Below are 127,025 nucleotides of genomic sequence, written 5' to 3' on the forward strand. Positions count from 1 at the left end.
ATATTTTGTCTTTATGTTTTTTTTTAAGTTGATTGCATGATGAACCCACTGATAAGGAAATGTTTAAGTGAAGACTTCCTTCCTGGAGGAAGTTGGCACTTTGGCTATACTCGCCATCCTACTCTTTCCATACAACACACACAGTTTGGGTTTTCTGTCTGTCTTTCTTTCTGTTTGCACTCTCTCCATCTCTCAGCAATGTTTCAATTTACTGGCACATTACAAAACATGTCTTCTTGTTTGCATCAGCCCCTGTAGTTTGAATTGATTTTTCCATATTTTGAAATGACTAAGATAACTTGCACAGAAATTAACATTTGACTCTTCCATCCAAATCACAAATCCTGGTTTTCCATCTTCAGTTCAAGTTCCCTCACAGGTAGTTACTGTTGCATTTAGAAAGTTTGTTGATGTCTTATTGTGCCCCATTTGTATTATTTATTACAGTATATTATATTAGTATGTTTACTATATGTTAGTTTATTATTTTCCCCATCTATCTCATTTACATACAATTGTGTCTAGATGTATAAAAATGGCACCACAAGACTGCACCTTTGGCAGTAATTCAGATATGCTCTCCTGTTTCATAGCAAACATAATGAGTTCACATAACTCCTCTTACCTTTCATAAAATTACAGCAAATTTGATACAACTTGCCAAAAGCTATGGTAGTTAAAAGGTGAATATAACATTCAATGCTATTCACTGCACATTCATATGATTTAAATGCCACTTTTGTTTGACTTAAACCATAGCACATTACTGTAGGTTTATATAAACATATATAGCCATAAATATAAACCTTTAGAATGCTACAAACAAATATTAAAAGTGTTCCAGGACCTCAGAAGGAAACATGAAGCTGCTTCCTACAGATGCTGAAGCATTGTGTTTGTTCACTGCCGTACCTTGAGTGCTCCAACACTGGGCTGTGTATGAAATGTGATTCGCATGGAGTGGCCAAGTCTGGTTTCCTGGCAGCAGAAGCGGGTCACGGCTGACACCTTAGAGAGACTGATTCACACAGAGCCTGTATGCTCCATCACCCTCTACACTGCAATGGTGGGGCTTTTACATGTACAACCTGCAGAGATGAGCACCATCTGCAACATTTAGGAGTAACAAGTTTTGGTCTAAACCCAGCAAGCTATTTACCTAAAAGCTTTACTGTATAAACCTGGCACACACCAACAACAGTACAACTGACACTGGCAAAGGCTTACTAGCATGCTAAATTTGCTTGCTTTTCCTGACATAGTTTGCGATGTTGTGCTATAAAAGCTTGTATTTTTTGCCTGTCCCAGCTTAGGTGGGTAGTAGGGTTGACAGGTGCATCTATCTGTCTTACACATCTTCATTTTTCATCAAGATAATTTGAGGATAACACCCACACTAGTTGTCTTTGAAATTGTGCATCAAAACAAGTGGCAAAATCCTGCATAGTGCTGTTTTGATCTGACCTTCAAAAGACTTAATTCGAAGTCTATTGACTGTAGCTGCTGTCAAGACACCTGCGGTACATAAAAACAAATGGAATATGTTGGCTGGTGAGGAGATGGATGGCTATTGACTGTATTTGGAATATCCAAGCACTATTACATTTTATTATGTGTGCACTGTACATATGCGCTTTGGAAGATGTATAGACCTAGACCTATAAATGCTCACCTACCCACGCAATTGTCCCACATAATGTCAAAATGTCTGCACACACACACACACACACACACACACACACACGCACACACACACACACACAGGCACACACATGCTGGCACAGTTTTATGAAATGTCTGAACAGGTTTATAACAGGAACATGTCACACAGATGTGTCACACAATACCTTTGTTCATCTGTTTCTTTTTACTGTGTTGTAGTTTAGGAGCCATCTTCTCCCAGTAAGTGCCTATCTTCTCACTTCCTTTCTGTGTCTCTCCTCTTAGCTGGATGCAGCATTCTATTCAATTCCCTGTTGATTCCACAAAGAACACATTCACATTGTTAAAGGAAGAACAATACAACCCTCTTTCATTTGGTAAAAAAGATCAAAAAGCCATCTTCTTTAGTATTATTCAGACACTGTGAAAAACGTTTGAATGACGTAGTGATGTTGTTATGTACTTTGGATGTAGATATGAGTGAATGAGTCACTGTAGCTCTCATGGTTCTACGCAAGCAGCCGTGAAACACTTGTGACACTTGAATCCAGTTAAAAAGAAATGTGTTATTTTACCGCACTTTTATCGGCGCTCCCCTCAATCACGTTATTTTGTTTACCCCACCTGTTTTTGGATGTGCAGTAAATGTATGACTCAATGTAAATCAACCATCAACACAGGCATCACATCCTGTCAACACCACATCACCACAACACTACATGGTGGCAGCAGGACAGGTGGTCACCTGATGCCTCCCGTCGCCCAGAGCGTGTTCAGCCATGTCAGGGGGCCAAGGGGGGCACAATGACACGGTCCGGCGGCCTCAAAGCCATTTGACCATGGGAAAAGGGCCTCAGCAGGAAGCTCATGTTTCACGGTTGCTTTTTCTCCCTGGTTGTAGAACCAGGGGTGCTACAGTGGCTCACTCACTCATATCTACATCATCTAAGTACATAACAACATCACTACATTATTCAAACATTTTTCACAGTGTCTGAATAATACTGAAGATGACTATATTTTTGATCAAATGAAGGAGGGTTGTATTGTTCTTGTTTAAACAATGTGATGTTCTTTGTGGAATCAACGGGGGTGATTTGAATCCATCAATATGGGGACTGCTCTATCCAGCGGATGACTGCTCCATCCAGCGGAGAGGGCCTCAAGGTGGTGGAGATGTGCCTGTAAGTTGATCCATCTCAAGCCCTCTGAAGGGGACTTCAGAGAGTGTCAGGTGGGGTTATGGAAGTCACAGTTTGTCTTCTCACAACTTTCCATCCCGGGGGGGGGGGGGGGGGGGGCCCCATGGTCAATTGTCAGGAAGAGCAAAGGTCACATGCAGCAGCTGAGGTCACACTACCATCAGGGACACCCAGCATCCGAGCTCTTCCACTCGAGCATGGAGAGAAAGCTTAGGTTGACGCCTGCAATGGAGATTGGGCAGAGAAGAAAACTTCTGGAAACAAATCCTCTCCTTGTTCTTCCACGTTTCCAGTGCACTTATACTCCCATTCAACATGTTTAAAGCTACTTAAAGGTGGATTGAGCTATTTGTCAGTTGTTACTTTCAATGGCCATTGGCCAATACCATTGTTTGGCTTCTATCATCTAAGTGTTTGCTAAATGAAAAACTGGAAATTGAGACTGTTGACATTTCACCCCATTACCTGGTCACTAACACCTCATTCATCCCTTCAGGTGGTGAGCAATTGTCCCTCACTGAGCCCAAAACATATCATGTCTTACTAGCCAGTAGCGAAGCATGAGGTTTAAAATGGGGAAATCCCACACATGAATTTGACAAGCATGAATGGGGGTTGGGGGGGGTTGTTATTGAGGTAGTAAGAGGGTTGGCCACAAATTTTCAGTGATGCCATAAATCTAACATTAGGCTACATGATGACAACTGTTCTAAACTAACACTAAGAGCCTGCCCATTGAAGCTTCTTTTTAGCTATGGTGTGCGACGCTAAATCATTGCTTGTTTCACAAATATGTCAAACACTACCAAATATTTAGAAAACCTGAAAAACAATATTCAGAAAAAAAACTGTAATCAGTGTTTAATTTATGTTCTGATATAGCACTGAATTGATACATTCATGTTTAAGATTTAAAATGTTGTAGAATACTTACAATGCAAAGCGAGAAAGAGGAAGATGGACGTGTGTCAGGGGCTTTACGTAGAACCTCAGTCGCTGCAGGACTGACATGTGCATCAGCCATTTCGGTTGGGCAGTAGAGAGTTTTGATTAGCTGACTTGCGATCAAGTCCCCCTGAGTAATTGGTCGCAGATCCTACAATATGTCGTGTGTGTGTGTGTGTGTGTGTGTGTGTGTGTGTGTGTGTGTGTGTGTGTGTGTGTCTGTGTGTGTGTGTGTCTGTGTGTGTGTTTGTGTATGTGTATATGGTGGCAACCGTAGTGTTATCTCAGTAAATGATAAAGCTAAAATAGTAGGTTTGTTTTAAATGAGGAAGAAGAAAGTAACAATGTGAACTTTGTAACCTTACAATAACATATTGTAGTTCTTTTACCTGAAAAGTAATGCCTCTCGACAGGCCATTGGTTGCCCCATTAGCATCCTATGTAATTAATTCAGGGCTATTGATATTTTGAGCTTGTGAAAAAGAATGTGCCATTTTGTGCCTATGTGTACATGTGTAAATACATTTTATAGCTGTAGAAATGTGCTATGTACACATTTCCTCCTTTTCTACTTTCCTGTGACTCTGAAGTTACAAGCTTGCGACACTAGGTGGATTTACATGGACAGTTTGTTTTGTCAGTACAATTAAACTGAACCGAATGAAAAATGTGTGCCATCTGTTTACGTATGTTCGATTCCAATCAGGTGCTCTCAAGCACTCTGGAATCTTTGTTCGGAATAGCATTTACTGCTTTGCTTTTGCTTGAGAAGCTACAGCGGGCATTCGAAATAAGAACGGAATACACCACCCCTTTCATTCCGATAAAAATTCTGATCGTATCGACACAGCTTTATTCCGATCAAGGTGTTTACTATATGTGATATTTTTTATTATGATTGAGCCGTTACGCTGATTCCAATCGGATTAAAGGTATCCATGTAAACCCACCCACTGAAGATAGGTATGGTTGCTTGACCCAACCAAATGATAATTGGTACATCTTGATTTTGTCAAATGTCATCATTGTTAGGTCAGTGGCCACTCATAGCATAGTCCATACAAAAAATACAAAACAATTTTAGAACCAACTTAAAATCATTAAAGCGATGTTACATGGTTAAACAATGTTACACGGTTTCTAAGCTAAACATTTTTTTTGTGACATCACATACTGGAAACATCAACTCACCATCCGCTAGCTGAGGGTGCCCTGAATACACTGTAAAAAAACACGGTCTCTATGGATAGCCCAGGCTCCAAAAAGGGCATCAAAAACAACTTTGTCCAGCCTGGACCATAAAAACATAACAAACTGTTCCAGCCAATCACCGACGAGATGCACGTTTAGGAGAGTTAGGGAAGGAAGGGGAGGGAGTTTTGTTTGAATGTCAACAGAAGTGATGTTTCTCAACATTGCTTAGAGCACCTTTAAAATATTTAAATTATTGTATTTTTCTGATATCTCATATCTTGTTGATGCTGGGGTGGCTGGGCTCTATGAAAGTGGATGATGCTGTAGAGGATCTTCAGCCTGCTGAACCAGCAAGTAAGAACACAAATAGAATAGATCTCAAAGTACTAACTAACCACGGTTTACCTTTTATGGGAATAGCACAGACCATAAACGGATGATTTATGCCTACACTTTACCTTTTTCAAACCTTTTCTAACAGGCTGGGTTGTAGTATATGACCAGATGTGGCAGGAAATGACCAAACATGACGGTCCGGTCAGCGGAATGCACATGATGTCCTGTAAGTACGTTTCTGGTTAGTCTTTGTCAGATTATAGTGACAATTTATAGTTTTTACAATTTATACAGGCAGTTTCACATATTTGGATTGAGCCTAATCCTAGATCCTGTTTGTTTGTTTTTCCCCCAAAGGAATCATTGAAGAGAGAGAACAGCTGCAAGACAACGTGGGATTTACACGTGCCCAGGCCCATGAGGGTGAACCGAGCTCAGGCTAGCTCCAGTTGAGACCATTCTGACACAGGACTCCTTTCAGGGCACCAGAATCACAATAAGCATTGGGTAGACCTGTCTGTTCTCACCAGGAGAAGAACCTCATTATCGGCTTAGAGGGGGTATCACATGGGGGGGGTGATTACCTCACTTAGCCCCTCACAAACCTGACAGAGATAGTCCAGCAACACCACCCCCCCCCCCCCCCATCCTGGTCCTTCACATCAGAAACCTGTGTTGAATTGTTTGTTATTGCATGACTCATACATTGTTCATAATTGTTGCTGATAGGGTGCTGCACTGTTTGATCCATCCCAATTTTCAGATACAAATACTGTATTATAAGTGACATGTAAATAAGAGATATTGTAGTACCAGTTGTACGCTGTTTTCACAAGTTTCCACACTTTCCCACATGCCATGGTCTGACACACTGTGAAGTTATTTCTACTTGGAAGTGGTTGAACCTATCGTGGGAAATTGTAGTGAGATGAGATTATGTTTGTCTATCTGGTCAGAAGTTAAGAAAATGTGTCAAAATCACAAATGTGGAGAAACCACTTCCTGCAGGGCTTCCCTTTCTTATGAACTTGCAGGAAATAAACGCTTGTGTAAAGGTTGGTTAAAGATTTATGAGGAAATAAACTTTCTTATTGCAGCAAATGTTATATGTTCCAGGCTACCTTGGAAACAACACTATGGTAACTACATTCACTAACATTACCACAACCTCGTTCCACTGTTTGTTTATTTTTTGCCATCAGCAAGCTTGTAGAATATGCTTAGAGTCAAGAAAGGTGTTTATGGGTTAGTACACCAAAATAAGCCACAAAATAAATAACCACTAGATGGCGGTAAAACCCCACCTTAAGCACAGGGTCACAGACTAAAACGTTGTTTCTTTCCATTCTAAGATGGATCATTCAAAACATCGGCATGACCTTTGACACCTTTGTAACTATTCAGATCACACACGCACAGCTGGTGTATTTCAATATAAAACATCAATATGACAAAATGCAAAAAGGAAAAACTGCTACAAATTCTATGCAATATGATTCAAATACTTGCAATAAGTGCTATATGCTGAAGAGTGTGGCCCCTGATGTTTTCCCCTGCACATCACATGAGTGTGAGGCTGCCATCTTGGGACATGTTGGAGCTAGACCTGCTGAAGAGTCGGGTCATCCCAGGCCTGTCCATCGCTGCCCTCTTCCTACTTCGCTTCTGGATCAGGCGCTGGAGGTTCCTGCGGAACTTGACCCCGACGAAGGCGTAGAGCACCGGGTTAACGCAGCAGTGCAGGAAGGCGAGCATCTGGGTGAAGATGACGGCCCGGTCGGCGGCCTGCCGCTGGACGCAGTCAAAATCCAGCAGCTTCGCCCGCATCAGCGTGTCCACGACGACCCCCAGGTGCTGCGGGCACCAGCAGAGCAAGAAGGCGGCCACGACGGCGGCGATGACACGCATGGCACGGAGCCGCTGCAGGCAGCGCGTGCGCCAGAGCCGCAGGGCGGTGGCGCCGTAGCACGCCAACATGGTCAGCAGCGGCAGCAGGAAGCCCAGCAGGTGGCGGAGTACGCGCGTGGCCAGGCGCCATTCGGTCGCGCTGCCCATCTCGAAGTGCTCGCCGCAGATCTCTTTCTCCGAGCCGTCGCCCGTCGGCCTGAAGACCTCGTTGTGGAGAGCCGTGGGCATCGAGAGCAGGACGCCGAGAGACCAGACGCCAGCACACGTGCCAAAATTCCACGGCCGGCTGTTGGGCCCCCGCCAGCCGCCGCCCTTCGCCTCACCCGCCCGCGCCACGGCTAAGTAGCGGTCAACGCTGATGCACACCAGAAACAGGATGCTGGTGTAGAAGTTGACCTCCATAAGCATGCTGGTCAGCTTGCAGGCGACAGTCCCGAAGAGCCATCCGCTGGGCATCGAGCCAGCCCAGAACGGGAGGCTCAGGGCCAGCAGGAGGTCAGCCACGGCCAGGTGGAACAGGTACAGGTCAGACGGGGAGAGGCGCTGCTTGCTGGAGCCCACCACCAAGCACACCACCAGGTTACCGGGCACGGCGATGGCGAACACCAGCAGGTAGAACACACAGATGAAAATGTCGGTGATTGCAGGGAGGGGTCTCGGGCGGCAGCTAAAGGTGTCCTCGTTCAGAAACTCGATGCTAAAGTTGCTGTGCTCGGACAAGTTTAGCTCCTCGTACAGCTCATCATCAAAGTCCAGTATGAAACTGCCTGAGCATCACATGAGTAGCCATTAATGTTCACGCAATAAATCATACAATGGCCAAAACCTCTAATTATTATTATTACATATTCATAACTGTAATTCATGTTACCGAATAATAATAATAATAATAATAATAATAATAGCAATATATATTTTACTATACATTTACATTTTTACAATTCATTAGAGTATAACTTAGATCACAGAAAGTGTTTATTTTCACTAAACCAAAAAAAAAACAAGAAAGTGAGAACAGGCGAAGCAAATCTAAGAACATGCATATCTATTTAAAAAAAAAAAAAAAAAAGATTTATTGTTGGATTTAAATAGCTTCTCACCTGCCATCTCTTCCAGCGGTAAACAAACCCAACACTGAGGAGACTGCTGCCCCTTTACTTCTCAATGTCAAAGAACATGACGCATTTCCCCTTATCCTATTTGCTCAATAGAGATTACATACACATCCACCTCTTGTGTTCTTTTGTGTTTTGTTGTGAAATGAGGATTGTCAATTCACTAAAGACTAAAAAATATATAAATCGTCATTGTATTTGATACTGATTTGATATATGATAGTTTATATGTGAGGCAAGGTGCTTTCTCTGCAGAAAAGCTTTGTATACCTTACCCTCGGTGTGAATGTATTTTAGGCTATAATACTAGTTAAGACAAATGTCGACAACAATTACATCTGTTTTATTGCACTGGTTACAAAAGTAGCTCATTTTCAAATGCTGTTTTGAAAATTTAAGCTATCTTTGGTAATACTTTTTGCTAATATTGTATGTCTGTGGTATTCATTTATCTACACATTCACTGTGGTTCTTAAGTCTAGAATGGTCAAGCACACTATATCATTAGTAACCGCAATTACTCTGTCTCTCACCAGCATAGGCCTGTGAAGAAATCGTTAATGGAAAAACAATGTGCAAGTGAGGAAGTCACTGCACAAATCAAACTGTGGTGGAAATCTAAGACTTGGTGATAAACCAGCTCTTCCTTTTCTCCGTTTGTAAATTCAAGGACTAATTCCAAAGTTTGTTTCTTATTATCTGATAATTCATCATGTAAAATCTATAATTTGTCAGTGTGTGACATACCGTATGGTAAAGGTACATGAATTGTCATGAATTCATGCATTAATTAATTCATGATTTATGTATTACTTAATTCCTTAATATCTCATGAATCATCAGAAATGTACATGAGTTCATATTCTGTCATTTGTGACCTCATACATGAACAACTCATCAACTAAAGAATTAAGTGGGCACATCATTATGATTTATGATTTATTAAGAATGATCACAATGACTTCTTTTTCTGCCAAAAATGTGGTCATCACTACTAAAATTCTGATTTGAGCACAACTTGTGCAGCTCTCTAAACACATGCCATTGTTAACACTTTAGTTGAGGGGCCACAAACATGATGTACTCATGAGCTATTAACCTTACATTATGTAATCATGATGATCATGCTTAATAAATCATAAATCATAATGATGTAGCCATTGTACCTAATGCTTTAGTTGATGTGCTGTTCATGCATGAGGTCATGAATGAGAGACTATGAACTCATGTCAATTCCTGATAATTCATGCATGAATTCATGATAATTCATCTACACTTACCGTAAAGTGTTACCCAGTATTTTGACCAAAAGATGGCACTATTTCATTTCTTCCAGCATCTCCACCTGCAATGTATTTTTGTGGGTGAACTGACACATTGACCTATTCATCCATTCAGTATTACCTCTATCCATTCATGAATTATGGGCCCTTGTGTAGCCTACATCAGTGTCATGTCAGAAAGACAAGGGAGTATTTAGAGTACTATTACACGTCACTATGTCTTGAGCAACAAGCTGAAATGTAAGGGAGAGTGGCGTGTGTGTGTGTGTGTGTGTGTGTATGCGTGTGTATGCGTGCGCGTGTACATCTGTGCGTGCGTGCGTGTGTGTGTGTGTGTGTGTTTAAAGTGTGGAGTTTCTCATTCCCTAGTGAGTGATTAACTGCTGTCCCTGCCCCCTGACCTCACCCCATCATACCAGTTGTCAGGTATCCTACATGGTCCAGATCCAGGTGTTCTTGTTTTGGGGGTGGGCCTGGGTGGGAGTTTTATGGGTGGTTCTGTCAGAGTCCTCTCACCACCCTGATGCACTGAATGTTTTAAAATGACCAGCCATGGGGGGGCGCTGTGGCACAACTGGCCCCTACCACATACACCCAAGTGAACACGGGGACCCGGGCTCGATTCCGTCCTACATGTAAGTCATTTCCTGAACGCACCCCATCTCTCTCCCCTAATCGCTTCCTGTCAGTGTCGTCACTGTCCTGTTGTAAGAGAGGCAAAAAGCCCAAAAATATATACTTAAAATGTCCAATCAAAAATTTGTAAATAGGGGGTTGGTTGCTTGAGTTTGCTGTATTGTTTCTGAAACACACACAAATGGCCTGTGGAGAAAACCTACACATTTAGAACTAGTTGAACCAATAGAGCAGTTGAACCAATGTCTGAGCATTGAACCTGAATTCCTATGGGGGATGCAATGAGGTCAAATACGTTTCCAGTCACTGAAGTTGAGAGATACATGGTTCATTGTTTTATTGATTTATGTTTTCTCAGCATTCAATCATGAACCAATAACAGATAATTAAACAAAATTCCCCATGCACAGCCAATAATCTGGTTGGCAATAGGACTATGTGGGTGTAGTGGAGCCGTGAAAACATAATGACTGACAATCGGTCGACCCGGGTTTAATTCCTGCCGTTGCAAGTCTGTATCGCTTTGGACGAAAAAGTCTGCTAAATATCAGCCAACTTTAACTTTAACTTTAACTTTAGAGTAAAACTGACCACTGCACATTGCATTTACTAAATTGTTTACAGGAAACAACACGTTTTGCCTGCATGCTTCTTTACGTCCTTCAGGTAAGTAAAAGCAGCGTGCAGTGTTCAGTTTTGACTTTCAATCAATAACTGATCATCGTAATCTGCTTTGTTGTTTTACAGAAAAACTGACAAAAAAGCTAACTCTCACTCCTGTGCATGCATTTGAAACATAACATGCCAAACATGTCCTGTCAAAAGACCTATCATTCAATTCAAATAAGTCAGCTTGTTGTCCAAACTTCTCTTATGCCATAATTGTGGTGCCTTAAGCACTTTTTACCTAACAGCTATGTAGCCGATGCAATTTTAGTTCTGTGTAGGCCATTGTGTGTGTGTGTGTGTGTGAGTGTGCATGAGCGTGAGCGTGTGACTGTGTGTGTGTGTTTATGTGTGTGTGTGTGTGTGTTTGCGTGTGTGTGCGTGTGTGTGCGTGTGTGTGCGTTCTTGAGGGCATGCATTTGTGCATGCGTGCGTGTGTGTGTGTGTGTGTTTGTGCATATGCATGTGTGTGTGTTCGTGGGTGCAAGCAGGTTGTTTACTGATGTGAAAAGGAGTGTTCCCTTCTGTCCGCTAAAGAGACCTGACAGGGTGTGAGTCATAGGCTGACACTGTGAAACTGGACAACATTCCTATAAGTGCAGAATGCACACAGGTGCATCGTTAATGCCTACAGCCAGAGGCAAACAGAGAGACAGATGACTTTCAAAGAATATCTCTGTGTTATTATCTGTCTTTTCTGTGCTGTGACATTGTCTCCACTTCTTCATGTTGTGCAATCGTTGTTAAAATCGTTCCCAACCTTCAGTTTACTTAGCTGGAGAGTAAAAATGAAACCGCAGGCAAGTCACCAAAACAACCCTGTAGCTACTGCTGGTGTCAATAAAACCTGGTCCACGCTTCATACTGATGTCATGACTCTTTATTTTCTTTGCTCGTCATGAGCACCGTGAAAACTGGCAGACAACAACAAAACACATACCATGCATTAATATTAAGCAAGAAGACATACAAAAATGTATAAAGAAAATAATAAATTACAATTACCGTGTACGCCTTGTACCAGCGGTAGAATCTCTGGAGCGCTGCAAACGCGGTGCACACAAACTCATTTCAAAAGTCCTTTCCCTGACCCTAACGCTTCCAGGTCACAAGTTCATTCAAGGTCACATGACATACACGGCTCATGAAATACAACCAAACAATAAATTAAACAAACAACCCAAGGACAAAATATAATCACATCCACCCACACAGCAAAATAAACATACAAAAAGGAAACAAAAAACCAGACAAACTTTCATCATAATTATTATTCAACGGAGGAATCACATGCTCCCATACAGGCCTATCAACGCCAGTTACAAACCCTGTCACACTTTTGCACCTAAGCTCATGTCTAGCTCCAATCTATCTACTAGACACTTACTGTAGCTTTGTTCTGAAGTCACGGTTTGTGAAAAGCCAAGGACTAAGGAAGTCAGTCAGTCAGTCAGTCAGTCAGTCAGAGAGACAGACAGACAGACAGACAAACAGGGACTGCATGCTTGCCCAAACATGCTCCTCAGAGGGTCTTGAATGATTCTTGAAAGAGGGATTGAGAGAGACGGAAGGTAAGTGAGACGATGTGGAGTGGAGCCACAAGACTAGCATCACTGACTGACAACCTGCCGCGCCCAGGTTTGATCTCCCGCTACAAATCGTTGTCATTTTAGATAAAAAGCATGTGCTGCAACCCCCACCATGTCCTACAAGAGCATGAACCAACCCACTCTTTTGTACTTCCTGCTTGTCTAATAAGTGAACTCCAATAGAGACAAACGCACTCCAATAGAGAAAAACTCATAAATTGCCCCCTCACCTCCAATCTATCAGACCTCAACAGTGAAGCCAGCGAACACAGAGCACACACCATCACACACTCCATTCACCCCCCTCAACTCATTTGCCATGCTGCTCCCATCAGGGAGCAAAATACAGGCCTCTGGCCTGGAAATGGGGGTGCTACGTAACGGCAAAGACTTTGAGCCCTCAGCTGTAGCATCTTTATACAACGCACCCTGGCTGAAAACTGTCAAGTGTACAGTATGTGTATAGGGATGTTGTGTAGATGATGCACAAAGGGATGTTAGAATATGCGTTTGTGGTGACTGTGTACAATAGGGTGATTGGCTGTCAATGTGGCGGTGCTCTCTACAGACCATGACAACAAATCTACTTTAAGGAGAGAGAGAGAGAGAGAGAGAGAGAGAGAGAGAGAGAGATACATACAACCATCATTCTTATACTTACGGAGCCCCTGAAGGACCATGGTGGGAATTATCTTTTTAGATGTGGGAATTTATTTTTAGAGTCCCTTTCCATTCCCTCCCAATATGTTTTGCATTCCCTCACAGTACTTTTGACTTTGACTGCGAACTGGGAACGCAAAAGTTATTGCGAGGGAAGGCAAAAGGGCTCTAAAAATAAATTCCCACCCTGGTCCTTCAGGGGCTCCATAGATACTTAATAACAACGTTACAACAGAAATGCCTTCATGAGCATTTGTCAGGTACAGTCAAGTGAATTGTGTATTCGTTTTCAGAAATGTTAAACAATGACACCACTTTCTATGAACAAAGTATCCATAAAGTATTATGTGTTTATAATGCTTTATGTATACTGTGTAAAAAAGCTTTATAGTACATTGTGATATGTCAAGCTGTAAGAGCTTATACAACATCATCATTACGCTTTATGAATGCAGTCATAATTATGTATAAGTAGCTATATAGACTTATGTTGATAATTATGAGGCTTTATGAATACTTTATAACCTTTATGAATGTGTTTATAATGCTTTATGGATACTGTATTCATAGAAAGTGTCACCCAATTATACTAAATATGTTAACTGGATAGATTATAAAACAGATAAAGAAATCAAAATGTAACATCTGAGTTTTTATTGGTAGAGCATAATGTCATGTTGGTCAGCCAAATATGGTGGTAAAAGGGGTTTGGAATGTTATGTTTTGGAAGGAAAATTTGCATGTAGTGTCGGACAAGGGGGATCAAAGAATGATACGTGATACATGTTTGGGCCTCCCACTGCTCAGCACTTAGGAAATTCCAAAGCGACAACCACCTTGTTAGCAGGGTCTTGACAGCCAGATAGAGGGTTTCGTGCATGACTATGCCACAAGTGCATATTTGTGTGTGTATGTACGTGTGTGTGTATGTTCGGGGGGGAAGGTATGTCACCACAGTCACTCTTGTTATTTCCACATCTGAGACAGCCGGTACATTCTTTTTGTCGCTGTTAATTAGAGCCCATCTACACTCAGAGATAAGGGTGCTAGTAAAAAAAACCTCAAAACCTGTAATCATTGAGGTTTTAAAAAGAGATCAAACAACAACAACATGGAAAAACCAGAAAGGTTACATAACATATGTCTGCATTAGCTACTGTATGTCTGCTGAATGTTACCAAGGTCCAAGGTCCACTGAGCTAACAGGCTAACAAGGAGCTGCTGTTCTATGGTCTCCAAGAAAACACAGAGGATGAGGACCAAGACAGGAGGGCTGCAGTCCATTAACCATGATGGCTACACTGGCTGTTGTATCTTGCCTGTGCCTGTTGAGGTATCCGCGACCATGGCAACCTTGACAGGGACAACAAGGAGGCGGACATCCCCAGCTTCACCCCCTCCCCCTATCCCCCTATAGTGTTCTATTTATTTTCAAATATACATACTATACTTATACATAGCCATATTCTACTGCTCTTCATACTATTCATCCTGCACATACACTTATTCTTACTACTCTTACAATGTTACTGTTTTTTATATATATATTTCTATTACAGTATTTTTATATTTCTTACTGACCTTTCTGTTTTTATTCTTTATATGTAAAGTGAGTGTTGTACTTTGAGAGCAAAGATTAACCGGAGTCAAATTCCTTGTTTGTTTACGCAAACCTGACCAATAAAGCTAATTCTGATTCTGTGTAGGTCTCCTCTGATGAGATAGGGTCAATCTGGAAGGTGACCTCAGTGTGGTCCCAGGTCTCACTCCTGTCCAAGAGGCATAAAGTAACATAACAGCAGCAGTAACCTCTTCTGGACCACAAACCAGAAGCAGAGTGCAGCAGCCTCCATTCTTCAGAGAACATCTCTTCCTTCTCCAAGCAGGTTTGAATTCAACATGATGGCGATGCCTTAAGTGAGGTGTTTCAGTCTATCAAGCCTATCAAGGACAGAACAGGGAGAGATGTACAACATGTTCTACATGTTTCTCATCTGTCCCTGGTATGTGAAGTTGAGATCCACCCACCCACCCACAGACAGCATCAGAACCAATTCTGTTAATCTGAACCTGTAGATAATATCCTTGCCAGGAATCAATATCCTCCAGGGAGTTTTCCTCATCACGGCCTGGTATCCTCCTGTTGTTCCCCTAGTCCAGGCCTCAGGTTGCTTATCTCATACATCTCTAGCTCTGTCAGTCTCCATATCAAAAGTCATGGCGTGCACACTCTCTCTCTCCCTCTCTTTTTTTCTCTCTCTCTCTCTCTCACACACACACACACACACACAGTCAGGAGCGCTAGTTACTCCAGTAATCCCTTGTTCCACTCCGAGGGGCCCTATATAACGAAGGTGTCCCGTCACGTCATTTGCAGAAACCGATCTCCCACGACACCCCTAATCCCTAACCCCCCTCCAGAGAAGGGAAAGGGGTCTGTTATTTACTCACCCTCTCGGGGAGGAGCCAGACAGCAGCCCAGACTCAAACGACTGACCTTCCCACATCCCCTTCTCGTCACCAAAATCTCCCTCTCCCCCTAACAGTTCCTCTCCCTGCGTATTTCAGGCATAAACCCATTTCCCCCACCTCCTGTTACTTCACAACGTTTTCATCTTAAGATGCTGAATGCTGGTGGCAAGGGCTAGGAGGAGGGGTCATCAAAACAACAACTGATAATCTGCATGTCAGAGAAGAGGCAGGCCATAGTTCTGGGAATCAGGGTCAAGTTGAAGGCTGGTTTTAGAGTGCGTGCGATGGAGGTAAATGTTTGAGCTCAGCGAAGAGCACAGGCCCTTCCTGGTGAGCTTCCTTGTTGTCACTCCAAGCGCATGTTTAGGTCAAATAGAACAAAAAGCCACAGAGTGAATGTCCTTAGTATGCACACCACAGGCTCTTTCGCTGTCATTCAGTCACAGAGGTCCTCTCTGCAACTCAGGCACAAGACAAGTACACAACATGGAAAGTCATCCAACAGTCCATGCTGAAACTGTACTAGAACCCTGCTTCATAAGACTGACATTCCCATGTCATAAACAGGATATGACAGCCAGGGATCTGAGGACCCCCAGAAACTAGTCCCTCAAAATGTAATACGATCATTGAGATGCAAGGATAGTTTTATTTCTAACATTATTCTATCAACACAGACATTTACACGAATAGTCTGGCGTTATGATTTATTTGCCTCGGGTGTACTGTGGAGTGTGTTTTAGTGGCAGGCTAACCATGTACTGTTGACTTGCGCTAGCCTAGCAACAGCAAACTGCAATTAGAAGGATTGGATGAAACGTGTTGAAAACGGTCTCCACTGATAAATATCACACTGGCAACTTGGAAATGAGGTCCTATGTCCAAAATTCTGAACTACCCCTTTAACTACTAGTTACTGCAAACTGAACTTAACTGAACAATTGTTAACTAGAATACATTCTTTACAAAACTATGGGGGTGATGGGATAGAAGGTGGCAAGGGGTGAGGACTGATTTATCAAGTTAAAAAGTGTCACGTTTGGGTTTGAATATTATTTACATGATCCATGGTAATAGCCACACAAAGGCATACTCAGAAAGCAAACCAAATATGTAAATGTTGCACATCCAAGTTTTTGAATATTTGCTAAATTTGGCCACAATGGACTTTTTTTCTATACCAATGCACACATTTGTGTTCATATGATTATAGTTAGGTTGTAATTTATTCAACCCTCAATGGCATTAGAATGACATGCAAAAATGGGAAGAACAGTACTATTAGACATCTTTGACCCAGATTTGTGGACTCCATGGTTACGGCCTTGTTGCAGAGTGATTTCATGGTCCCTTTAAAGAGTATTTTTAGTATTTTGAAAATACAAAATACAGTATTTTATTTTGATACATGGCGTACCTACTGCACAGTATTTTGTAGTTTATTTTTATTCTCTTAAAATGAGGGTATTAGATATGCTCTAAAATACATTTAAATTTTTGCCTATCCCTGCCAATGTAAATATCAAAGATTCCACTGCCAAACTCCACATCAACACAGGGTGAAATGCTACCCACCACAAACTCTAAAGTAATTCAGTTGTGCTATTTAATGCCAACAGGATGTTTGCAATTTTACACTACAGCAATGCTGCCTTTCCTGCATAATTCTTGCATTGTTGTAACTAATAGGCACCTAATGACAGGGTGGCTTCATGACATGTGCTGAGCAGGCTCCTTGTGACCGTATGCCCAGAGGGTGATCCGGCATATGTGGTTTCAGGCCTTCATAAAACTGTCACAGAAAAAAAGGATGGCTAGATGGAAATATGTGAAATGTCTGCAAAGATGTGGGATTGCAGGTAGAGCAGGAATAAGATTCGATTGCAGTGTTTTCTCTCCTTGAGGTTTTTGACTTCCTTCAAAATGCCAGAGGGGGTTACCTACAAGGGCCATTACGAAGGACCATTGTCCCCAGAGCAACATGTGGCAGGACACAACGGTGGAAATTGAACCGAGAACTTTTCAGGCTACTGCATGCTAGCCTGGCTCCTTAGCCACAACTCTACCACCACTCCATGACACAAGGCCGTAGCCATGATGTCAATATTGGGGGGGACCAAATCTGTGGTGCGGTGTGAATTTCAATTCACATTTCCTGCCATGCAAAAATATTATTAAAATCACAAACAAGTCATTAGTTAAATCATTAGTTTGATATAGGCTAGCCTACTAAATCAGGTCCCTCTTCTGTCTGACTCACCTCAAGTTACCCTATGCATTATAGGCTGGTTTCTGACAGAAATTACGTTTTGTGTTAACATGTAGAAACACAGCCTTTATTTGGTGAATGGAGGTGGAAAATCCTTTCTTTGGTTATTGTCCGCGATTCACATTAACCGCCATTGTAAAAGGTTTTTCAACTTTTGTGCCGTCGGCACATTTGAGTGCTACGTTTTACCTGCATGGATGCGCGATTGAGGATGCGCGATTGACATGTACTAAATGTATGTAACATGCAATATGCAACAACCATTTCTAAGAGGTTTATAAACCGGTTAATTTCTGACATTACTACTAGCATATGAATACATTATTTATGTTGTAAGACATGTGAAAGAAATGAATGACACGCACAAATTCAAATAAAAGGACACTTTAACTTTTTCACTTTCGCTATCATTGCGAGAAAATAGGCTACAATATGGAATTGCTTCAAAGTTCCCTTTGAGTCTGATCAGCTTCAAAAATGAATGGGGTTTCCTTAGACAGTGCTACACCATTTCCAACAAGTTTTGTGAGAATTGTACTGGTATCTTTTGTTGACAGCCCGCACCGCAGCAGGGTGCAGGAAGCTTTTGATAGCGCACGCCTCAAACGATAAACGCAAAACCTCCAGGACAAACCACTCGCAGTGTAGGCTACTCTCTCTGAAACCATCAACAGGTCACTAATTTGTGCGTTATTTACGTTTGATTGCATTTCAGATGGCAGGACTTGTAGGTTTCCTGTAATAGCCTATAGCGTGTTTTTCTTTATTTACTTTTCTATGTCCGAATATTGGGGGGGACATTTTGGTCACCTCTGACATTACCTCTCTCTCTCCTACACCTAGGAGCCTACACCCATCAGCACACACATACATATAAACAATTCTGGATCACCTCTAAATTCCTTCTCATTAGCTCGTCCTCACTGCTTTGTTGAGCATCCACCCCTGTACGCACATGAACCTAGAGACCCATTGTGCAATAAACCACTTTTTATTTGACAGACAGACAGCTCATTAGGGAACCGCTGGGACCACAGATGGCAACAAGCCAGCCAGAGTTAGACATAAAGCTGCCGGGAAAAGGTATTTGTTTTTGTTTGTTTTTGTGTGAGTGTGCGTGCGTACGTGTGTGCATGTGTGTGTGTGTGTGTTTGTGTGTGCATATTTGGAGGTACAGTAGAACACAGGGGAGGTCACATGTACACACAAACACAAAACATAAACACACACTCACAAACACACATGTCCACCCACTCTGAGCCACAACATTGTGCCAGTTCCAACAGTCTAGAAGTTCCTGGCAACATTACAATCTGCCTCGTCTTCTCCTCAGAGATGGGTACTGACCTGTGTGTCCATGTGTGTTTTTGCGTCTGCTCCACTGTGTGTGTGTGTGTGTGTGTGTGTGTGTGTGTGTGTGTGTGTGTTCATGCCACACTTGGTACTTGTAAAGGCCTTCCATCTCCTTCATTTTTAACCCCTTCCATCACCGGAACATTCGGTAACACTTAACGGTAAGGATACATGAATTATCATTAATTCATGCATTAAATAATTCATTGATTTATGTATTACTTCATTCCTTAATATCTCATGAATCATCAGGAATTCACATGAGTTCATAGTCTGTCATTAGTGACCTCATACATGAACAGCACATCACCTAAATCATTAGGTACAGTGGGCACAGCATTATGAATTATGATTTATTAAGCATGATCATGATTATTTCTTTTTCTGCAAAAAATGTGGTCATTACTGCTCAAATTCTGATTTGAACACAACTTTGGAGTTCTCTAAACACATCATTATTCACCACTATAGTTGAGGGGCCACAGACATGATGAACTCATGAGCTATTAACCTTAAATTCATATAATCATGATGATCATACTTAATAAATCATAAATTAAAATGATGTACCCACCGTTCTTAATGTCATTTTTGATGTGTTGTTCATGCGTGAGGTCATGAATGAGAGACTATGAACTCATGTTAATTCATGATGATTCATAAGATATAAAGGAATGAAGTCATGCATGAATTCATGGCAATTCATGTACCCTTACCGTAAAGTGTAACCGAACATTTAAAGGGACTCCATCAGCTACCCAAACCTGCGCTAGCACGTTTTGTGCGTGATTTTCATTAAACAATCAATCCCCCACTTATGATTTGCTGATCAACCGTCTGCTTTCACTTTTGAATAAAGTTCCATTGCAAGAATGTCGTTATACAGGAAAGAGTAAGATGTGAAGAAATGAGGAAGAAACGTGATCAACCTTTATCTTTCACTATAATTTCAGTTAGCCTATGCCTACTGCACTGTGAGCTTCCTGTTCAACAACAAGGAAATAAGATCAACGGTCAACGGTCAAGTCACATATGATCCCTTTCAAACATTAAATGATTTTTAAAGGAACCGTATGTAAGATTGTGGCCAAAACTGGTACTGCAATCACTTTCAAATTACTGTAGAGCGGTGTATCCCCTCCCCCTCCCCCCTGACTGGCAGAGCTGGCAACCCGGATGCCGAAACACTACTGACTTCGTGATTGGTTGATAGGTGGAGAGTGGCGCATCAGGCCAAAACACAACATGACAACATCAACATCAGTTGAGGGCTGCAACTTCACTTTTTAAATGACAATATCCTGGCCAGACTACTGTTGTCAGTGGTATAAGTATTTGAAATTAACATGATTTCTTAATGTCTAGTGACATATCAGTGACATTTTATGATTAATTGAAATACATTTCTTACATACGGTTCCTTTAATATAATACTACTACTATTACTACTACTAACAATAATAACAATAATTATAATAATAATTACATATTTTTGGTTTGCTTTACTTAGACCCAGTATCTATGTAAGGGATAATGTATAGAACGCCGGTCATTATTGGAAAATACGTCCTGTCAGGGTGAACAGGGACAGGTAAATGGCAACGGGACTTCATTCAAAAGTGATGTTGCGTTCATGAGCACTTGGGAAGTGGGAGAATTCTATAGTTTTGGGGGGGGTATGTCACACCTGAACTGGGAACTTTGGGCTTTGAAGTGGGAGCTTTGAGAGAGCCCCCTGGAGAATGTTTTGATGTCACTCAACATAGTGAAAGATTTTTAAAAAATGGACTTGTTACATGCCCAAATAAGTCACTTCATTGTTTGTTTATGTTATAAGCGCAGGACATTGTGATATTGAACAGTACTTCCCAGAGTACCTTTGAGTAACTACGTGATGTTAGCCTTAGCTAGCCTATGAACATTATCAACGTAGCCCGTTTGTTGCTGTCAAGTGAACGCTTTCAGGTCGCAAGTATGGAGTTCCAAAGTGGGGACCTTCCCACTTCCCAGCCACATGAACGCACTAATCTGCTATTTTCTAAAGAATGTTTGATTCAGGTTCGTCGTGTGTTGCGAACTATTTCTCAGCAAAAGCCACAATGAAACGGTAACAACTAAATGTAAAGAGGCATTTACATTTAGTTGTAAATTGTTTTTCATTTTGGCAAATAGGCGTATTATAAGCGGGATGTATAATGTCATTATCTGGAAAATAAGTGTCGTGCCACTCTTAACAATGCAGATTCGAACCTCTCTGAGACACAAACACCACACTGAATAAATGTACAGGATTTATTACAAGGGAGCACCAGCAAGCATACGTGCAGAGCAGGCAGAAGATGGTAAGTGTAGCCTACACAGTGTCAGGCCCGAGCCCACCCTCTGTTAAGATCCAGGATATCACCCACACAGTTCCCGCAATACCAGTTTAAGCCACTAGAAGCAACAAGAAAAGCATCACAGGACAATCTAGGATAGCCCACACACCCAATCACAGCAAAGGGAATGGCATTACCAACACACACAGGCTAGCACTAGTAGAAACACAAAATTATTCACAGCACTCCAGTATGTACCATTCAGAATTGCATAGCAAAAAGTTAACACCAATAAAGCCACATAGGAATAAGCACACAATAAATCACTTCAGTCCAGTTTGTTTCTTCATTGCCACACAGGTAGACAATTGTGCAATAGGCCCAAGCAGGTATAAGGAGGGAGGGCTCACCATGACACAGTCCACGCCCCCTCCACTGTCGCGTGTTGCTGGCCCCCGATCAGAGAAATAACATTGGTCGGCGGCACCCTCCTCGCCGACCAAGAAAAACAACAAATCCCACAATGCACTGGGTTGGGTAGCAGCGTTGTCTCCGTGGAGTCCGCCTCCCTGCAGCCACTGCTGTCCAAAACGCGCAGAAGACTTCCATATCAGCTGTCTCCTCTCTTCAGTCAGGCTACACAGCTCCAGGAAGTCGGCACCCCTCGGAAAAAAGACAGTTCTTAAAACTTGGACAGATGACCGTTGGCCCACTCACACAGCAAGACAACAGATAAGCAAAGGTTACTTTCCTACATGGATCGGTAGTTTGCGTCCGCTTAATCAACCCGTCAGCGGTCAGTCATCTAGCAGTCCACCTCGCATCAGCTGTTGCTTCGGGGTCGCGTCATCAGGCCAGCCTGGGTTCCCCCCGTTGTCTCTACAACCTCCCCTTTCCCTATAAAAAGGATTTACCTCCCAATTCTCCCAATCACAAACCCTCACACACTCACACACCCCAGTCCAATTACTCCATTCAATCACAGTGTTCCACATGAGAAAGCAGGAAAACGTCCATCACAAGGAATTGTTCATTGTGCACAAATAAGCATTTTCAACCAGCATCAGACATTTATACATGGAAAACCCCAAAACCCAACATTCATGACAATAAACCCCTCCTGGCTGTGACATAAGACATCAGGGCTGGCGCATCGGGGTCTGGTTCCTGTTCGCTCTGTCGGGACTTATTTTCCCGATAATGACCTTACATTATCCCTTACATATTTGACCGTAGAACATTGGGAAATCCCATTCAAGTCAATGGAGCGTTCTATTGTGAAGTTCATAATTACAAGTAACCTAAAATAATTTGTCATTTGAATATTTCATATTGATTTTTAAAAACACATTTTTAACACTAATCTTTAATGTCATGATTACATTGTATTGGTTTCACTTTAAGGAGTAGGCCTATGTCCGTGTTTGTGTCCGGAGTAGGCTTTTACTTGGAAATTAGGTGTGCATAAGGATATGAGGATGCAAGTCATGATGTTTAAATAATAAATACATATTGAACAACTCAACAACTCAACTAACAACTCAAAGAGAACCTTTCTTTGGAAGAAAGGCCATGCAATGCTCATATCTGATGATGGCAATGGCGAGCAAATATGACGAGATAACTTGCTTGCTAGGAACTAAGCTATTTTCAGAAGTATGTTTGCCAACAGTTCCGTAGCCTGTTACGTATTTTCCATTAAAACCCAACGATAAATTAACTTAATTAGGTTAGAGAGACAGACGTGAGAGATGTAAGAAGCAGATCCAACCTGTTGGCCTCAAACCTGAAGAGGAACACAACAAGTTTACCCAACTGCTGCTCTGAGTTTACCTTTCGAGTTTAGTTCAAATACATACCTGAGTAAATTACAAGGTAAGGTAAACATTACAAGAGGGTAAACATTGTCTCCATGTCATTATACAGCAAAGAGAACGATGTGAAGAAATGCAGAAGAAATGTGATCAACCTGCTGGACACACCAGCATTTCCCTTCCAATTTCATGAATTTCAGCCATGCCTACTGCACTGTGAGCTTCCTGTTCAACAACAGAGAAAGATGAAGGGACTAAGTCACATATGATCCCCTTCAGGCATGAAATGATTTTTAATATAATACTACTACTATCCTATACTACTACTACTACTACTACTAATACTAATACTACGACTACTACTACTACTAATAAAAGTAATTTTATTAATCATATTTTTGGTTTACTTTACTTAGACCTATCTATATCCTATTAACATCTAGAAATTAGAAATTCCTTCAGCATTATAGTTACTGACATGTGTATTTGACTACATTATTACATTATTATTATAAAGTCACATAAGGCTACAGAAAAAAAAAACATTTGGTAAATGAACAGCAATTGAAATAAGGTCATCGGTACCATACGAGGTAAAATAAGCTTTATTATGCAAATACTTTATTTAAGGATTTATACATTGTAATGCTTTTTGATTGTAGTCATCCCCACGTACAATAGACCTATGTCAATCAATATTAATATTTTACATTTTTAAGGATTTGAGTTGAAGGAAAAGGCTCCATCTTATGTTTAAAAACTTACTCCACTCACCTCTTGAATACAAATATTACACAATGGGACTGTTTAGTGTGAGATTGACCATAATTCTAAAGCAATGACTCAAAGTATGTGTTGACTGTAAAAAAACCCTCTCTTTTAAGCCAAAAAAATGTGAAAAGTGCTAGTAAAAAGTGCAACAATGTCCATAGCCCGAGGTAGTGAGGTGCCATGTGTCAATACCAGTCATGACTGAAGTCAATGAAAGCCAACCAGATATAGGCCCCAGGGACATTTACAGTCTCGCCCTGGCTTAAGTGCTCGTAAAAATGGCTACATTGTTGTGTCTCTGACTGGGTTCGCCCACTCTTTTCATCCTACTGAGGTGGATGTGCATGTGTCTGTCAGGCAGAAGATTAAACCAGCTTACACAGGATGGGAGGATAAATGTATTATCTCCTTCAATGCACTTGACTAGTACTTATACTCCTGCACTCTCAATCCTTTGGTAGTAGTATTTATTGTAGTACTTATTGTTACCTAAGGTCTCCTCTGCATCTAGGAATATTTATTGTTACCATACCTCTGCATTGTTATTTGAATGTTTCTACACATTTTGTAAGTCGCTTTGAATAAAAAACATGAAAAAATGTGAAGGAATAAATGTAAATGTAAATTTACCCTAAATCATATAATTGATCAAACTAACTGAAGTGATATTAAAGGGAACATAGGCGTGCATAAATAGACACTAGGTGGTGCTAAAGCACTAGGAAGTTTGCCCTTTATCAACGAAAATGCCCTTTTGAAACTTTTTTTTTTTTAATTATTAATATTATTAAGATTTTACTGATGTCGGTTTCGAAGTGATCTTTTGAAAACCTGAGCCATTAAAAACGACTGAAACAATGCCCCGAAATGAGCCACCTCCTTGCGCACACCCGACCAGCCTATCTTCCTTTGTCACGTGAACTCGCGCGGTCGCGCGCAGGGCACGCCAGATGCACAGCACCATAGCAGTTCAGTTCTTCAGATAGCAGGCATGGTCGCTGACAGGCTGCTTCTCCCGTGCCCCATCAGCCAGGTAGCCTAACATACAGATCAAGCAAAATCTTACAGTTTGCCCTCTAAGCCCAACATGTAATAATTTTGTTGTGCAGTAAAATGTCTCATTCAGCCAATACAAGCATTTTTGCCGACTGGTCACCTGATAAACTAGTTAGATGAAGCTAGATAAAGTTTTACGCTGTAGCCCAAATCAATGACAGATAACGTGACGACCACATACAAATAATTTCGGTAGATTTTGCAAATGTATGTGTTAAGAAGAACGTTATCTGTTGTATGTTTTGTTAGGCAACATGTATTAACACATTCATTTGTGACAGAAGAAACGGGAAGTTCCCCATTACCTGTGAAAAATGCCCATCTGCATTCATGTAATGACAACAGTCAGTAGCCCACTATAACTCCTTCTCGTACTGTTTGGTCTCTTTATTGTCTTACAGATCAAGTAAAATCGTACAGACGAACGTTTTCTGTTGTATAGGTTTTGTTAGGCAACATAAATTAACACATTTTGGTCTCTTTATTGTCTTAATTGTATATTGATTTACTAATTGCAGCACAAGTCAAATTTCATTCAACATGTGCGTGTAATTTTTTTTATAATTAAGTGTTCCACGTGCGCTAAAAAGTGCCCCCCCCTGAGCACCTGCCCCCCAAAATGTCTGTGCACGCCACTGCCTGCACATAAAGGTTACACATTTCCACAGCACCAGAATCTGACCTAATGCCTCCCTGAACCCCTTCCACAATCAGCCTTCCACTATTATTTGCGATGGCCAACTCCTCTGCTACTGTAAAACACTCCTTACAGTATAGTGTTCAAAGGCACCTTTTTCTTGTTCGGTCGGATTCTGGTGCTGTGGAAATGTGTAGCCTTTATGTGCAGGGTACAGTAATATGACATTCAATTCAACAAGTTCAGCATCACCGATTAGATGGAAAACATGAATGTCCACGTAAGGGCATTGCTATGACGGGTGACATTAGAGACTTCTGTCTAGATCATCAGACAAAGATAACGAATTCCCTCGGCTGACAATCTATATCTTCATAGAGCATATATATATATCGTCCGGGTATATATATATATATATATATATATATGTAGTCTATAGTAGCCTATTGTAATGATCTGAGCCTAGCTGTTCATGACTGTGCTCCCATGATGCTGTGCAGTGTGTAGGGTGACCAGATGAGATTGGCTGAAATTCGGGACGCTTTTTTTTCCGCGTGGGGGGGGGTGTTAGGCCTACAGCGAATTTTCAAACCTGTACCAAAACACATTTTTATTCAAACATGAAGTCTGCCTCAAAATACAACAGAGAAATCATGAACTCAAAATGTCATTGTGGGGAAAAAAAAAAAAAACAATGACTGCGTAACAGTGCAAATCAGACCTTTCAGAATAAGGATAATAACCTAACGCTAATAACAAGCCTTGCCAAAATTATAGGTCATTAAGTAAGAATACAAAATAATTTTTAGATTAAGTAGATTATGTTAAAACGACATGGACATTAGGCCGAACTTCCGACGTAGGCTATTTTTTTTTTTTCACACACGCTGGCTCTGCCTGCTGCGCTGCCTGCACATTCAATGTCCTCGGCTTGGCGAAATCAGTGCATATTCGCGCCTAATTATAGAACGTCAAAAAGAAACAAAGTAGCCAGGCTGCATCCAAACACTTAGCTGCCGTTGGGGGCTGCATGCAGTCGACTCAACCTCTCTACGGACAGTTTTTAATGTTTATCAGAAAATAACTACTCAGTACTCTGATTGAGTATAATTTTCGGGACAATTAGGGCAGGATTCGGGACAACTGCTTGGATATCGGGACTGTCCCGAATTTTTCGGGACGTCTGGTCACCCTAACAGTGTGTGTATGTGTGTAATGTTCATGTTCTAAACCAGGTGGGTTGACAACGTTGTATGTCCTGTCTGTTGTGTTTATGTTTGCAGCTGGTTACATTGTTCATAACTAGGGTTGATTGGTGTGTGTTTTAGATACAGCCTAAGATAGATGTTTAGTGCTGGAGCATAAGGGCCAGCTCTGGCCCGAAATTATGTGTTCGTGTGTTTTGGTGCGTTGCCAATAAAAACCATTCTGAGACAACCTTGCAGGGGGTTCTTTCTAGAAAGCGTCGTTTGCTAACTTGCGTCGCAACCTTGGTAGTACGCTCCATCGTTCTTGGATTTGGTGTTTCTAGAAAGGGTAGTTCGAACTCTCAACCGCAAACAAGGACGCAAAGTTTGGTCGTTTGAACTACTGCCCCTAGGCAGTCGCACTTGTGTCGTTCCCATAGACAGTAAAAGAAATGGACGAACAGACTCCGTCGTTTTCAATGGGAGGGCACTGAGTCAAATAGAACGATTTTTCAGTTGGTCCCCCCAGTACTGCGCAGACTCACACTTAACTTCGTGACGTTAGCCATAGAACTGAATCCTGTAACTCATATGATAGATACACAGAAATAGTCAGGACCAGATTTCAGGATTCTGTAACCCTGTAGGCATTTTTGAGGAAAAGTTGTTATACAGCATTTTTAGATAGTTCAAATTGTCCTTAATACAAATCCACCATATAACATTTTTTTTAGGTCCCCAGTTTCTCGGAATTTTCATTCAAAAATAGATGCCTTGCACTCAGGTGAGAAAAATACTGGTAGATAGGGTAAAATTTTAAACTTTTATGTATCACCACAAAACTTTCCCAGTTTGTCACTTACATTAAGACAAGTATTTTTTGTATTACAAGTTTTCTGAAAAGTAATGTTTAAATATGCAAATGAGGCTTAATCTACTGAAATATGCGCTAATATGCATACATTTCCAAATTTGACACGTACAAATTGGATGAAGCCAGGCTTGGAATTTCACCATTCTGGGGGCAAGGCCACTTGGCCTTCAGTTGGGCATATTTGGTGGGGGGCACAAAGGCCACATGTCAGGGCACCAAGGCCAAAGTTAACTATACAGTAGTAGGCTATAAAAATGATCAAAGTTGTATTTGGCCTATTCACTGCAATAGACCTGCATCACTGTATGAAACATTACAAAAACATGAAACATGACATATTACATAGAACTGTAAATCATCTGATCATCTAATATTTACAGATATCTAGGCTATATATAACATTTATTTTATATTTGGCCTGTTATGAAATCATGTATTGAACAATTTAAGCACAGCTCAGCTTTAAGAGACTCAAATAGCCTAGATGCATGCATTTTGTGATCAAATGCTTTCACAAACTCTTAGTCAGCTGTCCTATGATTTACCAATATCTAGGCGATATTTGTAACATTTATTTTGTATTTGGCCCGTTATGAAATCATGTGGAACAATTTAAACACATTGTAAAACGCAAAGCCCAAATTTGGAGACATCCATGCATGTCGAAATTTACTGCAAATTCAAAACTAGATTACTCTGGAACGGCTAACTGTACAGGGGACTGCTTTACACTTTTGTGTTCGGTAAGGTCTGCTGTTTATTCCGATATATGGTTTGTCATGTGTTAAAAGAAGGGTTCGTGAAGTATTCCACCGAGATGAATGGGTAGGGAGATCGATCATGGGACGCAAAACCTTCAGTAGAATGTATGGTTAAATTGAATTATATTTAGGCCTACTTTTCTCGCGAACCGTTCAACACAGCAATTATCGGCTAACATCGTTTAAAAGCTGAGAAAAAGCTCTTTCATGTGATACTTGTGATGTCTGTGTAATGTATAGGCTACTTCGCGAGTAGTTCAACTGAGAAGAATGGGTGAATTGGACGCACTTTCTTGCGCTGTCACTTTCTCCACTGCGTAAAAGACTAAATTAATTTGCGCTGTGAATGCTAAGATTATTTTGACAGGCCACAGGCTAACTAAAAATCGCTATTAGTAGGACGCAAAGCAGAATATTGAAAGAATGGGGCACCAAGGCCACAGTGGCCTGTAAACCTCTGATTTTCAAAGGGGCTTCACGGCCAATGCAAGGGGCTACGACGGCCATGGCCGTCGTGGCCGTCGTGAAATTCCTACCCTGGATGAAGCCATTTGAGGGTAAAAGTTGTTATACATGATATTTTGAAGGTTCAATGTCTCCTGAATATAAATCCACTATATAACATATTCATTAGGGTACCAGTTCTTAATATTTTGTACTGAAACAATATGCGTCTCAGACACTTTCAAAACACCACCGTATGAATGGGGCAAAACAAAAAAAAAACATAGATATCACCGTAAAACTCAGTTTTCTGAAATGTTATTTTTACTTATTATTGATTCATACAAGTATCACATGACATTCTGCATTTGCAAGCAGCAGTACATGGGTTAGGCTTACAACTGCATCTAGCTTTCTTGCATCCTTTGGTGCAACCACAGGAGATAAACTCCTCACAAGCATCCGGAACCGGAGGTAGTGACATGAGTTGAGGAACAAGTGAACTTTCCTCCATTTTCCATCCCATGGTCTCGGGGGGTGGCAGAATTGGCTGCTGCATGTGGGCCTGCCGCCAGACCAAAGCCTGGAAGTGAGAATGCTGAATGTGGAAGTAGAGAGAATCTCTGGTTGGTGGCAGTCTTTCTATTGTCATGCCCTTCACAAACATGCTTACTTGAACGTCGTTGATGTTGTCAACATTCATTGCTCCATACAGTTTGCAGAAAAAACGTTCTACATTCTGAATGGTGAGTTCACTAAGATCAGGACCTTCACCAAGCCCCTTTAACAGATGATGATGCTGTACAAATACATCCCAACATGACTTTTTTGTGCGTCCAGCACTGAACTTAGTCACTTCCAGTCAAGCGCATGAAAACCTGGAAGCAGATCGAGGACCTGTGGTTCCATCTGCAAATGTTCCACTATGGCATGAACTGGAATGTACTTTCTGTCCTTTGCTGTACCTGCCTTCATCCAGATCATGTGGAAATGGGCAATCAGCAGTACCAAGATGTCGGTGTCTCTCTGAGACAACAATATTTGATGCGTTGCTTCTAATGCAGTGAAGAAAAATTCTTGTGTCTGCTTCTTCATGCTTGGCTTCCAAGCAGTCAGTGTTAAAGGTTGAATTAGAGGCTTCAACTCTCTCTTCATCACTGAAGCCACCTGCAGCAACTATGATCTTATTTGCTGGAGCTCCAACAATCAGCTGTTGGGATAAAAAGTGTGCAAGATCAGCCTTGTTGTCTGCATGAGCAATAAAGTTCTCCCACTTTGCAGGAAGAGGCAAATCTCTGCTCTCAATTGGTCTTCTGATTGCCACCAAGCCTCTTCCACGGCGCTTTCGTGTTCCACTTTTGATAGAATGTGTGTGGTAGCGATCAAACAAAACATCAATTCGCTGGAATTGTGCTCCACTTCTGAGAACAGGTCCCCAAAACTCTTTGCTGCTTGTGGCTTTCCAATGGCAATGACCAGAGCTTGACCATCAATGATGAGCATTGGTTCATCCCGAAGGTCTCTGTTATCAAGGTGGTTGGGACATGGAATGCCAGCAGCTAGAATCTTAGTAAACACTGCCTTTGAACCTGAACGAAGCTGTCCATTTACATCTGCCAGAGACAAGGGCACAATAAATAGCTCATGCATCATAATGCTGTCAAGATTGACTGGGCGCCCTGCATCATATGCAGCAATGAGGCGTTGCAGAATGTTTCGGTCTGCCTTGACAGTTTTCACCTATCCAGTTTTTAGATCTGACTTCTTAACTTCAAACAAAGACGCAAACGTTAAATACTTGTTCTTTTTAAGTTTGTCCCTGAACGAGACTCTCCCCCCTCCCCCAGATGGCAACAGCCTCTCAACAACAAATGTATCTAATTGACTTTGACCTTTCTGTGGTGCTGTCAACAGCTCGGTTTCAATATCTTGCGTGGCCAAGTCTTTGCTTGCAATGTGTTGCAGGGTCTGGGACAGGTTGGCAAAGAAAAGGCCAAACCTCTGCAAGACTGCAAGCAAAGCATCTTCATCTGCATTGTCCCGTTTCATTCGGACTTTTGTCGTTTCACTATGGATGTAGTTATCATCTGGTCCCTGGCCAAAAGCAACTTTAGCGGAGGTTGAAAGACAGAGCCCACCTACTTAGTGCTGAGGATGTCTTTGTGTTTCCAACAATGCCTCCGCCTTTCTTTCCAATACACCATAGCCACTCCTGACTATGATCAGGGTCCACTTGGTTGAAGCGGTGACTACAAAGTTTCTGGCATCAAACTCCGTTTTTACTGGTTTAGGAAGTTGGTGCATTTCATTCAGGTAGATAGTGCCCCACCGTGCATAATTGATGTGGTTATACCGCATGAAAAAGGGCAACATTTTCTGGAATGCACAAAGGTGCAGATCCCAGATTCCATCCCTCTGTGCACGAATGAATAATGCTCGAGTTATGTAGGAAGCCTGATAATAGTACAAGCAAAGTGTCCAGTTGTGTCAAGCCGCCTTAGTATTTTAAAACTAGCCATTTTGATGCGATCATAGTAGTACCCTTAGCCTAAGTTTGGAAATGTGTGCATTAGCGCATATTTCAGTAGATTAAGCCTCATTTGCATATTTAAACATTACATTTCAGAAAACTTGTAATACAAAAAATACTTGTCTTAATGTAAGACACCAACGGTACTGGGAAAGTTTTGTGGTGATACATAGAAGTTAATTTTTTTCCCTATCTACCAGTATTTTCTCGCCTGAAAGCAAGGCATCCATTTTTAAATGAAAATTCCGAGAAACTGGGGACCAAAAAAAAATGTTATATAGTGGATTCGTATTAAGGACCCTTTGAACTGTCTAAAAATGCTGTATAACAATTTTTCCTCAAAAATGCAATTGATGCTTCATCCAATATGTGTACGTGTCAAGTTTGGAAATTTGTGCATATTAGCGCATATTTCAGTAGATTAAGCCTCATTTGCATATTTAAACATTACATTTCAGAAAACTTGTAATACAAAAAATACTTGTCCTAATGTAAGTGACAAACTGGGAAAGTTTTGTGGTGATCCATAAAGGTTTACATTTTTACCCTATCTACCAGTATTTTCTCGTCTGAGACCAAGGCATCCAGTTTTGAAGGAAAATTCTGAAAAACTTGGGACCTAAAAAAAATGTTATATGGTGGATTTGTATTTAGGACCCTTTGAACTATCTAAAAATGCTGTATAACAACTTTTCCTCAAAAATGCCTACTGCCTCTTTTCTGAGGCCTTTTTTCAATGTTTGGTCCAGACACTTCCTTCGCCTTCAAAGTCATCAAAGTTAAAAATGTATTTATGTATTATTATTAATATCATCCTCACCAAGTCGTGTTAATGTTGAAGCTACCATACTTCAAAAACAGTCATGCTAAAACAAAACAAAAAAGTTATAGCCTTGAAGCTAATCTTCTTCCCACTTTTCCGACCTACGGTCAATCCATCGAAAACCTCTGAAATGATTAGTGCCGTTTTTTTATGTTTACTTTTTTATTATTATTAGGTTGCCTCTGTGTAATGCTTTTCCTTAACATACGGTCGTGTATGCTAGGTTTTGCTTATGAGTTACCGTCATAGACAGTAAGGTGGACTGAGCAATACGGTTATCTCCCTACGGCGCGAAAGAGAGATTACGTCAAAGCTAGCTTCCCTCCAACCCAACAAGCTAACCATTCTTCTTACGGGTAACCAACGTTACGGACGAGGTAGTGGAGTCTGTTTTGCCTTTGTAGTGTTTATGTGGATTACACAGAAGCTACAATATCGGCACAGGATATATGTTATATGAAGTTATGGTATTTCAAAAAAATCCTAGAATGAATGGCCTTCTATGGGAGTTAGCAGAGAGGTGGTCCCTCCAGCCTACGTCGATTCTTCTACTTCCGGGAATTCGCCTGCCCCCTTGGTCGTTCCTTGGTAGTTCCTGTTGGTGTCCGGAGCGCCTAACCAAAAATCACAACCGCCTAACCAAAAATTGCGAAGTGGATGTTTATCTCGTGACTCAATGATTGATCTATCCTGTAGCTTAATTTTGATTAAGACACTGACTCCCCTACTTGGCTCATTCTTGCTATTTATGTTCATTCGAGTATTGCCTTGCTTTTAGTATTATAATCTTCCCAGACTCTTAAAACAGCAGTGATAAATGGTGTATTGGCTAGAGCAGAAGACTTGTTATCCCAACGTTGTAGGTTCGATTTTCTTATGATGTGAGATTGTCCTCTTGCTTCTCGCTACTAGGTGAACTGTGTGACACAGATTCAATTGTTTTTGACTGATGTATTGTACCTATGGTCTCTCGATGTAGAGTAACTATATACATAAATATGTATGGTCAAAACCTATTGTTGTGTCTCGTAGGCCTACTCTTACTCAGAGATGAAAAGAAGAGATAGGATGCGAACTCCGGCCGAGCGCGCAGTGCACCAACGCGCTGCCGTTAAGCCACGAGAAAGTTGATAACCTGTGGGATACCCAGATATTTGTCAAGGCTATATATTTTTTCCAACACAGATATTTAACACAACTAATGACTCATATTGGTCTGCTTAAGTTAGCTGTTTTATATGCTTGCAATAGGTTTAGGTTTTGGCTGATGGCAATGACAATACCAGCATTAATCACTCGGTTTAGATTAGAACCATGTCGACATAGGCCGTGACAGAACATTTCTAGTGGGTGGGGTATTGCACGTTGTCACTGTTTCCACCAATGATATGTATCGCTGCATCATCAACAACGTTGTTGGAACTATGTTGTTCGAACGTCGGAGGTAGCGAATTGCGACACAGGTACGATGCTTTCTGGAAACAGGTGTAACAGTGTCGTTGTTTGGTCGCAAGTTGCGTCGTGCCATGGTGGTTGAGCAACGTCGTTGCTAACTTTTCTAGAAACGACCCCCAGTTTGTTACATTGGTGTCAGAAGTGGGATGTCGACCCCTACGGGGGTGCGTTTCGCGTAGGCTACAACTACGGAGGTTAGCTTTTTACTAACGTGGTACGATGCATCGTTCAACTAACCAACATGTAAATTACGACTGTTTCCCAAAACCGTCGTACTTACATAATACTTTGTTAGTTTGAACCATGTTGGTTTCAACCAACATAGTTCAGACTACAATGGTTGCAGATGTGTTCGGAGAATGTCGGGCTCTGTCGGTTAGAGCCGAATGAAGTCACGTAAAAGTAATGAAATTTGACATTGCATGACGTTTCCTGGGCCCAGCAGTTATAATATCATTAATAATGATAATAATAATAATAATAATGATGATGATAATACTTATTACAACAATAGGCAGTCATTTTAATAGGCCCTAGGCTATGTATGCTTTTTAAGAATATATATATTAGGCTATTAATAATAATAATAGGCATAATAATGATAATTTTAATAATAACGTCACAGTCTATTGAACGTAGCCTACTAATTAGCCTAATCAGTGAAGCATAAATCGCCAACGGAGCAAATGTGAACAAATTAGTTACACATTTACTGAAACACACCGAATAGCCTACATAGGCTAAATACTGGCCAATATTTTCATTTGTTGTAGCGTGACAAGGTGGCGTGAAAGGATAGACCTCTGCATTTCGGATCTCGGGCCTGGATAATGATCAATTAACAATGGTATTGGAATCTTGGATAGGCTCAATCACTAAATATTCCTATGATCGTTTAGAACCTGTAGTCCTAGTGATTGGAGACCATATGCTTACTAGCCTAGGCTTAGGATACATGTATATTATGTTCTATGAAAATTGGCATGGTTAGATTAGATTCAACTTTATTGTCATTGTGCAGAGCACAAGTACAAATACAACCAAATACAGTTTGCATCTAAACAGAAGTGCCAAAAAGGCAGAAAAGTGCAATGTGATATATAAAGTATAGACAGGTGGTGCATAGACAGGACAAGACATACAGTTGGTTTGCAGAAGGTGGTTTAGAGTAATATAAATGAAATATAAATATGTGCAGTATCTTAGCAGTTACCTTACAGTAAGAGCAGAATAAATTTGGATATGTAATATGAACAATGTTGAACAACATGTTGTTCAACACACACACACACACACACACACGCACAGTGTTACTGTAGGTGCTGCTCATGTTGTTGCCTTCTGCTGCTGAGATAGTAGCAAAGTCTATACTGTTGTTTTCAAATGCATGTCTATATTCCCTGAGTGCACTGACATTTCAAGACCTACTTTATTCCATCAACCCCCTATGATAATACAAGGCAGAGGCGCGGTACAACAATGCCCATAGCCGGACCCGCGTTGTTGTGGAGAGGGCCCTGGGCATGTGGAAAGGTGTGTGAGCAAATCCGCTGGTGGCCTGAAGCTCCATCCTGCAAAGGCGTGCAGTGTAGTTTTGGTGGCGGCGCTTCTACAACATGGCCCTTCAGGATCACATCCCACTGCCAGCTGATGAGGAGCTGTTAGTGGAGGAGGTGGAAGAGGTCATTCCAGTGGCTGCTGCACACCTTCCTGCTGGCCTGGAAGGACACTGGTAATTAGTTGCACATATGTTTGGCCCCTAAACACCCAAACCCCACAATTCCCTGCCACATTACCTGGTATTTCCCCTTTTGTTTATGTTTTTTACATTTCTTTTAGTTTGGTGGGGGTGAGGGGGTAAATGTTCTTAACTTTCCCACCATCACTTTCTCCCCATGATCCCTCCCACACACACACACACACACACACACACACATACATGTTCAATTGCTCTTGGGTGCTCCTTGTTGGTGCCCCACCCCCCAATCCCAATCCTCCCCCACCTTTCTTATGCAGCCCTTGCCACTTAATCTACTAAACCCCTCTTCTACTGCAATCTACTAAACCCCCCCCATAAATGCACATAAATGCATAGGCTGACACCAGACATAATATACTAGCCTCCACAACACTCCACAACACTTCACTTTCCACTGTACCACATAACGTTGTCCAGTAATGTGCAATTGTAGCTTTCAGCAATGCTATGGTATGGTATCCCACAGCAATGTTATGGGATCGTTTAATGGCTACCTCTCATCCATCTGTCCTCTGCGTGTTCCGTCATTAGGGTTACGTCGTCTACTATGGTTCTTACTACTTACTACAGGTCGAGAGGTGTAGCTGTAACTACACAACTTTACGATAGTGGTTGCGAACGTTATTTGCTACTATGGTTTTGGGAAACACTGACGCAGTGTCACAATGCATCGTACTATGTAAGTTCCACCACCATAGTTCACACTATCGTTTTGGGGAACAGTTGTGTTGTACTTACATAGTTGCAACCATGTTAGTTGCTACCGTAGTTAGCAACGATGCTTTTGGGAAACGCACTCCTGGACGGGAGGAGAAAGCTGCAACCGATATCCCGGCGATGATGAGTTTCCTGCCAAGGCGCGCTCGCCCATGGCCACCTGCTGGGCCCAGCAGACGGAGCCAGCCTGCAGCGTGACCGTAACGAAGAAGCCCGCCCCAGGCCACAGGAGGAGACAAACCGGGCTGATGGCAGCATCCCGCTACCGGAACCCGCTCCACACGGGAGCGAGGGAAATCGGCCGGTCCCCGGTGCGACGGCGGCGGAAGGGCGCTCCAACGCCAAGTTGCCCCGCTACAATGGTGAGAGTCCGCTGGCGACGTACCTGGTGCAGGTCCGTCTGGCAGCCGAGCTGAATGGCTGGTCGGCGGGGAGAACGGGCGTACAGGTGGCGTTGGCCCAGGAGGGGGAAGCGCTACAAGTATTAGACCTGCCACCGGCAGAGCAAGCAAGCTGGACCGCAATCGAAGCCGCTCTGCAACAACAATTCGGCCAGAGAATCTTCACCAGCGATGCTCGAGAACAACTCGCTTCCAGACGGCGACACAAGGGCGAGAGACTGGGCAAGTTCGCCCAGTCGACGATGCACTGGACAGCATTGCCGGCTCCTGCTGGTTTAGCTCGCTGGACTTGCGCAGTGGCTACTGGCAGATTCAGCTAGCCCCGGAAGCTCGGCCAAAGACAGCGTTCACCATCGGGCAAGGGCTGTGGCAGTTCCGGGTACTTCTGTTCGGCCTATGCAACGGGCCAGCGAACTTTGAGCGGCTGATGGAGCGTGTCCTGGCGGGCATTCCACGAACATGCTGCGTGGTTTACCTGGACGACATCCTGTGTCATGCAACGGACTTCACCGGTGCCATAGGACATCTGGAGAAGGTGTTCGACGCCATACGAGGTGCTGGGCTCAAACTGCACCCGAAAAAGTGCCACCTGTTCTGGAGGCAAACCGGGTTCCTGGGCCATGGCGTGGGGGCTGCCGGAGTGGCCACCGACCCAGCTAAGGTGGAGACAGTGAGACGTTGGCCTGTTCCACGCGACGGTGCTGAGCTGCGGAGCTTCCTGGGCCTGGCGTCATATTACCGGCGCTTCATTCGGGACTTTGCTACAGTCGCCAGCCCGCTGCATCGATTGACGCACAAAGGCCAGCTCTTTGAGTGGACACGGGAGTGTGACGCGGCATTCCGGCGGCTGTGGAGGGCACTATGTGAGGCCCCAGTGCTCGCTTTCCCTGACCCTCGACTGCTGTTTATCCTGGACACCGACGCCAGCGACGTGGGCGTCGGCGCCGTCCTCTCACAAGCAGGCGAACAGGGCGAGCAAGTGGTCGCATACTTCAGCCGCTCACTGGACCGAGCGGAGAAGAATTACTGCGTGACCCGCAGAGAACTGTTGGCTGTGGTGGTGGCAGTGCGCCATTTCCGAACCTACCTCTACGGCAAACGGTTCCTGCTGAGAACGGACCACGCATCGCTCACCTGGCTGCTGAACTTCACAGAACCAGAGGGCCAGCTGTCTCGCTGGTTGGAGGCACTCCAGGACTACGACATGGAGATTCGACACCGGGCGGGTCGCCTTCATGGCAACGTCCAGGCGTCCATGTGCAGCAGACCAGTGCCAACACTGCCACCGGAGGGAGGAGAGGAGCCTGGCCGCGGCTACAGGCTGCATCACTGCTGGCAGAGAGAGAGAGAGTCGCTCTTTTCAACGCTCGCCAGTGTCTCGCCAACGAGAGGGTCAACGCTCGCCAACAGCACGCCAGTGAGGGAGCCAACGCTCGTCAGCAGCACGCCAGCGAGAGACTCAACGCTCGCCAGCGTCGCGCCATCAAGAGAGCCACCGCTCGCCAGCTTCACGCCAGCGAGAGGGTCAACGCTCGCCAGCAGCACCCCGAGGTCATCTCGCCGCCTTCCGCTATCAGCTACAGTGATCGAGAGACCGGAGACAACGCACCGCAGCCCCACGCCACAACGCAGCACTGCAGAGCGGCAGCTGGGGCCACGGACGCGCAGTTGCCGCTGGACGTGATGTCAAGAGAGGAGATCCGGAAGGCGCAATCGGAGGACGCCACGCTCGGCCAAGTGTGGTCATAGATCGAAGCCGGTCAGCGACCGCCATGGACTGACGTATCAGCACTCGATCCAGAGACCAAAGCGATTTATTCACAGTGGCCGGGATTAGTAGCACATCAAGGACTGTTGTAAAGACACTGGTGAGCTCCCGATAGACAATCTGACATTTTCCAGTTGCTGGTTCCTGCTGGATTACGAGCCTGTGTACTGGAACATGTGCATGGGGCAGTGGGTGCGGCTCATTTCGGCATTGCGAAGACTCTTCGTCGGCTGAGAAGCCACTTCTATTGGCCGGGATGCAGGCTGGACGTTAAACAGCACAGCGAAGAAGGGCCCCACGCGACGCTCGCACGCTCCGCTGCAGCAATCCGCAGTCGGGGCTCCCATGGAGCGGGTAGCCGTCGATGTCATGGGCCCACAGCCAGTCACAGAGCGGGGAAATCGCTACGTGCTCGTGGCCATGGACTATTTCACTAAGTGGCCGGAGGCGTATGCGGTGCCAGATCAGAGCGCCCACACGACAGCGGACAGACTGGTCACTGAGATGTTCTGCCGGTTCGGGGCACCGGAAGAGCTCCACAGCGACCAAGGGCGGAATTTCAAGGCGGAGGTGTTTGCTGAGGTTTGCCAGCGCATGGGCATCCGGAAAACGAGAACGACACCTCTGCATCCACAAAGCGACGGGCTGGTCGAACGGTTTAACCGGACGCTAGCAGTGCAGCTGGCCATATTGGCCGACCGCCGACAAAAGGACTGGGACTTACACTTGCCCCTGGTGCTCTGGGCATATCGCACAGAAAAGCTCTGATGTTCGGGCGAGAGCTACGCACGCCAGTGGACTTGGTGTTCGGTTCGCCTCCGGAAGCGGAGATTGGAGGTAAGCCAGGGCTGGAATACTACAAGCAGCTACGCGAGAGACTGAAAGGAGTACACAAGTTGGCCCGGCAGGCCATGAGTGAAGCTGGAATACATCAAAAGCGAGCTTACTGCCCGGAGAGAAAGAAAGGCATTTCCCCGAAACTCACTAGCCAGTGGGTCGGGCCGTGCGATGTCTTAGAGAAGCTGTCTGATGTGGTCTATCGTGTGAGACTGATTAAGCGTTGGAGAGTTGTGGCTCTCCACCGTGATCGACTGGCCCCGTATCGACCCCTGGCCTCAGCTGAGGGTCGTGGAGACTTTGACACTGACTCTGAGGAACTTGGTGACAATGGAGCTGTGGCTCTAACACCGGTCACCGTGCAGCCTTCACCGGAAGTCACCGCCGCGACAGCGGGGCGCCCACAACACCAGCATCGCATCCCAGCCAGGCTCATGGACTGACGTAGGGTAAGACTTGAGTCAAGGGGACATTGACTAAGTCTCGGGGGGCTGTGTAATGATCTGAGCCTAGCTGTTCATGACTGTGCTCCCATGATGCTGTGCAGTGTGTGTATGTGTGTAATGTTCATATTCTAAACCACAACGTTGTATGTCCTGTCTGTTGTGTTTATGTTTGCAGCTGGTTACATTGTTCATAACTAGGGTTGATTGGTGTGTGTTTTAGATACAGCCTAAGATAGATGTTTAGTGCTGGAGCATAAGGGCCAGGTCTGGCCCGGAATTATGTGTTTGTGTGTTTTGGTGCGTAATAAAAACCATTCTGAGACAACCTTGCAACCTTACTGCCAGACAATGTCCCCTGCCCTGTACTCCCCTGTAATCATACGTCTGACTAACCATAATGCCTCTGAACATGTATTGACATGGCTTGCGCCTTACAAGACAAGACACATTGCCCCAAAAATGTGGTTTCTTCAGCCTGAAATTGACTTCTGTCCTTTCTAGGGGCAAGACTTTCTCTAGCCAGGGAGCTATAGTGAGCTATAGGAGACTGCAAGGGGCAATCACTCCCAGACTGCATTTGTTGAAAGTAGCCACTTCACAAGGACGGCTACATAAAAAAGTCTTTCTTGACAATATCATACTGTAGATAGTGACATAGATGGTTATGGTTATGGAATTTAGCAGAAGCTTTTGTCCAAAGATACTTACAAAATAAAACAATACAATAGTAAATTAAACAATACAATAGTAAAATTAACAGTAAACAGTTCTAAAAAAGTAGGTACGACTACATTAGAGAAAATAGCAATAATAACAATAATGTCAATGCAATATCAACGATCAGTAATGAAAATAAACAATACCATACATATAAATGTAAATACAGTGATATGTTAAATGCATTGAATGCATGGATAAATACTTCAGAAAATGGTTATTTTCATTTAAAATATTGCAGTCTGTAATTTTGTCAGTGACAGCCTTCATTCCCATTCCTCACGGCCTCTTTGAAGACACGTGCATTCTAACCTAAGCCCTCTGTATTTGACCCCCACGTCCTCCTTGGCTTGTGGATGGTGAGCAGGGTCGGTTCAAAATATACATAAACACAAAACACATACACAAAAAAACAGTACCGAACAACCTAGCATGAGTTGCTGCAGCCAACCGCCAGGGATGGATAGTATTTCAAATACAAAATAGTATTTTGTCATTTGTATTTTATTCTGTTGAAGATACTGGCTTCGTATTTTGTATCAAAATACTTAATAGGTGTATTTTTGTAGTTTAAAAATACTGCCAAATATTTTGGGTAAAACAAATAGCCTACATTTGGTGATGTGGTAACATCATAAAAGTGCAAAACAATGAATGTAGCCTCTGACTGGTGCCGACTTTGTAATTTGCCAAGACTTGTGCTCATAATGTTGAGATTCAGAAAGATACACACAATACACCCCCCTCATACCAACCTCAAGTTTCTTGAGAACTTAAATGATTTTCTCAAGTCTCTTGAGAATTTTAATCATCTAATCGGAAGTGGTTATGTAGTTGCCTTGCCACATTGCTCAATCTGGGCATGCATGACATGGAAGTATGCAAAGTGATATCATGTTCTCTTTAAAAAAGTATTTTTAGTACTTTCAAAATAGAAACATACAGTATTTTATTTTGATACATGTGGCTGATGTATTTTGTAGTTTATTTTGACACACTTAAAGTTAGGGTATTGCATATTTCATTTTAAAATCATTTTGATGTATTTTTGCCCTGCCAACAGCTAGGGAAGCCAGGCAGCTACAGTGCTACACTCTGGGGGCATGAACATGGGGCAGCTACAGTGCTACACTCTGGGGGCCAGGCTTGTGCAAAATTCTAGAATTAAATTGGCTCTTTAATTCCAATTAAATTCTTGAATTTCACTTGCATTTCAATTGAGGTAGCAAACAGGAAGCAGAATTGCAATTCGAATTTTGCACAACCCTGCTGGGGGCATGAACATGGGACAGCTACAGTGCTACACTCTGGGGGCATGAACATGGGGCAGCTACAGTGCTACACTCTGGGGGCATCTTTTGCTGTGACTGCAGCAACTCGAGCTCGGTACCACCCACTGTTCTCGTTTTTTTCTCATAGTAGGCTACTCAGTGACTTCGAAAAACAGAGATCTATGTGAAAAATGGCCAAACTTGACTTTGTTTGGGTGGGCAAGACACCAAGGCCGTAGCCATGATGTCAACATTGGGGGGGGGGGGACCAAATCTGTTGTGCGGTGTGAATTTCAATAACAGAATTTCAATACATTTCCTGCCATGCAAAAATATTATTAAAATCACAAACAAGTCATTAGTTAAGTCAGTCAATTAGGATATACCAAACTTTTCACGGACATAGGCACGGATGGATTATGAACCCCTGGGCATAGATGCAAAAAAACCCTCCCCTGTTAAGATAGGGGGGCCCGGGGGCATACTTCCCCTGAAGAGTTAAAAAAAAAAAAAAATAACCCTTTATATTATGACGACTTGTGAGTTTTGTGGAAATAGAAGAGAAGGGCGGAGAAGCAACTTCACACAGTCTTAGGCTTCAGGGCCCCCTGAGCTCTTGGGCCCAGTAGGCCCATTCAATAATCCATCCCTGGATATAGACCTGTGATATGACTCCATTTGTCTCCAAAATGTATATTTTAAAAGAAAATACAAACTAGAGTATCTTTGATAACCTCTATATTACACTGAATGCTTACTCATAGGTTTGGACCTAGCCCAATCATATTTTGTATTTTGATTTTATTATTCTGGCGGCTAAATTTTAAGGTTGTTTGAAAGGGATGGGATTCAATATAGGCTACTAAGACAGGTCCCTCTTCTGTCTGACTCACCTCAAGTTACCCTATGCATTATAGGCTGGTTTCTGACAGAAATTACGTTTTGTGTTAAAATGTAGAAACACAGCCTTTATTTGGCGAATGGAGGTGGAAATTCTTTGGTTAATGTCCGCGATTCACATGAACTGTAAGCTATCACCGCCGTTTTTCAACTTTTGTGCCGTCGCCACATTTGAGTGCTACGTTTTGCCTGCATGGATGCGCGATTGAGTGCGCATCTAAATGTAGGCTAACATGCAAGATGCAACAGCCATTTCTAAGAGGCTTATAAACCGGTTCATTTCTGACATTACTACTAGCATATGAATGCATTATTTATGTGAAAGAAAGAAGACATGTGAAAGAAATGAATGACACAGGCACGCACAAATTCAAATGAAAGGACACTACGTTTCACTTTCGCTATCATTGCAAGAAAATAGGCTACAATATGGAAAATGCTTCAAAGTTAGGCTACCTTTGAGTCTGATCAGCTTCAAAAATGAATGGGGTTTCCTTAGACATTGCTACACCTTTCCAACAAGTTTTGTGAGAATTGTACCGGTATCTTTTGCGATATTGTTGACAGCCTGCACCGTAGAGTGCAGGAAGCTTTTGATAGCGCACGCCTCAAACGATAAACGCAAAACCTCCAGGACAAACCACTCACAGTGTACTCTCTGAAACCATGAATAGGTCACTAATTTGTGTGTTATTTACGTTTGATTGCATTTCAGATGGCGGGACTTGTTGGTTTCCTGTAGTAGCCTATAGCGTTTTTTTCTTTATTTTTTTTGTATGTCCGAATATTGGGGGGGACATTTTGGTCACATCTGAATATTGGGGGGGACGCGTCCCCCGCAAAGTCTATGGTGACTACGGCCCTGCAAGACACAATGCTTGGGTGGGTTTAACCCACGCTGGCCCCTGCCAGCCCTGGGGCCAGGCCCCGACTGTGTGATTATCTCTAAACAGTTGTGGCGGTTATATAATCCATACACTTGTGGGATGGATTTAACATGGACAAAATGCTGACATTCCAGTAAAATGTAAAGGCTTTTAAGACTCTTTACAGTGCCCATTCATGGAGGTTGTCATTGTGCGAGGTCATGTCTCTCCGTCCTGACAATGCAGATTAGGAATCCTTACATTTAACTTCTCTGGTTTTTCAAAGCTTCCAAAAAAACCCCACAAGGCCCAGAGAGATGAAAAAGTCAGGAAAGTGTGTGTGTTGTTTACAAAACAAATCACGTGGGGTTTGTACTCTATCCCTCTGTCTGTCTTCGGAGAAAACATTTCCCAGTTCAGTAGCTACTAGTCTCTAAACAATTATTGTCTCTCATGATGATGGTAGTGGTTAAAATTATTTTTAGTATGATTATTATTGTTGTTGTTATATTGATTTGATATTGTTGATTGATTTAGTTGTTTTTTTCATCATGCATTATTATGCGATTTATCCAAAGCATAAAGATGAAATCATTAACGGAAATAAAAGACCAACCACATTTGCGTTGCAGGTCAAATCATATGCCTTTATTTGTTGACAAATAAAACAAAACAAAAAAACACATTAGTGTTGTTGTTTATTTGTTGTTGTTGTTTGTTTTATTTTGCTGGACTCTGGGCAGGGCCATCAGGCTTATTAGCCTTGTCATCAGGCTGAGCTTTGTCTTCTGGTTTTTCCTTTGGGGCCACTTCTTTTCCCTTGCTCATCTTAGCAGGCTCCTTCTGTGGGGGTTCTATGGATTTAAAGGGAAAACAGATCGCAACCATTGTCATCCCAGACAGATAAATAAAAGATTCATAGCGACTTTTTGTAATATCAAATGGTGAATGGTAAATTAACTGAACTTGTACATCAGTAATTTCCCACTCAGAGCACTCAACGTGCTTTGCAGATAAATGCATCACATTCACACATTCTCCCAAATATGGAAAACATATGTTATTTTAGTTGTTGTAAGCCAACATCAATCCTTTGATTTGGACCATATTTTATGCATGCATTTATTTACATTAAGGAAGAGAAGTTAACTGATGGAAACAATGAATTACAAAAACATTCCCAGACAGGTACGGTTAGACCAGACAAAGTGATTAAATGGTCCAATGACTGTAAAATTAAACGATTAAGCAGTCATTGGTTACATCTGAACAGGTGTGGGAGGCATGCACATGCAGGACAAGGTGGACAAACAAAGATGCAGACTGGTATTAGGATACTCTACTCCACAGCATTGGTAGCTGAGGCCACTGGATTCTCAAACAATGATGTAGCACTTAGTCAGATATAACAGAAATAGTTGATGCAGAGCGGTCCATAATCAAGGATATTTGATCATAATATCCTTCATCTCTAGACTGCTACTGCTGGGATATAACAAGCCAAGCAAGTTATCTTCTGTGCCCTTCATGCTACCTGTACGTTTGCATATCTATGCCCTGGTTTGTTAAACTCAGCATGCAATACTGGAAACCCTGTCCCCCGCTCAGAGCCTACTGGCTTAGGACCAGGCCTTGACCAACTTACCGCTCTTTAAGGCATGTTCTAAGGTGAAATCGCCGCTGTGTGGAAAGAACATGACAAACAAACGCATGGACAAGGTTCTTTCAGTATCAAAAAATGAAGGGCTCAAAAGCACAAACATAAACATGGACATACTGTAGCCGGTCACAGATTTCAGAGAGTGTGCCAAGGACTCTCCTCTCCGATTTGGTAACTCTTTACTTCAACAGTCTGTTATAAGTCACAGATGCCATATCGTGTCACAAACTGTCATGTCAAAGTCTATAACTCTATTCTCTAACTCAAAGTCTATCAAAGTCCTGAAGTACTCAAAGTCTAACTCTAACTCAAAGTCTATCAAAGACCTGAATGTAATTGCAGCACATTTTTGAGAACCACAACATGACACCATTAAAAATGCCTTGAATGTTATTGCCCTGAATGTAATTGCAACAAATCATTGAAATCAGGACTCAAGTGTTATTAGTGGGGTGTGTGTGTGTGTGTGTGTGTGTGTGTGTGTGTGTGTCTGTGTGTGTGTGTTTGTGGGAGAAGGGGTTGCATCCTCACGTGCTATCGATGCCATGCAGCAGTTTACGGTAACTCTCGATCTCAGCCTCCAGCTTCATCTTGACGTTGAACAGGGCCTCGTAATCGTCGGCCTGCCGCTCCACCTGGGCCCGCACCTGGCTCAGTTCCGACTCTAGCTGCTGCAGCACGCGGTTGAGGCGGCCAAGCTCGTGGCCATAGCGGCCCTCCGTATCCCGCAGGTTCTCCTCCAGAGAGAGAATCTGCAGTGCAAGATAGAGAGATATGAGTGTGTGTGCGTGCGTGCGCGCGCGTGCATGGGTGCTGCTGGGGGGAGGGGGGGTTGGGGGGTGCAGCACAGCATAGCCTACCATTTGACTCATAGCCTGCACATCAATCTCTAGGGACTGTTTCTGACGACGTAGATCAGTTAGCTCATTTTTGCTGGACTGGATCGACTCTGTATTTTTAGCCACTTCAATCTTGATATTATCAAACTGAGAGAGAGAGAGAGAGGGGTAGATAGAATATGTATTAGAACATATTGTAAGTACTTAAAGTGTTTTAAGTTTAAGTCTTTATTAGGTTTTATTAAAAAATTTAAATTATTCGAAACAAAATGTGTGTTGTGACAATTGGTAGGCTTACCCTCTTACTATACCAGGTCTCAGTGTCCTCACGGTTCTTATCAGCGACCTTCTCATACTGAGCACGAATTTTGTTGAGGGTGCCGGCCAGGTTGGACTTAGGGGAGTCCACCTCCACAGTGACGTCAGAATCCTTTACCTTCAGACGCAGCGACATCACATCCTATGGTGGTGATTGAGAAGACATTTGCAGTTCAAAGCCAAAGATAAAAAATGTAGGTAGTAAGTCATAACGTAATATATGTCAGGGGCTAACTTACATCACGGTGATCCTTCTTGAGATAAGCCAGCTCCTCTCTTACGGCCTCGATCTGACTTTCCAATTGCATCTTGGACAGTTGAGTGTCATCGATGACCTTGCGCAGGTCGGCAACGTCCCTATCCACATTCTGACGCGCCACCACCTCGGTCTCCAATCTGTAAAGTGATATGGGTCAGCAATAGTATACTCGTCAAAATAATATACTTTTTTATGATATGCATGTTTCGATTCAATAGGCTAAAGGATACTGAAATTGCTTTTCCCATTTTTACGTGCATAATTTATTGCGCCATCTTGTGACCATGACATTATGGTTTTGAAACTTCAGGCTTATTGCATGTAATTTCACATTCGTTGAACAAGATTGTTCTAGGTGGACCATAAATCGAAGTATAATTTACTTGTTTTTGAAGTCTTCGTTGGCCAGTTTGCTGTTGTCAATCTGCAGAATAAGACGAGCATTCTCTATGGTCTTTTGACGAACCTGCAGGGAACATTATTGTTATTATTATTATTATTATTATTATTATTATTAGACTATTATTATTATTATTATGTAGCATCTTCCTATGTTGAGAGGATTACAAATGACTTGTATTGCTGTTTAAACGTGGAAAAATGTACCTGCTTCCTGAGCTCAACCAGGGGTTTCTCAATCTCCTCCCAGTCATGATCGGTCATCTTTCCTCTCCTCTTCAAAATCTCTTTGATTTTGTCCTCCAGCTCCGTGTTGGACTTCTCCAGTTGGCGAACCCGACCCAGGTAACCAGACAGGCGGTCGTTCAGGCCCTTCATGGTCCGCTTGTCATCAGGCTGGGCCGAGGCGATGCTGTCGCCATCTCTCTTCTGGGAGTCGGGGCGCAAAGCGCTCCGGAGACCCTGCAGAGTGGACACGGACGCACGGGAGTCCCTTCCCCCAGCCCCACCGAACATACTTGCGGAGCTTGTAGGCTTACGAGACATCGCGATGTGATTGATAGAGGATGGAGGTGACACTTCTATAGTAGTTACCTGCTCAGGTATGTAGTGAGGTGTCGATGCTAGAATCCTATTTATACCCACCCACCCATCCGGGGCGTCTAACAGCTAGACTGAATTATAGGTTTCTTCCAGCTGACCGGGAGAACCTGTAGTTTCACCAGAATTCACTTTTCTCGGTATTTTCCACGTTATGCATAATTCATTAGGGGAGGCGTGTGCTTCACCTTAATAAGCAGGCGAGGTTCTTCACCTCGCTACCTTGCATGCCAGTCTGCCCGGATCACTCTTATCAACAGTCAGAGATAGCAAAAATGACCAGCGTAAAAAAGAACGGAGGTTTCAGCAGTCAGTCACACAATCCCTCAAGAGGGTACCCCAGCATGACGCCGCCCAAGAGGGACCTGCTCAACCCCATCGACACAAAGGTGGACCCCGTTGACCAGAAGGCCAAGACAAATGAGAAAGATCAGATGGTTGGACTGAATGATAAGTTCGTTGCATTTATTGACAAAGTAAGTAGGCTGCGGTTTAATTATTATGGTGCAAAGTGATTTAGAGGCTGCATTTTGTATCGTTTATTTTAAATTAGAGAGGCTCCTCTTGATTTTCGAGTCACAAGTTTGTCTGCGAACTTTTAATCAAGACGAATATTTTCTAGATAGTAATCAGAATGTTTAACATATCAGTTAAGAATGAGCTACGGGGTTATCGCCAATGCTATTTTTGCATCTAATAAATACATACATATAACATAATATAGGATAGTCCTCAATTTGTTTCAACATCTGAATTATTGTTTACTTTTGTGGTTCGTTGTTTGATAATGCAATCTTCTAACAAATGTGTTTATAGTGAAGCACATGTTAAATTGTGCAGGTCCTGTAATTTCACATTGTCATTTTGCACGTCAATTCAAGGGCGTTAACTATGCTTAAGTCGATTTTGAACTCCTGGGCATCACATTCTTAGACTTTTTATATTGCAAATTGTTTTAACTGGTAATAGTTACGTATCGCCTTACCAACAATAATTTCTGAAAGACATATTTTAAGCATTTCTGTAGGCCTATGCCATTGGTCTATTAGCCTATTTGGATAGTAGCCTATTTGGCCTACTGAATTGTATTGCATCGCCTTTGAAGTAGCCACTTCAGTAGGTGCAGTTTTTCATTTTGTCCACATGAGGTCAGAAAAGATCAGGCCCCGAATTATCTTTTTGTCTTTAAGGGGGTCTCTCTATCTCATAAAAAGTTGGCACACCCCGCGCATAGCCTAACAAGGCGATACAATTAATATAGGCGCGAGTGGCGCTTTTGAGCAGTAGCCTATATGCGCACGATAGGCCTAGACACACGCACACAATAGACAGAGATTTTTCATAGAAATTGATTCCTTTTAATTCATTTCAACATATTATTGATTGTAATATTCCATATTTAATTTTAATTTCACAATACAAAGATAGACTAAAGGATTTACTCTGAGTGCCATTCTCAATTTCACAACGTAGGCTAACTCATTTGAAGCAGACCACCGTCTCAGATAGGCTATCCTCAGTGTCAAACACAATAATGCATGTAGTATAACCTATACTCAGGGAAAATGCACTAACTGGCAGAAAATAAAGCCATTGCAGCCAAACTATGTTCTAGTATTATAGGCTAATGTGCACATAGTAACAACACCTTGGCGTCCAGTCGTCTCGTGTGTTGAACCGTGGGAATAAATAGACGAACAATTTTGGAATTTGCACCGAGATGTTGTCGGGTAGCCATTGAATAGGCTATTCTGCCATCAGAGATTGCTAACAGGTGTTTCAAAATATCTGGGAACTTTCCGGAGCTCTGAATGACAGAGGATAGCTACAGATCAGTTCACAGAATCATTGAAGTAAGCTGCATTATGGGCCATAATTTATGGCTTTGTTAATCAACATAGAAGATGTAAGGCGAAAGTTCAACAGCAAACAGGACTTTTCCGCACGTAGCCTATCAACCCATGTAGGCTAGCCCATGTAAATACACAAAACATTCTCATCAAAGCAGGGTAACTTCTTCAGACTTCAGACGAGTGCTGTCAAATCGATCGTATGCGGTTTGCTCATATAGTCTAGTGGTGTGGTGGTGTCCAGTAGTAGCCTGTATTTTAATTTCACGTCTAGATCGCACAGGGATAGATAATGAGCGGTTGTTTAAGATTAAATTACAATGCCAGACACCTTCAGATATCAGAGACCCCCTCAGATTTTTGACTTTGTTGCTTTCATGGGAGCCAGTCCTCACTCTATGGGAGCTCGGCTCCCTCTGGCTTCCACGTAATTCGAGCACTGGAAAAGATGGCCCACTGATCTTCAAATTATTTTACCACAGGTGCGCAACCTTGAGCAGGAAAACCAAAGGCTCGAGGCCAAACTGAAGATTCTCCTGGAGCAAGAGCAATACAAGGGCAACATCGATGACATCGTAGCCGAGCTGAGCACCAACCTGCGCCGGCAGATCGACAGTTTGGACCGGGACCAGCAGAAGCTGGCGGCGGAGCTGGACCGCAGTCAGAATGAAGTGGATCAGACCCGTAATAAGTAAGCCTTGTTTTCATTGTTAGATTGATTGCTTTATTGATTTGATTGTATTTGTTCACTGGTGTTTTTAATCACTCTTTTAATTCAGTAGTTTAGGTCTACTAAGTATTTGTCAGAATAATTACTTACTGTCATCATCATCATCATCATCACCACAGACTTGTTTTTCCTGCTTCCCTATTCTGTCTCTTCTTGGTCCATCCCATCTTTCCCAGTTTCAATGGAACCTCCCCATTAGACCCATAGGCCGGGAGGTTACCCTTAAAATGTATGCTCTTCACAGTTCCACCAGAAGCCTGTTGCAACACTTAACCATTAGAGGCACACTCCTGTGGATCAAATTGATTAAAGTGGGACTATTGTCCACCAACTCCTTTTCTCTTTTAAGCACAAGGCCATCCTATATTTTCTCTCAGTCCCAAATCCATCTGTTTCATTAACATGAATTTAAAAGTGCTCCGCTTATTGTAGAAATAGTGGTAGGCCTACAGCCAGAGGAGTCTGTTCAATGATTGCATGTAGTTGAACGATTAATGCATGACACGTTTTCCTAGAGAGCGGCTCACTGAATTTTCCTCTAATGTCCATTACGTAAGGATACTTGCCCATGATCCCCATGTAAGGGACGAGCAAAGGTGCAGAAAAGACATGGAATGTACTACATAATCACTGTGTGTGTATACACATGCCCCCCCCCCCCCCCTTTCCAAGGCTCAGTCATTGCCTGGGGGCTGGTCCATAAACCATATACTCTCTCTGGCCATCCATCTACCACATTTTTCCAGAGTCCCCTCTGATGCTCTGTCTGGTTCTGCTCACAGCAAGATGTTTTTTTCCCTCCTCACCTCTGTGTCGCGGAGGCTCAGGATCTTTCCTGGTCATAAGTCAGAGTCGCATCTAGGTTATGGCGATGCACATGGTGCCGGAGTCCACTGGCCAATGTAACACATCGGCCCTGGATTTGTCTCCGCAGGTTTGAGGAAGAGCTGCAGAAGAAGATGGATGCAGAGAACGACTTTGTGATCAACAAGAAGGTGGGTGCTGCAATAGTGTGATCGGTCTCGGGAGCTGTGAGTTCTGCCAGTTCAGGGGATTCTTATACAATGTGACGGTGTTTTATGACTTTGTCAGTCTCATTTAGTAAAATAAGTAAAAACTAAAAAAAAGAAGAAAATAGTAATAGGTGGCATTTTCAAATGATCTAGTCAAATCAGTTAAAATTTACATTACATTTATTCATTTAACAGACTTTTATCGAAAGCGACTTAAATCAATAATATTACTGGGCCAATATCTCCCAAGCAACTAGGGGTTAAGTGCCTTGCTCAAGGGGCACAACGGTGGATTGTGCATTACATTGTCAGGTGATTATAAGATTTGTTTGTTTGTTTGATTTGTTTGATGATAGGACGTGGATGAGGGCTACCTACAAAGAGTGGAACTTGAACTGGACCTCGAGGAGCTGATGAATGAACTGGATTTCCTGAAACGGGCTTACAGTGAGGTTGGTCTCAGCTATTAGGCAAAACAGTTACAGATTCCTCAGCCAATAAAAGATGTTCTTGTCATCCCCCCACCCTTCCCTGACCACGATTCCTTGTCTCCCACACTACACAGGAGATCAGAGAGCTGGAATCCATGATCGTCAAAGAGAAGATCCGGATAAAGGCCAACAATGGCCCCGACCTAGACCTGGATGAGATTGTAGCCTCCGTGAAGAAACAGTACGAGGACATGGCGGCCCGTAGTCGGGAGGATGTGGAGCAGTGGAACCAGAAGAAGGTGGGCTCAGGCTATGTCTCAGACCGCCTACTTGCACACTTCAAAAAGTCTAAGTATATAGTGCAGATAATGGGACAATACTAACCATTAAAAAGTGGGCACAATGCAAGTATGCGCTCAGTGCACACTAGCAGTGTAAAAACGGAAGTATGTGGTTTGAGACGCAGCCTCAGTGTGGGGTCACATGGGGACAAAGCCCTCCTCTGCCACAGGCCAGCTGGCAAATACACTGAGATATATTGCAGATACACTAGTATTGGAGGGTAGTTTACTGTTTGTATGTGTTATTTCTAGCTGCTTGACTAGGCCTAGATGAAATTTGCTTTGATTTGATTACACCTTTGATAAAAATGTAAATGAGCCTGCGAGAATATCTAGTGAGACTGTTCTAAAGGATAAACAAAGTAGACATTTGATCCTTGTCATCGTACCACTCTAGATGCATAATTAATCTCTCTCTCTCTCTCTCTCTCTCTCTCTTTCTCTCTCTTTCTCAATAGATGGATACTTTGGTTCTAACGGCTGGGAAGTATGAGGATGACCTGCGCGATGTCAAGAAAGAGATTGCTGACCTACTGAGGCAGATCCAGCGGCTGAAGCATGAGCTCGAAGGACTGAAGAAAAAGGTAAGACTGCTCCACTGGACACATTCATCCAGAGGTGGAAAAGTTCAGCTTCAGAAAGTCCTTTCACAAATCTGTGCAGACCATTCACTCAAACCAGCTGATTCTAATTAGCACACCTCCTCAGCCAGGTAGAGCAGCTAATTGGTGAGATCACCTGTGTTTGGGGGGCAGCTGTGGTCTACTGGTTAGCGCTTCGGACTTGTTTCCGGAGGGTTGCCGGTTCGAACCCCGACCAGTAGGCACGGCTGAAGTGCCCTTGAGCAAAGCACCTAACCCCTCGCTGCTCCCCGAGCGCAGCTGTTGTAGCAGGCAGCTCACTGCGCCGGGATTAGTGTGTGCTTCACCTCACTGTGTGTTCAGTGTGTGTTTCACTAATTCACGGATTGGGATAAATGCAGAGACCAAATTTCCCTCACGGGATCAAAAGAGTATATATACTTAATACATACTTAAGTGCACAGGTAGAACCAGTACAGGTTTTACTTTCGGAAGCTGGACTTTTCCACCTCTTCTTTCATCTCTATGAAGCCTCCATGTCTCTTGCCTACAGCCTTTCTACATCCAACACCTTAAAAGTCTCATGTATGCAATATCCATTACCAAATATGCATGAGTATCAACACTCAACACTGGTCCTTTGGGAAAGCACAGTCCTTCTGTCACAATGTTACCACCAGTCCATGTCTCGATGCACATCCTAAAATGGTCAGGTATCAAAGAGTCTCTCCATACTACCCCCCCCCCCCTCCCACTTCTCTTTCTTTCTCTCTCTATGACAGAAAGATGCCCTGGAGTTAGAGATCACCCAGTGTGAGGACCGGAGCCAGGAGAGCATAAACAAGGGACGCGGCCACATCGGGGAGTTGGAGGGGGCCCTGCGCAAGGCCAAGCAGATGATGGCGCGCCAGGTGCGCGAGTACCAGGAGCTCATGAACGTCAAGCTGGCGCTGGACATCGAGATCGCCACCTACAGGAAGCTCTTGGAAGGAGAGGAGATGAGGTACGGACAGAGCGAAAGGAAGAAAAAAGATCTCATTGATGATCTCGATGATCTCAAATCAAATCTCACTCACCAATAAGATGGTGTAACTAAGTTTGTTTATTAACTGAATTTAACAAAACGATTAATGTATTAATTAATTGTCTAGGCACTTAATTTAACTTAAAAGTGAACATTAGACCAGTGTTTCCCAAAGACTGGGTCGCGACCCACAGGTGGGTCGCAGGAGATTTTATTTGGGTCGCCAGCACAATTTACGTTGTCTAATAAATTAAATATTGGTGGTTGCATGCAGGTTGCATGTTAGATCTGAAGTTAAAATGGGTCGTGATGGTCTGTCATTTTTAAAAAGTGGGTCCCCAGAAAAAAAGTTTGGGAAACACTGCATTAGACATTAGCCAGTTATCTCTGAGCATTTGGGTAAGGATTTGAAAGAGAAGGGTAAAGGCAAATCTGGCTTGCAATGGTGATTGCACTGTAGCAGGGCTTTCTTTTCACATTTACTTTCTTCTCCTTGTAGGATGAATGGATTTGGGCGTGAACAGTTGGGTGAGTTGTGCACTTAAACAATTTTTTGTATAGACATTTGAATGAGACATTAATACCAGTTTAATGTAACCCTTTGAATATTGCAGTCTATATCTACTAACATCTGATAATATACTGAAATTCAATCTGAAATTTGATCTAGGTCAATGTTGTACTACTGACAAATTTATAACAGCAAAATTTGTTCGCAACCAATCACGGTATTTCCCCTAAATCTAATTTCGTTTCTTGCTCAGATTTCTAAAAACAAACCCAAACATTCCCACCCGTCCTTGCTCACGCAGACGCCCTGACCCCTGAACGATTCCCTCTGGAAAACGGCTACACGCAACACTCTCAGCCCACCGACAAGCCTGAGCCCAAGAAAAGCCTGCTCGTCAAAATCGAGGTGAAGGACGGCCGGGTGATCTCGGAAAGCTTCACTGACTGATTGACGAGACCCCGGTCCCAGTCCCCGTCCACGTGTTGAGGGGGAAAAAAAGAATCATTGTCCATCTCAATTTTATCTGTGAACGAGCTGTTGCAAATGTGTGTTAGTGTATGCAGTTCACCCCTAAAAATCATGAAGATTTCTTTCATGAATGTCTCTGCCTCATCTGTTTTTGCTTACCATTACTATTACAGTTTTTGGAAACAGATCTGTTTGCGGTCTAAAACAATAAATTTACTTTTGTCTTGATGCCACTGTTGGTCTTTGTGTGTCTCGTTCATAAATATATATTCTTTAGATACAGTACATGTACATTCGAGCCTTATTTTCTTTGAATCCTGAAACCACCATCGCTGAAAGCAGGGGCGGAGTGGCAATCGAGTTTTCCCGGTGGGCCGGCTGATGAATCTGCGTGGTGCGGGCCGGCCCATAGAGCTATTGTAACAAACTGCAAGGTTGTCTCAGGATGTTTTTTATTGGTTACGCACCAAAACACACAAACGTCAATAAACAGGCAACACAAGGGAGGTCAATTAAACAAGCACGATACACAAACAGGGTAGTCACATACAATACACGGGGTAAACACATGAGGTACAACATAAAGAAAGACTATACCAGCTAACACATACATGACAAGGTAAATGCCATTAATCATATTAAAACCAACATCATCATTACACACACACACATACAATTCACAGCATTATGGGAGTTCAGTCATGAACCAGCTAGGCTCAATTCACTACACAGCCCCCCAAGACTTAGGGCCAATCTCAATTCTCTATTTTACCCCTTCCCCTTCCCCCTTCCCCTTAGTTTTGCGCGTGCACGTGAGACGAAGGGCTATCTCAATTCTCATTTCGATCGAGGGGTAGGGATAAGGGCAAGGGGTAGATACATACAACGCTCACACCGGAAAAATAAGCACACCGAGAGATTCATTGACATGAAATGTTGGCATTAATAAGGATTATAAAATTAAAATGGTAATTGTTTTATGTTGCATTCAATCTTGTGACCATATATTGAAGGTCCTGTTCTTCACGAGGACGTTTTCAAAAATCGCTGTTTTGTGAATAACAGCACATCATTATTTGCGCGAATGTCTCGCATTTTACATATTTCCATGTCTACCCCGCGAATTGGCAGCATACCATGTCAGAAAAGTCCAACAGCAGCTAAATTTGCTGAACTTTTTTACCGCTCGTCTGATATGAATGCTGCATAGGCCTACTGCTGCCGACTCCTCGGCTATTACAGGTAGCGATTGCTTCTGATGTCAAGTAACGACCATTTGGATATTATTGTAAAATATCGAAGGAGTTGTGGGATGTTTACATAGCAAACTGCATGTTTATTTTGTCCCCCATCCCTGTTTCATTCACCCGGACCAGAAGGTAGGCTGCGAACGAACATAGGCACGTTCTGCTGTTGTTGAAATAATTCCTGAACGGTTTTATTCCGAGCTGAAAATGCAATGATAGCCTATTTGACAGAAGACAGGTTGCTAGTGACAATATATTAGCTTTCAGTGTGGTACGATCTCTGTTACGTTAATTCAAGTGTTTCAATCATTTAGCTCTCCCGGCTAGTGGTATCTCATTTCCAAGGGGAATATTCTTCACCCCTATGTCTTGCCACTCGGTTTAGAGGGACAAGGGCTAGGGGTAAGATGAAGGGATAGGGGAAGGGGAAGGGGTAACACAGAGAATTGAGATTGGCCCTTGGTCTATGTCCCTTTGACTCAAGTCTTACCCTACGTCAGTCCATGAGCCTGGCTGGGACGCGACGCTGGCGTTGTGGGCGCCCCGCTGTCGCGGCGGTGACTTCCGGGGACGGCTGCACGGTGACCGGTGTTAGAGCCACAGCTCTATTGTCACCAAGGTCCACAGAATCAGTGTCCAAGTCTCCACGACCCTCAGCTGAGGCCAGGTGTCGATACGGGGCCAGTCGATCACGGTGGAGAGCCACAACTCTCCCGGCGCTTAATCAGTCTCACACGATAGACCACATCAGACAGCTTCTCTAAGACATCGCACGGCCCGACCCACTGGCTAGTGAGTTTCGGGGAAATGCCTTTCTTTCTCTCCGGGCAGTACACCCAAACTTTATCGCCGGTCTGGAACTCCTGGCCTGCTGCACTGCTAGAGTCCGGTTAAACCGTTCGACCAGCCCGTCGCTTTGTGGATGCAGAGGTGTCGTTCTCGTTTTCCGGATGCCCATGCGCTGGCAAACCTCAGCAAACACCTCCGCCTTGAAATTCCGCCCTTGGTCGCTGTGGAGCTCTTCCGGTGCCCCGAACCGGCAGAACATCTCAGTGACCAGTCTGTCCGCTGTCGTGTGGGCGCTCTGATCTGGCACTGCATACGCCTCCGGCCACTTAGTGAAATAGTCCATAGCTACGAGCACGTAGCGATTTCCCCGCTCTGTGACTGGCAGTGGGCCCATGATATCGACGGCTACCCTCTCCATGGGAGCCCCAACTGCGTATTGCTGCAGCGGAGCGTGCGAGCGTCGCGTGGGGCCCTTCTTCGCTGTGCAGGCGTCACAGCAGTGAACATGCAGTTCAACGTCCAGCCTGCATCCCGGCCAATAGAAGTGGCTTCTCAGCCGACGAAGAGTTTTTGCAATGCCGAAATGAGCCGCCCCCACTGCCACATGTACCTGTTCCAGTACACGGGCTCGTAATCCAGCAGGAACCAGCAACTGGAAAATGTCAGATTGTCTATCGGGAGCTCGCCAGTGTCTATACAACAGTCCTTGACGTGCTACTATTCCCGGCCACTGTGAATAAATCGCTTTGTTCTCTGGGTCGAGTGCTGATACGTCAGTCCATGGCGGTCGCTGACCGGCTTCGATCCATGACCACACTCGGCCGAGATCGCACCTTTCGGATCTCCTCCCTTGACATCAGGTCCACCGGCGACTGCACGTCCATGGCCCCAGCTGCCGCTCTGCAGTGCTGTGTTGTGGCGTTGGGCTGCGGTGCGTTGTCTCCGGTCTCTCGATCACTGTAGCTGGTAGTGGAAGGCGGCGAGACGACCTCAGGGTGCTGCTGGCGAGCGTTGACTCTCTCGCTGGCGTGAAGCTGGCGAGCAGTGGCTCTCTTCATGGCGCGGCGCTGGCGAGCGTTGAGTCTCTCGCTGGCGTGCTGCTGACGAGCGTTGGCTCCCTCACTGGCGTGCTGTTGGCGAGCGTTGACCTTCTCGTTGGCGCGACGCTGGTGAGCGTTGAAAACAGCGACTCTCTCTCTCTCTGCCAGCGGTGATGCAGCCTGTAGCCGACGAGCGGGCTCCGGTTTGGCCGCGGCCAGGCTCCTCTCCTCAGGTGGCAGTGCTGGCACTGGTCTGCTGCACACGGACGCCTGGACAGGGCGTCCGCATTGCCGTGAAGGCGACCTGCCCGGTGTCCAATCTCCATGTCGTAGTCCTGGAGCGCCTCCAACCAGCGAGCCAGCTGGCCCTCTGGTTCTTTGAAGTTCAGCAGCCAGGTGAGCGACGCGTGGTCCGTTCTCAGCAGGAACCGTTTGCCGTAGAGGTAGGTTCGGAAATGGCGCACTGCCACCACCACAGCCAACAGTTCTGTGCGGGTCACGCAGTAATTCTTTTCCGCTCGGTCCAGTGAGCGGCTGAAGTATGCGACCACTTGCTCGCCCTGCTCGCCTGCTTGTGAGAGGACGGCGCCGACGCCCATGTCGCTGCCGTCGGTGTCCAGGATAAACGGCAGTCGAGGGTCAGGGAAAGCGAGCACTGGGGCCTCACATAGCGCCCTCCGCAGTCGCCGGAATGCCGCCTCGCACTCCCGTGTCCACTCAAAGAGCTGGCCTTTGTGCGTCAATCGATGCAGCGGGCTGGCGACTGTAACAAAGTCCCGAATGAAGCCATGTATGACGCCAGGCCCAGGAAGCTCCGCAGCTCAGCACCGTCGCGTGGAACAGGCCAACGTCTCACTGTCTCCACCTTAGCTGGGTCGGTGGCCACTCCGGCAGCCCCCACGACATGGCCCAGGAACCTGGTTTGCCTCCGGAACAGGTGGCACTTTTTCGGGTGCAGTTTGATCCCAGCACCTCGTATGGCGTCGAACACCTTCTCCAGATGTCCTATGGCACCGGTGAAGTCCGTTGCATGACACAGGATGTCGTCCAGGTAAACCACGCAGCATGTTCGTGGAATGCCCGGCAGGACACGCTCCATCAGCTGCTCGAAGTTCGCTGGCCCATTGCATAGGCCGAACGGAAGTACCCGGAACTGCCACAGCCCTTGCCCAATGGTGAACGCTGTCTTCGGCCGAGCTTCCGGGGCTAGCTCAATCTGCCAGTAGCCACTGCGCAAGTCCAGCGAGCTAAACCAGCAGGAGCCGGCAATGCTGTCCAGCGTCATTGTCAATAGGAGTCTTTACGGGTTACCTGGTTGAGGCGCCTGTAGTCAACACAGAACCGCCACGAGCCGTCCTTCTTCCGGACGAGTACAGCTGGCGCAGCCCAGGGACTACTGCTTGGCTCTATTACTCCTGCCGCGGCCATCTCCTTTATCTTTTCTTCAGCTGCTTGTCGTTTGGCGAACGGTAAGCGATGAGGTTGAAGTCGGATGGGCCGGGCATTTCCAGTGTTGATATCGTGTTGGACCAGGCTCGTTCGGGTGCAGTCTCTTGCGGCGAAGATGTCGGAGTTCATTTACGGCTTGCTTTGTCTCTACAGAGGGCCGCGCTCTCTGAGCGGAGAGTGGTGTTTGCTCAACCCGCTCTCTTGGCTCCTCTCTAGTGGGCGTGAGCTGAGCAGTGGCGGACTCAGCAAGCGGACCAGGATGAGGCCTGTTGTTTTCGCGGGCTTGAGTTTCGCGGGCTTGTGTGGGGAGGGGCGGAGACTGAGCAAGCGGACCTGGATGAGACCTGTTGTTTTCGCGGGCTTGTGTGGGAAGGGGCGGAGTCTTGGATGGCGAGCACTCTTTGCGAGTTTGCTTTCTGCGGGCTTGTGTGGAGCGAGTTGGAGGGTTCTTCGTCGCGCCAGCTCTCCGCACTTCGTGCTCTGTCTTCCCCGCGGTGTGCAACACTACGCTGCTCGTCCCTAAGTGTAGTGTGAACCGGGAAATGTCCACCACAGCCCCCCATTTCTCTAGCACGTCCAGGCCGAGAATGCAATCATCCTGAATGCTAGCCAACCAAAGCCGGCGGCTCGCCGTCTCACCGTTGATGCACACGTACACCACTTTTTGTCCATACAGTTCCGCTCGCTCTCCGGTAACTGTTGTGATGCGCATTTTTGTCTTTTCCCAGCCTCTGGGTCTGGCTACCAGCGTGCCGGGTAAGAGATCAGGGCGCACAAGCGAGATGGTGGAGCCAGTATCGATCAAGGCGCGACACCGAGTCCCGTCTAGCGTGCAGTCCACATACAGTCCTCTGGTTTGGCCGAGCCGGCCCAGCCGTATGCAATCCATAGCCCCTCCCGCCGTGCCTCCTTCTTCTAGTAACTGGGGCGCGAGCGTGAGGGGTGCCGGGGCGGGGCAGTACCACGCGATGTGTCTCGGCTCGCCACATAAGTGCCATCTGTCTCCGCTGGCCGACCTCTTCCACTCGTGTGGGCGGCGTTGTGGTGGCTGTGCCGTGGTCTGCCGCGTCACCTCCAGTTCCTCCCCGTCTTCCTCCATCGATGTCTGGCGTAGGACAGCGAGCTGGGGGCGCTCAGGCGAAGGTGTTCTTTTAGCCGCTCTTGGTGGATGCCTCGCACGAACGCTTCCAGTGCCATCTCTTCATGTAGACCCTGGCTGTATGTTGGGTAGCCCCGCCGGGCATACAGCTGCAGGTCAGCCGCGAACTTGCCCAGTCTCTCGTCCTTGTGCCGCCGTCTGGAAGCGAGTTGTTCTCTGGCATCGCTGATGAAGACTCTCTGGCCGAATCGTCGTTGCAGAGCTGCTTCGATTGCAGCCCAGCTTACTTGCTCCGCCGGTGGCAGGTCTTCTAATACTTGTAGCGCTTCCCCCTCCAGAGCCAACGCTACCTGCACGCCCGTTCTCTCCGCCGACCAGCCATTCAGCTCGGCTGCCAGCCGGACCTGTACCAGGTATGTCGCCAGCGGCCTTTCGCCATTGTAGTGGGGCAACTTTACGCTGGGGCGCCCTTCTACCGCCGGCGTCGCACCGGGGACCGGCCGGTTTCCATCGCTCCCGTGTGGAGCGGGTTCAAGTGGCGGGATGCTGCCATGAGCCCGGTTCGTTTCCTCCTGTCGCCGGGGGCGAGTCTCTTCGTCATGGTCACGCTGCAGGGTGGCTCCGTCTGCTGGGCCCAACAGGTGGCCATGGGCAAGCGCGCTGTCAAAGAGCCGTCTTGACAGGAAACTCATCATCGCCAGGGCATCAGCTGCAGCTTTCTCCTCCCGTTCAGTAGGAGTTGTCATCCCACTTCTGACACCAATGTAACAAACTGCAACGTTGTCTCAGAATGTTTTTTATTGGTTACACACCAAAACACATGAACGTCATTAAACAGGCAACACAAGGGAGGTCAATTAAACAAGCACGATACACAAACAGGGTAGTCACATACAATACACGGGGTAAACACATGAGGTACAACATAAAGAAAGACTATACCAGCTAACACATACATGACAAGGTAAACGCCATTACTCATACTAAAACCAACATCAACATTACACACACACACATACACTGCACAGCATTATGGGAGTTCAGTCATGAACCAGCTAGGCTCAGTTCACTACACTATTATAGCGGCCGTGAGGACTGGGATTAAAAAACGGCCCTGGCATTTTCACCAACCAGCGGCCCACACGGGGACGCGCATGCACGCGCGTGCATGTGCCCGCAACACACAGATATAACTTCACATGCACGGACATAACACGTTTGTAGCCCCATTGGTGATGAACTCTAACTTTAATATGCATAAAGACTGAACCAAGAACATGGATATATCAATGCACAACTCCAAAAATATGAAATATGAAAATGAAAAAAGAATAGCCTAGAATAGGCTACATGGATTTCTATGCAAACATGCGTGCGCAAGAGGCAGAAAGCACCATAGAACAGCATAGAGCAGTGCTCTCCATGAAAAGAACAAAATTAGTTTTTGTGCTGAAAACTGCACCAATTCAAAATCACGTTGGCTAGAGAATGTTCAATATGTGCAATATCCCTAAAGCAGCGGTTCCCAAACGTTTTTCCCCGCGGACCACCTTCTACATCCTGACTCGACTCGCGTACCCCCACCATCCAACACATAAAAAAGTAACACATTCTATTGACGCATTCCAGGCATCGTGTTTAATTAGCCGCCCTACATGATAACAAAATCAAAATGTGCAACTGGTCTATGAGCTCTCACACTAAAAAAACAGTGTGGAGAACCACATTAGAATGGTTAGATAGCATCTCACTGCAGACCACGCACTGTGGCTTTGGGCAGTCTGTCTCCCAATCCACGTGAAGCCGAGGGCTATATGCCTCATCATACTTTCGTTTTCTTCGCACAGTCTTTTCTGTCTCGTTTTTCCTTTATCCCCTGTGCTCCATATCCACCTTCATTAGTCTGCCCCCCATCCCATTCCATCATTACCTGTGTCCTGCTCTGTTTCTCTCGCTTCTCCTCTTCGACCGCTTTAATTAGGCCTTTTGGACAGTGTCCCTGTTTTTAGCCAGTTTTCCATGTTTACGCAGCCTTCTACCTAGTGGCAGCTCGCGTACCACCGGGGGTACGCGTACCACAGTTTGGGAATCCCTGCCCTAAAGGAATGCATGTCTTCGCCAAAAATGACAAAATACGATGTTAATGCAAATGAACGGCAAACTCTGAAATATAGCCTGAAATGAGATGTTATCATCATTGAGACAACAGGCGACCAGGGGTATATAAAAAAATTCCGATTGTAGCTTACAGCAGCCGACTATTTAAGTCAAGTTTATAACAGTGTGGCACCAAGCGTCTTCTGCCCCACGGCTGCGCGCGAATGTAGGGCTAGTTTTGTTGGTAAACGGGAAACCCATCAGAGCAGCCGCTCCACAGATGTGTCTTAATTAACGTCATGCAGTTAACAAGGTGCGAAGGAGCTTGCTCATCAGCATCCAAGTTCATTATAGGACCTCTTTCTCTGTCGCCATCAGCATAAAGGCCTCCAAATTATCCTGTGACAATCGTGTCCTTAGGCGATTCTTGATGAATTTAAGAGTGGAAAAACTCCGTTTGCATGCCACTTGAGTACATGACAGTGTTAATAGGAATTCATTTGCCAACCATATATAGCCTAGTTGTAGGCACAGGTAAAGAGGTTTAACTGCTGGAGAAGGAAATAGCAACAGATTGCACAATTCTGGCAGGTAGCACATTTCTTGCTCACCAGGTTTATTTCTGTATCTTCCTATATCTCCGCGGCATCATCAAAGTCCGACGCTTTGACTGTATACTCGTTTAGAGGAGACTTTTTCAGGCTGTCCCAGTGCGTGGCGAGATGTGTCAATTCCGACTATTTTCAACCGTAGCACCTTCACTGAATTTAAGCAGACATTCTCTTATGTTTCGAAGGGCATTTGGGGGCAGTTTATTAGCTTTTATAAGGGGGAAATTCCGAGGATCAAGGCATGCTAGATCGGCAATTCCCCGTGCTGAAGGAAGTAGACGCATTCGGTTTTGAAATTCCCAGAAGTCATTAGGGGAGTTCGACTTGCGGCAGATCTGTGCAGATCTGACTTGATGTGATGCATGCTGGGTTGAACACAATGCATACTGGGATGGACGCAATGCATACTGGTTAGAAATTCTGTCCGACTTCTGTCAGCCGGGGAGGGACTTACCACCGTGACACCATGTCACATGGCCTTAAAATATCGCGGGAGTCTTAGCCTGCAGACAGATCTTGCAGTTGCCTTCCACGAGCTGCACGAGCTGAAACACGCCCTCATGACGTCAGTTCAAAGACGTGATAGGGCCATATGGGAGGAATGTCCTCATGACGATTATGACTAGAGGCTCATGCTGCTTCCTTATGTTGGAATATGCGAAAATAAACAGAAATCGAAGGGATACCTTCTTATACGTGATTTCTGCAACAATGGTAGGCTAGCCTACTGAAAACGTTTGGATATTCTGTTATTTTCTGCTGTTGGCTAAATAGATAGACACACATATAGGGAAAACACTTGATATTGAATTTATGTGCTACAATGCAGGCCTGTTAACTGTATGACAACAGTGGTTTATTTAAACTACATCATAAGAATTTATTTCGTCAGTCATCATGCTCATTTTAATGAGTAAGAATGAAAGTTCTGCTGTATTTATTGCAAACAACATTCCGCGATATCTCCCGCGATGTCTCCCGCGAGTCACGTCAGGCAGACTAGCCTTTCTGTCCGGGATGAGCTGCCCTCTGTTGTAGCTCCTCCCGGCTAGCCTCTGAAGATCACATTTACGTAGAAAGCCAGACGAAAGTCAGACTCAGACAAGACGAACAAGCCTATTGCTTCATGTAGCCTAACTTTTGTAAACCAATAATAAAATAAAAGATACAGGCAGCATATTTATTGTATTCCAATTTCAAACAATGCACATGTTAAATCATTTGATTGAATAAGGTTACAAAAGAATGTAGACTGATGTAAATATTGAGGGTCACCATGACACAGTCTACATTCTTTGTAACCTTATTCATCAAATGATTTAACATGTGCATTGTTTGAAATTGGAATACAATAAATATGCTGCCTGTATCTTTTATTTTATTATTGGTTTACAAAAGTTAGGCTACATGAAGCAATAGGCTTGTTCGTCTTGTCTGAGTCTGACTTTCGTCTGGCTTTCTACGTAAATGTGATCTTCAGAGGCTAGCCGGGAGGAGCTACAACAGAGGGCAGCTCATCCCGGACAGAAAGGCTACAGTCTGCCTGACGTGACTTGCGGGAGACATCGCGGGAGATATCGCAGAATGTTGTTTGCAATAAACACAGCAGAACTTTCATTCTTACTCATTAAAATGAGCATGATGACTGACAAAATAAATTCTTATGATGTAGTTTAAATAAACCACTGTTGTCATACAGTTAACAGGCCTGCATTGTAGCACATAAATTCAATATCAAGTGTTTTCCCTATATGTGTGTCTATTTATTTAGCCAACAGCAGAAAATAACAGAATATCCAAACGTTTTCAGTAGGCTAGCCTACCATTGTTGCAGAAATCACGTATAAGAAGGTATCCCTTCGATTTCTGTTTATTTTCGCATATTCCAACATAAGGAAGCAGCATGAGACTGCCGTCAAAATCGTCATGAGGTCATTCCTCCCAAATGGCCCTATCACGTCTTTGAACTGACGTCATGAGGGTGTGTTTTAGCTCGTGCAGCTCGTGGAAGGCAACTGCAAGATCTGTCTGCAGGCTAACCTAGCCGTAAAAACCTTTCTCCGAGTGAAAACATCATCATTCCGCGTCATTCACGTCACGTAATGTGTGAGTCAGAGGTCGGAAACTGGGGCTGGATTTTGCTAACAGAGTTGCCCAGTTAGGGGCTCGTCATCACTTTTGTCGTCACGTTGTAGTTTGTTTGTAGTCCATGTGGCCTTTCATGTCCAACAGTTTTAATGTGAACTTGTGAATTTGCCCTTTTTATCACTTGAAAAGCTGCATATCTTTCTTTCACGAGCATCTTACACTATATTTTAAGCAAATACAGTTGTTTGTTTAGGATTAGTGAGTGTATGTTTTACCCTTTGTTGTGGCATCCGTGTTTGTCACACATTCAATGGCAAAGCACTTGAACACTTGCTGTTGGAAAAACAAAGTAGCCATGGCGGCGGTCCTTGTCATTCCGAGGTGCTCTGAATGCACCATAAGACTCCCGCGATATTTTAAGGCCATGTGACATGGTGTCACGGTGGTAAGTCCCTCCCCGGCTGACAGAAGTGGGACAAAATTTCTAACCAGTATGCATTGCGTCCATCCCAGTATGCAGGGTTGCCAACTCTCACGCATCTGGCGTGACACTCACGATTTCAGCACCAATCTCACGCTCTCACGCACACTCAAGAAATGTCACGCCAAATCCATTCTTTTTTTTTGCAATCCGTTCATTTTTTGTTGATGACTAGACTAGACCACAGCATTGTTTCTAAATGACAGGATACGAGTTTAAGGCATATATGTCTAGACCAACAGCAGGTAGTTCTAATATCAGCCTACAACGTTCTCAGCGCAGTTTTCTCTGATTGTTGATTCGCTGACTGTTTAATCCGGTCCGCGACACCTTCACGGAACACGCTGCTATTTAGACATGAGGCAGACCGACATAAAGTGTGGCCGCCCATTCTTCTCTAGGAACTACTCGCGAAGTAGCCTCACAGACATCACATGAAATAACTTTTTCTCATCTTTTATAAGGTATAGCGGCTATTTGCTGCGATAAACGGTTCGCGAGAAAATTAACTTTCAAGAAATAATCATATTAGGGCGGCTACTATAGCTCTGCGCTCATTTCAATTCATATAGGAGGAATATTTCACAAACTTTTCGTTCCACACATGACAAACCGTAAACCAGAATAAACAGCAGACCTTACCGAACACAAAGGTGTAATGCAATCCCCTGTACAATAAGTCGTTCCAGAGTAATCCGGTTTTGAAATTGTAGCAAATTTCTATATGGTCTCCACAAAAGTGTCTTAAAACTGAGCTGTGCTTAAATACCTACATATGTGTAAATATTAAAATCAGAGGATATACAGCTCATGGCTAAGAGTCGATGTAGCCATAATGATTTGTTTTCACAAAATGCTAAGCATGCATGTATTTAAGTGTCTTAAAAAAGTGTGCTTATATTGGTCAATGCATAATTTCATAACAGGCCAAATAGAAAATAAATGTTAAATGTTAAATATAGCCTAGACATAATATTAAAATCAGATGATGTAGGATAGTATAGAGTTAGATAAAGTTGGATGGCTCCAGAACTCACACCAGTGGATTGGGTCTTAAAGGAGCCACACCACTTTTATGACACTAGTCTGTTGACCTTTAGATTTGTTATACTGGGCATGAAGGGCAGGCCAATTATGAGTTCTGTCCAACATTGATGGTAGGTTTAGAAAAAAAGTCAGCACATTTTAATCATATTGCAATAATACCAATAACCGTGATCATTTTGGTCATGATTTTTCATCAAATGTTCATACTGTATCTCTAGTGGCTGGTAGACTTTGGAATCCACCAGCCACAATGGTAGGTGGAAAAAAATATTTTAGGCTATTTCCATCCCTGATACATATGTACACTCATACACACATTCATAAGTCTCAATCTGTCTATTTCTTTCCACAAAACTTGCCAGAAGTCATCATTTTTCAATTTTTTCTACTAAGCTACTACCATTTTCAGCTGGGCAGGGGGACCCTTTTCATGTCTGTGCATGCCCAGGGGCCCAGTGGCTCATAATCCTTCCATGCCACGGGGTTAAAACACTGGTCTTGTTTTCAAGTGCAATCAATAATTTAATTGTACATTTTGAAGAAACTTTTCCATTCTATTAGGTTAAAAAAAAAAAAAAACACATAGTATTTAGCAAAAAAGTCAGGAGACAGACATTTTTAAAATTAGGTTTAGGGAAAAATTTAACGCACACGCACTATGACTTCACAAAATCTCACTCCAGCCAAACACCCAAAGTTGGCAACCCTGAGTATGCATTGTGTTCAACCCAGCATGCATCACATCAAGTCAGATCTGCACAGATCTGCCTCAAGACGAACTCGCCTACTGTAAAACCGTCTTTACGATAAATGGGCCACGCAAACCCGAAAAGCATGCCTCTCCGTCATTGGCCGGCCCAAAAAAATGACAATTTAATTTGTTTGTTTGTACTTAAATTAACGTGAGCCTACGATAGAATGGAGCAAAGCCTCCTGGGAATGGGGAATGTAATACCTCCATGGTTTCTGGTTTATCCCGGTTTATCCAATGAACCGATTGCAGGTCAAGTCTATTTACAGAAATGTAGGGGGATAAATGAGCGGCCCCTCGTCTAATGGCATGACCCTATAATCGATCAAGTTCGAGGAAAGCTACAGGAGTTTTGACAGTCGATGGATTTGCGTGGTTGCTTGCTGTTTTACATATGGATGGAAGGCAGAGAGAAAGGTTAGCGGAGCTAAAGCATTAACGTTATTGATATGTAGCCTAGCAGGGGCGTAGATTTGCGTCGGGACCGAAGGATGTGTCCCCACCAATGTCAAATTACGACTGAAATGTCCCCACCAATATTCAGGTTGAAATGGGGGGGAAAGCGCTCACATGCGCTACACAAAGAGTTAAATAATTTCTCACTTCAGTGCTGCGGATCATCTCGTACAGATCTTGTAATGTGCAGTAGCCTATAAGGGTAAATCGCGCTGATTTGAAGTTACCTATAATAACTACCAGTGAGCCGCAGTCTCCTGCGCAGCATGCAGCGCTTCATCTTTACTTCACTACAAGCATGAAGTGCGTCCAAATTCACCCATTCTTCTCTGTTGAACTCCTCGAGAAGTAGGCTACTCATCACACATGTGTCACATGAAAGAGCCTTTTCTCAGTTTTTAAACGGTGCTAGCTAGTCACTTTTTTCTGTAATAAACAGTTCGCGAGAAAAATAACTTCAAGAGATGTAATAATTATGACCGTCGCTAGCGAAGCGGTCATATAGGGATTGTCAAAGTTTTTTTTATTTTTTTATTTATTTATTTATTTTTTTTCCGTCATCTACTTCCTGAATTTTTGGTCAACGATACCCGGGACACCGAACCACCGGGGCACATGAAATTTGGTGGGTATGTAGCCACACTAGACTTTTACGGAAAAATGTCGTTTCGTCCCCGGGGGCCACTCCACCCCCGTGCTGGGCCCCCCGAACCGCAAAAAAAGCAGTTTTTCCTAAATAACTCCCTGAACCGTGGCACTGAGGATGAAGAATCTTTTATGGTATGTTGGTCTCAAGGGCCCACATCAACCTGGCCCATAATCACTCATTTGTGATTTGCACCCCCCCGGTAAAAAATGAAAATGCAATATTATTCTGCTTTAATCGCCCCTATCTTCAGTTAAGATGTTCAGAACTGCACCAAATTTTATGTGTATGATTGACCTGGCATTCTCTGGGGGTATGCCAAATTTCGTAGAATTTCATCCATGGGGGGGGTCTAAAAAAAATTAGGTTATGTGTACATTTAGTGACTGTACACTCATTGGCCTGTAGATGGCGGTGCACACATATACACATGCACACACACACAGGCACCCACATACTATCGGTATTAGAACGGCCGATACATAATTACAAATTCGGTAGGATTAAAAGAAAGCCATAATAAATATTCATCACCATCATCATGGCTGCATTTCCAGTATTGGCGATAAGTAGTCGTTTGTCCACTAGATGGCGCATCGTTGCAGTGAGACGTAATTTTGTTGGAAGTTAAAAGTGGGTTGAAAAAAACAATGGACGCTTCCTACAAGGACTGTAATTTACCGCAGAGAACATCTAATAAGGATAGGACGATGTTCACATGGAATGTAATTCCCACTTCTCCTTGAAGCCGACATAAATCTGAGGATGTTTATCGGACATGCTTGGTTTTTACTGCAGGTACGTTAATCTTATAATATCAATAAGGACCTTACCGTTAGCGTTGGTTGAGTGATGGAGGCCAATTTGATTGATTGCATTTGTAGAAAACTAGAACTGCGGATATACCAAGCAAATTGATAGCAGCACTGTAATTGTATCTTTCGACTGTCATTTGTTGCACGTGCTACAAAAATCATTCTGTGCAATGGAAGATTTACCAACGTTACTGATACAGTTTTGTCTATACATGCGTGAGACTAAGACGCCTGTTTATTTCGTTTTAAGTGCTTGTAGGGTGTGTGAGAGGGGAATCGATGTGCTTTGATTCCAGCTTGGTAGTTGTAGTCTGTGAAATTAAAAAGCACGTGTGTGTGAAGTATCCAAACAATGACACCTTCATTTCATTATGGTTGCTTTAGCAACACACCTGTGTAGTGGGTCCCATTTAGAAGTGGCTACTTCATTCGCGCTTTCCTTAACTCATGGAGCTGCATGAATTTTATTACAACTTTTCGCCACAATATGGCAGTTTAAGTCCGCTTGATACTTTAAGGCGTAAGCCATTGGTTTCCAAAGGAGATTTTATTTGTGTCGCCAGCATAGCCTATTGACAATTTATGTTGTAAATAGGCCTACCTTATAAGCCTACCTGTAGCTTAGGGAAGCTAACAGCTTTCTATTAGGATCTAGTTTGTTAGTTACAGTTTTGTCATAACTCCCTGATGCATTTTTGCATTTAGAATAGCCAGAGCGTGGATATCTAAATCGGAAAATTAAACAATATCGGGTGCCATGGACTAGGCTGGGTGAATGATATTATATATTTTTTGATTTCTTAAAAGATTGAGCTTGGTCTGGTGAAAGCCAGACTAGCCATGGACCTCAGTTACACAATGCAAGGGAACATGAATCAGCCTATATTTGCACGAACAATAACGGACAACAGTTCTTCAACTTTGGCCCGTTAAAATGTGTGAACAGTCTAGCGACGCATTTCATCAAGGCCCATTTGGACATGTCAGTTATTTGCACCACTAGTTACATGTAAAACAGCATTTCGTTTCAGACTACTGTTACTTAATTTGTGCATTAACAATAACGTTTCAGACTACTGTTACTTAATTTGTGCATTAACAATAACGTTTCAGACTACTGTTACTTAATTTGTGCATTGACAATGAAGTATTACATGAACTAAAGATGACTAAAATCTTATGTAGAAGAAGAAACATTCACAAAAAATCCATCCATCAAAAAATGACCTTTTGTTTTTGATAGCTGTTGAAAACGGCATGGAACTGACAGAGATGTTTTTGTTCATAAACAAACAAACAAACAAACAAATAAATACATAAATAACATTATGCTGATACCTTTTGCTTTTCCCAAATACAATGTAGCCTACAGGTGTAAATGACCTTTCATCAATCAGTTGCAATGGATGAACTGTGATGAACTGCCCTACTTGTGAATGTTTAGAGATTTTAAAGGTTTTATAACAATGCTACATCTTCTTTGGCTATTCTACAATCTATTCAACTTTTCAGCACCAGTAGGCTACTTTCTGTGCAGCCGCACACACACACTCAGGCATGCCAAACAAGCATACACAAAAGTTTCAAGAGTGGGGGATGGAGTAAAATATGGAGGCAAATTGAAGTGTGATTTATTTTCGCGGAACGGCTGTACAGGACTGAGCGGTGGTCATATTTTGTACCGCAATGCGGTACATCTAGTTATTCTCTGCGCCAGTCTCCACATCCATTCGTCTCGGTGGAATATCGTAATCCTACACACTCTTCACGCAACACATGACAAACCATATATCAGAATAAACAGCAGACCTTACCGAACACAAAGGTGTAATGCATTCCTGCGTATAGTTAGCTGTTCCAGAGTAATCCGGTTTTGAAATAAATTATAGCAAAATTCAACATGGTCTTTCGGCTGCATTTCCTAGAACTGTGCTTACATCACCAAGATATCTGTAAATATTAGAATCAGAGAATATACAGGCAGCTCATGTTTGTCAATGTAGCCTTAATGATTTCTTTTCACAAAATGCTAAGCATGCATGTATTTAAGTTTCTTAAAACTGAGCTGTGCTTAAATGGGCATGATTTCATAACAGACCAAATAGAAAATAAATGTTAAATATAGCCTACATATCTGTAGCCTACATATTAAAATCAGATTATGTAGGCTACACAGTGTAGTTAGATCAAGTTGGACAGTAGCACATTTTAATCATGGATAGTAGTTGGACAGTAGCACATTTTAATCATTTTATATATTGGGGGGGGGGCGGGGGCACTCAGGCTGATAAATGGTTTGTGGAACTCGTTGGAACTGTCTGAATGTAAGCATTCAAAGTGCCTGTTTTTTTTTTTCAATTATTTAATTACCTGTGTGGCTAGGCCTTTTTTAAATGTATGCAGGCAACTATTGGAGTGCTATGATACCCAGATATGTCCTTGCATGATGCTTGAAATATTTCCATCCACCCACAAAGCTGTTTTTATACTGCACTGTTGCATATCTAATTCCTTACACATTTATTGAAAGTGCCTGGTTTGTGGTTGATTGGCTTGTTGTATTGCATTGGCACTATATATTTTATTTGTGCTATACATGGATTTCTATGGAACGTCACGAAAACATGCGTGCGCAACCAAGAGGCAGAAAGCACCATAGAACAGCATAGAGCAATGCAAAAGAGCAAAAGAATAAAATGAGTTTTTGTGCTGAAAACTGCACCAATTCGAAATCACGATGGTTAGAGAATGTTAAATATGTTCAATATCCCTAACGGAATGCATGTCTTCGCCAAAAATGACAAAATACGATGTTATATTAATAATCCAAATGAACGTCAAACTTTGAAATATAGTCTGAAATGAGATGTTATTATCATTGAGACAACAGGGGTATACAAAAAAATCCGATTGTAGCTTACAGCAGCCGACTATTTAGGTTAAGTTTATAACGTTGTGGACGGCCACCAAGCGTCTTCTGCCTCACGGCTGTGCGCGCATCTAGTTTTGTTGGTAAACGGGAAACCCGTGTATTGATGTGTGTTCATGTTTGGGGGAGTTGGGAGGCGGGGCCGGTGCCGTCAGAATTTTCCCGGTGGATTTTAGTGCCCCATTCCGCCCCTGGATAAAAGTAACCCAAGGATCAGCATGTCTGAGAGGCACAATATTTTGGTTTGTTTGGTTTGTTTGTTTGTTGGTTTGTCCAAAGGGACTTACAAAATAAAACAAAACAATAGTAAAATAAACAATACAATAGTAAAATGAACAGTAAACAGTTCTAAAAAAGTAGGTAAGACTACATTAAAGAAAATAGCAATAATAACAATAATGTCAATGCAATATCAATGATCAGTAATGAAAATAAACAATACCATACATATAAATGTAAATACAGTGATATGTTAAATGCATTGAATGCATGGATAAATACTTCAGAAAATGGTTCTTTTCATTTAAAATATTGCAGTCTGTAATTTTGTCAGTGAAAGCCTTCATTCCCATTCCTCACGGCCTCTTTGAAGACACGTGCATTCTAACCTAACCCCTCTGTATTTGACCCCCACGTCCTCCTTGGCTTGTGGATGGTGAGCAGGGTCGGTTCAAAATATACATAAACACAAAACACATACACAAAAAAACAGTACCGTACAACCTAGCATGAGTTGCTGCAGCCAACCGCCAGGGATGGACAGTATTTCAAATACAAAATAGTATTTTGTCATTTGTATTTTATTCTGTTGAAGATACTGGTCTTCGTATTTTGTATCAAAATACTTAATAGGTGTATTTTTGTAGTTTAAAAATACTGCTAAATATTTTGGGTAAAACAAATAGCCTACATTTGGTGATGTGGTAACATCATAAAAGTGCAAAACAATGAATGTAGCCTCTGACTGGTGCCGACTTTGTAATTTGCCAAGACTTGTGCTCTTAATATTGAGATTCAGAAAGATATCAGATACAAGACAATACACCCCCCCTCATACCAACCTCAAGTTTCTTGAGAACTTAAATGATTTTCTCAAGTCTCTTGAGAATTTTAATCATCTAATCGGAAGTGGTTATGTAGTTGCCTTGCCACATTGCTCAATCTGGGCATGCATGACATGGAAGTATGCAAAGTGATATCATGTTTCCTTTAAAAAAGTATTTTTAGTACTTTCAAAATAGAAACATACAGTATTTTATTTTGATACATGTTGTGGCTGATGTATTTTGTAGTTTATTTTGACACACTTAATTAGGGTATTGCATATTTCATTTTAAAATCATTTAAATTTCAAAATCATTTAAAATCAACAGCTAGAGAAGCCAGGCAGCTACAGTGCTACACTCTGGGGGCATGAACATGGGGCAGCTACAGTGCTACACTCTGGGGGCATGAACATGGGGCAGCTACAGTGCTACACTCTGGGGGCATCTTTTGCTGTGACTGTAGCAACTCGAGCTCGGTAGCACCCACTGTTCTCGTTTTTTTCTCATAGTAGGCTACTCAGTGACTTAGAAAAACAGAGATCTATGTGAAAAATGGCCAAACTTGGGAGGGCAAGACACAATGCTTGGGTGGGTTTAACCCACGCTTGCCCCTGCCTAGAGCCAGCCCTGTGGGATATACTACGAAGCACGTTAGACATATCTAGGCTATGTAGACATATCGAGGCTTGATAAAGCCTTGACTCGGGGGTATACGTTAAGTGATACTATGATAGCAGTTATGTGATATATTTGTCAAACTAGGCTTTCAGCTCAGATCTGTGCGTGTTCTTGGTGTTGGGATGACGTTGGCCAATCGTGAAACATGCAGACGCACAAGACCGCCTCTATTTAAAAACAATTACTTCCGCATTCATGAGTGATGGCTTAATCTACACTGCGGTAATTTTTTGTGTCTAACCTATAACATCAAATAAATCTTGTCATCAGTTGTTGTATGGTATGCACGTCCATAGTGGGATATTTGCACGCACAGCACTATTAAAGCGCATTCGAGATCCAAAATGTTAGTAGAGGCGGAGTTCCACCTGTAAGATATATGACGGAGTCCTACACGTGAGATAACTTCGTTTTTAAGACAATTGATTGGTCAGTGTGCGGTAGATTACACGATTTGCGCTATAACTTAGCACATAACCTCCTCCCGACCAGGTTTGGTTGACAGCATAAGATACCATGGTGATATAGCGACACTAAAACAGATCGTGTCACAGCATACCCTGACTTTGAGCGCAACATACCTCGCTAACCCACTAATCGAGATTCGTAGTACACCCCACTGATGGTGAGATCACAATAACTATAAACAAATGAAAACAATTACATAGGTAAATAATGGCCAGGTGATGGTTGCATGCAGGGGCGCTGCTAGAAACTTTGGGCCCTATGACAGACAATACACCCTGGCCCCTGGTTGCCCGAGTCAATGTATTTGCCTTGGAATGTGTTTGTGCTTTTCCCACCTGATTCAAAGAGTGCAGCTGACGTGTTGTGACTGGCGTCTCTGTCTGGCACCATCCTGGGGCCTGTACTACGAAGGGAACTTAACCTACCCAGATGTAACCCAGGGTTACTTTGTTAAACCGGGGTTGACAAAACCTGGTTATCTTAAGTGGTGTTAATCGGTACTACGACGCTGATTATGAAGTTGATTTGTTGAGCCGGGGTTAACCTAATTGGAGTTTGTGCGCGTTCACATAAAAGGGGCGGGTTGCAGCGCAAGTCACCACTTTCAATGATGACGCGATCACCTTATTTTACGGATGAGGAATGCACAATTATTATGACAAGTTATGAGGAATTAAAACCCACTCTACGACAAAAATCAAATACGTCGGCAGTGAACAAAGCAAGGCAAGGCTGCTGGCAACGTATTGCAGATCGGGTAGCCTAAATGCCTAAAAGTAAAGTTTTATTTCCACATGTTCTTCAAATATGTGTTACGGAGGATTAATAGCTTGCGGAATGTCTGAAATGAGTTGAAATAATTAAATTGGATATTTTGAGTTCATAGAAATGCCTACAGATGCAACACAATTTAGAAGTGGGCATATAGATTACAGTAGTAGGATAATTGAATGTTTAAGTAGCCCCCATTGACTGATTTAATGTATGCCTAATCCTGTGAACATTTCAGATGCAACACCATTGCCAAACGCACATGGCAGCAGGTGAAAATGAAACACAAACACATTATTCAGAATAGTGGTTTATAGTCATAGCTTGCATTAATATTTCTTAGGCCTAGTATGCTTATAGCCTTCACTTGGCCTCTGTTTTACAGCTAACAAGAAAACGGTGTCTTTAAACACTACTGTAAGGCACCAGAGTGTTTTACAGTAGCAGATGAGTTGGCCATCGCAAATAATAGTGGAAGGCCGATTATGGAAGGGGTTGAGGGAGGCATTCGGTCGGATTCTGGTGCTGTGGAAATGTGTAGCCTTTATGTGCAGGGTAGGCTACAGTAATATGACATTCAATTCAACAAGTTTGTTAAAATGGTGATTTTAATTTGTTAGGCCTACTGTAGGCTATGTCCGATTTATTTTAGGCTATTCTTGCTCAGATGTTCAGCATACTGTAGCCTAGGCCTATGTCTGATTTATTTTCGGACATAGCCTACAGTATTCTTGCTCAGATGTTCAGCATCACAGATTAGATGGAATACATGAATGTCCACGTAAGGGCATTGCTATGACGGGTGACATTAGAGACTTCTGCCTAGATCATCTGACAAAGATAACGAATTCCTTCGACTGACAATCTATATCTTCATAGAGAATATCGTCCGGGTATATAATATATATATGGCAGTCTCTAAAACCCCTCGCCCTGCGAAGAGAGCCCCTCACGATTTGCGCTCCAATGTCGTATGGATCATCCAGGTACGCCGACATTGTCTCGAATTGTTAGTGGAGGGGTGGTACTTATAAAGGTTGTGGTTAACGGAAACCTCGGGTTAACCAAGAACATAACCTGCTCGGAGCAGGTTAGAGATGCAGCGTAAATTGCCATGGCAGCATACCTCGGTTAAAAAATAGGCCTATCCACCTTTCGTAGTAGGCCTACGGGTTAATCGGGAAGTTACGCCACACGTGATCAAGTTACTCTCGAAGTTACCCAGATAAGCCAGTAACCCCGCTTCGTAGTACAGGCCCCTGGTCTCTAAACAATTATTGTCTCTCATGATGATGGTAGCGGTTAAAATTATTTTTTAGTAGGATTATTATTGTTGTTGTTATATTGATTTGATATTGTTGATTGATTTAGTTGTTTTTTTAAACATGCATTATTATGCCATTTATCCAAAGCATAAAGATGAAATCATTAACGGAAATAAAAGACCAACCACATTTGCGTTGCAGGTCAAATCATATGCCTTTATTTGTTGACAAATAAAACAAAAAAAAAACACATTTGTGTTGTTGTTTATTTGTTGTTGTTGTTTGTTTTATTTTGCTGGACTCTGGGCAGGGCCATCAGGCTTATTAGCCTTGTCATCAGGCTGAGCTTTGTCTTCTGGTTTTTCCTTTGGGGCCACTTCTTTTCCCTTGCTCTTCTTAGCAGGCTCCTTCTGTGTGTGTGTGTGTGTCTGTGTATGTGTGTTTGTGAAGGGGTTGCATCCTCACGTGCTATCGATGCCATGCAGCAGTTTACGGTAACTCTCGATCTCAGCCTCCAGCTTCATCTTGACGTTGAACAGGGCCTCGTAATCGTCGGCCTGCCGCTCCACCTGGGCCCGCACCTGGCTCAGTTCCGACTCCAGCTGCTGCAGCACGCGGTTGAGGCGGCCCAGCTCGTGGCCATAGCGGCCCTCCGTATCCCGCAGGTTCTCCTCCAGAGAGAGAATCTGCAGTGCAAGATAGACAGATATGAGTGTGTGTGCGTGCGTGCGCGCGCGTGCATGGGTGCTGCTGGGGGGGGGGGTTGGGGGGTGCAGCACAGCATAGCCTACCATTTGACTCATAGCCTGCACATCAATCTCTAGGGACTGTTTCTGGCGACGTAGATCAGTTAGCTCATTTTTGCTGGACTGGATCGACTCTGTATTTTTAGCCACTTCAATCTTGATATTATCAAACTGAGAGAGAAAGAGAGAGAGAGGTAGAGAGAATATGTATTAGAACATATTGTAAGTACTTAAAGTGTTTTAAGTTTAAGTCTTTATTAGGTTTTATTTGAAAATTCAAATTATTCGAAACAAAATGTGTGTGGTGACAATTGGTAGGCTTACCCTCTTACTATACCAGGTCTCAGTGTCCTCACGGTTCTTATCAGCGACCTTCTCATACTGAGCGCGAATTTTGTTGAGGGTGCCGGCCAGGTTGGACTTAGGGGAGTCCACCTCCACAGTGACGTCAGAATCCTTTACCTTCAGACGCAGCGACATCACATCCTATGGTGGTGATTGAGAAGACATTTGCAGTTCAAAGCCAAAGATACAAAATGTAGGTAGTAAGTCATAACGTAATATATGTCAGGGGCTAACTTACATCACGGTGATCCTTCTTGAGATAAGCCAGCTCCTCTCTTACGGCCTCGATCTGACTTTCCAATTGCATCTTGGATAGTTGAGTGTCATCGATGACCTTGCGCAGGTCGGCAACGTCCCTATCCACATTCTGACGCGCCACCACCTCGGTTTCCAATCTGTAAAGTGATATGGGTCAGCAATAGTATACTCGTCAAAATAATATACTTTTTTATGATATGCATGTTTCGATTCAATAGGCTAAAGGATACTGAAATTGCTTTTCCCATTTTGACGTGTTGCATAATTTATTGCGCCATCTTGTGACCATGACATTATGGGTTTGAAACTTCAGGCTTATTGAATGTAATTTCACATTCGTTGAACAAGATTGTTCTAGGTGGACCATAAATCGAAGTATAATTTACTTGTTTTTGAAGTCTTCGTTGGCCAGTTTGCTGTTGTCAATCTGCAGAATAAGACGAGCATTGTCTATGGCCTTTTGACGAACCTGCAGGGAACATTATGTTATTATTATTATTATTATTATTATTATTATTATTATTATGCTATTATTATTAGTATTATGTAGCATCTTCCTATGTTGAGAGGATGACTTGTATTGCTGTTTAAACGTGGAAAAATTTACCTGCTTCCTGAGCTCAACCAGGGGTTTCTCAATCTCCTCCCAGTCATGATCGGTCATCTTTCCTCTCCTCTTCAAAATCTCTTTGATTTTGTCCTCCAGCTCCGTGTTGGACTTCTCCAGTTGGCGAACCCGACCCAGGTAACCAGACAGGCGGTCGTTCAGGCCCTTCATGGTCCGCTTGTCATCAGGCTGGGCCGAGGCGATGCTGTCGCCATCTCTCTTCTGGGAGTCGGGGCGCAAAGCGCTCCGGAGACCCTGCAGAGTGGACACGGACGCACGGGAGTCCCTTCCCCCAGCCCCACCGAACATACTTGCGGAGCTTGTAGGCTTACGAGACATCGCGATCTGATTGATAGAGGATGGAGGTGACACTTCTATAGTAGTTACCTGCTCAGGTATGTAGTGAGGTGTCGATGCTAGAATCCTACTTATACCCACCCACCCATCCGGGGCGTCTAACAGCTAGACTGAATTATAGGTTTCTTCCAGCTGACCGGGAGAACCTGTAGTTTCACCAGCATTCACTTTTCTCGGTATTTTCCACGTTATGCATAATTCATTAGGGGAGGCGTGTGCTTCACCTTAATAAGCAGGCGAGGTTCTTCACCTCGCTACCTTGCATGCCAGTCTGCCCGGATCACTCTTATCAACAGTCAGAGATAGCAAAAATGACCAGCGTAAAAAAGAACGGAGGTTTCAGCAGTCAGTCACACAATCCCTCAAGAGGGTACCCCAGCATGACGCCGCCCAAGAGGGACCTGCTCAACCCCATCGACACAAAGGTGGACCCCGTTGACCAGAAGGCCAAGACAAATGAGAAAGATCAGATGGTTGGACTGAATGATAAGTTCGTTGCATTTATTGACAAAGTAAGTAGACTGCGGTTTAATTATTATGGTGCAAAGTGATTTAGAGGCTGCATTTTGTATCGTTTATTTTAAATTAGAGAGGCTCCTCTTGATTTTCGAGTCACAAGTTTGTCTGCGAACTTTTAATCAAGACGAATATTTTCTAGATAGTAATCAGAATGTTTAACATATCAGTTAAGAATGAGCTACGGGGTTATCGCCAATGCTATTTTTGCATCTAATAAATAAATACATAATATAATATAGGATAGTCCTCAATTTGTTTCAACATCTGATTTATTGTTTACTTTTGTGGTTCGTTGTTTGATAATGCAATCTTCTAACAAATGTGTTTATAGTGAAGCACATGTTAAATTGTGCAGGTCCTGTAATTTCACATTGTCATTTTGCACGTCAATTCAATGCAAATTGTTTTAATTGGTAATAGTTACGTATCGCCTTACCAACAATAATTTCTGAAAGACATATTTTAAGCATTTCTGTAGGCCTATGTCATTGAATGTTGTGTATTGTAGCCTATTTGGCCTACTGAATTGTATTGCATCGCCTTTGAAGTAGCCTACTCTTTACCTCTAAGCAACGCCTCCAGAAACTGATTCCATTCCACCAGTTTACCACCACTTTGTAGGTGCAGTTTTTCATTTCGTCCACATGAGGTCAGAAAAGATGACCCACTGACCTTCAAATTCTTTTACCACAGGTTCGCAACCTTGAGCAGGAAAACCAAAGGCTCGAGGCCAAACTGAAGATTCTCCTGGAGCAAGAGCAATACAAGGGCAACATCGATGACATCGTAGCCGAGCTGAGCAGCAACCTGCGCCGGCAGATCGACAGTTTGGACCGGGACCAGCAGAAACTGGCGGTGGAGCTGGACCGCAGTCAGAATGAAGTGGATCAGACCCGTAATAAGTAAGCCTTGTTTTCATTGTTAGATTGATTACTTTATTTATTTGATTGTATTTGTTCACTGGTGTTTTTAATCACTCTTTTAATTCAGTAGTTTAGGCCTACACCACAGACTTGTTTTTCCTGCTTCCCTATTCTGTCTCTTCTGGGTCCACCCCATCTTTCCCAGTTACAATGGAACCTCCCAGAAAATACATGGAATGTACTACATAATCACTGTGTGTGTATGCCCCCCCCCCCCCTTTCCAAGGCTCAGTCATTGCTTGGGGGCTGGTCCATAAACCATATACTCTCTCTGGCCATCCATCTACCACATGTTTCCATTCTGCCTGAGTCCCCTCTGATGCTCTGTCTGGTTCTGCTCACAGCAAGACGTTTTTTTCCCTCCTCACCTCTGTGTCGCGGAGGCTCAGGATCTTTCCTGGTCATAAGTCAGAGTCGCATCTAGGTTATGGCGATGCACATGGTGCCGGAGTCCACTGGCCAATGTAACACATCGGCCCTGGATTTGTCTCTGCAGGTTTGAGGAAGAGCTGCAGAAGAAGATGGATGCAGAGAACGACTTTGTGATCAACAAGAAGGTGGGTGCTGCAATAGTGTGATCGGTCTCGGGAGCTGTGAGTTCTGCCAGTTCAGGGGATTCTTATACAATGTGACGGTGTTTTATGACTTTGTCAGTCTCATTTAGTAAAATAAGTAAAAACTAAAAAAAAGAAGAAAATAGTAATAGGTGGCATTTTCAAATGATCTAGTCAAATCAGTTAAAATTTACATTACATTTATTCATTTAACAGACTTTTATCGAAAGCGACTTAAATCAATAATATTACTGGGCCAATATCTCCCAAGCAACTAGGGGTTAAGTGCCTTGCTCAAGGGGCACAACGGTGGATTGTGCATTACATTGTCAGGTGATTACAAGATTTGTTTGTTTGTTTGATTTGTTTGATTGTTTGATTTGTTTGATGATAGGACGTGGATGAGGGCTACCTACAAAGAGTGGAACTTGAACTGGACCTCGAGGAGCTGATGAAGGAACTGGATTTCCTGAAACGGGCTTACAGTGAGGTTGGTCTCAGCCAATAGGCCAAACAGTTACAGATTCCTCAGCCAATAAAAGATGTTCTTGTCATCCCCCCACCCTTCCCTGACCACGATTCCTTGTCTCCCACACTACACAGGAGATCAGAGAGCTGGAATCCATGATCGTCAAAGAGAAGATCCGGCTGAAGGCCAACAATGGCCCCGACCTAGACCTGGATGAGATTGTAGCCTCCGTGAAGAAACAGTATGAGGACATGGCGGCCCGTAGTCGGGAGGATGTGGAGCAGTGGAACCAGAAGAAGGTGGGCTCAGGCTATGTCTCAGACCGCCTACTTGCACACTTCAAAAATGTTTATTTTTTTCAAAAAGTCTAAGTATATAGTGCAGATAATGGGACAATACTAACCATTGAAAAGTGGGCACAACGCAAGTATGCGCTCAGTGCACACTAGCAGTGGAAAAACGGAAGTATGTGGTTTGAGACGCAGCCTCAGTGTGGGGTCACATGGGGACAAAGCCCTCCTCTGCCACAGGCCAGCTGGCAAATACACTGAGATATATTGCAGATACACTAGTATTGGAGGGTAGTTTACTGTTTGTATGTGTTATTTCTAGCTGCTTGACTAGGCCTAGATGTTTCTGAAATTTGCTTTGATTTGAATACACCTTTGCTATTAATGTAAATGAGCCTGTGAGAATATCTTGTGAGACTGTTCTAAAGAATAAACAAAGTAGACATTTGATCCTTGTCATCGCACCACTCTAGAATCTCTCTCTCTCTCTCTCTCTCTCTCTCTCTCTCTTTCTCTCTCTTTCTCTTTCTCAATAGATGGATACTTTGGTTCTAACGGCTGGGAAGTATGAGGATGACCTGCGCGATGTCAAGAAAGAGATTGCTGACCTACTGAGGCAGATCCAGCGGCTGAAGCATGAGCTCGAAGGACTGAAGAAAAAGGTAAGACTGCTCCACTGGACACATTCATCCAGAGGTGGAAAAGTTCAGCTTCAGAAAGTCCTTTCACAAATCTGTGCCAACCATTCACTCAAACCAGCTGATTCTAATTAGCACACCTCCTCAGCCAGGTAGAGCAGCTAATTGGTGAGATCACCTGTGTTAAGTGCACAGGTAGAACCAGTACAGGTTTTACTTTCGGAAGCTGGACTTTTCCACCTCTGCTTTCATCTCTATGAAGCTTCCATGTCTCTTGCCTACAGCCTTTCTACATCCAACACCTTAAAAGTGTCATCTCATGTATGCAATATCCATTACCAAATATGCATGAGTATCAACACTTAACACTGGTCCTTTGGGAAAGCACAGTCCTTCTGTCACAATGTTACCACCTGTCCATGTCTCGATGCACATCCTAAAATGGTCAGGTATCAAAGAGTCTCTCCATACTACCCCCCCCCCCCTCCCACTTCTCTTTCTTTCTCTCTCTATGACAGAAAGATGCCCTGGAGTTAGAGATCACCCAGTGTGAGGACCGGAGCCAAGAGAGCATAGACAAGGGACGCGGCCACATCGGGGAGTTGGAGGGGGCCCTGCGCAAGGCCAAGCAGGTGATGGCGCGCCAGGTGCGCGAGTACCAGGAGCTCATGAACGTCAAGCTGGCGCTCGACATCGAGATCGCCACCTACAGGAAGCTCTTGGAAGGAGAGGAGATGAGGTACGGACAGAGCGAAAGGAAGAAAAAAGATCTCATTGATGATCTCGATGATCTCAAATCAAATCTCACTCACCAATAAGATGGTGTAACTAAGTTTGTTTCTTAACAAACTTTTCTTAAGTCACAAAACGAGTAATGTATTAATTAATTGTCTAGGCACTTAATTTAACTTAAAAGTGACATTAGACATTAGCCAGTTATCTCTGAGCATTTGGGTAAGGATTTGAAAGAGAAGGGTAAAGGCAAATCTGGCTAGCAATGGTGATTGCACTGTAGCAGGGCTTTCTTTTCACATTTACTTTCTTCTCCTTGTAGGATGAATGGATTTGGGCGTGAACAGTTGGGTGAGTTGTGCACTTAAACAATTTTTTGTATAGATATTTGAATGAGACATTAATACCAGTTTAATGTAACCCTTTGAATATTGCAGTCAAAAAAAATAAATATCTACTAACATCTGATAATATACTGAAATTCAATCTGAAATTTGATCTAGGTCAATGTTGTACTACTGACAAATTTATAACAGGAAAATTTGTTTGCAACCAATCACAGTATTTCCCCTAAATCTAATTTCGTTTCTTGCTCAGATTTCTAAAAACAAACCCAAACATTCCCACCCGTCCTTGCTCACGCAGACGCCCTGACCCCTGAACGATTCCCTCTGGAAAACGGCTACACGCAACACTCTCAGCCCACCGACAAGCCTGAGGCCAAGAAAAGCCTGCTCGTCAAAATCGAGGTGAAGGACGGCCGGGTGATCTCGGAAAGCTTCACTGACTGATTGACGAGACCCCGGTCCCAGTCCCCGTCCACGTGTTGAGGGGGAAAAAAAGAATCATTGTCCATCTCAATTTTATCTGTGAACGAGCTGTTGCAAATGTGTGTTAGTGTATGCAGTTTACCCCTAAAAATGTGAGCATTGATGGTTTGCGTCTGTTCCCCGTTCCCCCCAATTCTGACCCTGTCATGAAATCATGAAGATTTCTTTCATGAATGTCTCTGCCTCATCTGTTTTTGCTTACCATTACTATTACAGTTTTTGGAAACAGATCTGTTTGCAGTCTAAAACAATAAATTTACTTTTGTCTTAAACCAGAAGCAGTGATGCCACTGTTTGTCTTTGTGTGTCTCGTTCATAAATATATATTCTTTAGATACAGTACATGTACATTCGAGCCTTATTTTCTTTGAATCCTAAGACCACCATCGCTGAAAGTAACCCTTAAGGATCAGCATGTCTGAGAGGCACAATATTTTGGTTTGATGGTGTTTATCGAAGCCACCCACATTTTTCACTCGGGGGGGGGGGGGCTGAAAAACCTCAATAGAGGAGCTCATGGAAATCTCTATGTGTATGTGGGATGATACTGAAGTTTATAGCTCAGTCAAGCAAGGGCAACAACCGTGTGCCGGGTGCAGTTTTTCGCGAGCCCAAAGTAGGCTTCTGGTTAGACTCCAAACAATGATAATGATAAGTCAGAGGATGATGCTCCGCAGAGGAGCCGGGATACTGTCCAGTCCAACTACTCCTCCAACCGTCTCTCCAGGGTTTTTTTCTTTTCTTTTCCTCTTCTCCTTAACATTTGCATTGTTTCTCAGTTCCCTTTCTTCATCACCCTCTTCCTGTATCGGTCTTTCTTCCTCTCCTGTCTTCAGAGGAACATTTTCTTAGACTTACAGCATTCTTCTTGTGCGCAATAGACCTAGTATAGCCCGACACACACACGGCATACACACATTCTCTCCCAGCGTGTAATGTAAACAGCCATATCTCAGCATAGTTCTGGCCTCTGCAGAACCAATCCTCCTCTTTGAGCCTCTGAGATAAAAGTCGAATAACAACTGCAGTCTTTGATTCAGTTTTTTTTTTTTTTTTAACTGACTGGATAATGCCTGTTAGCTTACAACATGAACAGGAACATACAATAGTTAATTGTAACATCATCCAAGCCCTACTGAAATCTATTTTCATAAGTCTGTCTGTCACTAAAATATCTTAAACAAAACAAGGAATCATTTGAATTGACATTTGATTGTACAACACCATTAGATAATTGTCTTTTCAACAGTACATGCATTCTTTCTCTCTCTCTCACACACACACACACACACACACACGGCCCCGCACACACACACATGCAGAACTGGAGGTGTTTATTCCGAGTCTGTCTCACTGTTCCAAACATGTTAAGTTATTGTGTTTCTCTGTTAAGCTAACACAAGTGTTATTAATGGGTTATATGCCAACATGCAGGCTGCTCTCATCCATGTTTCCTGGCTTTCTGCTCCAGGATTCTCATCCAATGAGATGCCATTAACCCCTTTCACCCCATCGGTCACAATTGTACTATAAGCCTCTAAAACTGTAACTGGGGAATATCCCAATACTCTTTCAGTAAATATTGAAACAATAGTGTTTCAATGAAATGTGTGCAGTGTCAAATGTTTTGAGTAAATTGTCACATGACCAGAGCTGTTCACTTCCTGGTTAAACCTTGAGAAGAGGATGACGGCCTCACAGCTCCCAAATAAAAGGTTTTTAACGTATGTTAAAATAAACATAGGACCAATATTTTTTGTACACATGGTATTTAAGGTGTCTAGTTATGATATATACATTTAGTATATATCATATACAATAGTGACCGGTGGGATAGAATGTTGTATCTAGATGCACACATACTTCTACACCTACAAACACACACACATACACATACTCATACATACACACATACAGAGACATACACACACACATACACACAAACACATACATACTCACACACACATACATACTCACACACACATACACACAGATATACACACTCACACACACACACAGACATACACTCACACACATACACATATTCACACACACAGACACACACACACACACACACACACATATTCTCACACACACACACACACACACACACACACACACACACACACACACACACACACATATTCACACACACAGACATACACACACACTCACATACACACTCTCACACACACAAATATATACACTCACACACACAGATACACCCTCACACATACACACAGACATACACCCTCACACATACACACAGACATACACCCTCACACATACACACACACACACAAATACACACATACACACACAAATACACACATACACACATAGATATACACTCACATACACAGATATACAGACTCAGACATACACACTCACACACACACAGACACAAACACACACACAAACACACTCACACACACACAGATATACACACTCACACACACAGATACACACTCACACACACACACGCATACACACAGATATACACACTCACACACACACGGATACACACAGACATACACACTCACACACACACACAAAATACACACACACACACACACACACAGATATACACACACACACACACACAGAGACATACACACTCACACACACACAGACACAAACACACACACACACACACACACACAGACATACATACTCAAGGGGACTTCACATTGCACGCGGCATGCGCTTTGCCTGCTGCTCTCACACACCCACCTGCAGATACACACACACACACACACACACACAATATGCACACTAACTCTCACACCCCATGCAGATACACACACACAGACCATATACACTAACTCTCACAACTACATGAAGACACACACGCACGCACAGACATACACATTCAGGGTTCTATTTTAACGAGCCGAAGCTCCTGGTAAACAAACAATGTTAACATATTTTTCATATTTATTATTGCCATTGGCCTCAGTGTTCATATCAGTTTGAAAAGTCCTGTCAGAATACCTTTATTTTAACAAAAAAGCAATTTGAGCAACCTTTAATTGAGTATACGCATATTATCCCACCGGTATTAAAACTCACTTTTTCCATCTACTTTTCTACATTTAAAAAAATAAAATAATTATTGATTACTTCAAAGGGTTGCTAATAACACATGATTTGCATATTTGCATGTCTGGGAAAAATGTGGGCTTAAATGGGTTAACATAGCACACAGAGAGTATTATTTGAATGACTTTTTGAATAAGGGGGTAGACTCAAAGAGACATGGCATGCTTCATGCATTCTTAACAGAACTGTCTTGTTGTCAAATACTGAACCAGATTCCTAACAGTATAACAATACAGCAACAGTAGTATCAGGGTCTATGATCTCACAGAACTCCCATTATGGGTAATCATGTCACACTTCAGGGGTTAGTGATGGTCATCTCAGCAATAAGTTCTCTATGTTCAATAACACTTTCCAGAAATGAGTTCATGCAAACAGCTTATGGCATCAGTTCTCCACTACTAGTATTCTCTACATAAATATGTTCTCTTGCACAGAAAAAATATTTTGAACTAAATGGTTTATAGTTTGGGTTAAGGTTGGTTTTCTAATGTTGGTGTCAATAAAGAAACAACCGAATTTAGCCATCCAATTGGTCCTCATGAAAAGAGAGAAACAATTATGAAATCACTTCCTGTCACTCAGTAGCTTGGGTCTTGCCCAAAACTGTTTACATTTGAACCTTTGTTTGGAGGTCTTTTCTTTCCACTGAAATTGGCAAAAAATAAGCAGTCCTCATATCAGCTATCCAATATTTCCTCAATGTCCTATTCCTGTTGCAAAATCCTGGATAGGAATTCACACAATGCATTCTAGGAAAGGCATCACAGGGCAATACTCTCCGCATCCCACCTCCTCCTCTGCCGCCAGCGGTTGTGGAGTTTGTGTACGAACTTCCGTACGGGGTCAGTGTACTCCCGGTTGGCGAGCCCCAGCACAAGCGGCACCGCGGCCATGCCGCCGACGCCGGCGCACGACAGTACGATGTGCGCGGTGGGGTTGCCCTCGGCACCGGGCCGCAGCAGGAAGGCCATGCCCACGTGGGTGTAGATGATGTAGGGCACCCAGCAGGCCAGGAAGGTCAGCGAGACGGCCGCCACGCAGCGGGCATAGCGCAAGTCCACCCCCAGCTGCCTACCTCCTCGGCCTCGGCCCGTCACCGAGAGCTGCAGCCGGCGGATGTCCTTCAGCTGGCCGTGCGTGATCCACAGCACCCGGCCCGTCATCATGGCGATGGACAGGATGGCGGGCACCAGGATGCCGTACACCTCCAGGTAGATAAAGGCGTTGGGGAAGACGTGGCGATACGTGCAGCAGCGCTCGCCCGAACCACTGCCCGCAGCGGCCGATAGCGAGCAGTTGGGCTCGGTACTGGCGCCGGCCGTCGCACCGCCTTCCACATGCCCGGTGGCGCCACCGCCGAATTGGGCCGCGCCCGGGCGGCAGCACCCGCTCCTAGCCCGTCCCCCGCGCCGGTTGTTCCAGCCGAACGCCGGCAGCAGGGCGAAGAGCAACGGCGGCAGCCAGAGCGCCAGCAGCACCAGCGGGAAGCGCCGGTGCACCCAGAAGGAGCGGTGGCGCAGCGGGCTCACGATGCTCAGGTAGCGCTCGTAGTGCACCATCACCAGGTTAAACAGGAAGGCCAGGAACAGGAAGTTGGGCAGCACGTGCACCATCAGGCACGCGCCGAAGCTCAGCGGCCGGCTCAGGCCCATCCAGGGGATGAAGGGCAGCGCCACGCCCATGCCCAGGTCGGCCACCAGCAGGCTCAGGAAGAAGTAGTTGGGCGTGGTGTGCAGCCGGCGGTTGCAGCCGATGGCCAGGATGATGAGCAGGTTGGTCAGGATGATGGTGCTGGAGAGGGGCATGGTGATGGAGTAGATTAGCTGCACCTCCACACTGCCTGAGCCTCCTCCTCCTCCTCCTCCTCCGCCGCTGCTGCTGCTGGAGGCGTTACCGAGGTCCATCACCGTGGAGACTCACCTCAGGCCTCAGGACATCAGCATCACCCCATCAAAGTGACCACTCAATAAGGGATAGATGAAATCTGGTGTCATGCACTCAATGTTTAGGGCCCAGCTGTTAAATACAATGTTGACCAAATAAAGTGTGAACGAACTGCAGAATCTACTTACATCACCTTGACAAAAGTGCCGAGATTGTAAAAAAAAAACTATTTATAGAAGATGACTGATGCCAAATGTACAAGTTTAGAACATAAGGGGAGTCATTCATTCATTCGTTTCATTCATTTTAGGTATCTTTTCAGTTCCCCATTAGTGGTCCTTATCAAGAGCAATAACTGTCTGGTTAAAGCACAGCAAATAGGTTCCCCCACAGAAGATACCCAACACCAGGCTTCTCATCTTTGTATGAGCAACAAGGTTGGCAAACAATGAGTCAGCGTAGTGGCTCTTTCATTATTCAGGTGGCTATTTTCCAACGTCTCTCCCTCCCATTTACTGTGACCGTATTTTTCATCAGGCCACTGCTAATTGGGTGTGTGCGACACGCATGATTATGTTGCTCCAGTGTGGGCAGGTGTCACAGTAGGTTTCTCTCCAATGAGCATCTGGCTATACATTTACTACTGGGGGAACACCATGTCTCCACCCGTTTGGGCAAACACATAACAGTTTAACAGTTTGAGCCGAATGCTTTCCTGTACAGATACCGTGAATTTAATGGCTTAGATAGGCTTAGCTCACGATTGAGTTTGTGTAATGAAAAGAAACTATAAACACCATGGCCCAAGTTTCATCAAATTCATTATGGGCTATGGAAAGATATAAGGGCATTATGACTGATGTCTATTTTACTTTAACAGAAAACATCCACATATTTTGAATTTAAAATACATTTACTCTTGCTTTTCATAGAAGTTTCTTAAAAGCAAAATTGAACACAAAAAAACTATTTGACTACTGGTATGGAGTAGAATAATGTTAGTTATCTAGTTGCTTAAGTAATCAAAACTATGTAAATAAAAAAAAAGCCTCGCCTCAGCCTTAATAACACTACAATTCATAATACTGAAAGAATAAAAGGTAGCGGATGGGAAATAAATAACTCACCTTATTCAAATAAGAAATGGATCAGAAAATATGCTGTGGGACCCAACCAACCAACTTTTCTTTACCTCATAAACAATTGGACATGAGAAAAATAGTTATTCCTGTGGTCCCCAAAGTAGTGACTATCCTTTGTCTTATTCTATACTGTATTCAGCTGTGCGATGAAGTAATAGATCCTGTATGGATGGACAAACATCACCGCGTCTCCCTCCTCTGCATCTGCGAGACAGCACAGGGGGAGAAGCCTCGCTCCGTGCACCTTAAAGGGGAAGCATGTCGCTCTGGACCTGAGGTGAGGACGATAGTAAGAGTCCGCAGGACCAGACACCGTTGTCAACTGGAGCAGAACCACGCACTCACACACAGACATATGGTGTCTGTGCATACTGTATGTGTGTTTTGCGTGTGTGTGTGTGTGTGTGTGCCGTCGTGCAGAGATCCCACAGAGATGACCCACTTCCACTTCACCCTCATGAACCACAAACAGAATCTAAATCTGAAACAGTCCAAACACAAGTGAACGGCTCATACATAACCACATCCACAAATGTCCTAAATGTTTTCCGTTGGTCCAGTGTACATGTAAGGTCACTTCAGATTAGAGAATACAATAGAGGTGAGAGAGATGCTGAGGGTCCTGAAACTGAAATCTCACTTCTCACTTCTTGTTCTCACTTCCCTCCCATTTTAAATCCGTAATGGTGAAGCTGCACTGTGATTGTATTTGTAAATAAAGACATATATGGAATATTTCTTTGCTTTTTTTTTTTTTTTGCTTTTTCAGATTAGACCCACTAATGTTATCATGCCAGTCACATCATACCAACCCTCTAATACACTTTATGAAAATCATATCACAGTTGCACATGGAAACATGCACATGTCAAGCTTGGCCAATTTTGCCAGGTCCTTTTGAAACACATACTGTACATCACGAGGTTCTCATATTAGCTTTTGGTCTTTGGAGAAGCAGTCAACTTCAGAGGCTTGCTATAAACAGTTGGCCCTGTACGTGTTATGTCCTGTGTAGCAGACTTTTGCCTACAGGCAGAGGAGTATGGACTTGCTGGACACTTCTGGTCAAGCTAGTTTGACAAAGAGCCAACACATTCCCCTACAGGACCCTATATGACGCATCCCCATACAGACCCAACACATTCCCCTACAACAGGGGTTTCACAAACTTTTGTGGGCCGGGGACCCCTCATGGAGTGGAAAATTCTCCAAGTTAATCATGTAGCTGTATAGCCTTTTTTTTGTTATATGCTTATGTTATATGTATTTTAAAAACATAGAGTGCTAATACCAATAGCTAACTACCAAAGCAAACTTTGACAGTATGTAGGATTTTTTTAAAGGATTGTTGTTTCTTTGTCAAATGTAGGCCTATTGTGTTGAACATAGTGTTTACTTCACATAACTTTCATTTTGTTGCCGATTAATTAATAATTTCATATTTTGTAGCAAACTTTGTCAGGGACCCCCTGACAATGTGCTGCGGACCCCACTTTGAGAATCAATGCCCTACAGGACCCAATATGACGCATCCTCATACAAACCTGTGGCGCAGGCCAAATAAAGAGAAACAGACTCAATGCTTAATTAAATTTGTTGAACACGAAGAAAGCATTTAAAAGTCTCCTTCACCTCAGAAAGTCATGTTTTAACACCCATTTATACAGTATGCATATGTTTACAAAATGTGCAAGAATTCTTCATACTTGACTACTAACAGGGACAAACACTTGTGGAATGCAACCTCAGTGGCCAACTGATCTGGGTCCGATTTCTCCGAAAATGGTCAGATATTTATGGCTGCAAATCACTGCTCCAGCATTCAGAGAGAGTGGAAACACCTCTGGGAACAGCTGCAAGCACTCGAATCTCAGAACGGAGTGAGCCAGCGTGACAAAGGCCCTTAACCGGTTACGCAACAATTATCAATTCACTCTTCTCCCAACACCTCATGTAGTAGCTATTTAAACAGGTGCTTCAAGCCTATGTCGGAATTATACTTTTCCAACGCTGGAATTTTTTCAAATAGCTATTTGTGTGTGTGCGTGTGTAAATTAAGAGAGCACTTGGAGGTTACACACACAGAAACCTTTTCCAAGTTCATTCCTGACCCACAACTTTCACACTGAAATTAATAGATGTTTTTTTCCTTGTATGACTCACCACAGAATCTCATACTTTTTTTAATGACCCATGAGGATACAACTGACATAATTAAAAATGGGTTTCTGATTTCAAATGTTCACACAACTTTAAAGATTAACCAAGTTAAACATGCTGGGTGACATGATATTGAATTAAATATGAAAAAAAAAAAAAAAAAAAAATGTAAATGAGTGCAGTAATTAAAACAGGTACCATATTGTATTATTTTGTCAGCCATGAAATAATTGAAAACTTGAAAATATTTCCAAACATGTAAATTTAACAATCTGATCCATATCGATAACACAACCTACTATCTGAAACACGTCTTATTTTTACTTCACAAGATCTGGCAATGATCTAGCAATGATCTAGCTAGCACATGACAGGCCAATAACCTAGTAATGTCTCTTCAGGTGTGGACTTGTGTTCAGATATCTGTGTGTGTGTAGAGCAAACACCATCCTTCAGGCCACCAAGGGGCCGTGAAACTGTGGCGTGATGCAAGAGAAATGTCCTGGAGGGGAGGGAGGAGAGAGGGGGGGCGTCTGTCCGTGGGTGTCAAGTCCTACCGGTCCGGTCTTTGGAGGCAGAACACTTTGGCTTTGTGGTCCCCGGCTGCAGTCACTGCTATGGAGGCGTCTCTGTCAGAAGTAAAATAAAAAAAAAACAAAAAAAACAAGGGCAGCAGTGACTCACTGAACTCTGGCATTACATTAATTACACAGAAGGACTGCTTTTAAGAGGTGCGACAAGCCCTTTTCATTGTCAAAAAATCTCATCTCTCTTGATGCCTATCTGAGGGAAAACACAAATATTAAGTAAATGATCATCTGGGTTCAGTCCTCGCAGTTGTTGTTTATGTATTTTTTTGGCTTCAAACGATTCATACAGATGCTGATAAAAGCAATAAACAGGAACACTGTAAAACAGTGTTTTTTTATTTTAAATTTTAAATCCTGCTTTCAGAAATCATTTCTTGGGGAAAATCTACTCTATCTGCAACTGTAGGCCATGGAAAAGTATAGGGCTGTCAAAGTTAACACAGTTTTAAAAACAATTGTGCCATTTACGCATGTTCTACCCAGTAGCCAACTGGGCTATCATATCCGAAAAGAAAGCACTGCAGTCATCTCAAGTCGAGACTCAATCTTTATTGAAATGGTACTAGTATTAGTAGACACTAAAGTGAGTTAACACATTGACTTTGTGGTAAAATGTTGCTTAACAAGCTGTCAAATGTCTATTATTTAAAAAAGAAAATAATGTGAAATCACATGTGTTCTGTCTATGCACTATTCATGCATCATATTCGGTAATGTTTATTGACCATGATAGAGATGTCAGCCTTCATTGAAAAGATCTTTTAGCTGACATGACCATGAAGGCAAACATTTTTAGCTCAATTTTAATTTGAGTAGACTATTTCAACCTTAGGTTTGTCCAAAATCCCAAAACAATGAATTAGCAGTAGTGTTATAGAAGTTTGCTGAAGTGTAAAATAACCTTGTGGCACTTAACATTTTTCATTGGGGTTCTGTGATTTATCATGATTAACCATACAATTTCATTAACAGCCCTAGAAAAGCAGGATACTATGTTAAGGTACATGTTTTCAGAATCCAAAGCTTGTATACGATTTAAGGCCCCAATCAATTCATCACAGGTGACAGTGAAACCTTGATGGATGTCATTATATGAAGGGGTAGACCATGTCTGAACATTTAGCATGCCATTTGTCTTTGAAGCTAGACCATAACAGATGGTTATGGTTAAGACAGATGGTATTTAACAAGCAGTTGAGTGAGAGCCTGAAAGAGGGTCATTTCAACCCACCCATCCAGATATCCTGTCCAGGTCCAGCATTAGGGAACCTGTTTTTAAACACATACAAACGCACTGTTTTGCGCTCTTTCCCCCCATAGAAAAGTTTTGAGCTTTTCTGCCTTGACAATCATCACACCAGGCATGACAGGAATGACGTTGTGAAATTCAGGTAAGAGGTGTTCACAGTCATTCCAATAATTCTTTGGGGAATCATGAGACCTGTTGTCAGACGACAGAACCGGGTCCAGACACATAAATTTGACAACCTTGTTCAGCGCAATTCCTGCCCGACATCCACACTGAAATAGTTCTATCAGAGAGCCCACTCAGACTACCCAGGAAATCTAGAGTTCTCGCAAGAGCACAATGGAATTGTCTCTGCGAGACACTCTGGCAATGAGCAATGATGCACGTTACTTTTTCCCCTTGCATCCTGTGGAACCAATCAAATCGTATCTGATATAGGCAGGCCAGAGGCAAGCTAAACTGATGACGACATCGCTGCAGCATTGGAAACATTTATCGTAGTGTTATCTAATTGCGTCGAAGTCCGGAATCATTCAGAGTAAACATTGGTCTAGTATTATCCAATTGCGTGCAGTGAGATTTTCAAATGCATGCTTGGTGCCGCCCCTCGAGTTGGGCCATTACATTGTTCGTGGCCAGACCCTTAATCTTTCTAGATTATCAGGGTCTAGATTTTCCAGGCTACACTCAGACAGCATCACGGAATGAACTGCTTTCATATAGTGGATTTTACATACTGTTTTTTAGATAAATGGACTGCCATTATATTGTGCTTTTCTACTCTAAACATTCATTCACACATTCTTGCACTGACAAGAGGGGGCTGCCATGAAAGACATGCCAACCTGCACATTGGGAGCAGGTTTGGGGTACAGGGTATTGCGTCGACAGGGTCAGAAGGAACCAGATTTAAACGACTCCTCTGCATGGCAGTGGATGAGAATATGACATGGCAGATCAGTGTTTCCCACAGAATTGAATTCTATTTGTGGTGGTAGGTTTGCAGAATTAACTCGAATGCAACAGTTTTTAACAAATTAGTGCAGCGCGGTTATGATTCTAACCAGATTTAAAGGACAATTCCGGCGCAAAATGAACCTGGGGGTTAATAACACATTTGTACGAGTTCGACCGTTCGCTGGGATTTATTTTCATGCTAGTCGAATGTGACCAGTTTTATTGCAAACCGCTAATTAGTGTTTAACGCTAGCCTTCGGGGCACACGTACAGTAGAAAGAAATCGCTATTTCTATACCACTAACAAGGCTCAAAATAGCACCACACTTACACAGTAGCATAATGAGGGTCTCTACATGTAAACCGAAGCATTGAGAACTTTGTAAGTGTACAGGCAGTTTATTAAAAAGAAACACATTACCGTTCACGTCTGGTTCACATACAGGCAGGCGCCTTGGGAAAACGAAACTCTGGGATGTGAAGTGAATCTCATGTGAAACGTTGTTGCTGAAAGAAAGGACTGTGCAAAAGAGAAGCACTGAACGCAACAGGAGACATAAGAGATGGCAGGCTATTTGAACGAATTTGAAGACATCGAGGATGAACCCTTATTGGACGTCGGAATATAGCCTACCAACGAAGAGCTGCGGAGCTCCGTGAAAGGGCTATGAGAGAGAGAGAGCTACCTGTAGTCAATGCTGCACACAGCCTCGCACTTCTAGAAACTGTAGGCTACCTGCGGACATTGTGAAGCTATAGCCACCGAAGAGGAGTGCCTGTGTTGCATGGAGTGGGACCTGTTGCGTCTTGACCCCCAAGAGACGCAGTGTTTTGTAGAGTCTGAAGATTCCCCCTCATTGATAAACAGGGCTGTAGTTGAAACTTTTTTCCATGTCCCGAAAAGAAATTGGAGGCGGCGATCCATACCAGAGAGACCAGATGGACATCCACTAAGTAAGTACACTATACAAGTTATGTTACATCGGAGCTTATTTCTGATAGGCCTATATTGAGCAAATTACATGATTTTAGTTCACATCGCCTGCCTGTATATGTGAACAACCAGACATGAACGGTAATGTGTTTCTATTTAATAAACTGCCTGTACACTTACAAAGTTCTCAATGCTTCGGTTTACATGTAGAGACCCTCATTATGCTACTGTTTAAGTGTGGTGCTATTTTGAGCCTTTTTAGTGGTATAGAAATAGCGATTTCTTTCTACTGTACGTGTGCCCCGAAGGCTAGCGTTAAAAGCTAATTAGCGGTTTGCAATAAAACTGGTCACATTCGACTAGCATGAAAATAAATCCCAGCGAACGGTCGAACTCGTACAAATGTGTTATTAACCCCCAGGTTCATTTTGCGCCGGAATTGTCCTTTAAGCACAATTTAGTACAACTAGGAAAATCATTGTGTGGTGGTCAATGTTGACATTGTGGTGGGCTGCCACAAATAAGTCGATGTATGGGAAACACTGCAGATAAGAGACTTCTCAAACATGCTGACATTTTACATTGGCCCACTCTCAGGTGAGAACAACTGCCTGTCACACTAACGATTCTCAATGTCAACTTGAGAACTCTTATGGGACATCGAAACTGCAGTGACACAATGGATTCTTAAAGTCAGCTTGAGATCTTCTGGAACTGCAACGAAACTGCAGTCTTGCACACAATTATATTAGTCAGGCTTACCATTCCATCCTCACTGAAGAGGTATTTTCAAAAAGTCCTCCGGCACCGGATGGCCTTAACAACTCATATTTCAATGACTAAGCCTTCTAGTTGCCATGGAACTGAAGCAAACACCATTCAAACAAGAAACACTACAAGCAATGATGATGATGATGATGATGATGATAATGATAATGATGATGAAGAGCATGAATGCTGACCTCACATGTCACAGCAAACCACACAAACAAAAAAAGTCTCAAAACCTACAGGCGGATACAGTATGGACCACAATGTTACAAGTGCACGTGAGACTATGCTGAGTCGGATCTGTGTCGTTTCATGACCCACCTGTTTAGTGTGAAGTCCAGGATCTCGGCACCATGTCCACGGTACTCTGATACCATGGATCCGGATCGGGCGTCCCAAAGCCGGACGACACCGTCCAGGCTGCAGGTGGCCACCAATGATGAGGATTCTTCCCACTGCAGATGGACTATACCTGCCTGTGGATCATACACACACACACAATTACATAATCACAACTGACTTTACTCATAAAATACTTAACTACGCCGATGTTTTGAGCTGCTACCATCAGGCCAGAGTGCCTCTGGCCAAAAAGTCACTATACACAAAATCCTTCATACCCAAGGCAATAAACACACACACACAATATACATTTTACACAAACATCACACACACACATAATTAAGACAGAACAGACATTGCCTTCAATCAAAGAAAATGTTACAATATGGCAACATGTTGAACAATAAAGCTTTTTGAATCATGAATCTTGACAGCTGACTTTAATCAGTAGGAGTTGAAGCAGAAACGTTCTAAAGAATTTTTGGCAGCACGAAGGATACATTTGCGCTGCCTTTAGAATGCAGCCAAATGAAAGTATTTTAGAAGGCAGCATTTTATAGAAATATCTGAATCCGACATGCCTCGTTGCCACCGAATACTATCTTATTTTCTTTAGTTTTGGATACAGCCAAATGGCAGATTTAATCATGATGAGGGTAAGACTTTCATGACACGCTGCATTACATAACAGACACATAATGTGCTCTCCCCACAAAACGAAACTATGGCTCTATTTAGGGACGAAAAAGGCATGGGCCTCACAAACAAGTCTCTCCTCCATCTCTGGAAGCCCTCTTTCAGGATGAAGAACAACCCTGGGGTCTTTACTTTAGCAACATGAAGTATTGATTACTCCCAGAAAGTCTCCATGCAGCCACTGACCTCATGCTGACACCTATGTCTCAGTGCCTGGGTGGACAGGTCATAAATAGCTAAGGTACCGTCCAGGTATGCCACTGCAACCAACGGCAAACTGAAAGGGGAAAAAAAAAAAAAAAAACATGCAATTACTGCAGGAACATAACACACCATTACTGCAATGCAAAAAAAAATCTTCTGAACAGCACAGGATTCCTGGCATTGTGAACGCAGCAGTAGGTGGTTTCACTCACACTTTGCAGAAGCCCACTGACTCGACAGAGTTGGAGTCCTCTTCGTCCGTCATGGAGTCCTTCGCTTTGCCGCTCTCGATGGAGAAGGCACAAACAACCTAACAAATATTTCACACGACTTAGTCAGCAAAGCCTCTGTATTCATTGAGCAAAAGTCCCGTAGCATTGATGTTAAAGTCTACCTCCCCCAAGGGATACCTTCCCTCTTGATTGTAGTTAAGTCTGTGAGATCACTTAATGGCCCTTAACATAACAAAGTACAATTACTCATAATATTATGCTTCTGCTTCTTATCTCAGTTTCTATCTATTCATCCAAGGACTGAGCCTCTCTGTTTATCTCTCTATCTATCTCCTTGTATTCTGAGTTAGTCTATCAAGATGCACTATTGCATACCATACCATAGCACAGACTTGCGCACTCCTTTATCTAAGACCGGTGTCTCTCTATTCATCTCCATATCTATGTACTCATTTTCTCAGATAGTCATGCCACATGCCATAGCGTCGATGTATGACATTGTTCAGATTGAGTTCATATTTCCGGCACAGGTAACTCTGTGTGAGCAGCTGGTGACCTACCTTGCCTGTGTTCGTGTTGATGAGCTTGGCCAGGCCATCCACGGAGCCCGTCAGGACCAGCGAGCCGTCCTTGTTGGTGTCAAGGCACGTTAGCGCCCCCTGGTGGGCATCACTACCTGTAAAAAAAAGAAAAGAACGACGCACACAACATTTGTTGGGATGGTTTTAAAATAGTTGGTTAAGATGGTTTAATTAATTTAATGATATCTTAAAACACTTACATACAGTTTTTACTTTCAATTTACTTTACATTCCTATGCAATTTCACACTTAATGCTGGACTAAAATGGAATTGAATCAAGTTAGTTCCTAAACTAAACTCCACAGTTTAAATTTTAGCTACGGAGTTCTAACTCGTCAGTGACACAGAGGAAAGGAAAGACTTGCCTTTAATGACATGTACGGCATTGCCCTGTTTAAGGTCCCAGATCCTCACTGAGCCGTCTTCATAACCAACCACGGCTCTCTTTCCTGAGGAAAAACAAACAAAGAAGAAGGTCTGTGATGCTGGGCAGAAACCAGGAGCTCATACATTGGACTGTGTACTATGTTGTGAGAGACCCCATATTACCAGGTGTACAGATTTATCTCTTGAAATATGTTTCCCCTTCTCTGTCTGTATACACAACTTTTAACTTTAACCCTTTATGCAAAACAGCAATACACTTTAAGAAAGACACTGGACATCTACATGACCTACCAGACAGGCACATATCACAGCCTATAATGTCCATAGAGAGTCACTCCTGGTCCTAACAGCCATATCGGAAAGTCACCCATTTCCACCCGTGCCCTATTTCAGCCCATTTACGTGTATGTGTCACTTAATATAACTTTCTATACAAATTAAGACGGCAGATTCCTAAAGAAACGCAAGCACCCACCCCATAAGTGTATCTAAATTAGTTATGTACCAAAAATTACATTGTACAGTGACTGGAAGAGTTGTAAACAGTGTTGTAAGGCTGCATGTTCAAATCCGCTTGGAGCTCAAGAATACTTGATATACAGGCTAATTGCAAATATGGCAATGCATTATATTATTTTACATTAACAAAATGTAGAAAAATAGAACGGACTGGAAATAAAGTAGGCACTGATATTCTTTAAAATCTTGTTTCCTTTAAATGTTGTCAGTCATTCTTAATCTTCGCAATTGGTGCACTGGCATGTTTAACTGTCAGCTGCAGTGTAATGTTAGATTATATGTAAGTTAAGTACAGAACTGACTGCGCCCAAATTTTTGTCTGTGCTCCTAAATGTTTTAACTTGAGCGCACAAGTACTCCCAAAATTTTCGAACAAAATGGGCAGAAATTGGTGCTTTTACGATACAGTACACAGGCAGCTGATTTCCAAGGGTCTTGTTAATAATAATACCTCTTAAAATATTTACATAAAAACATTTACAATGACAACAAATAAAGGACGTTGGGACTAAACTTCCAACACACACCATCTCGCATGATCTTGCCAGTTGTTGCTTGACAGCTGGGGCCCTGAAAGGTCTTGCAGTCGCCTCCTGGGATCTTCCACATCCACACATTTCCATCCGCAGTGCCTGCCAACAGGACAGGGGCACATGGGTGCCACTCCAGCCACTGGGACAAAACCAGAGAGACATCAAGAAAACATTAGCTACTTCCAACCATAACTTCTCCCTCTAGTTGTCTGTTGTCAGTCTATCTGACGAGCTGTACAGTGCAAGATGAATTTCCTAAAGTATCGATTAAACATCTATGAATTTCCTAAAGTATCGATTAAACATCTATCTACACACACATACACACACTTTACAAAACCCAGTTAAAGATGCCAGCTGCAATTGATAAATGGCGGCGTCGCCTACCTCCAAGTCTCCAACTTCAAAGGACCAGATCTCTTCTTTAGTCTCCACTTTCCACACCTTGATGAGGCCACTCATGTCTCCTGATGCAACAAGCTTGGAGTCATAGCTGAAGGTGGCACATGTCACAGAGTCTTTGTGTCCTAATATCAACAAGAAAACAAAGAAAGAAAGCAAACTTAAAAGTTGTGAACAACACGATCAGTGTGTCAGAGTTTGAGTGAGCATTACGTGGCATCACCGCAGTGAACAGACAGTCCAGATATAAAATATGTAAGCTTAAGTATTTACATAGCAAATTTTCAAGCACAATGGCAAATCAAAAGCGATTCACACAGACATAGACAAAGACAACATAAACAATTAATATTAAGTCCATGGGCATTGGACAGTGATGATTCTCTTGGCCTCAAGAACACCACAACAACCACATGGTGCTTTTGAACAGGCTAGGCCATCAGTAGAGCTCGGGAAACACATGTCAGCTGTCCTGGGGCGTGTTTCCCAAAACAATAGTTGCTAACTAAGTTACCAACTAAGTTACCAACTTTGTTGGTTGCAATGCAATTTTCCATTGCCAACCAACAAAGTTGCTAACAGGTTAGCAACTAGAGAACAGGTTAGCTACTATGCTTTTGGGAAACGCAGCCCTGAGCGGTTTCTCAAGGCAGACCCAGGAAAGCCAGCCTGCAGATTATCAGGTTGATGAGCGAACCTCAGACAGCGACACAGTGCAACATCACCTGTTAATGTACATAACATACACACACAAATAACACACACATACCTGTGCACTCAAGGAGCACCTCTCCATCACTCACGGTCCACACATAGGCCTTGTCATCCTCTCCCCCTGAAACTGCTAAACTGTTTGTTTGAGGGTCCAGACTGACACAGAAGACGGAGCCTGCCAAAGAACACAGATTATGATACAGTTATGATGCAGCCTATACACTAAAAACCCTTACAATGAAGTTTGCTAAAGACATATATTATCGAGGTAAAGGAGATATCTATATTGACAAAAGTAGAGGTTACACTGAGAACATGACTAAAGTTTACAACGGGTTCTTAATCAAAGACGACTTAATCCATTACCAAAACAGCTTCAGAAAGCACAGCACCACAGCAATAGAGGACTACCATCATACGCACCAGTGTGACTGGAGAAGGTGAGTTCACTGTCATCTTGTTCTGCCTCCATCTCGTCCTCTGTCTCCCAGGCCTCATCGTCAGCTGCTGCCCCAGCATCTTCGAAGTCTACGTCTTCCAACTCTTCTGCCAGGTCATCTTCAGACATAACGATAAAAAAATACATAGTTAATCCCGAATATGCTGTTTCTTGAGGGTTGTCCATGCCTTGTTGATATCACCAGTTTAACAGCAACGTTACTCACCTGGAGATTGTTCTGCATCATTGAGATCAATAACCTCGACAATCTCTTCGTCGCCATGCAGTTGTACTATGTCCTCAGAAGAATTATCCATACTTTCTGTCTCTACCCACGATACTAACGTATCGTATTTGCAAAGCAGATTGCTGTGCTAGGCTATGCTATTAGCTAACTAGTTAGCTTTCCAAGTTGGCAGCGAGGTCAAGATGAAAGATCTTGGGGAGGAACTCCGAAATGTCTGTTGCTAGAATAAATCCAGATCTTTATGAAGTTCTTGGCAGAATTGTACGGTTTCTGAGCCCCAACTAATCCGAAATCATGTTGGTCATCGTGAATGTGCAGTATCACAATAATTTCACGTGTTGGTTCATGGTTCCTTCGAGCCTCACGCCGGAATCTGCTTGACTGACAGATTGGTAAACCAACGACTTCTATTCCAAGACAACGATTCCACGCCCAGTCAAGGCGGGACTTCCTTTAAAATCGGCCTCTCGTTCGTGTGTTCGTGAACTGTCGGCAGCTGTCGGTAACTGGGCTGCATATTTCTCGACCTGACGCGCTTATCTTACCAGCTGTCTATGGGATAAATAGGGAGTGAAAGTAATCTCATCGCCATCTAGTGGTTGCGTTCCTAGAGTTTAGCGGAGTGGATGGGATTTTTTTTTAGAAAAAATATATCTCGGTGCCTATTGGGATCTTAATTTAATGCCTTGTTAGGCACTGGGGTCACCTCTATTGCTTCAAGTGGCCATATGACTGCAGCCCCCACGTGTCCTAGCCTGCCAGGGAGCCTTAAAAATATATATATAATTCACTCAAATTTACATAACAGAATAAAACTTAAACTTAATTGGCCCAAAATGACTATTTAAAGTAGCAAGGCGCTGATGAAGTTCACGGTCAAATTAGTTTTTAAAAATAATGTCATTCATGCTACTGTTAGACACCTTTAGAAAATGTCAGGCCTACGTAAGAAGATAGTATGAGAGCGGGGCTCAAAAGCGAACGGCTCGTCTAAAGACCATAGGCTTGCAAAAAAAAAGGCTGCTGCCGTGTTTGAGTAGCCTAAACCACGTGAGAAAAACATAGAACTAGAACAGCTGTCAAGCAAGGGACAAGCCACATAATCGCAAAATATCGTCTTATTCTGAACAAAGTGAATAGTCGGAACATTAAAGCAACACCAAAGAGTTTTTTGTACCTTAAAATAATGTTTCCAAAATCGTTTCAGTGGTTCATCAACTCGTAACAGGGTGAACGGCACTTTCTGCATTCGCTTCGCGGCCCTCTATCGGCTATTACCGCACTATGTAAGTTTGCTGCATCGGGTAGCGGATCTGTAGTTCGATGGAATGAGACATGAGAAACTACAAATTTGACTTGCATCTGATGTCGCAATACATCGTACTTTCATAAAATCATGCAACTTATTCTACCTTGTCTGTGGACATTGTTATTTGCAAAGCCGGTGCTCGATAAACAAATAGTGCGTGCGACAGATGAAAAGTTCTTTGGTGTTGCTTTAATGTCTAAACATAGGCCTAGTGTCACGGTTGATGGAGATAACGTTACAACTCTGAGAACACTATAGCCATATTATGCCAACGACACCGGCAATGTTCCACATTCAGCTCGGAAGAGCACCGCGACTTTGCCACTCTAGCGGAGAGTGCTCTTGAGTCTTTTTCAAAACTGGGATTCGTTAAAAATAGAAATCAATGAGCCAGCGCAGATTAAAATAAATGTCTCTGATATCCATTGATATTCTGCACGAATTGGATTTGACAATGAAGAACAACTTCAAAAGTTAGGAATAGCCTGGCTAGCCTATTTCATAAGGCATTATTGTCAATGCTATGGTTTTTGTTTTGTGAAGGAAGTTGAATGCTGCCTGATGTGAGTAGGCCAGTTGTTGCAGTAAGGACGTCTTATCTATGAGTTGATGGTTCAATTGCTGCTCTGTAAGGATGCTGCTGGTGTGAGTAGGCTTGTTTGGTGTTGTTGCTGCACCAATGTTGCAGTGATGATGTATGAGTAGGCCTGGTTCAATTGTCGGCCTATGTTACCTTGGAGGGGGCTCCCACACAGAAAATGTAGGGGCCCATGACCACCTTAATCCGCCCCTGCAACCGGGCACTTTTTCTACCCCCTTGCTGTTTGCTGCCTCCATTAAAAAAAAGATGAATAAAAGAAAATAAATAAATAAAATGCATACATATTTTCTGAAAAACAAAAATATAGTAGACCTAGGCTAAGCGAGTAACTGGTTGGGAAAAAACACGAGTTGATTAGCAACACGAGTTGACTGGCAACAACTGGCTTTTGGCGCTATCGCTGCTGAGGGTTAACATGCGTGTGACTCCTTCCCGGCCTGGATGAGTCTATTTTGGTAGGTCGGGCCTGGTACTTGGATGGGAGACCACCTGGGAATGGCTCTTGGCCCCCCCAAGTCCCAATTGCTCAACCTGGGATCAGAGAGAAGGATGCCCCCTGGTGGCACATCGCAGCAGTACAGGTGCTGCCAACACTCAGGGATTAGGTGGTATGTATTAATATGATTTGTGCATTAACCCTTTGCTTTCCAACAGGTGAAATTAAGTGCTTAACATTTTACCTTTGCTTCTCACCACACCTTTTCCCAGCTACATGATTAAGGCTCTGGTATTGCACCTGAGGTCGATCTGGTGGTGGTAGGGATGTTGGCCTTTTTTTCTTCCCTTAAAATGAAATTTGATATGGATTTCTCATTTAGATTGGGCAGAGGAATGGAGAGACCACAGTGGATTAGATTAGATTCATTTATTGTCATTGTGCAGAGTACAAGTACAAAGACAATCAAATGCAGTTTGCATCTAACCAGAAGTGCAGAAAAGTGCAATGTGATAAAATATAGACAGGTGGTGCATAGACAGGATAAGAAATATAGTGCAGTGTAGAAAGTAGTATACAGTTGGTTTACAGAAGGTGGTTTAGAGTAATATAAATTAAGTATAAATATGTGCAGTGTATTAGCAGTTACCTTATAAGAGCAGAATAAATATGGCTATGTAATATGAACAATGTATGAACAACATGTATATGTGCAATGTAGTAGCAGTAACAGTAGATAGTAATAGTAGAAAGAATAATATAGATATATTCAGTGTATTAACAGAATATATATTATAAGAAAAACAGAATAAATATGGATATTCAGTATGAACCATGAAGACAGATATGTACAGTACGTACAGCTATGTGCAGGATATGATCGTCTCTGACTCTGTCAACAATCCTTTTATACTGCCCCTTTATTGCAGTTGTAATTTTACTGGGGGAGAAGAGGTGACTGGCTGGTGGCCGATTTTTTAAAATGTTAATGGCGAGATACAACAGACGGCTGGCCTCTATCACCTGTGCTGCCTGAGGGTGTTTTATCCAGCCAAACTTTGTCTTTGGGCTGCTCTGGTCTTGGATGCGTCAGCCCCAATACACCGGCCACATAGGGTGTAGCCCCACCTAGATTTGTACTTTTTCACAAAGTTCACAGTCTTGTCATGCTCGAGAACTGCCAGCAGTAGCAATCTTCTGCCTGGGGTCAGCTGGCACTAAGTGGCGGTCACTGTTGTCTGCCAGTTCTAGAAGTTGTGAGTTTTTACTTAGATATCGTAAAATACAAGTTGCAAATCACTCATCATATTGCGGTAATGAGACAAATGAGAGAAATTCTAATAATATGTTATATTTAACAATAACTTTAAAAACTGTTTTATGTAGACCTTGGTATTAATGTTAATGATCCATTTTAAAAAATGCATAAAGAATTATATTTCTATGTCATATTTCATGTAATGATCTATTGCGGTAATGAGAAGTTCTGATGGACTTAGTCTTGAAAACATGAATAAATATATATTAAAAAGCCTAATATTGTGAGAAAACTAATATTTACAACACCTTTACACTTTAATTCAAATGTCTCAAAAGGAATTGTATTCATACACATCTTTTGAAAAATTCTATGTCAGAAATCTTTCAGTTGACGGTTTCGTGAGAATCACCCACGTGCTGCTAAGCATGCACAGACACCCAAACACACACAGATACACAAGCACACCAGTCGACATACACCCATTAGAAAGTCTACATAGAGCTTCTGTGCATACATATAGACCATAGGCATATGGACCACATACATACATAAAGACTACATACACAGACTCTGTAGACATGTCAACACCCTCATCTGCCATCTCCTCTTCACCAGTGTTGGGCAAGTTACTGAAAATTAGTAATTAGTTACAGTTACTAGTTACTTCTTTCAAAAGTAATTCAATTACGTTACCAATTACTGTATATAAAAAATAATTAGTTACTAGAGAAAGTAACTTTTGAGTTACTTTTAAGTCTGCTTTTAAAATGTCAATATGAACAGTAGCTACTGAACAGTCACTCAAACAATAAACCTAATTTTTGGACCTATTGTAGTTTTAACGGGCCTTCAATAGCCTTGTGCATGAGTTCTCAAACTTTTTCCGACCACAAAACATTCTACAATGCATGAAGGCCTCCCTGACCTTGTTTTGTGCCACCCTCACCATCTAGGTGGTTTGATAGATATGTACAGTACACTGCCTACTGCTTGCCTTCTACTAGTATGCATGGTGGTGCACTGACACTGAATTCTGCAATATAGTGATAAGTTGTTATTATTATCATTATTATTGCAATCCTTATAGGCTACATGGAATTCGTTCAATGGGATGTAATGTGAAACAATGTTAAATGGCCTATTTTCAAAACAGTTATTGTCTGCTCACACACACATAACCTTACGTTATCCTCATCCTGCTTTGAACACAGTTGTATTATATAGCATTTTAAGCACCACCAGTTTGGGAAAAGCCTGCGCTGCACAATTAGTGACCTACCGAAATAAGTTCTAATGCATCCGAGAGTTTGGGATTGTCGCGCATGCAGAAGGTTACTCTTCAGCTGATAAGGTGTCGAGAGAGAAGTTGCATGTTCCGTCACAGACAAATGAATCCATAACACCATGGACGTCAATTCCGATGTAAACATAGCCTACTGTGCAAATAACTCAAGTCTCTGTTACGTACGGTAGGCTATTTGGAGGTTTCTTTATCTGGTAAGTGAAATCTGCATTTTCCGCTCGTTAAACGTGTGCTTGTTTGTGCCAAGGCTATATATAGGCCACCGTAGCATATTGGTGTTGTGGCGTGGCTATGTTGTAAGAATGAGAAATTGATATAACGAGGCTTTTGCGCAATAGGCGAAAAAGAGCGGAGATAAACAACACGCTTTTACTGTAGTGGAGCTTACGAGATGGAAACGAAAGGGAAAAGGCTTTTAAGATGCCCATTTAAATTGTAGCATAATGCACTCTTGTGTGTTTTAGCATAAATCCGAAATAAGGAGGAATGTGAGGATGTAAAGAATGCATCTGCAATCTAAACATGAAACACAATCGCTGGAAACACAGCTAAGGTCGGGAGACAAAGCAGCAAATGTGCATCTTGTCTGCAGTCGTTCATTCAAGATCAACAGAGTAACGCAAGTAACGAACTCTTTGAAATTTCAGTAATTGTAATTGCATTACTGGATTTACAAAAATACTTCGTTACATGCTCGTTACCACTAAAAGTAGTGGAATTACAGTAACGCGTTACTTTGTAACGCATTACTCCCAACACTGCTCTTCACTTTGTCCAGTCGACTCGTCTTCTTCACAGGACTACTCTTCTTCAACTGCAAATATGCAATTGTACAAATCACAGATGGACAGTTACAACTGGGATGGGCAGTGTTTGGGCAGTTACAACAACCACTTGTAGATTAATTCATACACAGATATGCCAATAACATGCACGGTTTCTTTGTTTCATCAAATTAAAAGTTAATGTTATACCATATTGGCTGTCATTGCTAGAATATGCATGAAAACTTGGCGTAGTAATCCCTTGCAGTGAAGCTGGTTGACTGGCACATGGCGTACTCAACACCAAGGAGCTCCTCCTCATCTGGGTCCTTGTATTCATCAGGGTAGGCATAGGAGCAGCGAAGTTGGGCTTCAGGAGATGATCTTTGCCGAAGAGCACCTCAGCCTGCTGATTGATGCGCTGGATCTGCCGTGCATCCATGACGTCTGCCGACCCTGACCACCCGCAACCCAGGGTGATCCTATGCAGTTGTGCACTGCACAGCAAATGCAACCAGGTATACCTGAAACACATGACCATTTGATGTATTATTGTGTGCTTTGCAGAGATGATGTACTAAAGCTATATAATACAATGAATTATTGATAGAAAGTGTCTAGATTGTCTAGAGTCTATATCAGTGTTTCTTAAACTTTTTTTAAGAATTTAACAAATAAAAAAAACACTCACGGACCACCTAGCAAAAAAAAAAAAAGTTGCTTTAATACTGCAAACAACTCATCTATATTATATTTTACCACTCTGCTCGCGGACCACCTTGGATGTAGTCTAGAGGAATACGCCTGGATTCAGTGGAAAAGAGGGCGGGGGGAATGTCTCTGATTTCGAACAAAGCTTTGTTCAATAGCCAATCGCGGAGAGGTGGCAGACCTTGTGAGTATGCACATGTACTGGGTGTTTCATGAAAATACCGCCAACAGCGGACTAACAACCAAAACGATGGCGTTTAGTTTGCCTTTGTAGCCATCTCTGGCTAGCCTTTGCTTAGGCAAATGAGACATAACTTCTGCAGAGGTTTAAAGCAAAAGTTGTTATGAACTTCAATTTCTTCAAAAATCGACTCTAAACATGCTTCAATTGTGTTTGTATCGGCAGCCATATCGCACTGGTTTCAGTAGGAACTTTTCCCCATGAACACAACGGAAGTGAGATCAGTGGGCATCTCTGAAAGTAGCTGTTGTGAAGATTTTGGCCCAGAAGTTTGTTCAGCATGACGCGAACTTCTGGGTACCCAGATTACTTGGGATGTGGTCCACTGGTCAAAACACTGGTCTATATTGAAGTGTTTTTTTATTACTCACTTGGAATGGTGTAATTCCACATCTTTGCAAAGGAATGGCATTGTACATGTGTGCGCGCAACCCCTCTAAGGAGACATTGCCTCGCCGGCACCTGCACTTGTTCAGCCGAACACCATTCAGCACCACCACCTTCACAGTAACATACAGTTGTATGCCGGGGGGGGGGGTCCTGTAAAACCCAATGAATTGCAAGCTCCTTATTTATTCTGGTGTACATTTAAATATTGCCATATTGTTTTAGATGGTTTTGCAATGACACGATTACTACAACCCACCTGCATACAACTAAGATGCTTGCATGCAGTTGCTCAGTGAGCATCAACTGCCTCTGCTGACTTGAACAGGTGGATTCCATCATTATCAAGGCCTGCTGGTCCCCTGAACTTGGCAATGATGGACTCGGATCACTGAAGCTGTCTCCTGTAACATATACAGCATATCTTTAACTTAATATGTTAAATCATATTCCAAGAATTGGAAAGTATGGTTACTCCTAGTGATCTTACATTTATTTTCTAAATTAGATGAGTGACACTTCAGTTCAGCACAGTGAAGTCTATTTTGACAAATATGCAAGTATATGCTGCTTATGCATGAAATTCATACATGGATTAATATTACACTTACCTCAACCCCATGGGTAATGCACATAAGACCTGATCTGGTGAGGCGTAAGGAAGGCCATCATCTCCTCGTCTGAATACTTGGCGTCAAACTCTTGGTTGCCACTCCAGACTGCCTGGACTAGGAGCTGGTTGGTTGGTTGGTTGGTTGATTGATTGGTTGATTGGTTGATTGATTGATTGATAGATAGATATACTTTATTGCCACACAACAATGTCGGTGGTAATTGTTTACAGAATGTAGGCGAGGTCAAGCCAAAAAGGGAGAAAAGGAAAGAAAAAATAAACTAAGAAAATATTGTTAAATAAATAATAAATAGTCCAGATGAGTTTTGTGATTCAGGAGTCTGAAGCGAGGTAAGAAGCTGGGAGGCCTAGCCTACATGCTGGTGGTTTGGGTCATGGTGTGGTAGTTCAGTAGCCCAGAGCTAGGAAGTGTGACCATCGCGTCTGGGATGATCCGTCTCGGCCACGCAAGCAGCAGGTCTTCTCACTATGCACAACTAGTAGCAAAAGTCTGCACGCTCTACTCCGGAGTAGCTTAGTCATAGGCTAACGTTACCGGAAATACTGTATAAGTATAAGTATATATAGTTTTTTGATCCCGTGAGGGAAATTTGGTCTCTGCATTTATCCCAAATCTGTGAATTAGTGAAACACACACAGCACACAGTGTACACACAGTGAGGTGAAGCACACACTAATCCTGGCGCAGTGAGCTGCCTGCATCAACAGCGGCGCTCAGGGAGCAGTGAGGGGTTAGGTGCCTTGCTCAAGGGCACTTCAGCCGTGCCTACTGGTCGGGGTTCGAACCGGCAACCCTCCGGTTACAGGTCCAAAGTGCTAACCAGTAGGCCACGGCTGCCTGCAAGACCATCCTCCGCATTTGGCAATTGTCGATGGCATCGTAACGTCGCGGTCTGGCGCATCCCACCATCCTGTCATTGTAGACACATAGCCTGTTGATTGAGTGTCCAGATGACTTGATGATCATAGGCCAGTGTTGTAGGCCAGCACTGCGCCTGCCAAGGCACTCATGAACGCCCCATACTTGGCATGGCTCTGTTTGATCACAACAGCATCCCAGTGATGTAGCCAGTGTCGGATGTCCAGTCTGACCACAGCACCCAACAGACTCCAGGAAGGATGAACCACTGTCATTGAAATGATATGAACATTTTGTACAGCATGAGTTCCTTGTAAGAATGTTATTTAATGTTAACGGTTTCATATATCAATTGAATCATTAATGTCTTTATAGGTTTAATGGAATTGTTATTTACTTACCGACAACAGTTGTTGTCTGCATATATGACTTTTGGTACAGGAGCTTTAGCACGTTGAAACCTGACAACCAGACCTCTCGCCATACGCATGTAGTAGCACCGCTCAGACTCAGCTGCCACCACCACTGTCGTCAAGAACTGGCCCCACTTGTTCAGCACACTGGTGACATACTGCATGATGCCCTGGCCATCACCATATAACTTCTTGAGCACCTAAAAGAACAAATCAGAATATTCATTCTATACTCATATTCAATCTGTCTATACTATATTCAATCTGTCTGTTCTAGACAGTTGAGTGAGAATCCTTAAAGGAGCAGACAGACACTAGACCAGGGGTGTCCAAACTACGGCCCGTGGACCAAATGCGGCCCGCCGAGCATTAATTCGTTTATCATAGATCCGGCCACACATTTTAATCCGGCCTGCCGAGCATTTAATTAGGTTATTATAGGCCGCTCACTATTTTTTCCAGCGATAGACGACATCACTATATCACTAAGTCATTCCACACCATTAAACATTAAAAACCAAACAAAGTATCATACCTTCACAACTATGGTTGCCAAACAGTCAGCATCCAACCCAGGAGTTTGGGAGGAAGGCAGGTTGGGGAGGGCAGGCCAGGGAAGCAGTCATTCACAAAGAGGCCCTCTGCAAGGTGGCATCAATCTATCCCTTTTGTAACCACTCAGGGCATGTTTATTGGGCTGAGCCAACAGGTACCGGTGCAGTGGGAACCAAAACACAGGGGAGCATCAAACCTGCAACATATTTATATAACTTAGGTCTGCTTGATTATGGCAAAATTATCGCTATGATTTTGTTCAATATTGACACACAACTACTTTGTGATTTTGGAATTATCATCCATTTTCAAAACTTACATTTTTTAAAAACATTTTTAAATTGAATTTTAAATATAATCCAACAGAAAAAAATACATGCAAAAAGATAACGCACATGACAACTCAAGACAAAGGAGAGCATTGTTATGAAACTGAATGTTGTTAAATAATTATATTTCGAATATGTTGTTTTCATAATCGTTGGAAGCCATAATCACGATTAATTGATTAATTTCATTAATTGCACAGCCCTAATATAACTTGTATTGTCTCTGAGCTGAGTGCAATGGAAGATGAATTTCCATTGTATGTAAATTCAATGGACAATAAAGTATCTATCTATCTATCTATCTATCTATCTATCTATCTATCTAGCAGACATGACAACACTGGTGCAACGCATGTTCCGGTCACATGTGTTCCTCCCATTCAGTTCTGTCTCGACACACAGGAGTCAGGACGCTGGACGAAGCTATTCCAAAGCTTGAGGTAAATGATTGTAAAATCGTCTATTTAAACCGACATACATAAGTGGTTAGCTGCAGATTCAATTTGTATTAACAATGTGTATAAATGTTTAGTTAATGTTTGCGTTGCGTTGTCTTCTTTGTAGTTTCGGCAAAAGAATGAGCCGTCTCTCAGAATTGCCGGTGCACGCTCGTAACATGTGCCATTGAACTATTTAAAATCGTCTATTTAAACCCCCACATGTAAGTGGTTAGTTCCAGATAAAAAAATGTATTAACAATGTGTATAAATGTTTAGTTAATGTTCTCGTAGCGTTGTCATTCCTGTAGTTTCCGACAAAAGAATATGGCGTGTCTCACATTTCCGGTGCAGCACGCCCGTAACACATGGCATTGAACTATTTTTCACCTAGATCTCTGTTTCTCGAGGTCACGAATCCTGTCAGTTAAAAAAATGAAAACATTAGTTTTTTTTACCTAACTCGAGTTGCTGTAGCCAACAGCTAAAGAAGCCAGGCAGATACAGCAGGGTTCGCTGGCCTGCCAGAGTAACCATAGATATTAGAAAGCTATTACCACGTTGTCCGTCGAGTTCTAGTAGGTGGCACCGTAAACGCGGCCGCCATATTGCTGGGTGCAAACACCTTACTGTCTATGGGCAACACTTGCCGACAATCAGAGACACCTGTCTGATTTCCAGTCAGAGTCACATGCTCCTTGGCCTCCAGTGATTGTTGCCCCCACCAAGATGGCGTCGCTATTTACGTATGTTCTGGAGCCCAATGACTTGACGACTGACGTGACGTGTCGTGACGTGTGACGTGACCCTGTAACTTTTCCACAAGGTGGCGAAAGATGTTTAGTTACGTGAGATGATTGGTTGAGAAACGCGGATAAGAATTGTGTTCAGCAAGGATGTGATCATATGAAGTGAACATGATTCTCATTTCCCAGGCTCTGTAAATTAGTAGATGCACAAAAGCAGCTGATCCCTGATATGATTTACGCCCCACGACTTAGATGTGTGTAAAAAAAATAATAATAACATGTTGACAAACATTTAAACTGGCATGTGTTTATTTTGGATATTTTATATGGTCCCAATAAGATTAACCAAAATGATAAAATACTGTAGCAGTAAGTAGTAAGTAAGTAGTTAATAATAGTGGATAGTATGCTATTTACATTTCCCACATGCTTCTTTTCACCATAGTAAATGCAGCTAAACTAAGCAGCTAAACAAAGGAATTGATATGCTACTTCAAACACAATAAAAAAAATGAATAAATAAACTTTTCCTCCCATATAGATTTACCTGAAAATGTGGTCAAGATTCCTCATCTTGCTTCTAAAGGAGCTGTCCACCGGGCCCCTGAGAAGGTTCCTGTGCTTGGACTGCAACCTCACAAAGTGGTTCTTCAGACATGTCACAGTCCTACTCCAAAGAAATGGGGAATGGATAGCCGTATTGGATTTAGAGATCGACCACAATGGGGGAAGTGAGTTGTTTCCACGATGTCCCAGGAGTCAAAAAGTTCCCTATAATAAATTGCTCCACAAATACATATATGTATGAGTAGTAATCTAACACACTTCTGTTTTCCTCAGGTCTCTGCTGAGCGAATGTCCTGGGGGTAACACTGACGCTGTGTCATCAGCCAGGTTGACGCCAACCAACCAAGGATCAGAATCTGAGGAACCGCATACTTCAATGATGGACGGGCGTTTCCATTTCCCTGAAATGACTACACTGATATGTGAAGTCTTTAATTGGCAGGGTAAAACGTCTTCCTGTTTCTGTCTTTCCTAATATATATAAAATTAAATTAAATAAAATTTCGAAAGAAGAACTGGTGTTCAGTATTCATGTCTCTCACTAATGCAAGATACATTTCTGTACATTCAGCTTGCTCTCTCCATGATTTGCTCTCTAATCATCGAAGATCATAAAACAGCCATTGTTAGAATAGTGAGGGAATTACCTGAGGCAGACAAATTACTATGTCATATGCATATATATATATTTAAAAAAAAAAAAAATATTATGACCGCCGCTAGCGTAGCTTGTATAGGGAGTGTCAAAGTTTTTTTTCTTTTTTTAATACAACAGATGATTGACAGAGTGACAGACCCATGCTCATGACAATGAGATGATGAGTAAATGACTAATGATGGCCCAAGGCCAACTATGTGTGTGTATGTCAGAAAGATTTCCATCCAAGTCGACACACCTCAGGAACAGAATTGCTGTGGTCGCAAAGGTTTCACCATGTCTTGAACATAGGACAATGCAACAGTGGTACATATTTTGAGAAAACTCCATAAAATTGAGAAAATTGACCTTCAATATTACCAAGTAGTTTATCAGCAGTGTTGGGAGTAACATGTTACAAAAGTAGGCCTAATGTAATTACTGTAATGTATTGCTTTTTGCTGTAACACGGCAGCATCGGCGTCAAGGGCGGGCCATAGGAGGCCAGGCCCGCCCAAACAGGCCAGTGTGCCCCCCCCCCCCCCCCCAACTGAGTTTTCACCCTCACATAAAAATTCGAAATATTATTATGCATGATTGAAATTAAATCCAGATTGAACACTGATGTTGAACACTTAGCCTACTCAAAATGAAACATGACATATGTCAACTATGCTACTGCTGATACGTGCGCAAACTGCGTGATGCAAACTGCGCGATGAAGAGGGATTCTGCACACTTGGACACCGTTGCAATGAGTGCCACCGATACATTTACCACGACTCCTGCAACGCCAAATGGGCATAAATCTCGACCAGTAGGGTTTTTAGACACTGCTGCATAAGAAATTCAGTAAAAGGTCTCAAGATAGATCTGGGAATATAATGGAAAATACAATGTTTTTCGCGTATGACCGCAGGATGACCCAAGCTGAATGCATGAGCTGTTAATCTAAATTGCAGAAACCGTAAATAAAGGGCCAAACTGACATGTCGCATTTCCTATATTTTCCGATATTGTCCAGTGCTAATGATAAACTCGAGCAACGGAGACGTATAGTGCTTTGGATCATGTAGGCTAGGCCTACTTTAAGAGGAGATGGAATCGCCCTTTAGTGAGCGCAACACAGCACAGGTCTTAAACTGCTTTATCCAGAGGGAGACATTATTGAAGCAGTGACAAAAAGCCTATCATGGCTGGGAAATGCGACAGTTGTGGAGTCGGCATTCGTAGGCTATAGCCTGTCGCTGCAAGTACTTCTCCAAACTCAAAAACAGTAGACTAAAAGTGGCAATAAAAGTGGACTGTCAGGGCAGCACTAAATACTAAAAGCCATGACGAGTGTCCTGTTCGCTCTTAAACTTTCCATCACAGTTGGTGCATCTACCTAGCCACTTTGTACATGTGTTAGAATTTGTTCTGTAGCCTACTTTAAAGAACATTTTGAGGGATCACATAGCCTACGTGCAATGTTGTGATATTATCGGTATGTGTAATTTGCTTTTGAGCAGGATCTTACAAGAACATTTCGAAATTAATGGAAAGACACAGTGAAGCTTAGTGTAGCCTAGGCTTGCTAGTGATGAGTCTGTTATAGTCTATTTACTTGTATTGTAACAACGCTATTCTATTAAAATTCTATTCTAAACCAGGACTGCCAACTTTTCAAAAAACCTTGGAGTGAGATTTGGTGGGGCCAACCAAAATTTTGCTGCGGAAATTTTTGTTTGGCTCGTTCAGCATTATACCGTAGGCCTACAGTAAAAAAAAGTATATCAGTGGTTCTCAGGTGTAGGGACCAGGGTCCCAGAGTTAAATTAACATTGGTATCAAAGGGATCTAGCCTAATGCTAGGACCATAGGCGTTGGAGGCATTCTGAAAGTGGGTGGGACATTTCAGTGGGGGGTATGGGGGTCCTGCCCCAGAAATAGTTTTTTGGACTAGATGCAATTTCCTGAATTCTCGTACATTTTAACAGGTTATTTACATACTTCTATATAATAAAATAAAGCCAGCCTACGAAATTAATAAAAAGTAAATCATGCATAATTTAAAAATAACTCAAGATATAGGCTACTTGGCTACGCAAAAAGGTTTCCATTACAGCACCGCGGACATTCAATGAATGCATGAAAGCGGATAAAGTAAATTAAATATCAAACTAAAGCGAAAATGTCATGCTTTTGAAGGCCTACCATTGTGCAGTCTAGCTGTGGTTAGTGACGTGATGCTGTTAATGGGGAGTTTTACATAAACCTATAGGTTATTATTTAAGGCTACCTATAAGGCTTTTTATCTTCATCAAAAGTGAGGGGGACGACTGATCTCTTCAACACTGCGGGGGATTTGGCGCTTGTCACTGTGTGTGTGACAGAAGCGGAATGGGAGAATGCGTGTAACAAAAAAACGCTATTGACCGATATGTTCTTGCACTATTTTCCCCCTTGATCATATTGATTCAGTTATCCAAAAGGCTCGAAGGATGCTCTTTAGTATATGGCAAAATAACGAATAAAAGTGAGGTGAAGTGCCCCACCTGTCAGTGCTCACCACTGATCTATAAAGAACTTCTTCTTTATAGATCAGTGGTGCTCACCCGTTGCTCTCTGGCGCCGACGCTGTAACGCGGAAATGTAAGGCATTACAAAAAAATTGAGTAACATTTTACTCGGTACAAACTTCAGTAACGCACTACAACGCAAGTAGAATGCATTTTAACCCTAAATTAAGTGGTGTTTTGTTTAGATACATATTTGCAAACAATACTGCGAGAACAACAGAAGACAAAAAATCTGCGCAAATAGTAGAACGTCTCCTGTTACTGGTTGAAGATGACTGTGGCTGGTTGCAGCAGACTCGATGGACATAACGGCTCCCACACACAGCTGCGTTCCGTCAGCGCATGCCAGTGGGTGTTCCCGACAGTAGCTATGCAAATGACTTGAAGTAAAACCGTAATGTGATTGGTTGGTGCCGTCCGTAGATTGGCTTGATTGGCCGGTGCCGTCTGTCGGTGCAGCAACAGCTGAACTCCTCAACGCGAGCGGCGGGAGAAACGCGACGCAACGGACCCACAATTCAGTTCGGCAACGGATCACGTGAGTCCATGTAAAGTGAATGGGATACGTCTCCAGCAACGCGATGCACGCAGCTGTGTGTGGGAGCCGTAAGCATACGTACGCTCATTATTTTCATTTTGCCAGAGACAAGGATATGAAGAACATAATAGTTAAGTGCACTTTGTGTGCGAAACCGAACGAGCTCTCTGTACGTCGCGAAATAGCACAATACATTTAATGAAACATCTAGAGCGGTGCCACGCTAATCTTTTTGATTCTTGATAAAGCATAAACTATGCTTTTATACAGCATGTCAGCTTCGTGCTGTGAACTTGAAGTGCCGCCGCTCCCACCACGCGCATCACAAACTGTGCGTAGCAGAGATGGGGACTCGAGTCTGAGGCTCGGACTTTTGGTTTCAAAAACAGTGACTTCAGACTTGACTTGCGACTCCACTCAAAAGACTTATTGCTGCATATACTTTGGGAAACGTATAACGAGCTGCATGTCCCCTTTGCCATAATGTGCAACGTAGCGCATGCGCACACTCACAGATATATAAAAAATGCATTAACCATGGCGACAAGAAGTCCTCCCGCAGTTCGCAGCAAACTTTGTGATACCAATACGAAACAGCTGTAGCCTATACATGTATATACCTATACCTAGTCATTTAGCTGATGCGTATCCAAGCTTTCAATTAACCACATTATAATCAATAGGCCAAAATCATAATTGTGTATCCGTGCCGAAGTTCCTAATTCAAGTTCAGTGCAGAACTGAATAAGAAAATCATAAGGCTATGTATCTTGAAGTTCCATTATGTGAGAAACTTGATCTCAAGCATAATAAGGAAATAGAATTGTTATTTATACAAGGTGAACTTCACCCCACTGTGGAATGCAGAAAAGGACGCTACAAGGAAAGGAATTCAAACTTACTCAACACCTTACCATCTATTGATGTCATTGTGGTTCATTGAGATATCTGTCATTTTGACATTGGAGATCAGAGGTAGCCTGGAAAATCCAGACCCTGGTAATCTAGAAAGATTAAGGGTCTGGCCACGAACAATGTAATGGCCCAACTCGAGGGGCGGCAACAAGCATGCATTTAAAAATCTCACTGCACGCAATTGGATAACACTAGACCATGTTTACTCTGAATGATTTCTGACTTCGACGCAATCGGATAACACTACGACCAATGTGTACTGTCCTCCAACGTTACAGCGCTATCTTCATCAGTTTAGCTGGTTCTCCGGAATGCAAGGGGAAAAAGTGCCTCATTGTTCATTGTCAGAATGTCTCGCAGAGACAATTCCATTGTGCTCTCGCGAGAACTCTGGATTTCCAGGGTTGATCAGAGGAGGGTCAGAGGAGATGCGTTGGGCTCTGGTCAGGCAGCGCTTTTGTCCAATGTCCTGGATGGAGGGGAGTGGGGACCCGATGATTTTCACCACTGTCTTCACCACTCTCTGCAGAGACTTCCAGTCAGAGGTCTTACTGGCCCCAAACCAGACAGAGATGCAGCAGGACAGCAGAGTATCAATGGTGCCTCTGTAGAAGGTGATCAAGATGGGAGGGGGGAGGGAGACTCTCCTCATCCGGCGCAGGAATGCAGGCTCTGCTGTGCCTTTTTTGCCAGGGAGGTTGTGTTAAGGCACCAGGTTTGCTTGTCAGTGATTTGCACCCCCAGGAACTTGGTGCTACTGACAACCTCCACCGCAGTGTCATTGATGAGGAGCGGTGAATGACTTGTCTTGTCAACATTGAGGATCAGGTTGTTGACTTTACACCAATCCACCAGGGGCCCATTGCACAAAACTAGGATAAGGGATTAAGCCAGGATATCTTGGTTATCCTGGCTCAATTTATCTGTGATCCGGTTGCACAAAAGCGGGATAGGGGGCAGCAGGATATGTTAGTTATGGTATAAATCACCATGGCGATTTATTCTGTGGAGCTAGCCAGACCAAGTTCCAGGATCTATTTAATCTCATCCCTTATCTCAGTCAGCAGTCACCACAAACGGAAACCAATAGTTATTTCACTGCCCACTACACATTGTTATCACATATAACTAGACCCACTGTCATTATTTAAACGTTTGTGATCATTAATTAACTTTTACATACTCACCATTCCCGACCTGTCATGCGACAATGTGACGTCACGGGAGCGCCGTAACCATTTTGGCGTGGTGGCCGCGACACTAGTTGCAATATTCTCCTGAACAGAGGTGTTGCTGTTTGTTGCAGTTGTGAACAGGCTATCGCTACCTACTTTACACCGTAGAAGAAGCAATGAACTGAATGAAGCCAGAGAATGTCTGGCTCTGATGAAACCGCTCTAGTTGCCATGGTGAATCAGTGAATCTGTGATCGGTGGCAGGGTCTATTTGAGGGAGCTGTGAGTGCGCACTTATCCTGCTCATCCTGGCTTGGTCTTTGTGCAACCAATTAAGCCTGTACGCTCTTGTTTTGGATTCATTGAGCGCAGCTCAGTAACTTATCCCGGATGTCTTAATTCTGCTTTTGTGCAACGGGCCCCAGGTGTTTCACCTCGTCCCTGTAGGCCAGTTTGTTGTTGTCCTGGGTGAGGCCCACAACATTTGTCCGAAAATGTCAAAAAGTGGTTAGTGCTGAATCTGGGAGAACTGTTGTGGATCATCAAGGTGAACAACAGGGGGCTGAGCCTGAGAACACAGCCCTGGGGGAAACCGGTGTTCAGAGAGATGACGCTGGAGCTGTTATTACTCACCCGTAGAGACTGGATTCTGTGAGGAGGTCCAATAGCCAGTTGCATAGGGGGGTGCCGAGGCCCAAGTGACCCGGTTTGCACACCAGATGCTGAGGTATGATCGTGTTGAACGCTGAGCTGAAGTCCAGAAACAGCATCTGCACGTGAGTGTTTTTATCCTCCAGGTGCTCCAGGCTTAGGCGGATGGCAGAGGAGATGGCATCCTCTGTGGAATGGAGTGGCACTTCATTATGATGGAGGTCAGTGCTACGTGAAGGAGATCATTCAGATTAGTGATATTGGATTTCTTTGGCACTGGTATGATGGTGGCAACCTTGAAGCATGACGGGACAACCGCCTGAGACAACGAGATGTTGAAGATGTGGGTGAGGACGGAGGCCAGCTGGTCAGCACATTCCCTGACGACCCGTCCTGGAATATTATCGGGGCCAGTAGTCTTCCTTGCGTTGACTTTTCTCAGGATCCTCCGCACATCTACTGCTTCCAGTCCGAATGCCTGCTTGTCGGGGTGAGGGATAGCTTTTCTTGCGGGGTGGTGTTTAATTCCTCACACCATCCCAAGAATTGGTTCAGTTCATTGAGGAAGCTGATGTTGTCCTGACAGGGGTTAGGGGCAGCCTTGTAGCCTGTGATGGACTGGATGCCCTGCCATAAATGTCTGGTGTTACCTGGAAAAAACACTGGGTCTGCCGACCTTGTGTGCACTTTGCTGCCTTAATGATGCGGTTCAGGTTGGCTCTTGCCTCTCTGAGAGCCCCAACGTCGCAACATCAGGCTCCCTCAGCGCTGCTGGTACTTCCTTGGTCATCCATGGTTTGTCATTGGCCCTAGTTATGACAGTCTTGGTAGCAGCGACATCCTCTGCGCACTTCCGGATGTACACAAACACAGTTGAAGCATACTCCTCCATGTCTATATGTCCCCAGTCAATTGCAGCCTCTTTAAACATGTCCCAGTCAGTACTCTCAAAGCAGTCCTGCATCGCCAACATAAGCCTTGTGTGTAGTATCTACTACTTCATGCAGTCAAAAATCCGCTTTGAACAGGGGAGAGTCCGGAGGAAGGGCAACCGTGGCCAACTGGTTAGGGCTTTGGGCTTGAAAAAGGTTTGAAAGGGTTGCCGATTTGATCTCTGACCAGTAGGAAAAAATGTGAGTGGGGGAAGTGGTTGGGCACTGCTCTCCCATGCCCACATCCACGGCTGAAGTGCCCTTGAGCAAGGCACCTAACCCCTCACTGCTCCCCGAGCGCCACTGTAGCAGGTGGCTCACTGCTCCAGGTTAGTGTGTGCTTCACCTCACTGTGTGTTCACTGTGTGTGCTCTGTGTTTCACTAATTCATGGATGGGATAAATGCAGAGACCAAATTTCCCTCACAGGATTAAAAGAGTATCTATCTACAGTATCTATCTAATTTAACATAGGCCTAATTTACATAGAGGTCATACAAGACTGAAGGCAAACATTCCACGTATCAGTTGCTATGGGGTACACAAACCATTTCATTGTTGTGTTATATGCATCCAGGGTTCTCAAGTTTTGAGCTCAGCTTGGAGTGAGATTTTTTTGGGGGGTGGGGGCACTCACTCACTAAAATGTTAAATCGTGTGCTCATTCAATGAGTGTAGAATTTAATAAAGTAAGTGCACTATTTACTAAGATGAGTGCACCATTTACTAAAATAAGTGCGTAAAACTTGCACATATAGCAAAAGGTGTGCACACGTGTATTGATTATCAGCCAGTGGGCCCCTAGGCACAGATGTGAAGGTTGGTAACTCAGCTCAGTTGCTCCCACCCTAACTAAGCTGAGTTACCAGCTCCCCCAGAAGACATTTTTTAAAAATAATAGTTTTTTGGAAAGAAGCATTAACCCTTTGAGACCTTTGACACCTTGAATTTGTCATTATATCTACAGTATACATCCATCCATATACATTTTTGTTTATTTTTCAGGACAGTCTGGGATTTGTACCCATCTTGCATAGCTATGTCTCTTATGTCAGCCTTTATATCAAAGGGAAACCATTTGTTTTTATGTCACCAGGAAGCATGTCAGTAGAATTACGTTTTCATATTTAGGTGGGATAGATTGGAATCTTGAAATATAATAATTTTGACGGTGGGATATTCTATGGCTCACCAATTTATGAGTTATATGTACTGAGTGAGACAAATACTTTATTTATTAGGCTAATTGCTTTATTCACTTGAGTAGCCTATTGCCACTGAACCATTGGACCAAGAATGTGCATGCCAATACCAACTTTTATTTTCTTTTTTTTATAAGGACAGTAAGTTCATTATTTTGGGTTGCTATTATAATATGACGGTTGGCAGCTCATTGTCTGCAGCAGTCCTGTATCTTTAAAAAAATTTATGTGTTGCATACTCGCTCAAATTGATAACACTCATTGATAATTGTTGACATGGTCCATGGAGGCTCAGATGAACACGCCGCTAAAAAACACAAACACAGTGCGAAAGTTGCAGCCGTGACGACAGGGAAAGTGCAGGCAGCCACGAGAGTGATTGGTCGTATAAAATGAACGTTGCTGATGTCTGGGTTACACAAAGCTACAACGACACAATCATTATGTTTTCGTAACATTTAGTTTAGTTTAGTTTATAAATAAAACACACTGTTGAAGTGCCATAAGTAGGCTGGTTTACTAAATGACAGACAGTTGAATTTCTGAATAAAAATAATTTTGGTGCAGTTTTGAAATATTAAGCGTGTAACCCCACAGAAGCGCACAAGCATAACGTGGTTGCAGGGAGGGGATGTCCTGTTTTGGAATTTTACCCCGATACAACGAACACTATTTTTTGATGGGATGTGCGCTGTTCTGAACCCTGCGAGAAATCCTCTAGTATCCTTGCGCCTCTAATAATTATGCAGATACCTTGACATCCCTTGTAATATTTCTGCGTGTGCGTGAGAAATGCGAGGTGTGAACTTGTTGAATTGCGTGCGTGAGACTTGAGAACCCTGTATGCATCTGCCAGTAATTGCTGAGAATGCGTTAATGATAGTCAGTGTAGGCCTACCCCATAGCCTCCTTTTGTTTATACATGGCCGCTGCGTGAATGAGGCAAATAAAAAGGTTGAAGATGTCTGCATGCAGCTGGCTAATCTGCGTTTGATGAACAGGGCTTAGAAATAGCTAAACGATGTATTTTTGATAGACTTATGGTCTTGGCTCTGTATCCAAATTAATCATCAATAGCTTCAGGCAGTCTAACTGGAATGTCAAATGAAACTGGGTCCTAGCCAAATAATTAAAAACAGCCCAAACAAGTGAATGCCGCACACTGGAAATCACAACAGAGAAATTAAACTGCTCCAACTGGTATCAGAGATGTGGGAATTGTATAGCACATGTTAATGTAGTGAGTGCGTAGCCTGGAAAATCCAGACCCTGGTAATCTAGAAAGATTAAGGGTCTGGCCACGAATAATGAAAATGGCCCAACTCAAGTGGTGGCACCAAGCATGCATTTGAAAATGTCACTGCACGCAATTGGATATCACTACGACCAATGTTTACTGACTTATTTGATGCAGCGCTGTCGTCATCTGTTTAGCTCGCCTCATGGCCCGCCTATTACACCGATGTGGTTGATTACTCGCGATGCAAGGGGTAAAAGAAATGACAAATGTAGGGCTCAGAGGTTTATCCAGATGGGTATATCATAAAAAGGTTTATGCCCATACACATGTCTCTCTCTCTCTCTCTCTCTCTCTCTCTCTCTGTGTGTGTTCAAGTAGCTGGTGTTCGATTTCATGCTCAGCAGATGCACTCTGGATCACTCGGTGACACTGAGACCAGCTTTTGGCTGTAGCTATGGTAATGCGTCACCTCCCCTTGGGGCTATCGATTGCCCTGATCACCTGTGTAGACTGTGAAGACGGGAGACAGAGCCATTCGGCTGTTACCTGTTCCAAAGGTGAGAGTGGTTCTGTAGGTCTGGTAAATGAGTGATGTATTGTTAAAGTGAATGCTTACTTTTGTGTTGTCTCTCTTCACCTGTTGTATTCATTTCTCTTTCTCTCCCCACCTCTCCCTTCTTGTCTATCTGCCTCTTTTTCCCTCTGTCTTTCTGTATCACTCTCACACAAACTCTCCTTATGTTTTTTCTCTCTCTCTATCTCTCTCTCTCACACACACACTCTCCTCTCTCCTTCTTCCTCCTCTCTCTCTCTCTTTTTTTCTGTCTCCCTCTCTCTCTCACACACACTCTCATTCTGATTTTTTTCTTAATCTCTTTCTCACACACACACACACACACACACACACACACACTCCTCTCTCTCTCTTCCCACCTCTCTCTCTCTCTCTCTCTCTTCCCACCCCTCTCTCTCTCTCTCTTTCTTCTCTCTCTCCAGTGGCCATGGCGGAGGGCAACAGTGTGCGCGTGCCCTCCGAGCCCCTGAAGGTGAGCGCCGTGTCGGACGAGCGGGTGGACTTCCTGAGGGAGCAGGCCTTCACCGCCCTGCGTCTGAAGACGGACAAGTGGAACCGCTTCATCGGTGCCGAGGAGAACCAGCACGTGCTGCTGGACTTTCTAGACCAGACCTGGAACGACAGACTTATCTTGTTCTCAGGGCCGGGGGGAACACTGCACGCCGGGGACGCTGAGGTGAGGGGCTGTCTTGGGCTGACATGCTTGGCTGCACATGAATACATACACACACACACACACACACAACACACAACACACAACACACACACACACACACACACACACATCTACTGTACATGCTCACAAAGCACATTCACATATTCACAAATGTTCACATTACACACAGACACACACATACACACACACACACACACACACAAAGACGATCAAGGAATATAGATTGACAAGGATGAAATGCACAATGCATGACATACAAACACACACACACACACACACACACACACACACACACACACACACACCTTCATTTGTTGGACTTGTTCTGTGTACAAACATCCACAATTGCCTGCATTTGTACCTTCATTTGTATATGTTCCATGACATTCCTCAATCAGTTCTGACGGTGTGTTTGTGTTGAAATAAGTTGCCACTTATTTCCAGTGCTTTCACATTTGAAAGCATTCCGAATGTCTTTGCCCCTCTGAAGACCTCTCCTTCCTGGAGGACCAAGATCCTATGCGTGCTCAAAAAGAGGAGGTCCAGAGTGTCCAAAACAGGCTTCCGTACAGAGCTACGACTGGGCGAGGTGTCAGGGTTCCCCATGGACCACGCTCCTGTCCTTATTGCTGAGGTGACCGCTGTGATAAAGCATGGCTAAAGGAAGAGGGATATGTGTGTGTGTGTGTGTGTGTGTGTGTGTGTGTGTGTGTGTGTGTGTGTGTGTGTGTGTGTGTGTGTGTGAGGGTGGCACAGGGTTGGTTGTGAGTGAAGTTTTTGTTGCGCCACCACAACTGTAAAACACTGTGTGAGTGTGTGGGTGCTGGTATCATTTCTGACCAACCCAAGGAACTATGGGGGGCTTTACATGCGTGTGCGTGTGTGCAGGTGCTGGTGTCAGTTCTGACCAACCCAGGGAACCATGGCGGCTGGCCGCGTCTGCTATCGGAGGACCTGCGAAGACACATGGAGAAGCTGAAGAGTCGAGTGGTGACCCTTAGAGGTCGAGCTCAAGGACGCACACTCCTGCCCCTTCCCCTGTGTGTGGAGCGCTCCAACCAGTACGACCTGAGGTGTGTGTGTTTGAGTGTGTGTGTGTGTGTGATGCATGGAGATGAATTGAGGCTGAGCTCAAGGATGTACACTCTGCCCCCTTTCCTTCTGTTTGTTCCAACCTCAGATGTGTGTGTGTGTGTGTGTGTGTGTGTGTGTGTCCTTCTGTGTATGTGGAGCACAGAGACCAGCACAACCTCAGGTGTGTGTGTGCATTTATGTAACAAAGGAAAAATGGTGAGACGAGGCGACGACACAGTGCTACGCTGCCAGCGGTTGTTGGCAGCCGGCTCTGAAAGAGGCGATGATACTTACCAGTCGGCTAGCACATATATTGCGTGTGTGTGTGTGTTTGCGTGTGTCCTAGTCCTGAGTTCTGTCCGATGGACCGGGCGCTGCTCTACTCCATTGAGACCATGGTGATCCAGTGGACACAGCAGATGGGCTCCGTGCTGCAGCGGGACTCTTCCCATGTCCTGCGCCAGGGAGGACACCCAGGGCCCAGCGCGGAGCTCCAGTTCTGGGCCGCACAGAAGGAGAACCTGCTCGGCATCCAGAAACAGGTGTGAGAGAGAGAGAGAGAGAGAGAGAGAGAGAGAGAGAGAGAGAGAGAGAGACCTGGGGCCAATGGCAAAGTTGGGTTTCTGGGCTGGACAGAGGGAGAACCTGGTCCAGAAAGCAGAAGGCTGATAGTGAAGTTCTGTGTGTAAAACCAGACACTTTCTAATGAGGAGACACAGCATTTAAAAACAATCCTCCATAGAAATGCATGGGCTTAGTTTGTAACGCCAATATGGCAGTTGTCTACACATGTCCCGCCCCTTCCACTGCCAAAAGTCGACATGTGAATACAACGTGCCAATCATGTGTTGCGATCTCGCCGCTGGAACAAAGTTGGTGTCGTGAAGCCTTGTGCATGCACAGTTCTGCCCGAAATAGATGCCAGATAAGTGCCCAAAATGCATTGCAATATGGCTGCCGAGTGGAGGGACCTAAAAGGACTTTGGTAAAACTGTGCCCCTCTCTCTCCACAGCTTCAGAACCCTAAAGTGGAGCAGGTAGTTGAAATCCTGCGTCGGATAAACAGCAGTTACTACGCCTCGTTTAGAGACATCATCCTTAAGGTCAACGAGGGTAAGTACTCACTCTCTAAAGGCATGGGACAGAAAGGGCCACTTTTACAGATAAACTAAGCCTAGTTCTAGACTAAAATCTTTCTTTCAATGGGTGTGTTTATTGTCTAGAACTGGCCTTAATCCCTGTGTGGAAACCTGCTCAAAGACTAATCTGAAGCCTTGCATGAACTATACCAAAGCACAATAGCTAAAGCTAGTTGACATTACTGTAAATGTTGACATATTTCACTACATTTGGTTATAATTATTTGTGTGTGAATATGCATAAGGCAGTTTTTATATATGGTTTCTTACAGTAAATAAATTTGTTCTGTTACATGAATGTGGCTGGTGGTGTGTCGGTGTATATGTGTGTGTTTGGTTGGTAGGTAATCCATCTGTGT

At 43.4% G+C, this 127,025-nt stretch overlaps 8 protein-coding genes and 1 long non-coding RNA gene across 9 annotated transcripts in view; 3 read left to right on the forward strand and 6 right to left on the reverse strand.

The window, feature by feature from the left end:
- Positions 1 to 6,507: 6,507 nt before the first annotated feature.
- LOC143141959 (C-X-C chemokine receptor type 1-like) lies at positions 6,508 to 8,388 on the reverse strand. The gene is made up of 2 exons (XM_076302637.1): positions 8,348 to 8,388; positions 6,508 to 8,014 (listed from the first exon to the last, which is right to left on the reverse strand). The coding sequence occupies exons 1-2, from the start codon at positions 8,352 to 8,354 to the stop codon at positions 6,900 to 6,902; spliced, it is 1,122 nt and encodes a 373-aa protein (XP_076158752.1). The 5' UTR covers positions 8,355 to 8,388; the 3' UTR covers positions 6,508 to 6,899.
- A 35,958-nt stretch (positions 8,389 to 44,346) lies between these two features.
- LOC143141960 (keratin, type I cytoskeletal 18-like) lies at positions 44,347 to 47,695 on the reverse strand. Its single transcript, XM_076302638.1, has 8 exons — positions 47,325 to 47,695; positions 47,102 to 47,184; positions 46,699 to 46,855; positions 46,440 to 46,601; positions 46,163 to 46,288; positions 45,834 to 46,054; positions 45,288 to 45,322; positions 44,347 to 44,496 (listed from the first exon to the last, which is right to left on the reverse strand). Exons 1-8 carry the CDS (start codon positions 47,661 to 47,663, stop codon positions 44,363 to 44,365), a joined length of 1,257 nt encoding a protein of 418 aa, XP_076158753.1. The 5' UTR covers positions 47,664 to 47,695; the 3' UTR covers positions 44,347 to 44,362.
- Positions 47,696 to 47,961: 266 nt separating this feature from the next.
- On the forward strand, positions 47,962 to 54,858 carry LOC143141961 (intermediate filament protein ON3-like). Its single transcript, XM_076302639.1, has 9 exons — positions 47,962 to 48,193; positions 50,050 to 50,258; positions 51,232 to 51,292; positions 51,667 to 51,762; positions 51,876 to 52,040; positions 52,541 to 52,666; positions 53,446 to 53,666; positions 54,187 to 54,215; positions 54,452 to 54,858. The coding sequence occupies exons 1-9, from the start codon at positions 47,993 to 47,995 to the stop codon at positions 54,457 to 54,459; spliced, it is 1,116 nt and encodes a 371-aa protein (XP_076158754.1). The 5' UTR covers positions 47,962 to 47,992; the 3' UTR covers positions 54,460 to 54,858.
- A 21,776-nt stretch (positions 54,859 to 76,634) lies between these two features.
- LOC143141962 (keratin, type I cytoskeletal 18-like) lies at positions 76,635 to 78,762 on the reverse strand. The gene is made up of 6 exons (XM_076302640.1): positions 78,396 to 78,762; positions 78,175 to 78,257; positions 77,769 to 77,925; positions 77,510 to 77,671; positions 77,231 to 77,356; positions 76,635 to 77,125 (listed from the first exon to the last, which is right to left on the reverse strand). The coding sequence occupies exons 1-6, from the start codon at positions 78,732 to 78,734 to the stop codon at positions 76,901 to 76,903; spliced, it is 1,092 nt and encodes a 363-aa protein (XP_076158755.1). The 5' UTR covers positions 78,735 to 78,762; the 3' UTR covers positions 76,635 to 76,900.
- Positions 78,763 to 79,032: 270 nt separating this feature from the next.
- On the forward strand, positions 79,033 to 83,979 carry LOC143141963 (intermediate filament protein ON3-like). Its single transcript, XM_076302641.1, has 9 exons — positions 79,033 to 79,264; positions 79,965 to 80,173; positions 80,691 to 80,751; positions 81,143 to 81,238; positions 81,352 to 81,516; positions 82,044 to 82,169; positions 82,664 to 82,884; positions 83,200 to 83,228; positions 83,475 to 83,979. Exons 1-9 carry the CDS (start codon positions 79,064 to 79,066, stop codon positions 83,480 to 83,482), a joined length of 1,116 nt encoding a protein of 371 aa, XP_076158756.1. The 5' UTR covers positions 79,033 to 79,063; the 3' UTR covers positions 83,483 to 83,979.
- Positions 83,980 to 86,853: 2,874 nt separating this feature from the next.
- On the reverse strand, positions 86,854 to 89,946 carry LOC143141965 (G-protein coupled bile acid receptor 1). Its single transcript, XM_076302642.1, has 2 exons — positions 89,824 to 89,946; positions 86,854 to 88,828 (listed from the first exon to the last, which is right to left on the reverse strand). Exon 2 carries the CDS (start codon positions 88,714 to 88,716, stop codon positions 87,574 to 87,576), a length of 1,143 nt encoding a protein of 380 aa, XP_076158757.1. The 5' UTR covers positions 88,717 to 88,828; positions 89,824 to 89,946; the 3' UTR covers positions 86,854 to 87,573.
- A 2,059-nt stretch (positions 89,947 to 92,005) lies between these two features.
- Positions 92,006 to 102,161, reverse strand: aamp (angio-associated, migratory cell protein). Its single transcript, XM_076303272.1, has 11 exons — positions 101,777 to 102,161; positions 101,535 to 101,669; positions 101,167 to 101,286; positions 100,383 to 100,522; positions 99,990 to 100,134; positions 98,922 to 99,005; positions 98,535 to 98,650; positions 97,954 to 98,051; positions 97,724 to 97,814; positions 96,821 to 96,975; positions 92,006 to 92,627 (listed from the first exon to the last, which is right to left on the reverse strand). Exons 1-11 carry the CDS (start codon positions 101,865 to 101,867, stop codon positions 92,552 to 92,554), a joined length of 1,251 nt encoding a protein of 416 aa, XP_076159387.1. The 5' UTR covers positions 101,868 to 102,161; the 3' UTR covers positions 92,006 to 92,551.
- Positions 102,162 to 104,557: 2,396 nt separating this feature from the next.
- Positions 104,558 to 113,804, reverse strand: LOC143142411 (uncharacterized). The gene is made up of 7 exons (XR_012990929.1): positions 113,334 to 113,804; positions 111,252 to 111,467; positions 110,705 to 110,916; positions 109,422 to 110,571; positions 109,070 to 109,214; positions 108,795 to 108,963; positions 104,558 to 107,995 (listed from the first exon to the last, which is right to left on the reverse strand). It is a non-coding gene; the product is annotated as an uncharacterized LOC143142411 (long non-coding RNA).
- A 10,490-nt stretch (positions 113,805 to 124,294) lies between these two features.
- dnah9l (dynein, axonemal, heavy polypeptide 9 like) overlaps positions 124,295 to 127,025 on the forward strand; it is a gene marked incomplete at its 5' end in the record, with an annotated part of 52,480 nt that continues 49,749 nt past the window's right edge. The window contains 5 exon segments of the mRNA XM_076302473.1: positions 124,295 to 124,453; positions 124,944 to 125,087; positions 125,342 to 125,526; positions 125,874 to 126,069; positions 126,541 to 126,640. Of these exon segments, the coding sequence (XP_076158588.1) occupies positions 124,295 to 124,453; positions 124,944 to 125,087; positions 125,342 to 125,526; positions 125,874 to 126,069; positions 126,541 to 126,640 (784 nt within the window).

This window comes from Alosa pseudoharengus, unplaced genomic scaffold (genome assembly GCF_046254945.1).
Source record: "Alosa pseudoharengus isolate Yale_2024_CS ecotype anadromous, Long Island Sound unplaced genomic scaffold, YU_APseudo_1.1 YU_APseudo_1.1_scf_24, whole genome shotgun sequence".
NCBI lineage: Eukaryota > Metazoa > Chordata > Actinopteri > Clupeiformes > Clupeidae > Alosa > Alosa pseudoharengus.

What these genes read in the sequence shown, in the direction of transcription:
- LOC143141960 (XM_076302638.1), bottom strand. Translation starts at nt 47,663, where the DNA reads ATGTCTCGTAAGCCTACAAGCTCCGCAAGTATGTTCGGTGGGGCTGGG. An exon ending in AACGAAGACTTCAAAAACAA is followed by an intron (nt 46,856 to 47,101) that starts GTAAATTATACT and finishes ATCACTTTACAG; the next exon opens with ATTGGAGACCGAGGTGGTGG. An exon ending in AGACCTGGTATAGTAAGAGG is followed by an intron (nt 46,289 to 46,439) that starts GTAAGCCTACCA and finishes TCTCTCTCTCAG; the next exon opens with TTTGATAATATCAAGATTGA.
- LOC143141961 (XM_076302639.1), top strand. Translation starts at nt 47,993, where the DNA reads ATGACCAGCGTAAAAAAGAACGGAGGTTTCAGCAGTCAGTCACACAAT. An exon ending in TCGAAGGACTGAAGAAAAAG is followed by an intron (nt 52,667 to 53,445) that starts GTAAGACTGCTC and finishes TCTCTATGACAG; the next exon opens with AAAGATGCCCTGGAGTTAGA. An exon ending in TTGGAAGGAGAGGAGATGAG is followed by an intron (nt 53,667 to 54,186) that starts GTACGGACAGAG and finishes TTCTCCTTGTAG; the next exon opens with GATGAATGGATTTGGGCGTG.
- LOC143141962 (XM_076302640.1), bottom strand. Translation starts at nt 78,734, where the DNA reads ATGTCTCGTAAGCCTACAAGCTCCGCAAGTATGTTCGGTGGGGCTGGG. An exon ending in TGGTTGAGCTCAGGAAGCAG is followed by an intron (nt 78,258 to 78,395) that starts GTAAATTTTTCC and finishes TGTTCCCTGCAG; the next exon opens with GTTCGTCAAAAGGCCATAGA. An exon ending in TGCAGGCTATGAGTCAAATG is followed by an intron (nt 77,126 to 77,230) that starts GTAGGCTATGCT and finishes CTTGCACTGCAG; the next exon opens with ATTCTCTCTCTGGAGGAGAA.
- LOC143141963 (XM_076302641.1), top strand. Translation starts at nt 79,064, where the DNA reads ATGACCAGCGTAAAAAAGAACGGAGGTTTCAGCAGTCAGTCACACAAT. An exon ending in TCGTTGCATTTATTGACAAA is followed by an intron (nt 79,265 to 79,964) that starts GTAAGTAGACTG and finishes CTTTTACCACAG; the next exon opens with GTTCGCAACCTTGAGCAGGA. An exon ending in TCGAAGGACTGAAGAAAAAG is followed by an intron (nt 82,170 to 82,663) that starts GTAAGACTGCTC and finishes TCTCTATGACAG; the next exon opens with AAAGATGCCCTGGAGTTAGA.
- LOC143141965 (XM_076302642.1), bottom strand. Translation starts at nt 88,716, where the DNA reads ATGGACCTCGGTAACGCCTCCAGCAGCAGCAGCGGCGGAGGAGGAGGA.
- aamp (XM_076303272.1), bottom strand. Translation starts at nt 101,867, where the DNA reads ATGGATAATTCTTCTGAGGACATAGTACAACTGCATGGCGACGAAGAG. An exon ending in TTGAAGTTGGAGACTTGGAG is followed by an intron (nt 100,135 to 100,382) that starts GTAGGCGACGCC and finishes GTTTTGTCCCAG; the next exon opens with TGGCTGGAGTGGCACCCATG. An exon ending in TCAACACGAACACAGGCAAG is followed by an intron (nt 98,052 to 98,534) that starts GTAGGTCACCAG and finishes AATATTTGTTAG; the next exon opens with GTTGTTTGTGCCTTCTCCAT.